This window comes from Triturus cristatus, chromosome 3_2 (assembly GCF_964204655.1).
Source record: "Triturus cristatus chromosome 3_2, aTriCri1.1, whole genome shotgun sequence".
NCBI classification, from domain to species: Eukaryota; Metazoa; Chordata; class Amphibia; order Caudata; family Salamandridae; genus Triturus; species Triturus cristatus.
Genome location: NC_140584.1, coordinates 291,840,216 through 291,984,394, shown reverse-complemented (window position 1 = coordinate 291,984,394; position 144,179 = coordinate 291,840,216).

Below are 144,179 nucleotides of genomic sequence, written 5' to 3'. Positions count from 1 at the left end.
TATTTATACGCATTTGTGCCATTGAAGTGGTGAGAAGCTTCTAGAGGCATGCCTTTAAAGCACAGGGATGCCCTGCCTTCCTGGCCTTGGCTCCAAACTAACTACAGGGGTATAGAGACATTTGTGTGGAGACATGACACAGCCTATTTAATTGTAAGGGGGCCGGGTCCAGCTCCTCCCACCATTCCTGACAGTGATGTCCCCTCCAGTCACACCTAAATTCCCCATTGTGTGTAGATATGAAGAATGCACAAAGCCCAACTGCCAACTACAACCAGTCATGTGACCCAGAGACAGGCTGCAGGCTTCAATGGTAGGACTGGGACATGTTTAAAGCGCTACTTAGGTGGATGGCACAATCAGTGCTCCATGCAAACTAGTAGCATTTAATTTACAAGGCCTGGGTGTATGGTATTCCACTATGCAAGGGACTTATAAGTAAATTTAAAATGCCAATCCATGTTTTAAGGAGAGGTCACAAGCACTTTAGCACTCGTTAGCAGTGATAAAGTCCACATTGTCCTAAGGACAATCAAAACAAATTCAGCAGAAAGTGGAGAGGAAAAAGGCAAAAAGTTCAGGGATTACCCTTCAGAGAGGACCAAGTCCAACATGCATCAGATTGTATAAAGGATTGTAGGAATACAGGTCTTGTGTTTAGACCAGGCTCACATTGACCCTTCACCCCAGAGGTCTCTGTTTTCTATTCTTATTCTCACATTCGAAACATCATACACTGCAATTCAATGTTCACTTTATCGCATGTAAACAGACAGCAGGGAATGTTCTCTTTATACATTTAAATGCAGTCTCTTTGGGTTGGTGTCAGCGCCCCAGCACAAGCAGCCTCGGGGGATATGTGATCAGTTCACAGTGCGTTTTTCCCACGAGGTCAGTGTGGGTTGAGGTCACAGTATGTAGCTCTCGGTTTTCTGAGATCTCTTATATCTATGATGTAGCTGCTGCCCATTACCCCCTTTTTCTTTTCTATTGAGAATAATTCAGATTTTGGGGCATATTATCAAGGACGATGTTAAAAATTATTGCCGGTTTAGCGGCAGAAAACTGCCGCTAAAGCGGCGATGATGGGCTTGATAAATAATATGCCCTGGAGAATTCCAATAGAAGCCCATGTTCACTCCAGTTTTCTGCCGCTAAACCGGCGATAATTTTTAACGCCGTCCTTGATAATATGCGCCTTTGACTGTTTCACCCCTCTCAGTCCCACTCATAGAAATCTGTATCAAAAGCACAACATGGGAAACTTCCGGTCCCCTCTAGGCTATCTTTCAATAGTCAACACGGAGACAGAAAGCTAACTCCAATAACATAGCAGCACTGCAGCCTTTACTAAACAGTGTATCCAGTTCATTCCAATATTGGAAGACCATCATTAACTTTTTTGCGGGTGGTCGGAATGTATTTTTATATTGAGAATTCCATTGCATCTTATCTAGTTAGAGGTCAGCTGTATTGCGCAAAGGGGTGAGCATCAACTGTACACTCCTTAGGGTCCTGTCAAAATGAAAATGAGGTACCAAATAATATAACCTTTTAAAAGCAATGTGGGCGAATGTAATTCTACTTTGCAGCATTTAAAAAGATACCCTGATGAGTCCTTCTCTTCTCCATCACATTCCCCCTGCCTCCTGACCTATCTGAAATGGTAAAAATGCTCTTCAAACATTCTACTGCTGTACAAAGATAAAAAGATTTAGAGGGGCCATTGTCTGCAACTAATTGCAGACACACAGAGACAACAAATAACATTCACAGTAACTCTCCAGTGGGATGAGATAAACCTCACTGCTCTACCGGACATGTGGAACTGCACACTTCATGTCAAACAAAAAATGAAAAAACAAGTTGGGACTAACATTAAACAATGGTCCAAAACTCTCAGGTCTTGAGTCCTCCTCGAAAAAGATGCCCCATAACCACAGGTCGCCACATTTAAATTGATTCCATGCAAGTTTTATACATGAAGGACATTTAGGGCCATATATAGGAAGCCAAATACCGGTCGGTAACGGCCGATTTTCGGTAAATATCCCGTTACCGACCTGTATTTAGGCTTTTGCTATGTAGGGGGCATATTTCAGGATTCGGTAATTTACCAAATCGGTAAAATTACCGAATCGGTAATTTTACCGATTCGGTAAATACCGAATCCTGAAATGATATGTAGGTAGCACTCAAATGAGTGATGTCTAGGAAAAAGAATTCGGTATTTAGCACCAAATATAGGTTGGTGCTAAATACCGAATACATTGCAAAAAGCAATATTTTGCTGAAAGAAGAGTGCCATGTGGCAGACATACATGCCCTTAGGGCATGTATGTCCGCCACATGTGCACACATGCAGGAATCAGGGGTGCAATGTGACACCCTGCCACCCTTGAATGTGCTCCCCCCATTACCGAATCGGTATTTACCGATTCGGTAATGGTAACTGGCTTCCCATTGATTCCTATGGGCCTCCTGGCCCATATGAATCAATGGGAAGGCATGCATCATTACCGAATCAGTAAATACTGATTCTAAATTACCGACCCTTTCCGATTCGGTAAATTTTACCGATAAATTACCTACATCACATTTACCGATTCATGAATACCGAATCGGTAAAATTCGGTATTTATGAGTCGGTAAATGTGCAGCTACCTACATATGGCCCTTAGTGAGGGACACCAAGTCAGAGAATGGCCACATTCTGGAACCCTCAGAGGCAAGGAACATATACAGTCTGCTACGCCTGAGGCATGTCTGCTGGGGCTGTTCTCGGCTGAATACAAGACTACTACGAGGTTTATGGATCTTGCCCTTATATTAGGGAAGCAACAAATCACACTAAATTGGAAAAGTACCCGGGCCTACAAGTTTCCAAATAGAAGGCGGACATGTTGAGTTGGCGGACTATGACGGTGCAAATTTGTTCAGGGAAGCCAAAGGAGATAGTGTTTCTTGGCTGTGGCCCCGGCCTTTGCATATATACATTGATGAAAGAACTGCAGCATTGGTGGATGGGCTCAGTGGCTGCTTACCCCCAGCCTGTCCAGGAGAATAGCAGGGCCTAGTAGCTTCCCCCTGCCTCCCTCTTGTTTTTCTCAGTCGAACACAATGGTTCCTTGGGCAGAATGCCATTGCAGTTGCTGCCCACTGTGTGGATAGAGTGGATGCTTTCTTAATTCCAAGCTATGGGGTGGTTGTGTTGGTTGCGTTCTCCTGTCTCATGCTTGGTACATGCGCTGACTTAAGTGCTCCATTTTGTACTGTTATTGACTCCTCTCAGGGGATCGGAATGTTTTATCAGCATCTATATTGCTGTACTGTGAATATCAAGAATATTGCTGATTAAACATATATATTATTTTAAATCATGGAACCCTCGCCTACCTCTACAAAGGTTTTCACCGGCATTTCCAGTCATACACATTCAAGGCACAAACAACACACAAAATTGTGATTTTAACCATACATCACCTCAACTCAGGGAACTCCCATCGCCAAACTCAACAAAAATCCTATGATTACAGCAACACTCACACAACAATACCCCATGCTAGCTGCATCACACTTCTCAATTATCCAGGTAACATAGACACAGCAACATTCCAACACAATCTGCATGCATACACAAAATAAATGTTTAACTGTACCCTATCTCCATATGTATACAATTACACACATCTGTTTCTGTACGCAATCTCAATGCGTACAGAGCCCAAATCTGATCCTGCACGCAATCTTCATGCATACACTATATGTGAGACGAAGTGTATGCAATCTCATAACATGTAAACCAGTCATATTCAATTTCTATACGTGTACCACATCATAAATCTTAATTTGCGTACAATGTTCATGCTTACATATAAAATAATGACACCAACTCCATACATCAACACAACATATATGGAATTCAACAACAGTGAGGTGTGGTTCCATAACCATGCTTATTTTTTTAGAATTGTCGCAAAAGTGTCACACAGCACCTAAAGCCACTTTGCTAAAAAGAAACTTCATGAATTATGCCCAAACATTACCCATGAGAACACACACTGAATCACCATAAATACTCTGCAATTTATACAAAGTAATCCTGCATTGCACATTAAATTTATGCAAAATCTAATGCCTGAACTCCCATATGCATTACAACACATGTAAATTACAAATTGCAAAACTCAGAATGCCCTAAAACATCATGCCAGCTGCTAAACAAACATTATTTTATAACAATAAAATATGTATTCCAGAGGAGAAACCTGTATACATATGTATTATCTGTTAAAGTCCTGAATTAACCAAAAGTTGCTAATTCGTATAATTCTTGCACGTTCCCCAATGCACCAGGACAATCTATTCAGTGTGCAACATAAGCAGTGGCGGCTCGCCGAGGGAGTGCTGCAGGGTGGTGTGTGGGGGGTAGTGGAGTCTGACATAAGACAGACAGGAGTAAGGTAAGTAATTAAATAAATAATACAATTTACCTTGCGCGTGCTGCATCGCCGAGTTGGTGCTTTGGTGGGCTCCCCTGCTTGCTTGGGCAGGCTCTGACTCTCCTGCACTTGGTGAGTCCTTTGGACCTTGCTCATCCCAACGATTGCATCTTTTTGCCTTCAACAAAAGTTGCAGTTACCAAGACTTGTTGGTGCTCCTGCCAGACACCGACTACCTAGACACCGACATCTAGCATTGGACAGCTCATGCACAGCTCCTGGTCTTTCATAGCATCGCCTGGTCCCCACAGCTGCAGCGACAAGGTCCTCATCAATTCTTCCAAGTTCCCTGCCATGTGTGGGCATTGTGCTTCCCTACCTCCAGGTCACCCCAGTGTGGCACAGACTCTGACCCCTCTGCTTGCAGGCCCTCCTTTTCAAGTATCTACCCTTGGGTTCCACCAGACACATTCACAAACTTCTCCAGAGGTACTTCTTCCTGACTCATCCATTGTCTTCTACAAGAGCTTCTAATGTCACGTCACCCCTATGCACACAGCATCCCTGGTGCAGGTAACCTGGTTTCCGGGGCATCCACTAGTGGGGTGGCTCTCCAACCTTCCATCCTCCAAATGGTTCTTTCGGCGTCCTCTGGGAAGGGTCCTTTTTCTTTAAAACTGCAACCACGACTTCTCCATTAACTTCCATTAAACACATGTCTGTGTTTCCATTCTGCAAGCAGCCTCCTTGGGGTTCCTGGGTACTTACCTTGGGTGGTTCCTGGCTCTCCAAGCTCTTCTAAGCCCTTTGGTCTGAATCCAGTTCTCCTTTGCAGTTTGCATTCTACTTATTTAGTATATGGTTTGGTCTCCCTTTGGTGACCAGCATATATTTGTGCAACTTACCTGATTTCTTTGAAGTACTTTCATGTATATTGTTGCTATCCCAGGATAGGTTATATTCCAAGTGATAGTGATTCTGTTGTGTAATAAATAGACTTATTTTTTATAAACACTGTGGCTTACTTACAAGCCCATTGTGCCGCTGGTGCATCACTTTTATTGACGCACAGGCAGCACAATGGGCTTGCTTCAAGATAAGCTTGAAGTCTGTTTTCCACAGCTACCACTTTGAGCACTTTTCAAGGTTATCAAAGACCACTAAAATCACCATAAGGGTTGCCTGGATTAGTGCAAGGTGCATCACTCCTTTAAGTGTGCACCATATACTAAGCCAGCCTCCTAAAACCAGCCAGTCTCTGCCCCTCACAGCCATCTCCATCATGCCTTCAGAATGCTCCTGCATCTTCATGCATGATTTTTCAAAATCTTGTCTCCAGTTTTCAAATTATTGAGGAAGCTCTTCAAAGATGAGTGAGGAACTAGTCATGCAGAGGAGTTTGCACGTTACACCCTTAGGTACTGCATCTGGTATATTTTTCTAGGAAAGGGTTCATTCTGCTACAAACTTCAACTATCTACTATCTTTCACTCCACACATGCACACACACACTCTTATTGCATTATCATTCATTCTGAGCATTCCAGACACCCGCTCACACAGGTAGGGAATGTGGATGCACACCAAGGGTGGAGTCTAACACAGCACCTGTCCCACTCTCCTATGACGTAGGCTCGCAACAAACTTACACAGGCACTGCCCCAGTGGTGATAGTGTCCACATTCCACGGCTCGCAGACATGTCGGCACTCTACCGACGCCACTTGCTTTAACATGTGGGTTTGTTCCACCATGCAGTCCTATTTGCAACCTAGAGCTGCAATTTTGGATGTACAGAATATGGGCCAAAACACGATTTGATTTAGCAGCTCCAAAAAACCTACACACATCATTGGGCTAACTGGGATTTCCAAGGGTCGCACATTCTAAGATGGCGCCCAGGGTTCCTAGACACCACTCAGAATCTTTACCTACACTTGAGCACTATCATGAATAGATATCACCAGATATAAGTGCTGACTTCCCCCTTTCCCTCCGTCCTGAGATGCTTGAGATAGGGTAGGTCGCCACTGGTATGTCAAATGGACTGCGTACATACTTTACTTCTGTTTGCAATTTGTTTTAGAGACCAAGCCAAACCCACCGGACCCCCGGCCCTTCTCATTGTTTAACTTATACCTTCACAGTATGCTAAAATATAGTGTTCTCTCTGCATTTTCCTGAGGAGGCGGATACACTACCCAAACTAGGTAAGCAACTCTTCCTCCATGTTTTACAATGTATGAAATCACCTTTATTTGTATATACCTGTCACTTGATTGTCACAAGTTATCCCCTTGGTTAATTTTCCACATTGTTGTGAGATAACCACGATTGTAAGCATGCCTATGCTGCATGCCACAACACATATATAAGATGTATTCTTTGATTGTATTGCTCAACTTGTGATCTCTCCATCTCTATCAGGTCAACCTATCTGTCATTACCAAGGTATACCATTTAGGATACCATTTTGTTTGGATTCCATGCACTTCACTAGTGGTTCCAAACATTGTGTAGATTAGATTTAGATTTGTATGGTCCTGAAGAATTGCCCAGATCATTATTTTACTTTAAGGCAGCAAGAAACATGTCAACATTTTACAAGTTATTTTAAAGCCACCAGTGATCATTGCCTCTACCGGTGGCATACACATTTTTGATTCAACAGGCATGCTCACTGATTAAAATTCTGTCTAGAGAATTACTTAGTATATTTTAGCTCACTACTTACCACACTTTGACACTCACCTTTTCCAATCTGCACCTGGGCCACTATACTTGCAGGTCACATATGGCTTTGGAAAAAGATCCCCCATAAACAGCCCCCTTGAGGGTGCACATCGGGCATTGCAGCGCCAGCCCAATGACGAGCCAACCCAATGATGAAGCATAACACCGGCAAGGGTGTGTGAGGACCCTAATTCCAAAATGGAACCACCTCTCAACTCTCGGTTCCAATATGCCTGATCTGATACAGTCTTAGGAACTGCATGCTTTCTATTGACAGATGCACAGATTGCTCCAGTAAGATATTGTTCTATCCTTTAGTGCATCTCCTGTCTGTAACCTGTTTCATATTATGAAATATTGATATGTGAGCATGCTAGCATTCGGTTGCATTCAAGAATTCTGGCTTTGACATTCTGCTAGTTGTCAGTTGATTGCTGGAGTCGAGGTGCTAATTACATTTTGGCGACGATCCAGAGAAGTAAGTGAAGCTGCTCATTCTTGGTCATAATAGACAGTTGGAGACACTGAAGGACATGGATGATGAGGTGTTTGCTGTATCGTAAAGATTTAAAGGTGCCACTGAATTTCTTCCTGTCATGACTGTGGAGAGAGCGGAGCCCGCCAAATCTTTTTTTGCTGTCATTGTGGATGGGATAGTGATTTTTGGGAGGAAGCCTACCCTGCGCATCATCCGTCAAGCGTGTCAGCCATCAGGCAAGCAGTGAGGGACGGAGCCTGTGCTGCACATCATGCTTCAAGCAACCAACATGTTACGTCAGGCTACAACGTCGAGAGTGGCTAAATGGTTGAGTGTGACCATGGTGGAGCGCACCGGTCTTCCTGTGACGTGCCACATCGCGTCAGATTATGTAACATGACAGCCATCTTACATGTAGTTCTGCGGTGTACTGTATGGTTGCAGGCAAGTGTTTTGGGGCATTTACAGTATGAAGATCATTTTTGAGACTGCGTTCTCATTTTGTGGGCGCGCCACAAGCCGTCTTGTATCATGTTCTCAGTAAGGATTGTGGCATTCTGATGAATTTACGTTTAGGGAAAATATTGAGCAAGTTGGTTCCAGTTTTTTTCCTTGCATAATATTTTGGGATTTGTTGATTTCTGCAGACTCTGCAGTCACGAGTATATTTCTCCGGGCACTGTATTTAAGTTTGTGGGTATCTCTCATCACAGAAGTTTTATAAAATAGCTAGTAGTGGTCATGTTCAACAACCTACAAATTTTCTAATGAATCCAGGGAAACCAGTATTAGAATGGAAGAGATGGTTTAAAACATTCAAAAGTTATTTGAGGGCCATTGTTACGTTTGCCACTTGTCCATCTAAGGATACCGTACCGCGCTCCCTACGTCACCAGCTGTCACCACTTGAATGTTGACAGTTGACAGCTGGTGGCCAGGTGAACGGTAGCATCTGTTGCGCTCCGAAGTTACGGAGCCTGTGTTGGTGCATGTAATAAAGAAGCTCGAAGAACCAACTACAGTGTGCGGAGTTGTCTTTACAAAGTATGGCGACGAGCACCAACACAAGGATCTACGCGTGTAACTGAGGAAAGTACTACATAAAGGAAAAAAAAAGGAAAGGAAGAAGAAAAGAATTTCAGAAGGTCAGTGAAGGAAAAAAAAACTGAAGAAGAAGAATTTGAAGTACATAGAATTAAACGAGAAGAGTTTTGAACATTAAAATACGCATTTAGTTTATTTGTGAAAGGAAAAAGTAAACGGCATCAGCGTATGAGGTGAAATGAAAAGCGCATTGAGAAGAATTTAAAAGGTGTGAAATTGTTGGGGCATGAGGAGATAATTGAATTAAACAGGAGTAAGTCAAGTTGAAGTGAAATACAAGAAAGCTTGAAGTAAATTTGGATTACCGTTAAAACAGTTAAACGGTCCTGCATGATTTTGCCAACAATCGAGTGTGACGAAAAGCGCGACGTGTGTGCCCAGCCTTGCAAGCTTGAATCAGCTGTGTACGCGGAACGTTGGTGTACGCACTGACGTTGACGTTATCAGCGGCCCTTTTTAATGGGAGTTAACGCAACGTTGCAGTCTTTATGCAGAGGATGACGAGTCTGCGCGACGTCACACGGAAGTGAAACAAAGAGCGTTGGGCGAATGTACAAGGAACTTAAAAAAAATATATATTTAAGTGCAAAAAAAAATAAAGAATAAATAAAATCATCTTCATGCTCTGGTTAACGAGAAAATAATACTTGGCACAAACGTACACAAATAAATTATCAGTAAAGAAAATAAAACCCTTACATTTTGAGTTGAGTTCGGAATAAAAGCATGGCTTCAGGTTACCTATGGAATCTAACACCTCCACAAGCTTTCCTTCCAGGTAAGGGTGAACCGGAAATAAAGTGGGAGGAATGGAGGGAGTACTTCATGAACTACATATCAAATTTTTACGATGACGATGACTTTAAGGCTGATAAAAAACTCAAAATCTTGCTACATAGTCTGGGAGCTGGCGGTATAAAGGTATACAATAGCATTAATAAGAAGACAAGAAGTGAAGGTGAGGGGCATGTGTTCGAAAATGCTATTGACGACCTAAACACCTATTACAAGCCCACTGTCTGCGTGGGAGAGGACAGATATAAATTCTTCCACAGAAAGCAGGGCAAGGAGGAATCGATCGATGACTATGTGTCAGCGTTAAAAAACTTAGCCCTTAACTGCCACTTCGGAGACTTACATGACGAGCTCATAAGGGACCAAATTGGATGCAAGGATCAAACAGCAACATACAAGACAATTTGTGGGCAAAGGGTGAGTACCCTTTGCAAAACATAATTGACATTGCAAAGAAAGCTGAACTAACTGGACGTTGCGCGAAAGCTGTCATTGCTGAGAACAAAGAAAAGAGTGAGGGAAGTACTGTTAACAAGATTTCAGACTCGAAAAAAATAAATAAAACAAACAGAAATTACAGGAACTACAAACCAGCACAAGAAAGAACATAGTTCAGCAGCAGACGGCGCTGTTATAGATGCGGAAGCACCAATCACTTGGCTGATGACAAAAAGTGTCCAGCACGGAGTGTAAAATGTACATGCTGTGGTGTAGTAGGACACTTTCAGAAGGTGTGTCACAGAAGGAATACGGGTTCAGTAAAGACAGTAGAAAATGAAGAAACATACAATCCGAACACATCTGAGTCTGAAGATGCAAATATGTTTGTGTTAAATGTTGATGACGAATGCATCTCTAGTGTCAACGTGAACAACAAGTCTCGGACAAGAAAACCGGTTTGTGAAATGACAATTGGTGGTATTGAAATGAATATTGTAGCGGACTCAGGTTCACCGTATACTATAGTGAACAATGAGGTATGGAAGGAGAAATTCGCACCTCATCTGGGGGAACAGCTAGATAAGGCTGACATCTCTATCAAAACATTCACTGGGGACCCAATAGAGGTATGTGGATTCAGAAAATTGAAATTTGCCTTCAAAGGAAGGGAGTCGGTCTGCAAACTCTATGTATCCGCAGTGGGACCCTCCGTGTTGGGATGGATGGACCAAGGGGATCTGGGAATTAAACTTGATCCCAGCAGGTCAAACCCAGTCCTAGTTGTGCATGACAGAGAGAACTACAGCAATACCTTGTTGGATAAATTTCCCAGTGTCTTCAACAGGGAAATTGGGGCACTCAAGGGGTATAAGCACAAGATACAAGTCAAGAAGGATGCCATCCCAACAGTGCATAAAGTTCGGAACTTGCCATTCTCAATAAAAGAAGAAGTAATGACACAACTTGACGAGCTTCTAGAGTATGGAATTATAGAACAAGTAGAAGCTTCTGAGTGGGTGGCACCATTGGTTGTGGCTAAACGGCCTAATGGCAGCCTTCGGCTGTGCATTGACTTGCGCGATCTCAATCAAAACATAGTGGTTGAGCAATACCCACTACCAAAGATCAACGAAATGCTGGCGAAAACAAAGGGTGTGAAGTGGTTTTCGACAATAGACTTGAAATCCGCGTATCACCAAGTCCCTTTACATCGTGAGAGCAAGAGACTTACCACGTTCATAACGCCTTTCGGATGTTACCAGTTTAATAGGGTGCCCTTTGGTTTGGCCTCTGCGGCAGCAATGTTTCAGAGGCTAATGCAAAATATCTTTGTGGACGTTCCTGATCTCTTGATGTTCCAGGACGACATCCTTGTCATGGGAAAGTCCAGGCAAGAGCATGACGATAAGGTCAATCAGTTTCTGGGCATACTTGCGGAAAAAGGTTTGACAGCAGAACACAAGAAGTGTAAGTTCGCTTGCCGCAAGGTTAATTATCTGGAACACGAAATAACAGGGAAGGAATCCGTCCAAAGAAAGAACTATTGGAAGCCATCAATGAAGCCCCTGTACCCAAGAATAAAGAGGAGTTACGATCCTTCTTGGGATTAGTAGAATTTTACGCAAAATTCATAAAGAATTTCTCTCACAAAACTTATCCCCTTAGACAATTGTTGAAATTGAAGAACACTTTCTTATGGGATGATGAGTGTCAAAATACTTTAAATTCCTTAAAGCAGGAAATGTGCTCAACGGTACCTTTACAAGGATTTGACCCCTCGCTTGACAACATCATTACGACTGACGCAAGATGTAGAGGACTAGGAGCAGTTCTAACTCAAAGGGACACCAGAGGCAATGAGTATACCATAGCCTTTGCCTCATGCTCCTTGACTCCCAGTGAAGAAAAGTTCTTAGTCATTGAGCGTGAGGCACTAGCTTGCGTTTGGGCCTTGAACATTTCAGGCAGTTTGTCTGGGGTGGCAAGGTTACTCTACACAGTAACCATAAGCCACTGACTAAAGTCTTTACCACTAAAGGTTTGTACGCAGTATCACCTAGGCTTGCACGGTTATCAAAGCGATTGTTTGATTACAATTACGTTGTAGAGTATGTCCCAGGGGTAAAGAATGTTGTTGCAGACTTTTTGAGCCGCATGCCCATATCTGAACGTGAGAAATATGAAGATAATGATGAACTTTGCATCGCTAGTGTGAAGGAGGAATTAGATGTAATATCACAAGAAGAATGGATCTCTGAGCAAAACAATGATAAGATTTTGTGTGAAGTAATTGAGAGGGTGGCAAAGGGTTGGGGTCCCAAGTCAACCTTGCCTGAAAGACTAAGACATTTCTAAGGGTGGGAGACAATTTCCGTTCCGCTCGCGGAAATTGCGAAATTTCGACATTTTCTCGTTCCGCGCGGAACGCGAAAATGTCGAAACTTCCGTGATCCGCGGAGGAACGGAAATATGCAGGGCAGGATTCATTCTGGCACGAAGCTCCTGTCACTAGACCTCAACAGGAAGCACTTACAGATATAAATAAAGCAGGTGCCCGAGTTGAAGCTCAAATTCTGGAATGCATTAATCTGCCAAAACATTTGTGAGCGTGGTGGTGGCTAAGCAGATGTCAGTTTTCCCCATTTCCACTCTAAAATGTTAGCTGTAATCCTTGCCGGTGGTCTTTGCATCCTTGATTATCTCGAGCGCAATCCTCGTGTACTTCCTGTGACAAGGCGGTTCCTTCTGCTTGTCTGCCTCAGAGACCCTGCTCTGATCCTTTATAAACAAGAGGCATGTGAACTGGCCTAGAAGCCCCGCCCGTTTGGCCCCACACACACTAGCAGTGTGCAACGTCTTCCCGCCCTTTCCCCACTATGATGGACAGCTCACTCAAGGGACCCCGGCGCCCACTGGCGCGGTGTCAAAGTTACAGGCACACATGATCATTGAAGACAACTCTTCTGGCCCTTTACGCAGCTGTAGTGTAGGAAACGGACTATGCATTTAACCAACGAGGTAGCACCTACTGATGATTAGCCAGTAGAAAGTACTCCAGTTGACTCGAGTAGAAGTATTGGACAAAACTGTGGCATCTTCTTGGATAAACATGCAGGGAGGGATTCATTCTGGCACGATGCTCCTGTCACAAAAATGAAACCTCAACAGGAAGCACTAATCAGCCCAAAATCTCCGTGAGCACGCGAAATTTCGCGTGTTCGCAGAGATTTTTTTGCCGTTTCGCGAAATTTTGCGAAAGGCAATTTCGCAAATTACGCCCACCCCTAGACATTTCTGGGAAGTGACACATGAACTATCCAAGGAAAATGATTTAGTGTTAAGGGGGGGAAAAGTTGTTCCACCGTACGCGTTAAGGAGGAAGATAACAGAGATCTGTCACGAGGGGCATCTAGGCATTGCTAAACCTAAGAATAGAGTGAAGAACAGTTACTGGTGGTCAGGAGTGAGTATAGCAGTTGAGAGAGCAGTCAGGGACTGTACCTTATGTCTTAATTCAGATAAGTCACAGGTGACTTTTAGACCCCCTTTACAGCCTATTCCCTGCCCGTCCATGCCATGGGAGAGGTTAGGAGTGGACATTACGGGACCTATAATGGAAAATGGTGAACAGGTATATGTAATTGTCCTTATTGACCATTTCTCAAAATGGCCCGAGGTTAAGTTCATTACCCAACCAGATTCTTTGAATGTGGTAAAATTTATGGATGAAGTCTTCACACGTGAGGGGCTACCCAAAACCATTATCAGTGATAATGGGCCCCAATTCACGTCTGACACTTTAAAAAACTACACCCAGAGGAATGTAATCTGTCACAAAACCACCTCTGTATATCACCCTGCCGGAAACAGGGCGGTAGAGAGGTTCAACAGAGTCATCAACGGCATTGTACAACTTGCTAACAGCAGTAGACGGGATTGGAAACAGGAAATACTTAAACCTTTCGAGCTGATGCGATGTAGAACCCCATTGTCCAAGGACAACGTAGGTTGGGCCAAAGCAGCCAAGAGGGTCAATTGGTCAACAGAATATGTTATGGGGAAAATGAAAGCAGCACAAGATATTTGCAAAGAAAGGTATGATTTGAAACATGGGTGCAAACCCATCAGGCTTGAAATTGGAGACACAGTTAATGTTAAAAGAAGCGGTCATGTTAGCAAAGGTAATAATAGATTCACACAGCCTCTCTCTGTACGCAAAGTGTACTGCAATTCAGCTTTGCTCAGTTATGGTAAAGTGTGGCATTTCTCTGCCCTTTCACGGTGCATGAACACCCCTGTTGAGCGTGACATCGATATTCAGACACACAACCACACCTACGGTAGCACGTTCACTGGTTCGTCAGATGAGGAAATGGACTGCGAACCTCAAACCCGCAACACGTCTGAGCATTCCGTTCCTGAACAGACCACTTCCCCTCCCATCCATAGTGGTCTGTGTCCCTTCAGTGCTGGTAGACCGAGTAGAGTGTTACCCCCATACCTACACGCGACACTGTCCCCACCCATGTCACCAGTAGGGTGGGAAGGAGGTTATTACCACCCATAAAATTGTCATATTATGTTTGTGAGTAACTTATTGTTATTCCTCAACAAGTTGGGCCCGATTCACAGAACAAACTTAAGACAAAATCCTAAACTTAGTACCATTTTGGTATTCACAGAATGCACTTACTACTTCTGGTATTCACAGAATGAACTTACTACTTTTGCGATTCACACAATAAACTTACTACTTTTGCTATTCACAGAATGGATTTACGACTACTAACTCTACGTCCGCACTCGGGCCGGAAATTCCGGCCCGGAGGCGGAGCTTCCGGCCCGGAGGCGGAGCTTCCGGCCTGGAGGCGGGGCTTCCGGGCCAGAGGCGGAGTTTCCGGCCCAGAGGTGGAGATTTTGGCCATGGCTAAATCTCCGCCACTGGCCAGAATCCCCACCTCCGGGCCGGAAGCTTCGCCTCCGGGCCGGAATTTCCGGCCCGAGTGCGGACGTAAAGTTAGTAGTCGTAAATCCATTCTGTGAATAGCAAAAGTAGTAAGTTTATTCTGTGAATCGCAAAAGTAGTAAGTTCATTTTGTGAATACCAGAAGTAGTAAGTGCATTCTGTGAATACCAAAATGGTACTAAGTTTAGGATTTTGTCTTAAGTTTGTTCTGTGAATTGGGCCCGTTGTACCTAGGTGACTAGTTATGCTTCACTGTTGCCCTCCTCCCCATTCTTCTTCTCTCTCCACCCTTGTTTTTTTCTCTCTCTTACTCCTCCTATCTCTCCTCATTCCCCTCTCCTTTACTCTAGTTCTCTTTCCTTTTTCCATAGGGGGGAAGATGTGTTAGGTTTGCCACATGTCCATCTAAGGACACCGTACCGCGCTCCCTACGTCACCAGCTATCACCACTGGAATGTTGACAGTTGACAGCTGGTGGCCAGGTGAACGGTAGCATCTGTTGCGCTCCGAAGTTACGGAGCCCGTGTTGGTGCATGTAATGAAGAAGCTCAAAGAACCAACTACAGTGTGCGGAGTTGTCTTTACAGCCATAAATGCAGGTGGTTATTCACCAGTGAGAAAGCTGGCCCTGTTGTTCAACTGTTTAGGGAAAGAAGGACAAATACATTTTGACCATCTGCCAGAGGTACAACCACCAGGTGAAGATGTATGTGATGTGGGGGATTGGAATGCATATGTTGAAATGGAAAATGAGACTATCACAACAGTTTTCAGAAGAACCCAGTATTGCCCTGGAGTGTTTCAATTTGTATTTGCACAAACAAGGCTATGTTCAGTCTTTAGACTAATATGCAGCTCCTTGAAGGATTTTGGACAGTACATGTTAATTTGGAAATGCTGTTGACCAATATATTATGGATCAAATTGTTCTTAATTGCCATATTATTACTGTGCTGTACTAATCCCGCTCTTGACCAAACGATAAAAATAGCAAAAGGAATAGAACTTTCAGTTAAATATGTTAAGATATTGGTAAATGCTGGTCAGTCTGAGAAAGCTGAAAATGTAAATGTAAGTTTGGTCTAAAATCAGAACGCTGGTAGGAACGGTAATGTTTTATTACGTGGAGCATGTTTTTGGTGTGGCTCACGTTAGCATTTAATTGTAAGTAAATTGTTAGGAATTGTAAATGTTAGCAATTGTAAGGTGTCTAGCCCAAGGCAAAAGGTGCAGCAAATGTAATAAAATTGGTCACTTTATTAAAGTGTATAACAATAGACATGGTGGTGTGAAGATAAGTTGCATTTCTGAGAGTGAGCAAGAAGAGAGCAGAATCAAGCAGCAGGAAATCCGTAATATTGCTACTACTACTATTTTGACAGGAGATGTGAAGCTGGATGCCGGTGAAATGGCTAGTAAGAATTAGGCATGGAGTTTGCGGAGTTTTTCCCACTCCGAGAGTTCTGAAAAACTCTGCTTTGCTTAGCAGAGATTTTCCTTGCTCGTGCCCGCCAAATTTAAGTTGGCGAGCACGAGCGAGGTTGAAGTTGAAGTTGAAAAGAATTTGTATAGCGCTCTACTACCAAGCGGTTTCTTGGCGCTGCAGAAGGAAGCTGAAACTGAGGAAGGAAGAGAAGAAGAAATTAAGACGAATAAGCAGAAGAAAAAAGATGAGTTTTCAGAGCTGCTCAAAAGTCCAAGTAGGAGGGGGTAGATCTAATTGTCAGGGGAAGGGAGTTCCAGAAAAGAGGGGCAAGTATCGAAAATCTGGAGCCACCCGATTTTTTCTTGCGAAATCGGGGGACAAAGAGAAGGAGATGAGTGGAAGAACGGAGGTTTCTGGCCGGAGCATATAACTTGATCTTAGATCTAATGAATGCAGGGGCAGTACCAACTAGAGACATGAAAATCAAACAGCCCATCTTGAAAAGCGAACGCTCCCTGATAGGGAGCCAATGAAGAGCCTTTAACAAGGGGGTGGTATGACTGGATTTGGGAAGTCTATAAATGAGGCGAGGCGCTTGATTTTGGATAAGCTGTGGCGACGGCTCTCGTAGGCAGGGATGCCCACATACAGGGCGTTGCCATAATCTAGGCAAGAAAGGATCATGGCCAAGATGATGAGTTTAAGTGCTTCGACCGTGAAAAAGCGCAAGACTTTCCGGATAGTTCTTAGAGCCAGAAAGCAGGAGGAGACTGTCGAGCTTATCTGGGGACGCAAAGAGAGGTCCTGGCTGACTTCGAAGCCCAGAGTTTTAACAGAGGTAGAAGGAGACGGGGGAGAACCAAAGATGGAAGGCCAGAAAGCAGGGGACCAGGGATTGGAGGGGCAACCAGTGAGAACCAGCTCCGTCTTATCGGGGTTCAATTTTAGTTGATTGAGGTTCATCCAGTTGTAGATAAAAGTGAGTGTGGAGTGATCCCTAGAAACTGAATCAGAAGAAGAGGAGAGATTGAAAATGAGCTGGAGGTCATCAGCGTAATTAAACGCTGTGACCTCAAAATCCTGAAGAGCAGCAATGAGGGGGTGTATATAGAGATTGAATAGGAGGGGAGAGAGAGAGGAGCCTTGGGGTATCCCGCAAGAAACAGGGCGGGAGGGTGCCAGAAAGCCTCCCAAATGAACCGCCTGAGTACGGCCTGCTAAAAAAGAAGTAAGCCAGGTCAAGGCCGACCCCCGTAGGCCAGCGCCCCTGACACAGTCGAGAAGGATGGAGTGGTCGACCGTGTCAAAGGCGGCGGAGAGATCGAGAAGAACTAAGGCCTGTTGGGGAGTTGGTGTCAGCACTGCGTCTGAGCTCATCAACCACTGAGAGGACAACGGATTCCGTGGAATGTGCAGGCCGAAAGCCGGCCTGGTAGTCCGCCAGGAGATGATGGGCCTCAATGTAGGTGGAGAGCGAGGAGGTGATATGGCTCTCCAGGATCTTACCCAGGAGTGGGAGAAGCGAAATAGGTCTGAAGTTGGAAGGGACCGTTGGATCAGCGCCGTTTTTTTTTATGATAGGAATTACCGCGGCTGCTTTAAAAACATCAGGTACAATTCCTGAAGTAATAGATGTGTTAAGCAGGGTAATAGGGGGGGCTGGGCAATGGGAGAAGATCTCCCTTAAGATATGTGCCGGGCAAACATCAGCAGGGGAGCCAGTTATGACTTTTCCCAGGAGAGTACAGAAGGCCTCTTCTGAAATCAAGAGAAATTGGTCAAGAAAGGAGGGGGGTGAGGGTAGGGAAGGGCAAGAGAACAGGGGAGGTGCCCTGGGAATGTTCTGCTTGATGGTGGCAATCTTCTCGATAAAAAAGTCATTAAGGGGGCGTGGCTAGCTGCCGATCGTAATGGCCGCAGCCTGAAGGAGCTCCGGGGGTGAGGCCGTCTTCCCCGCCATCCGCTCACTGATCCGTGCCTTAGTCCGAGCCCAAAGTCCGCGCCTGTGACGCCGCGACGAAGCTGCGCCCAGCGGTACCGCTCTGGAGTCTCCCCATTGCCCATGAAGCGGCCGGCGCCGCGCTGATAGTTGCGGCCTATCTCCTCGGCGGAAGCCGGGACCTCGATTTGGGAAGCGTGACCCGGGTGCTGCCCACGAGACCCGGGATCGCAGTGAACCGGTCCCTTCAGCCTGGAGGCCACTCGGGCCGTACGGACGGCGGCCTAGGGGGTTGCCTGGAGCCTGACTGTCGCAGCGGACGCCCACTCCCCATTCGGACCCCCGGAGCATCGGGGGAGCCGCCGCATCGCCGGGGGGCTGGCGGCTACGCGGCACCTGTAAGAGTCACGACTGATGGCCTGGATGCCCGGGAACTGGTGAGAGAGCCTGAATAGTTATCAGCAGCGCCCGGACTGCACAGTGTGGAGTACGACTGCCACCTACAAGAGCCAGGTACAGAGGCGGTGATCGGTGGGACTGCGACCCACCACACGAGGGGAGCGGATGAGTGGGTCACGCGAGTGCACGCAGCTGTAGGAGCCCCGGAGTGCTGGTGGGTGTATAACTGGTGTACCACCCAGAGAGCGCCCTGCCCTCGCGCCTGAGGAGTGGCGACGCCGCCTTGGGCTCAGCGTGGAGTGAAAAGGCGACTGGCTCTGTTCCCTGTGCCGTGGCGCAGTCGGCCCTCGGTGCCTCCTGGTCCCCGGCTCCGTCATGAGTGGTAAGGGGAGTAGGGCGCAGCAGCAAGGGAAACTAGACAAATATGCGTACACCAAAGACTCTCCCCCGATGAAGGAGCACACTGCTTGGGCAGAGAAGACCCCTGACACAACCGGCCCGCCTAAAGTGACCCTAGAGGATATCATGGCCGCCCTGACTAAAGTGCAAACGACGGTGGGGTCTATTTCCACGGACGTGACGCTCCTCCGCGCTGACTTCCAGAAAATGACCGCCAGAGTCACGGAGGTTGAGCAGGTGACCACTGACCTGGCGAAAGACTCTAGCTTTCAGCTCCAAAAAGTGTCGCAATTAGAGGCCGAAAACAAACGAATGTTCGAGAGGCTTGAGGACCAGGAAGGACGCTCCCGCCGCAACAACGTACGCATCACGGGCATTCCGGAGAGCGAGGGGAGCCCAGCCATGGATCTCTACATGGAGCACCTCATAAAATCTGAACTGCAGCCCAGGGGCCTCTCTGCTTTCTTCTCGGTGGAGCGGGCACACAGGGTACCCGGGGGTAAGCCTAAGGTCGGAGCCCCCCCCGGCCGGTCCTAGCCCGCATTTTTAATTTTCGAGATCGTGATGTCATTCTCCAGACGGCCCATGTGGCTCCACCAGTGCGCATACAAAATTCACAAGTATCCTTTTTTCTGGACTATACGGCGGCTGTGTCGGCGCGCCGGAGGAGCTTCCTGGAAGTAAAAAAGAAACTGAGGGCCCGCGAACTTTCCTACTCCATGTTATTTCCGGCCAGACTGCGAGTGGTAGCGGATGGAAAAACATGGTTTTTCGAATCACCAGAGGACGGGCATGACTGGCTCGAGGGATGGCAGCAGGTGAAACGCTCAGGACGTCCAGACAGGCGACAGCAGCCACCTGGAGAAGTGGCGGACCCCACTGGCCGAGATGATGCTCTGGAAGCTGCGGCCCGGCTGCAACACGAGACTTAATCCAGGAACGATAAACTCTGACTCTTGCTTGACCGCTGCAGGGTAAGGGGGATAACTCCTGGATGGTGAGATGTCGGCGTAATCTTAATATGGCTCGGAACATTTGGACGTTCGAAATGGGGAAGCCTCAGGTCTTCCTCGGACCTTCCGCTCCTTGCACACAAGTTAGGTACTGGGGTATGGGTTCTGAGCACTCTGCTGAGTTGGGGAGGCGGGCAGTTTGGAGTCCGTATGGCAGGGAGGCAGGGAGGGGGTCGGGGGGTAGGGGGGTATTTTATTGGTTCTTTTCAGTATTTGCGGTTCAAATTGACAGTAATGTTAGCAATGCAGTACACACAGCCACTACAGCACACATGCTGAGAGTTGCTTTCCACGCGCTGTTAGTTATTCTGGCTCTCAAGCATTCTAATGTCGGTTGCTTGTGAGGAGGCGCCTGCGCCGAGTTCCTCCACTCCGATACTGCCGCTCTCCCTGCTCACGTGGAACGTGCGTGGATTGGGGGACAAGATTAAGCGTGGCCTAGTCTTGCATAGTATTAAGAGATGCGCACCAGCGATTGTCCTACTACAAGAAACCCATCTGACTAACATCACTAGTGGAGCAATGGACCGGTGGGGATATAGAATGGTGGCACATTCAGAATTTACTTCCGGGTCTAGGGGGGTGGGCATTATGGTGCGGAAGCAATACCCATTAATCATACACAAACAAAAAACGGACAGTTCAGGGAGGTTTGCGGCGATAGCCACCCAATGGGAGGGACGCCCCCTTAACATAGTCTCCGTTTATATCCCTCCCGCGATGCATGCTACTGCGCTGCCGGCGCTCAGTGAGTTTCTTCTTGACCTGCCAGAGGGGGAACTGCTTCTTGGTGGTGATTTTAACGCAGTTGTGCACGAAACACTTGATAGACACCCTCAGCGAGCGGGTGGGGCGGGAGTGTCCCGTTTCGGAGGCTTTATTGACGCCCTGGGGCTGTCGGACTTATGGCGGCTGCATCACCCCACAACTAAGCAATACACGTATCACTCAGGGGTGCACAACAGTCTCACTAGGATTGACTATTTCCTGGGCTCCACTAATTGTCTTCGCAATATAGACAGTGTTGAAATCAGACCCCGGGGTATCTCCGACCACTCCCCACTGCTTCTGAAGTATGAATGTTACCACCTCGCACGGTGCCGTATCCCCTCAATTCGTCCCGGTTATCTACAGGTCCCCGCGATCCATAAGGCACTTTCGAAGGCAACAGACCTCTACTTTGCGGAAAATGCCCCTTCTGTTGTGTCGCCGACGATCTTGTGGGAGGCATATAAAACGGTCCTCCGGGATCAAGCGCTCACAATCATAGCAGCGCATAAGCGAGGGAATCTGGCAGAGCTGCAGACGCTCGAGCTGGAGCTGCACTCGGCAAAGGTGGACCAGGCTCGAGACCCCTCCCCGGAGTCGGCCTCGGTCTTGAAAACCGCACAGACCAAATATAGGACGCACCTCATGGAGCACACGAAGCAACAGTTGGTAGCCACGCAGCACAAGAAATATGATCTGGGTGATAAGACTGGGAAGCTCCTGGCGTGGCTGGACAGGCGGGAGGGTGGAACCAGGTGGATAGCGCAACTCAGATCGGTGGACGGCCGGATGCTGACGGACCCTAACGCGATAGTGAGCGGCCTTGCGAGTCACTTCCAGCAGGTCTACTCCTCCACCTCTTCAATGACGGAAGAGGAAGCGGGGACGTATGTGCGAGATTTGGCGATGCCCCGGCTCTCCCCCGAGGCGGTGAAAGTCTTGGAGGCTGACATCACGGCAGAGGAGGTGCAAACGGCAATCGTTGCGCTGCAATCGGGTAAGGCGGTGTGACCGAATGGCATACCAGTCGAGCTCTATAAGCGAACAGCCGGGACGGTTGCCCCTCATTTGCTTAACATGTTTACAGATAGTCTCCGCGTGGGCGAACTCCCGCAGGACCAGCGAACAGCCACCATTGTGGCTATACTGAAACCCGGCAAACCTGCTTCGGAGTGTAACTCCTATCGTCCCATATCGCTGCTGAACGCGGAGGCGAAGGTCCTTGCGAAACTCCTAGCGTCCAGGCTAACACCGCATTTGCTGGACATATACACCCTGACCAATCTGGTTTTATGCTCGGTAGGAGCACGTCCCATAATTTGCGGTGCCTACACGGAGTGCTGGCCCGAGTGGAGTGATTGAGGGAACCAGCGGTGCTGCTCTCGTTGGATGCACGAATGGCATTTGACATGGTCGAGTGGCCATTCCTCTTTGCGGTTTTATCGCACTTGGGCTTTGGACCCAAATTTTGTGCTTGGGTCCGGCTTCTCTATACTAAACCCATGGCCCATGTGACCGCTAACGGGCACATGTCAGAGGATTTTCCCCTGACGCGTGGCACTCGCCAGGGATGCCCCTTGTCGCCCTTGCTCTTCGCCCTAGCGCTGGAGCCCTTGGCGGCGTGGATCCGCTGGGAACCATGCATACGGGGACTTAAGTGGGAAGTGGGAAGACCGCATCTCCCTCTACGCGGATGATGTACTGCTCTATCTGTCTTCCCCTAGGCGCTCAATCCTCGGACCTTCCGCTCCTTGCACACAAGTTAGGTACTGGGGTATGGGTTCTGAGCACTCTGCTGAGTTGGGGAGGCGGGCAGTTTGGAGTCCGTATGGCAGGGAGGCAGGGAGGGGGTCGGGGGGTAGGGGGGTATTTTATTGGTTCTTTTCAGTATTTGCGGTTCAAATTGACAGTAATGTTAGCAATGCAGTACACACAGCCACTACAGCACACATGCTGAGAGTTGCTTTCCACGCGCTGTTAGTTATTCTGGCTCTCAAGCATTCTAATGTCGGTTGCTTGTGAGGAGGCGCCTGCGCCGAGTTCCTCCACTCTGATACTGCCGCTCTCCCTGCTCACGTGGAACGTGCGTGGATTGGGGGACAAGATTAAGCGTGGCCTAGTCTTGCATAGTATTAAGAGATGCGCACCAGCGATTGTCCTACTACAAGAAACCCATCTGACTAACATCACTAGTGGAGCAATGGACCGGTGGGGATATAGAATGGTGGCACATTCAGAATTTACTTCCGGGTCTAGGGGGGTGGGCATTATGGTGCGGAAGCAATACCCATTAATCATACACAAACAAAAAACGGACAGTTCAGGGAGGTTTGCGGCGATAGCCACCCAATGGGAGGGACGCCCCCTTAACATAGTCTCCGTTTATATCCCTCCCGCGATGCATGCTACTGCGCTGCCGGCGCTCAGTGAGTTTCTTCTTGACCTGCCAGAGGGGGAACTGCTTCTTGGTGGTGATTTTAACGCAGTTGTGCACGAAACACTTGATAGACACCCTCAGCGAGCGGGTGGGGCGGGAGTGTCCCGTTTCGGAGGCTTTATTGACGCCCTGGGGCTGTCGGACTTATGGCGGCTGCATCACCCCACAACTAAGCAATACACGTATCACTCAGGGGTGCACAACAGTCTCACTAGGATTGACTATTTCCTGGGCTCCACTAATTGTCTTCGCAATATAGACAGTGTTGAAATCAGACCCCGGGGTATCTCCGACCACTCCCCACTGCTTCTGAAGTATGAATGTTACCACCTCGCACGGTGCCGTATCCCCTCAATTCGTCCCGGTTATCTACAGGTCCCCGCGATCCATAAGGCACTTTCGAAGGCAACAGACCTCTACTTTGCGGAAAATGCCCCTTCTGTTGTGTCGCCGACGATCTTGTGGGAGGCATATAAAACGGTCCTCCGGGATCAAGCGCTCACAATCATAGCAGCGCATAAGCGAGGGAATCTGGCAGAGCTGCAGACGCTCGAGCTGGAGCTGCACTCGGCAGAGGTGGACCAGGCTCGAGACCCCTCCCCGGAGTCGGCCTCGGTCTTGAAAACCGCACAGACCAAATATAGGACGCACCTCGCGGAGCACACGAAGCAACAGTTGGTAGCCACGCAGCACAAGAAATATGATCTGGGTGATAAGACTGGGAAGCTCCTGGCGTGGCTGGACAGGCGGGAGGGTGGAACCAGGTGGATAGCGCAACTCAGATCGGTGGACGGCCGGATGCTGACGGACCCTAACGCGATAGTGAGCGGCCTTGCGAGTCACTTCCAGCAGGTCTACTCCTCCACCTCTTCAATGACGGAAGAGGAAGCGGGGACGTATGTGCGAGATTTGGCGATGCCCCGGCTCTCCCCCGAGGCGGTGAAAGTCTTGGAGGCTGACATCACGGCAGAGGAGGTGCAAACGGCAATCGTTGCGCTGCAATCGGGTAAGGCGGTGGGACCGAATGGCATACCAGTCGAGCTCTATAAGCGAACAGCCGGGACGGTTGCCCCTCATTTGCTTAACATGTTTACAGATAGTCTCCGCGTGGGCGAACTCCCGCAGGACCAGCGAACAGCCACCATTGTGGCTATACTGAAACCCGGCAAACCTGCTTCGGAGTGTAACTCCTATCGTCCCATATCGCTGCTGAACGCGGAGGCGAAGGTCCTTGCGAAACTCCTAGCGTCCAGGCTAACACCGCATTTGCTGGACATATACACCCTGACCAATCTGGTTTTATGCTCGGTAGGAGCACGTCCCATAATTTGCGGTGCCTACACGAAGTGCTGGCCCGAGTGGAGTGATTGAGGGAACCAGCGGTGCTGCTCTCGTTGGATGCACGAATGGCATTTGACATGGTCGAGTGGCCATTCCTCTTTGCGGTTTTATCGCACTTGGGCTTTGGACCCAAATTTTGTGCTTGGGTCCGGCTTCTCTATACTAAACCCATGGCCCATGTGACCGCTAACGGGCACATGTCAGAGGATTTTCCCCTGACGCGTGGCACTCGCCAGGGATGCCCCTTGTCGCCCTTGCTCTTCGCCCTAGCGCTGGAGCCCTTGGCGGCGTGGATCCGCTGGGAACCATGCATACGGGGACTTAAGTGGGAAGTGGGAAGACCGCATCTCCCTCTATGCGGATGATGTACTGCTCTATCTGTCTTCCCCTAGGCGCTCAATCCTCACTATACTCAACATTTGCGGAATCTTCGGGAGAGCATCCGGCTATACTATCAACTGGTCAAAATCGGTGATGTATGTGCTGCGCGGCCCTTCTCCGCGGCTCCCCGTGGACTGTCCATTACAGACGGCGATGGGATCGTTCAAGTATCTGGGCATCCACGTCACTACTAACCCTGCGGACTTTCAAAAACTGAATCTGCAACCCCCACTGGACCGGCTCAGGTGCGATGCACGTCACTGGGGGACGCTGCCGCTTACGTTGGTGGGGAAAGCTGCCCTATTTAAAATGATGGCCCTGCCCCGATTCGTTTATATACTGGAAAGCACACTGTATTGCATACCACCGGAATACTTCCGCGCAATAGCGGCACAGGTGACTACCCTTATGTGGGGCTGCAGACGACCGCGTATAGCGCAGTCCAAATTAACTCGTGGCTGGTACGACGGAGGGATAGCGCTTCCAGATATTCAACTCTATTACTGGGCAGCGCAGCTAAAAGTGATCAATCAATGGCTCCATGCTCCGCGTACAGACCCAGCATTCAAAGCGGATAGAGACCTACTGGGAGAGCGAGGGGTGTTGACGCCCCTGTACGATGGTAAGCGGGCTCACGCGCTCATCGGCCCCCTTAGACAGACGGTTGCCGTTTGGCATGCGGCGCAGGCCAAGTTGGGGTGGCGCGGGGTCTTGACCAAACTCACACCTCTGTGGGACACAAAACAGCTTGGGAAGCTCCGAAACAGTAGGGGCTTTGATAACTGGGACAATATCGGGATCTCTACGATAGGCGACATGTGGCACAGGGGTGACATCAGTACATTTGAGCGTCTCCAGCAGCAATATGAGCTGGCGCCCTCCGAGTGGTTCCGATACACGCAAATCAAGCACGCCTTGCTGGCGAGATTATCGCCAGGTGAGACGGTACCGGAGACGTCGCCCTTGGAGGACCGGTTATTAACGGACTATAGGCCAAAAAGGGCCACATCGTTCACATATCGCAAGCTGGTCAATAACCTACCAGACCCAACGGGCCCTCTCCGTGTGAAATGGTCCCGTGATGTGGGGGAATTTGATGACCCGGAGTGGCGGGAGGCGTTGGCTTCGCCGCGAGAGGCGGGTATACCATCGAGGCTCCGGTTGATACAGCTCCGTATCTTGCACCGCTCCTACTACACCAGACATACTCTACACAGTATAGGTAGTGCGCCGCATCCATTCTGTTTGCGCGGCTGCGGGGAGGTGGGTAACTTCTTCCACACCATATGGGACTGCCCCGTACTCCAAGAATACTGGAAGCAGGTGATGCGCACGCTGTCACAGTCAGGGGGAGTCTCGCTGGTACAGAACCCAGACGCTGCCTGTTGAACATATGGGAACCTAACGACCTCTCGTGCCTGGCGCAGAGCTGGGCCACGCTAGGGATGATGATAGCCAAGCGCAACATAGCTCAAAAATGGGGGACGGGGGAATTGCCGAGGCTCACAGCATGGGGTGCGGACATGGATGAGGCCATGTTTGCTGAGCGATCAGCCTTTGTTAGACGGGGCTGCCCGCACAAATGGAGTAAAGTATGGGGGGCGTGGAATGCCTACAGAGGTGGCATCTGTGACCCACCCTCAGATTCAGAAGATGATGCCTCAGACTCAGACTGAAGCGGGAGGACCTAGAGGTATAGGTGCGAGGTGGTGGGTATTGAAGATGGGTATTGTGGTGAAACTGTTACCTGCAAATTTGTCTCTGTTGGTGGCTATTCTACTGCTCAGCCTTATGGACAACTGCCTGTTTGACTGCTGTGTTGTATTGCTGTTGCTTAATAAAAATAAAAACAACTTTAAAAAAAAGTCATTAAGGGAGTTACAGAGGGATTGGGAAGGAATGGGTCTAGATGCGACTCTGTCAGAGGCAGCAAGCTCACGAACGATCGTAAATATCTCCTTAGATTTGTTGGCTGCCTGATGAATTTTCCTGGAAGAGCGAGGATACTCTTACTCCAGACCACCTCCCGCTGAGATTTCTCAATGTGGGTGGTTGTGGATGGGCGCTTCTGCTTGTGTTGAGAAACCTTCCATTCACGTTGAGGGAGCTGCTGCTTAAGTGGAACAGCTACTCAAGTGCCAGAAAGAACCTGTACCCTCTTGTGCTGCTCATGATGCCGTTCGCACTGATTTTCCAGTTCAGGACAAACACCGGGAACTAAAATAAAAATCTGCATGAACAGTGCAAACAAACTCACTGCACGGCTTGCAGAACTCTATGTGTGAACTCCGCCCAGGCTTAATAAGAATGGACCACAATGTGATTTGTGAGAGTAGGAAGAGTTGAGATGAATATTAAGGTGGATTCTGGTTCATTTGTGACAATGTTATCTGAGGGAATGTTCAGAACTTTATCGACGGATTTTCAGCTCAAAGTAGCGGAAATCAGAACTGTGGCCTATGGAGACACAGGAGTTGAGACTTGGGCTTTTTTGAGGAAGAATTAAATTTTCATGACAGGATGATTGATATAAAAGTGTATGTGGCTGTGAAAGGCAAGGATATCTTGGGATAGACTGACCAAGGAAAATTGGGTATGGTATTAAGACCTGATACAAGTGTTGCCATTATGTTAGTGGACAGGGAGAATGATAATATCTGTGATGTGGAGAATATACTTAACAAATACCCACAGGTTTTTGAAAACTAAATAGTAGTTGTGAAGGGGTTCGAAAACAAGATTATTTTGAAAGAGTATGTGATAACTGTTACGCAAAGGTACAGGAAGTGCCTTTGTGTGTCAGGGATGAATTGAGAAAACACTTAAACCAATTCTTGATGGACAGAATTAATGAACCTGTGAATACTGCCTAATGGGTTAGTGCTGTGGTGATAGCGGGAAAAAAATGGCAGTATCTGTCTTTGTGCGGATTTACCTTAGTTAAATGAGAACAATGTAGTGGACTGCCATCCACTACCCAAAATTCATGATGTTTTGATGACCTTAGGGGGAGAGAAGTATTTCAGCAATATTGACATGAAGGCAGCGTATTGTCAGGTGCCTTTGAAAATAAATCTCTAGTTCTAACCAAATTTATTTTGAAAAAGAATCTCTAGTTCTAACCACATTTATTACTCTGTTTGCAGCATTTAAATACGTGTGCTTATTGTTCGGACTAGTGTCCTCTGCTAGTGTATTCAGAATCTGATGTACTGTTTGTTTAAGGGGGTTTCTGAAGTACTAGCCTTCCAGGATGATGTTTGGATTTTTTCTAAAACCATGGAACAACATAATTGTATTCTAAACACCGGTTTGTCTGTTCTTAGTGACCATGGGATGAATGTGATAAATGCAAATTGTTGACCAATTGTGTTGAACATTTGAGTCACTGCATAACGTTGGAAAACATGAAACCTAAATATGATTTGATCAAGGCTTTAAGAAATGTACTGTGCCCCCAAAGTGAGAATGAACTCAAGTCATTTATAGGGCTGAGCAATTATTATGCCAGGTTTGTGTGATCGGCTATGCAAATCTCATGGAGCCCTTAAAAAACATTGAGAAAGAAAGACTTTTTTTAGGGGGTGGGGGGAATTACCTGAAACTGGTCTTTGAGGAAATCAAAAGAATACTGGCCAAGGTGCCAGTATTAAAGAATTTTGTCAGTGGTTCTATGTGTATTATATTGACTTATGCTAGTGCCTTTGGTTTAGGTGCTGTTCTATGCCAAAGGGTGGGCACTGAGGAACATGCTATTGAGTTTGAGTCAAGAGAACTCTCGGAGGTGGAGAAAAGATACAGTACTATAGAGAGGGAAACATTAGAGTTTGTGTGTGCCATTGAGAAATAGTAAATGTATGTGTGGGGTACTAAGTTCATCCTGTGTACAGATCAATGTATACAGATGGTTGGTTGGTATACCTACTTGGTGAGAAGGGTTGGTCTGCTGCTTCATCTAGGCTGGTTCGTATTCTGTCAAAAATACAACATCAGTGCTGATTGTTTATCGAGATTGCCTCCAAAGGGATAAGTGAATGATTCTGGGAGTTTGGATTTTGAGTGTGCAGTAGCTTCTGTTGATGTCGCTAGGATATGTTAGGGGAGTGTCAGTGAAGAGAGTGGAACAAAGCATTTGTGGAAGATGTTAAATTGGTGATATGTTTGATTATGTCAGCAATGGATGGCCACCACATAAGCATTTACAAGGGGTGTTACATTGTTTTGGGAAAATGGCATACCAGCTCTCCATAGAATCAGGAGTTTTACTAAGGGCTGGTAAATTTATTGTCCGGATAATCTGAAGTCAAGGATCAATGAGTTAGCACATTCCGGTCACTCAGGCAATACATTCACTAAGAATATTTTAAGAAGTCATTTTAGGTGGCCCTATATGGACAAGCAGGTGAAGGATTTTGTGGATAAGTGTGAGGAATGCTTACTTTCCAACAAACAGTGGAAGACAAAAAGGTCTCCTATTGCACCTACTCCTTTTCCATATTGTCCATGGAATACATTGGCATTGGATTTTTCTTGGCCAATTTATCAGTCCTTAGATGGGTCTAAATATATAGTGGTTATGATTGATTATTTCAGCAAATGGGTTTGTTATGAATTTTTAGGTCAAATTAGCATTCAGGCAGCTGCTGAGATTTTAAGCAACATTGTTGCTTTGGTAGGCAATCCAACAGAGTTGGTTACAGATAATAGTGTTCAGTTGATGTCTGAAAAAATGTAGCCTTTTCTGAAAAACAAAGTGTTAAATATTATACTGTGGGGCTCTATAATCGCAGTGCCAATGGAGCTGTTGAGAGGGTGAACAGACTGCTCAAAGAGGGAATACAAACAGCCATTATAGGTGGGTTGGATGTAGAGGAGTTTTTAAAGAATAAGGTATGGACATACCATAACACACCTCATACTGTTACTGAAGTAACCCATTTTCTGTAACTGAGAAGTAGGAATCCCCGCAAGGAGTTGCTACCTGCTCGGTTGGATGGAAAGGTACCCTCGAAAAGTTTACAAGAGCAAGTAGATTATGATGAACTCAGGTCTAAAGTTGAAGGTGAACAGAAAAAATGAAACAGTACCATGACCAGACTCATTGTCTAAGTTACATTGAGAAGGATGTGGGTCGTTGGGATATGTTAAAAAATATGACGTCTAAAAAAACTAAAGTGTATTTCCATTTTAGTGATCCATTTAAAGTTGGTAAGGTTGCATGCACATCTATTTAGTCGGTGGCTCGGCATTTATGGTCTAAGAAAAATGTGGTTCCTCAAGTATATTATAATGAGGATACTCCAATTCCTATTGGAATACCGCAGGAAGGTGATGTTTCTGAACATGGTAATGCTGTGGGTTTTGCCCAACATAATGCATCAGATCCATCAACCGTTTTGCCTTATTCTGGATTGTGTACTAGTCCTCAGGATAATCAAGGGTTAGTACCTCCTGTGCACTGTTGCACTGAGAGGGGAGGCAACAATTGTAACAATGGAGTTGTTACTACCAGGAGTGGTAGAGTATCAAACAAACCTTCTTATTTACAAAAGTGTAAGGATAATTGTATATTTGTTTTAGGGAAAGGGAAGATGCATCTAGTTCTAATGCACCTCTTATTTTAATGTTTTACTGAATTATTAGGGTTGTTTTTGTGTCTTATATGCTGATGTTGTATGCATTTCTTTATTTTATAATGTTCATTTTTTAGGTAGGGAGATTTTGTATCCTTTAGTGTATCTCCTGTCTGTAACCTGTTTCTTATTATGGAATGTTGATATGTGTGCATGTTGATGGTTGGAGCCAGTCTACATTGATGGAAGCTAATGGGCGTGCTGCCTGTGCTTACATAGGGCCATATGTAGGTAAGTTAAATTTACCGATTCATAAATACCTAATTTTACCGAATCGGTATTTAGAAATCGGTATTTCGTATTTACCTAAATATTCGGTAAATATTACCGATTCGGTAAAATTCGGAAAATGGTTACCGATTCCACAATACCGACCGGTATTCCAGAATCGGTATTTACCGAATCGGTATTTACCGATTCGGAATTTACCGATTTGGAGTTTCAAAAACACATCAATTGAGGATTCAGCCAATCATGTGCAACCAACACCCCTCCCAACCAGGAAGTGGCCACACCCAGGCAGGTGCACACAATCAGAACCCTCTGAAGAGGCTGGGAGTGCTGAGAGTGCAACAGAGCCAGTGCCTGAACATTGTTAACTGATCCTGCACAATGGCCAGCCAGGACACAGATGGAGGTGAAAGGAAGAGGAAAATGAAATTTAGCCTGTAGGAACTGCAGGTACTTGTGGAGGAGGTGGTGAAGCAGCACAATAAGCTTTTTGGAAAGCAGTCTCTGCAAGTTGCTGATTATGAAAAAAGAAGGATCTGGCAAGGAATCCACTCGCAGGTAAATGCCATTGGAGTGACCCCCCGGGACATTGATGTGCTGAAGAAGCGGTGGTATGACATCCGGATCATCACCAAGAGGAAGATGGCTGATTTGAAAAAACAGGCCAGCCAGACAGGAGGAGGAAGGAACAGGGCACCTGCCCTGACAGAGCTTGAGCAGCTCGTGGAATCCACGATAGAGCCTGAAATGGTCGTTGGGATTGGTGATGCAGACAGCTCAGCCAGAGCTGCTACCAAAAAAGGTAAGAAGCATGCGCAGCATTGTGCCCCCCCCTTCCCCTATCCCAAATCCCCAATTGGGCAATGTGATTCCCACTCCAGTACAGGTTTTTGTGCAGACCAGCAATGCATTATGGGTGATGTACTCAGGGAAACCCCTATCATTACAGGAATCGCACCCAACAACAAGGCATGTGACACACATCTGCGATAATCAGGCACAGGACAATGAGATAGTGTTGCAGAAATGTATTATGACGTGAGCAATGCAGGGCTGCAGGTACACTGAGCTAATGTAAAGTTTCTGTCCACAGGCGACACATCGCGCAGAACTGCTCAGGAGAAGGGAGAGAGTGCACCCCGGAAGCACATCACTGAGAAGGCCACCACCAGTGCAGGGCACACAACACCACCAATGTCAGCCTCACCACCACAGCCAGCCTCACCACCACAGCCAGCCACGCCACCACAGCCAGCATCGCCACTACTGCTAGCCTCCCCAGCATCAACACCACCTACAGTGGTGAGACCTAGGAGGCGTGCTGTTGCCAGACTGCATGTTTCCAAGTCCTCCTCAGAAGACTCGAGGGGGGATGAATCAACCACTGTGCCACTGGATGATAGCAATGCTGGGGTGCTGTGCACCGTTGAGGGAGCACACACAGGTGCCAGACGCCGCCGCAGGGCTCGTGTGAGCAGTCCACCTCCACAGGATGAGAGCCATGGTGTCTTCGGAGGGCTGGAGGCAACCATGGTGAAGGTGTAGCGCCTACAAGGCAAGGCAATACAGTCGGTACAACGACAAATGAAGTGCCTCAATGATAAAATGAGCAACATTGACAGGGGCATTTCCTCAATGGCTGAGGGCATGAGGGAGAAGGCTGCGGGCATGCGGGACATGTCCCAGTCTGTGATGCTGCTGTGCAGTAAAATGGAGGAGGACAGAGCAACACGGCAAAGGGAGAGGCAGAAAATGGAGCACCATACGAGGGCAGTGAACCGACTAGCTACTGCCACTTCTCTGCTCTGCAGGCACTCCGTGGCCATGCAGGAGGGGCTTGCGCACTGCAGCACTGATGTTTCTAGGGGGCTGGTCAAGGTGACCACTGCTCTTGAGGTGCTGCTGATGAGCCAGTCTGCCAATACTGGTGCTGTGGATGTTGTGGACAGTGAGGACACGACTAGTCGGAGCAGCATTACCCCCCCGGTCACGGACACACGGAGGAGCAGCAGACGGCATGGGGCTGCCACTGGTCCCACAGCCAGTGAGGACAGTCAGTCACTGGCATCCCACACTGTAGTGCGTGGCCGCAGACGCTGATGCAGCCCACACTGCCAGGACAGAGTTGGGTGAAGTAACCCATGACTTCCTACAATGGATGTCACCAATTTGAAAGCCCAGTTTGGCCGTTTGTGTTGTGGCGTAGTGCCCACATATTAAAACTACGTCATTGCATCCAACAACTGGCTGTGTCTCCTTACTTACTTAGAAATAGTTGCATGTGATCTCTGCCCGTCTCTCTCTCCCATCTGTTGCTGCTGGCACTCCTGCTGCGTTGGGCTCTGGCTGTGCAAAATCATCATCATCATCCTCCTCAAAATCTGTTATTTCCACTTCTGTACCTTTCTTTGTGGCAAGGTTGTGCAGCATTGCACAAGTAGCAAGGATCTTGCAGCAGATGACGGGTGTGTACTGGCGTGCGCCTCCGCTCTTGTGGAGGCAGCGGAACCTGCTTTTCAATAGTCCAAACGTGCGCTCCACCACGTTGCGTGTTGATTTGTGTGCCACATTGTATCGTCTCTTACTCAGGGTTGATGGGTGTAGGTAGGGAGTGAGGATAAATGACCGCACGGCATATGCACTATCGCCTAGGTGAGAAAGAGGGTGCCATTAGTCACATACCCCAATGCACATTCATCTGCGGTAAGTATAAGGGACTGTCACAGTGATTTACCTAGCAGGTATAATTCTCCAAATTCTCCCGCAACCAGGCGTGTGTAGATCCCACTGTTCTGGAAGATGTAGGAGTCGTGGGTGCTCCCAGGAAATTTGGCTACGATGTCAGTAATTATGTTGGCAGCATCGCAGATTACCTGCACATTTATGGAGTGGGTGGACTTTCTGTTCCTGTAGATATACTCAGTGGCTGCTGGTGGGCAGATTGGAATGTGTGTGCCATCGATGCAGCCTATGGCATGCGGGAACTGTGCCATCTGGTAGAAGTCTGTCTTGGTTTTCAGCAGTTCAGCCTGGGTGTTTGGGAAGCTAATGTAGTGTTGCATTCTCTGCATCATGGCATCCAGGAACTTCCTGAAGAAACAGGACAGGCAACTCTGGGATACCCCGCCTACCGCAGCTATCACCCCCTGGTAACTGCCAGATGCCAGTAGATGGAGGCTACACAGCACCTGCACATGTGGTGGTATGGCGTGCGCCCTTGTTGTTGGATGGTCCAGGAGTGGGTGCAAGTCCCTTATCAGGTCCATGATGGTTTGGGGGTGTAGCCTGTACCTTTCATGTATCTCAGCCTCATTTTGTTGGAAGAGTGTGATGCGCTGTCTGTAAATGCGCTCCTCCTGTCTCCAAATCCTCATACCTGCTGCCTGTAGACGTAGGCGCCTTGCAATCACATAGAGAGCCGCCATGGTGATCACGCTGTTGCATTTTGGGATTGCTTATATGCACTGTAGCTGATTACCACCTGCTTTCACTCAGTGTTAAATAACGACTCTTAAATACCGAATTTCATGCAATTCGGTAATACCGAATTTACCTACATCTCTTTTCTCGTTTTACCATTTGCTATTTACCGATTCGGTAAATAAGAATTCGGTAATTCCGATTCGGTAATTTAGAATTCGGTAAAGATGAATCGGTATTTACCGATTCATAATTACCGAATCCTGCTTTTTGGCTTCCTACATCTCAATCGCCTAAATACCGGCCGGTAACGTGATATTTACCGAATTTCGGCCGTTACCGACTGGTATTTAGCTACCTACATATGGCCCTTAATGTCTAATAAATTATATTTCAACTTACCTGATATTTATGTGTGAGCTAATTACAGATATCCTGAACCTGTGAGACCTGTGTCGCCTGATGGATGGTTTCTAAGTATAAGACATTAGACTGTAAGATCTCTTCCCGTAACAGTAAGATTCCTGCCCGGAGCCTGAAATAGGAGATTGGCATGTAGGGTAGCTATGCTGTCAGCGGTCTGAACCTGCACACTCTATATATACACTGGGCAACGTTGGCTTTGGGGCCTGCGGTTATCACATTTCTGTAATGTCAGGGATTCCTTTGCTGTCCAAAGTCTGAGCATTTGAGACCTGTAGAACTTGATGCTCCTCTGCATGAAATGTTAGCTTATAAGTAGGGCTACTAGTTTTATAGAATTTATTTTTGTAACATTTCCGTCTGTATTTACCCATGTTCATTCTTTGGCAATAATATTCGGGTTCATCCATATTAATTTGAGTTTAAAAAATTGTATATTTCTACATTTATTTAACTGTTAAACATGCACTCATACTTTGCTACCTGTCACATTTTAAGAAAATTAAGCAGCCAAATAGAGTGGAACAATACACTCACAGGTAAATATCAGCATTATAATACACACATATATATCTTACCATATGCCAGTGCTTAACCTGTTTTTTAACATCCTGTGCGGTATATCTGCTCAGCTGTTGTTTTGGAAAGCATGAAAGACAGCATGGAGAGTCACCAACAATTTTCGGTATATTTCTACTTTCAAAAATAAATACAGACAGGAAACACATTGTTTTCTGACTGTATTTATCTGCAAAAATCAGTTAAAACTGAAAACTGGGAGACTTACTTATAAGATATGTATAGTATTGATGGAGCAAGGACTCGTAGAAAACAGACTTGCTCGGAAGCAAACCTCCCATTTAACTTCTAACCTTGTATTAACTATGTATTGTGTAACTTAATACGCACCACATTTGACATAAAAGACAGAGAAGCTTGCCTACGTGTCTTACTAAAAAGTAACTCGAGCGAAATTCTAAAATGGCCGCTAACGGGAAATCTTTATTGCGCATGCGCCAACTGCATCTCCGCAGTATGACGAGCTGTCGCTAGGAGGGAATTTCTTGAGCCTGGGCAGACGCTTTTAAAATGGCTGCTTTGGAACTTACATGCTTAGCATCTGCTTTGCTGAAACTAAACAAAGCTGTTTTCCCAATGCTAATGCGGGGAAAGCATTTATAAGTAAATGGGTAAGAGTAGTGATAGGTGGTATACAGTGAAACTATTTTATTTTGAAATTAATATTTGTCTTTTTGACTTTTCTATTAGTATGTATTTGGGCCTCTCATACAAATCCAGAGTCTATAACCCACCTGAACTCCGCACATGCGTGGTGTGATTGAGACGGAAGAAGTGATGCGACTCTTGAACACAGTCCAAGGACGGAAAAGATACATACTCTGGGAACCAGCACCGAAGTCCTCTGAAATGAATGGGAACACATGAAAATTATACTTTTGTGTCTAATAAGATGTGAATTCGGGGGTGGGAATAAACATTTATGAATAAAACATTAAGGGGTGGGATCTTTGAACAATGGACTGAAAGACTAAATTGAAAAATAAGCATGGTGTGATGATCATCCCCCTGGCCTGTTCAATCAGAGTTAGTATTTTTGCGATAATGAAACATTAATGGGTGGTACATGAATGTCGAAGAGTATAATTGAGGTAGTCTTGGTTAGTTAGTCAGATGCAGATGGAGATGGAGACAGAGATGGAGATTTGCTGACTGCGGTAGAGCTCGGGATGCAGTCGAGGTGATGAAGAATCGAATGCAGAACCATCTATCCTATAATTAATTTAGAATAAGATCACAGAAGAATCTCGAGGAGGAAGAGAGTGTCAGAGAGGGGTGCTACGCAAGCTTCAGTGTTAGAGAGGTCATCTATCCTGTCCTGAAGTCTTTGTCGCCTGATCTTTCCCCGGGGACCCTTCCCAGCTCCTTGGCCAGGGGGTTGGTTTTCACACCATCCTAGGTAAATGTATTTTCATGAATTTGCAGATGTGCTTTTTTCTCTATCCTCTCTCTTCTGAGCAAAATCATTGCAGAGTATGATATATTTGTTTGATTGATTGATAATTGAATCTTCCTTCCTATGAGTGACGGAGACTGTACGAAACAACACAAACTTTGACTCCAGCTGTTTTACTGGCCTGTGTGTGTATTTGTGTTTATGAGCCCAGGTGAGTATATGGTATTGGAGTATCTGTTGCTGGTTCACCGCTGGATCCGTTTTCTGGTAGCAGAGCTATGGTTAATATTGACTAGTTTGGTGATAAGTATTGATTATTGATTTATGACTAACAAAATGAGTTAGCCTCTTGTTTTATGTCATCTGGAAAATTCCTGGGAAATGAATAGCAGGTGGTGATAGAAGCCATATTGCAGTGAGGTTACTCGTTTGTTGGAATAGCACTGAGAAGCTACGCTGGGCTGGCAGTGTTAAATTGGGGACTATTTTGTATAAAAGTGAGTGTGAATTGTAGCAAAAAGGGTACCCTAGAGAAACTTTGGTTTTATATCACCTAGAAAGGGTAATACTAAAGGAGTAACAGGATCTCTTGAGCTTAAATGAAGGGTAAACGGAAGGTTTTACTCGCGGTGTATGAAGAGTAAGCGAAAAGTTTTACTCGCAGTGGAAAGAAATAATCTATCCTTTGGTTTTAGTGGAACAGGCAGATTAGCGAATGTTTTTATGTTGTTAATAATGAAAATGTAATGCAAAGCATTAAGAAAATAGGTTTTCGTATTACTTTGTGAAGGGAGGGTCAGTCGGCGGAGTTGTACTGACGACACAGAGAGCCGCGCTGGGATAAGTTGAAACAGCAGGCGAGTGACTGACGCGGATTTATAAAGGAGTGGTCAGTAGTAAGGAGCAGAACGGACGACATTGAGGAGGCTGCGCTGGTATTGGTCAGACCATGAGTGTGAGCCGCAATCGGATTGGGTGATTGGATGAAAGCTGTTTTTAGATTGGTTGGCAAAAACTATATGTTTGATTGTCATTTGCCTTTTGGTGCGAGTCGCCCTGACAGAAAAGCTTGAGGGTTTGCAGATTATTGTTTTATGTATTTCGGGTATACAATGTATGGTGAAAAGAGGAAAATGTCACTAATAAAGAGAATTAAGAATTCCTTTAAAAAAGATAAGCCAGTATTGACTAGGGGGGGAATTCCTATACCTCCGCCAAAAACGCCTGCTTCATTTATGATGATGGAGAGAGGATTTCATACATGTGTATGGATGGAGAATTGGTTAGAGTACACGAAAGGTGATTGTGTTTTGGCTTTTCCAGAACATGGTACGTTTAATGGGAGAATTCTTCAGAATTTGAGAATGTGAATTAATGATTTAGATCCGAGACCCAGGATAACACAGTATGAGGCATTAGAAGAATGGGAGACTGAATCTTATGAGCGAGAGAAGAATAGCAGTGGAGGATGCATGGGTCATTTCCCTAGGTATTTGCGTGAGTCACGTAAGGGTCAGATGAAGCAATGGAGAAAAGCAATGGCATCAGAAGGATTATATCCAGTATTGATGGCTGAAGAACAGTCAGGGGGCAAGTGTAAGGAAAAAACTAAACACATGAAAGTGACAGGTTATAGTGAATCAGATGATGCATTCATGGAGGACTTTTTAACTAAAAACCCTCCTCCGTATAAGGGAGGACCCAGTAGACTCACTCCGAGTGCACCAGTTCTGGGAACACCCTTGATTCCACAGATTTTACATGATCCATCAGTTAATAGAGTACTTCATGATAAAGAAAAGGAAGCATTGAATAAAAACAGAGATGAAATAATACAGAAAATAAACCAATTAAATTTGAACCCTGAAGCATTGACAATACCCGGAGCTATAGGTCCCGTTGTTCCATTATATGGAGACAAGGTAAATTATCCAAAACCACAAGCTGTAACAACTCCTTTGAATAATCCTAGAAAAGAAATTGTAATAACTGATGACCAAGCCAGTGAGTGCGATTCAGTAATTTCATTAATGGATCTGCTGATAAGGGAATCGGTAAATGAAACCCCAAAAAGAGTTACACCCAGTAGTTCAAAAGAAGGAAGGTCAGTGACATCCTCAGGAGTCAGAAGTGCAACAGCGGTAACTCCAGAAGATCTGGAGAGATGGGCACAGGGAATAAAAAAACAAAGCTCACCCCCAAGGATTTTAGATATTTACAAACTGAAAGTGGAATTGGAAGAGATGATAGCTGGAAATGTGGGAATAGATAGATTAAACACCTACAGTGAGGAAGAGTTGTTGTTGATATGTAGGAGTATAACTAGAAATGCAAGATTATTTCATGAGAAATTAAAAGAAATTGCCTCTGAAATGGGGATAGACATAGAGAGATCAAAACTGCTACAGAAACCATATAGAGTGGAGTTTACTGACAAAGATTTAGAAAATATGAATGTGTCTGAAAAGAAGTTAGAAGTAAAGGAGTTAATGAACATTTTGCAAAAATGGGGAGACATTGACAAGTAGAAAATAAGGTGGACAAAGAAAAAGGAGGAAGCACAGGCAAAATAAGCGTCTACTGCATATATGTTGAAACAGACAGGGAAAGTAGAGAGATTGTGTCCCATGAGAGAGGTACCTGGTAGTAGATATGTTCATGTTCCATGGAGTCGAAAAGATATTTTGTCATTTACAAACGATTTCCCTAAACTGAGAGAGAAACCAGTTGAATGGTACAAAAAGGTTGAAAGATTTGTGAAAGTTTCGAAGGTTTTGTTGAAAGATTTGGATGGTCTGTTTGACATAGTGGTACCTAGGGGTGGGCGGAATTTGCGGAATTAACCTTCGCAAATTATCGCGAGAATGTTTAAAATTATCGCAAACAAGCAGAAATATCGCGAAGATGCGGAAGTTTTTTTCCGGCATGTTCGCGAGATTTTCTGCATGGTTGCGGGTCGCCAACTTACCCATGTGGTTGCTTGCGGGCGCGGCCATCTTGTTTTGAGTTGTTCTCGCGGTGCATGATCGCGAGAAGAAAGACGTGATCGCGCGACGCATGACGTCACTGCGGGCGCGAACTGTCGCGAGACAGCGCAAATGGCTAAAAACAATACAACATCTCATGGAGAACGCGACCGGATCAAGAAAACTTGTCGGCGAACGCAGGGATTCAGGTAAGGCGATCGCGCGCGCGCGAGAATGTATCATTTTACAGCGCGAGCAAGAAACAAATTATCGCCAAGCTGCGGAAACCGGAATTTTTGACATTTTCGCGCTCTCCGCGGAACGCAAAAATGTCAAATTATCGCAATTTCCGCGAACGGAACGAAATTTTTGCCCAGGCCTAGTGGTACCTGCTGATTTATAGACAGAATGTAAGATCACAGTTGATTGGCCTAGAGACGAGTATCCAAGAGACTCGAAAACAGGAGCACCCTCAGATGATGTGATGAAGAAATATCACCAAGTAATTACTTTCTTGAAATGGAAAATTCCTCCTATAGAAACAGATTGGATAAAAATATATAAAACAAACCACGAGCCAAATTAATCTGTTCATGCGTATTATGAACGACTGTTGCAGGTGTTTAAACAGTATAGTGGCTTCGAGAACATTGGAGATAAGGATATGGGTCATTTTGTGTATCGGTTTATGTACGGTCTGAAACCAGAAATTAGTCAGATGATTCAACAGCATATGTTGTGTTGGCAGGGAAAGCCCATAGATGATATTATATAATACGCAAAGTATTGTGGGGATGATATTGAGCCAAGGCATAAAAAGTTAAAAGAGAAAATGATGTGGGCACAAGTGAAATTGGCAGAAAAACAGGAACATAAATTAAACAGTCAGACTGACGGTCAGATGAAAGAACAGGGTCAGAGTGATAATGTAGTGAGTGGTGGAAAATCAAGAGGACGAATTAATAGAGAGGATGCAAAGAAAAAGTTTCCTTGTCATGGGTTCGGAAAGCTTGGACATTGGAAAAACGAGTGTAAGAATATTCAGAATAATAATGGCCCAAACCAAAATTGAAATCCACAGACGCAGAATGAGGTGCTTATGAATCAACCGCAGCAGGTAGTTAATCAGCCATGTCAGGTGCCACCTGCCCCTATGCCAAACTTTGTGAACCATCCAAAGCACAGTACAGACGCCGGATTTCCAGGAGGAAGTTGTAAGAAAAATTCTGAGATTTCAAAATATCATTTGCAAAATAACAGTGACAGTGAGAATGAACAATGACGGTGCCTGAGGGGGGAGGAAGAGGAGTGCGTACTTGGTGCATCCTTGCCGGTAGATCAGTCAGGTCCATTTATTGATGGGAAGGTGGAAGGCAATGATATCACTTTTCTATTGGATACTGGTGCTATCCGGTCTACTGTGAGAACAACAGACATCCCATACCTACCCCTCTCGGGAGAAGCAATCTCAGTAGTCGGAGTCTCGAATCAGCGGATTAGAACCCCAATTCCAGAGCCTATGGAGGTGCACATCGGAAATTTTAAAGACATGCAGAGATTCTTGGGGTGCGACTCTAGTCCAGTGAATTTACTAGGAAGAGATTTGCTGTGCAAAATGAACTGCACAATGTATTGCACACCGGATGGTGTTGCTCTTCAAACCCCTGATGAGGATATTGTATACAACATAATGCTTGCAAATCAAGGCACAGAGATAGATGAAATGTATTCATTAATGTCAAAAGATGACTTACCAGAAGAGCTGAAAACAACTGTGAATCCAGAAGTATGGGATTTCACTGGAAAATAAATAGGGCTAATGGCAAATGTAGACCCAGTGAAAGTCACTGTGAAAGAAGGTGCAGTTTACCCCAACACCCGACAATATAAAATGAGTCCCACAGTCAAAGCAGGAGTAGCTTCTGAGATTGACCGAATGATTAAACAAGGCCTCTTAAAAGAAATAATGAGAAGTCCTTGTAGTTCAGCTATAATAGGACTTAAAAAGCCTAGTGGAAAGTACCGGATAAGAAAGATTAACAAAATTGTAGTGCCTTGTTGTCCTGTAGTGCCAAATCCAGCAGTGATTCTGTTTCAGATATCCTGGAATGCAGGATGGTTTACAGTAACTGATTAGTGTCAATCATTTTTCTCCATTCCTTTACATCCAGACAGCCAGTATCTTTTTTCTTTTAAATTTGAGGATCGTATTTTGGCATGGAACCGAGTTCCTCAAGGGTATACAGAAAGTCCTTCAATTTTCAATCAGATTTTGAAAAAGTGCCAAGGTAAGTTAATTATGCTCAGAAATTCAGTCTTAGCGCAGTATATCGATGACTTACTTGTGGCATCGAAATCCTGAGATGACTGTGTTACTGATTCAATAGCATTACTGAATCATTTGGCTGACGGAGGACACAAGGTGTCACCAGAAAAATTGCAATTTTGCCAAACAGGAGTTAAATACTTGGGTCAACAGATAGAAACGGGAGTGAGGAAAGTGACCCCTGAAAGAATTAAAATAATAAAGCAAATGCAGTTACCACATACACAAAGAGAGATCAGAATGTTTCTTGGAGTGGTGGGATACTGTAGACAGTGGATTGTTGTGTTTTCCTTACTAGCAAAACCATTGATTCAGATGATCCGGAAAAGAGTGAAAGTTCCAATAGTTTGGGATGATGACAGTGTGAAAGCACTTGTAAAGTTGCAAAATTGTTTATGTGAGGCCCCTCCTTTATGTATGCCTGATTATACAAAAGAATTTGCACTGTTCTGTTGTGATTGAGAATGTTGTGCGTTTTCAGTCTTAACCCAGAGACATGGATTAAGCCGACGTCCAGTAGCATATTTCGCTGCTACCTTGGATCCTGTGGCTTCAGCATTACCTGGCGGCTTAACAGCATTAGCTGCTACCTGTATGAGTCTGGAGCAAAGTGAGACAATTGTGATGGGACATCCAGTAATAGTCTGTTCCACATTCAGTTGAGATACTGCTAACAAGAACTCGAACGCAGCATCTTACCCCTAGTCGGATGACTAAGTACAAAAGAATAATTTTGGAAGCAGAGAATGTGACAGTGATTAGGTGCACAATGGTGAATCCTACTACTCTATTGCCAGATGCACGTTGTGAAGAAGTGAAAGATGAAGTAGATCATGATTGCTTGGATGTGACTGAAATGTGTACTAAGCCCCGCCCTGATATACAGGAAGAGCATCTGAAAGAGCCTGACCATGAACTATTTGTCGATGGCTCTTGTTTAAGGCTTGAGGAAGGAGGACTGAGTGCAGCTTATGCTGTTTGCAAAATATATGGGGTCATTGAAGCATCCTGTTTACTGGGAGTCAAGTCTGCACAAGTAGGCTAATTGATAGCTTTAATAAAAGCATGCAAAATTGGGAAACATTGAAAAGTGACCATATTTCCTGATAGCCAATATGGTTACAGGGTTGTGCATGACTTTGACCAGCTTTGGATGCAGAGGGGATTTCTGACTTCTTCAGGATCCACTATAAGAAATGGGAAATTTGTGAAAGAACTGTTGGAAGCAATACAATTAGCAAAGGAACTAGCAGCGGTCAAGTGTGCTGCTCACTTGTTAGGAAATGACTATGTAGTGGCTGGTAATCGATACCCTGACTAGATTGCTCAATACTGTGCAAGAAATAATATGGCACTAAACAAAAAGCTTGAAACATGTGGAATCAGCTGCCAACTTATGCTATTCTCATCTTTTGAAACATGGGATGAAGTGAGACAATTGCAGGATGAGGTGGAAGTGAGTGAAAAGGAGAACTGGATAAAATTGGGCTGTGAGACGAGGGCAGAAGATGATGTGTGGGTATATCCTGATGGCAGACCAGTCAGACAGCTTGCCCTCACAAATGGCAAGAATGTCCATGGAGACACTCATGTAGATAGGGACGCTATGATCAGACTATTTAGACAAGATTGGTATAATCCAAGGTTTAGGGTAGTCGCAGAAAGTCTTTGCCAGAGATGTTTAATTTGTCAACAAATAAATCCAGGCAGGAAGACAGTGGTCAGTTGGGGAAAAATCGGAAAGGCAGAAGGACCATTCATAAGATTACAACTTGACTTTATAGCGTTACCACCATGCAGGGGAATGAAGTACGTCCTTGTCATAGTGTGTTTGTTTTCATGATGGGTGGAGGCATACCCCACTAGGAGAAATGACAGTATAACAGTTGCCAAATTATTGTTGAGAGAGCTAATTCCACGCTTTGGTTTTCCAGTAACTTTGGGAATCAGATAGGGGACCTCATTTAAATAATGAAATAATTTGATTAATCTGTGAAGCATTTAAAATTGAACAGAAACTGCACTGTGCATACCACCCAGAGTCTTCTGGAGTGGTGGAACAATTGAATGGCACAATCAAGTCAAGACTGCCAAGGTGTGTGCATCCACATCACTGAGTTGGCAAGACGCATTGCCTCTTGTACTGATGGGACTCAGAAGTATTCCTGACAGAAACAAAGGACTGAGTCCCCATGAGATCCTCATGGGAAGAGCAATGAGACAAGCATTTATACCTGGACATAAATTGCTGAATACATCTGATGATCTGGTATTAGATTACTGCAAAGGATTGGCTGACCTAGTGTGTTCTGTCTCTCACCAGGTTGGAGAAGACGCAGTTGCCTGGCAGCCGGATCAAGCGCATGATTTGAATCCTGGAGACTGGGTGGTAGTGAAGAAGCACACCAGAGAGTCGTGCCTAGCACCCAGGTGGGATGATCCACGGCAGGTCATACTGGTCACTACTACAGCAGTGAAGTGTACAGGTTTGCCAAATTGTATTCATGCAAGCCACACAAAGAGGGTTCCAGCCTCTGATGAAGAGAGAGCGCAAGTGACCCAAACAGTTGAGGCTGCTGGAGGTTGTGCAGTCGAAGAATCTAGAGTAACAGAGGCTGACAAAGAACAACCGAGCACAAGTCAGAAGGACTGGATATCAGTGTTTGACACACTTGAGGTGATTATTCAAACAAGAAGCAGACCAGATTAGAAAGACAAGAAACTAGAGAGGACCAGCTAGGTGTAGAAGAACACGCTCAGGAAAAGGTGAATAAAGCTACTGGGGACCCTCACCAGGAACAGACAAGGGAAAAAAAGTACTCAGGCAAGCAAACCAACAAAAGGGCCTGAGCAGGGACAGACAGGTATAGAAGAACCCGTTCAGGCTGCAGAAGAACAAATTGTAGTAAGACCTGAACAGGACCAGTTAGGAGAAGAAGAACAAGTTCGGGTGGAAGAAGAACAAGTTGAAACAAGGCCCGAACAGGAACAGATAGAGGAAGAAGAACAAGTTCAGGCAGATGAAGCCACAATAAAAGACCTGAACAGGGACAGATAGAGAGTGACTGACTCTGAAGGAGAGGAAAATCACTTTGTGCCATAACATAACAAGAATATAAGAGCTCTTGAAAGAGACCAAGAAGGTGAAAGTGCAGTGCAAGCTAAAAGGGTCAGAAAAGGTGATAACTGGCCAGGTGGAGTCAAAAGGTTAAAATAGCATTTGAGGAAAACAGGTGAAAATCTTGAACAAGTAAATGAGGTTACTAGTCAGTCTGAGCAGTCGACTGTGAAAAACAGTCGAAGAAGCCAAAGACTGAGAATCCTGAACAATAAGTTCAAGGGTCCTGAATGGACTTACGTGATTCTTGAAGAATTCAAGAATCTAGATTTAAATGAAGAGACCGTTGAAGAAGTAAATGCAGAACAGATTGACGAAGGGGAAGTGAGGCCTCCTTGAAGTAACAAAGAAATAACATTCATAAAGTAAAGTAAAGAAAAGAAGAGGAATCTTCTTAGACTAAAATGGCTGAAGACAGGGTTGCTGAAAGACCAAAATGAAATTGTGCAAATAAATGCTGTAGGGCTATTTCTAACAATAGCAGTTCCTTATCTTATGAAAACAGACAAGAAGAATGACACAGACACTAGTGAAAATATAGATAACATGAAAGGAGATAGAGTAGAATTAGAAGTAGCAGATGAGACAGATTTACATCAAACAGTAACAGATAATGACACATCTTTAAACGTATTCACAAAGTTATTGCTTAAATATGTAGACGCTATGGAGATTAATGATTGTTACGTTTGTATGAAATTACCAGTTTCAGTCGCAGAAGGAGTCACATATCATCATTTACCATTAACATATTGTATTTCATGTAGCATACTAACAAGTCTATTCTATAGAACCGTAAAACTCTAATATTATTCTTCGAACTTAGATGTAGTATTTTCAGAAATTCCTATTCGAAAGAATATGAATGCAGTGCTTAGTAGTCCAAATGCACAGTTTATGGGTGAATTTTTCTTAACTATGAAGTCAATAGATGTAGCTAAGTCACACAAGAACAACCTAACATGCTCATTACATGAAGAAGAGAAAGTATTTTTGAATTTAGTTGAAGAAAGGAGACAGGATTTCCAAAGAAAGGCTACAACACAGAAAACCCATATACCACCTTCGGCTGAGAAAGAGGGAATTTATATAGCTGGCAAAGCTCATGCTGTGATGTCCCTAGACTTTGTAAAGACAAGGAAGACCTGCCTCCATAGATTAAAGACAGACTATAACAATGTATTTATTGTTCCAGTGAGTGTGAACATAACTTCCTAATTCTGGGAGGTTGGGGACTAAAAGGGGGAACAGATCCAGTATTTCCTGCTGTTTACTACCTGTGTGGGAATAATGCTTATTATAAGCTACCTGCACAGTGGTACGGGAGTTGCTACTTTGGAATAGCATTTCCGAAGATATATCATGTAAAAAGAATCACTGGAAGGAATGAAAACGCTAATGAACTAACTTGAAGAAAGAGAGCTAGTTTTTCAGAAATAATAGGTGACATATTTGGTGCATTGATACCTTCAGTGGGAGTCATTCTGAATTCGCATAGAATCTGTCAATTGTCAACAGTAGTTGATCGTCTATCGACTGATACTGCTGGAGGTTTCTTGATGATTAATACCGAAATGGTTGCAATTAGGTCTATGGCATGACAAAATCGACTTGCGCTTGATATATTATTAGCAAAAAAAGGCGGAGACTGTAAAATGTTGAGAGTGCAACATTGTTGCACTTGCATACCGGATAAAATCACAGAAATGAAAGGATATATTAAGAATATTACAAAAATTCAAGAAGAATTGAAACCACTGGAGGTTGACAGTGTATGGGAAAGACTAACAAAAGGTGTTTCTTCACTTAGGGACTTCGTTTATTAATCTTGGGAAAGGTATTATAGGTCAAATAGCATTTCCTTTAGTTGGTATAACAATAATAATCTTAACAATAATGATATGGTGCAAATGTTGCAAAAAGGAAATGAAATATGAAGTCAATGGAAAGGGAAAGAAAAGAAAATATGAAGAGATACAGCTAGAAGAGATGTAAGGAGAATTATATAAAAAGATGAAAGATTTGAAAATTAAAGAAGAGGACAAGAATGAAAAGGGAATTGAGATGTGCTAAAATTGGTATCCGGTTGGGGTGGGTGATTTTGTGATGGCTCAAAAGTGCCATCAGAGAGGGGATTGATGGAGCAAGGAAAGGTAGAAAAGAGACTTTCTTGGAAGCAAACCTCTTATTTAACTTCTAACCTTGTATTAGCTATGTATTGTGTAAATTAATACGCACCACATTTGACATGAAAAACAGAGAAGCTTGCCTATGTGTCTAACTAATAAGGGACGTGCCACACAGTCCTGTGACTCTTTATTTTCTAGTGAGCCTGCCGTGAGGGAAACGGCCAGCGTTTGGGGCATAAATCAACTTGCAGCTTGCCTATCTCCTATAGTGCCGCCGTGAAGGGAACGGCCAACGGGCAAAACCACAACTCCCAGCAGCCTCTGCCACAGGCGCCTGCCGCACAAGTCATCTGGCAGCGCCTGGGACGCATATAAGCGCCGCTACAGCCCCGCAGCGAGGGACGCGCCACACAGTCCTGTGACTCTTTATTTTCTAGTTAGCCTGCCGTGAGGGAAACGGACAGCGTTTGGGGCATAAATCAACTTGCAGCTTGCCTATCTCCTATAGCGCCGCCGTGAAGGGAACGGCCACCGGGCAAAACCACAACTCCCAGCAGCCTCTGCCACAGGCGCCTGCCGCAGAAGTCATCTGGCAGCGCCTGGGACGCATATAAGTGCCGCTACAGCCCCGCAGCGCGGGACGCGCCACACAGTCTTGTGACTCTTTATTTTCTAGTGAGCCAGCCGTGAGGGAAACGGCCAGCGTTTGGGGCATAAATCAACTTGCAGCTTGCCTATCTCCTATAGCGCCGCCGTGAAGGGAACGGCCACCGGGCAAAACCACAACTCCCAGCAGCCTCTGCCATAGGCGCCTGCCGCAGAAGTCATCTGGCAGCGCCTGGGACGCATATAAGCGCCGCTACAGCCCCGCAGCGTGGAACGCGCGCGGGACGCGCCCGGGCCAAGGGCAGGCCCGTCCTTGTCCGGCAAAGACCGAAGGAGACCGGACCGGGCCAACCCCCTGACATCCAGTGGGAACCGTGAGTACCATCTATAATTCATTCCTAATTCTAAACTTTGACTATTATGGTAGCCAGAAGGGGTATGAAACCGACACCAATAGGGCTTGTAGCTGGGACCCTAGATCAATTTATCACGAGAGCATCATCGGTATTGGAACGTGAAATTGTAATGACAGAACGCCGTCTATCCCAGGACCCGGTCTTCTTAAGGAGATCTTCCCTGGGCCCTGTCGCACAAGCATGCTCACCTGGTCCTCCCCAGCTAAATATAGCTATTGAAGAGATTCCTATTAACTTATACTCCACCGGAAACAATCTACCAGACCAGGCGGATGGGCTAACCCAACTACTATGTGGGCAGACCATAAACACAATACCTGCTCAAACGGAAGTGAGTATAAACACTCTGGATAAGATAAGATGCAAAGAGGGTGCTTTCCTGAAAAGGAAGAGGGCTGGTGCCTCACTTCGGGGTAGAAAACCTAAACAGTCTAAACACAACACCCAACCGGAACCCTTTATCGTAGATCAGTGGTTCCCAAACTGGGGTCCGGGGACCCCTGGGGGTCCCCGAAGCCTCCTCAGGGGGTCCGCGACTACTTTGTAAATCAAATAATATTAACAGATCAATAAAGTGTAGATATATAAAGAGGCTAAATGTACAATTGAACATTTTAAAACATACTGTAAATGTGAAGTAATTTGAAACTGTAGGCTAAAAATTAAATTAGTATCCTCAGATTGATTTGCAGGAGCAGTGCAAGTGCATCAAACTGAGTATAGTATAGTATTGATGATGAGCGGCCTCAATTGAATTTAGAAAAGCTCCAACCATTCTATTAAAATTACATTTTGATTTCTTCTTTATTTATGTTTTCTAATGAAATAAAATGTGTTATTCGTGTATTTGTTTGATGAATGCTTTTTTGTATTTTTGTGTATTGTTTTGTCGTTCAAATCATCAACATTGCTTAGGCCGGGGTCCCCAACTTCCAGTAATGACGTGTGGGGGAGTCCCTGGATTCGAATAATGTTTCAGTTGGGGACCCCGGCTTCCAGTAATGATTAAGTGGGGGTCCCCAGAAGTCAAAAGTTTGGGAACCACTGTCGTAGATCAACCTGAGTTTAGCGCTCCTGTGATTTCTATAGATAGCCCTGTTAGGAATGGCACCGACTCTATATCTACATGCTCCTAGGACTTAGATCTATTGGTGGGAAAACTAAGTATGGTTTTATCTTCTGTTATTCAGCCCGTGGAGCAAAGACTGAATTCTTTAGATGAAAGGCTGGGAAAAATGGAGGCACTGCTTGTGGAAAACATGGGTCTTCGAAATGATTTATCAGCTATCCAAGCCCAAGTCAAAGCTCTGGCCACTTCAGCGAATGTCCCGCAGACTCAACATAAGCCAACACCTATTACTCTAAATGATTGACCCATATCGACCATCATCCAGGGGTCAAACATGAGTTCCAGCATAACTGGCCTTAAAAATGGCCCCATAGCTTGAAAAAGGCACACCCCCTGCAACCGGTAAACCCTGTAAATATTGAAACCGCAGGAAAAGAGTCCTCAAACCAACCCTGGTGAAAAGACGTTCCTCCAGATCTACCATGCATCAACTTACCTCCGGATTGTGCTCCGTACGTGGTTGTCCTTACTGGGGTTCCAAAGTTGACGATTGCTAGACATAAATCGTATGAGGAACTTAAGAATAAGACGATGCATTAGTTAAACACCCATAGACTCTTGCCTAGATCCATCCAAAGTAAAATCTTGTTTGTTAGAAGGGTGGGGTGGGTGGGTTGTAATCCAAAAAATGTGGATGGGGACTGCGTAATTATTAATTTTGAGGATTATAGGGCAGTTGATTATGTATGTAGCAGGTACCAGACAAGCCCTGACGCAATTATTAAATCACTGAGGCTAGACCATTTTCATCAAACAGATTATGCTCATCATGCCACCAACTATAGGATTTACGACCTATGGCCCCAGCAAGATGACTCCTGGCACTACGTAGACAGAAGTAGGGGTGGTCAGGTTAGGGGTGAAGTGTTGGGCTTTCCAGTAAACAATAGATATAGTTTGCTGGATCAAGTGGATTGATTTCATATGCCCCCCAGCCCCCTATCGGTCATCGAATGGATGTTAATAAAAGGAGGAAGGTTTGAAGATTATCAGGAGGGATTATTTGGGGGTGGCGAACACTGTAATCAACCCTTTACCCTCTACTGAAGCAAGAATGATCCCCAAGGGAACATTTTATGTAACCTCAGGGGAGCTAGGGGAAGGTCCACCTCCGCCTGTGATTAATAACCTTATCCCTGTGCCGCAACATCAGATTGTCCGCACGCACTTGGATCAGCATTTAGTCGGTCCTGGGGTGCATGGTCTTGCCAGGCTTGGCCAAGAGGGAAGTCCTGGAAACAGGCAGGTATTGACAAAGGGGACCTTAAAAATTTTATCTTGGAATATAGCGGGCCTCGCATCAAACTTAGATATCCCGGATTGGTGTACATTCGTGGATTTACATGGGATCTGCTTATTCCAGGAAACGTGGGCGGTAGGTCCTACCCATAGAATGGGTTATGTAACCTTTGCGGAACCTGCAGTAAAAGGCCCAAGAGGCAGACCGTCAGGGGGGCTGTGTATATGGGTGGGTGTCCATCTTGGATTCACGTTGAAAAGGCTAGAAACAAATAGTCCCGATCTCACGTGTATCCTGATGTCTCACAAAGAAACACCAAAATTGGCACTCATTATTATATACTCACGGCCAGTGCGATCGGGGGGAACATCCAACACCTTAGATAAATTAACCACCCTATTGCATTTGCTTGGGGGTGACGTTGCCTTGTTGATCGGAGGAGACTTCAACTGTCACTTTGAACCATTACAAGGGGTCCCTCCGATCACAATGGAAGAAGACGAAATCTGGTCAGTTTCGCCCCCTAACACCTATCCTGTAAAAAATTGGACAGCTCTTGTCCTTCAGCTGACTTCCCTCACCTATACGTTTTCTATTAGAGCCTGTAACGGTCGATTCCAGAGTGACACTCCAGCTCAGAAAACTTACAGTGGCATGGGGCATGCATCTGTAATAGATTATTTTTTGGCCAGCTTGGCTTTGTGGCCTAAAATTATAGACCTAGTGTTCCCTTTCGCACTGAAAGTGAACATAATCCCCTGATAATTGAGATGGACTTTCAACTAACCAGGGAGGATAGTGTTATGATGATTACCCCAAGTAGTGACTTAAGAATAGTGCAAGGTGGGAGAAGAATCCGATGGGCAGCCGTGAAATTGTCCACTGAATCTATGGCAAAAATATATTGAGATGTAATCCCCCTGCTTGAAAGGGTAAACCCTACCCTTATCAATTCCTTGGATATTGATATGGGTGAACTTACGGGTATCCATAGGGAAATGGTCTCAATATTAAAGGACACCTTCTATAAGACAGGTCTTGCTAAGCCTAAACTTCGCAATGATGGGAACCCATGATTTATTAGGTGCTGTAGGGATGCGAAAGCGGCACTACTGTTGGCCCTAAGTCAAGGCAATAGACTTTGTGTTACAGAAGCCAGGCAGGCATACAAGAAAATGCTAAGTAACGCAAAATTAGAATGGGAGGCAGATCGTTGGTCTGCTATTACATCTGCACTTGTGACAAAGGACCCAAGGTCATTCTGGAATCTTGTCCATACTAGAAAATCAGAGGGCAGGACTACAATTGCTCCAAACATCCCTGAAGAAGCATGGTCCTCTTATTTTAAAGATCTTTATTCTCTCTCCTCTACACTTATAAGTGAGCCCCCACCGTGCCTATTGGCTCCGAACCCCATGTGGTCAATACAACCATTCACGTTGGTCGAAGTCCAGTCGGCCATTTTAAGCATCCAGCCGAACAAAGCACCGGGACTGGATAGGATCCCAGGTGATTTATATAGAGAAGAACCAACAGTTTGGGCCCCATATCTTCAAGTATTATTTAATGCGATATTGCAGGGGTTACCACTTCCAAGTACTTGGCTGGGGGCGGAGATAATTCCCATTCATAAGAAGGGTTCTCCGCTCCAAACCTCTAATTATAGGCCTATTAGCCTCATCGATGTGACCCAAAACATTTATGCCAGGCTCCTGTTACAACGTTTACAGGCTTGGTCTAACGATAACAACATCTTGACCCCGCTTCAGGCGGGATTTAGGGCTAAAACATCAACAACAGACCAATTATTCCGGTTGCAGGTCCTTCACTGGAAGCATGTGGTCTTGGAAGGGGGTAGTCTATATCTTACATTTGTGGACTTAAAGTCCGCATTTGACATGGTGGACCGGAACCAGTTATGGACCATTTTATTATCAATGGGGGTTCCGCCATATTTATGTCATCAGTTTAAGATCCTACATGAAGGCACTTTTGCCAGAGTTCGTTTTGGCAGGCAAGGTCAGATAACCGGACCATTTCCGATTGAGAAAGGCGTTAGAGAGGGCTGTGTGCTTGCCCCGTCCCTGTTTTCCCTCTTCCTCAACGGGCTTATTGAAGATCTCCTTGCCATAAACGACATTGACTCCCCCAAATTGGCCACCCAAAGATTTCCCGCATTAATGTTTGTGGATGACACGCTGCTGCTTTCTAAATCCCCAATGGGGATGCAGTGGGTGTTGGATCAGTTTGCCAAATTCTGTAATAAAAGGAACCTGGTGGTCAACATAAATAAGACCAAGTACATGGTTTTTAATGCTAGTACCGTTAACTGCCCCCATCCAATGATGGAAGGCAGACCCCTCGAAAGGGTTCCAACTTTTGATTACCTAGGTTTAACCTTGAACGACAAAATGGGATGGGGTCCTCAATTGGCCAAGGCCAATTTAAGATTAACCCAGGCAGCTGGGGGTATCCTAAAAGTGCAGAAGAATTGTACCCACAAAATAATAAGTGCCCCCCTTGAAATCTTTAGAGTTCAAGCAAGGGCATCATCCCTTTATGGGGCGGAACTCTGGGGACATATATCAGCAAGTGACCTATATATATAACAGAAAATAATTTTATAAGGCAACTACTGGATTTGCCAAAAAGGATTCCCTTGGGCCCGCTCAGATTGGACTTGAATATTTGCCCAATCGCAGACGCTATTGCTGCTCGGCCCCTACTTTATTGGAGGCGGCTGTGGAGCACCCCTGAGCTGGTGAATTACAAGGAGGAGCTCAAAGTAGTCATGGCTTCATTAGGATCTGGTAGGATCCCTTGGCTAACATTTGTAAGACAATCACTTACATTGACTGGGCTCGAGGATCTCTGGTTAAACCCCGAGGTCTCCTGCCCAGCCATTTCAAAGAAAACCATGACATGTGTTGTAAAAGACTTTAATCTAAGGAATCTCTTCCGCTCAGTAAAAACTTCAAGCCTAACCGACATCTTTTTGGATGTTAAGTCTTTTTATAGCTGTGAGCCGGAGATTGACGTAATACAACCCACTTTGGCGAAGAAGCTCTACTTGCAATTTAGATATGGCACCTTGCCTTTCTACTCTAACACTGATAGGTGGACAGGGGGTCCGGCACGCCCTTGCCCAGGTTGCCGAACTGAGGAAGAAACTACTGTACATGTTATCCTTTTCTGTCCAGCATATGTTAACATCAGGAGGAAATGGATAATTCAGTTGTGTAAAAATCTGGGTGTAAAGCAATATTTGTTTTTTTTTAGGATTCTAAAAACTGATACCAATGCAGTGATTGTGTCTGCAGTAGCCAAATATTTGCTTTCTACGTGGTCAATTCGAAGGAATTTGATAACTAACATTGCTACACATCTGCACTAATTTTATTGGATAATGAGAGAACAGATTATATTTTATTTAGCACAATAACCATTGTTTTAACAATTTTAGAGTCCTAGACATTATTTACATTTTTTTAAGTCTTAAAGGATATGTTTAATAACCTAGCTATACAACTGTGATTATATGCATGAATCGTATTGACTGATTAACTTACTGTATAGAATTGTTTTTATTCTTTTTATGTGCTTTTATGGTAAACCAAACCGCAATAAAGCTTGAATGATGATGATGATGAATAAGTAACTCGAGCAAAATTCTAAAATGGCCGCTAACGGGAAATCTTTATTGCGCATGCGTCAACTAAACTAAACAAAGCTGTTTTCCAATGCTAATGCGGGGAAAGCATTTGTAAGTAAATGGGGATAGAGTAGCAATAGGTGGTATACAGTGAAACCATTTTATTTTGAAATTAATATTTGTCTTTTTGACTATTCTATTAGTATGTATTTGGGCCTCTCATACGAATCCAGAGTCTATAACCCACCTGACCTCGGCACATGTGTGGTGTGATTGAGACGGAAGAAGTGATGTGACTCTTGAACACAGTCCAAGGACGCAAAAGATACATACCCTGGGAACCAGCACCGAAGTCCTCTGAAATGAATGGGAACACATGAAAATTATACTTTTGTATCTAATAAGATGTGAATACGGGGGTGGGAATAAACATTTATGAATAAAACATTAAGGGGTGGGATAATTAAACAATGGACTGAAAGACTAAATTGAAAAATAAGCATGGTGTGATGATCATCCCTCTGGCCTGTCCAATCAGAGTTAGTATTTTTGCAATAATGAAACATTAATGGGTGGTACATGAATGTCGAAGAGTATAATTGAGGTAGTCTTAGTTAGTTAGTCAGATGCAGATAGAGATGGAGACGGAGACGGAGATTTGCTGACTGCTGCAGAGCTCGGGATGCAGTCGAGGTGATGAAGAATCGAATGCAGAACCATATATCCTATAATTAATTTAGAATAAGATCGTGGAAGAATCTCGAGGAGGAAGAGAGTGTCAGAGAGGGGTGCTATGCAAGCTTCAGTGTTAGAGAGGTCCTCTATCCTGTCCTGAAGTCTTTGTCGCCTGATGTTTCCCCGGGGACCCTTCCCAGCACCTTGGCCAGGGGGACGGTTTTCACACCATCCTAGGTAAATGTATTTTCATGAATGTGAAGATGTGCTTTTCTCTCTATCCTCTCTCTTCTGAGCAAAATCATTGCAGAGTATGATATATTTGTTTGATTGATTCATATTTAAATCTTCCTTCCTATGAGTGACGGAGACTGTAGTGTACTCTGAAAGTGGTTCACATGAAATTAATTTAGATACAGCTTTCAAACATTTACTCGAGTCTGTGGTCATCTCGTTGCAAAGAAAAATAATTCATGTCATTTCACCATCAACTAGTTCAACTAATGGTCCATTAACCAGAGGAAAGAACTTTTTGATCAGTGAAAGATTAGTTAGGAATTATAGGTAACTAATCTTGAAGTAAGAAACAACACAAACTTTGACTACAGCTGTTTTACTGGCCTGTGTGTGTATTTGTGTTTATGGGCCCTGGTGAGTATATGGTATTGGAGTATCTGTTGCTGGTTCACCGCTGGATCCGTTTTCTGGTAGCAGAGCTGTGGTTATTATTGACTATGTTGGTGATAAGTATTGATTATTGATTTATGACTAACAAAATGAGTTAGCGTCTTGTTTTATGTCAACTGGAAAATTCCTGGGAAATGAATAGCGGTGGTGATAGAAGCCATACTGCAGTGAGGTTACTCGTTTGTTGGAATAGCACTGAGAAGCTACGCTGGGCTGGCTGTGTTAAATTGGGGACTATTTCGTATAAAAGTGAGTGTGAATGGTAGCAAAAAGGGTTCACTAGAGAAACTTTGGTTTTATATCACCTAGAAAGGGTAATACTAAAGGAGTAACAGGTTCTCTTGAGCTTAAATGAAGGGTAAACGGAAGGTTTTACTCGTGGTGTATGAAGAGTAAGCGGAAGGTTTTACTCGCAGTGGAAAGAAATAATCTATCCTTTGGTTTTAGTGGAACAGGCAGAGTAGCGAATGTTTTTATGTTGTTATTAATGAAAATGTAATGCAAAGCATTAAGAAAATACGTTTTTGTATTACCTTGTGAAGGGAGGGTTCGTCGGCGGAGTTCTACTGACGACACAGAGAGTCGCGCTGGGATAGGTTGAAACAGCGGGCGTGTGACTGACGCGGATTTGTAAAGGAGTGGTCATTAGTAAGGAGCAGAACTTACGACATTGAGGAGGCTGCCCTGGTATTGGTCAGACCATGAGTGTAAGCCGCAATCGGATTGGGTGATTGGATGAAAGCTGTTTTTAGATTGGTTGGCGAAAATTATATGTTTGATTGTCATTTGCCTTTTGGTGCGAGTCGCCCTGACAGAAAAGCTCGAGAGTTTGCAGATTATTGTTTTATGTATTTAGGGTATAGAATGTATGGTGAAAAGAGGAAAATGTCACTAATAAAGAGAATTAAAAATTTCTTTAAAAAAGATAAGCGAGTATTGACTAGGGAGGGAATTCCTATACCTCCGCCAAAAAAGTCTGCTTCATTTATGATGATGGCGAGAAGATTTCATACATGTGTATGGATGGAGAATTGGTTAGAGTACACGAAAGGTGATGGTGTTTTGGCTTTCCCAGAACATGGTGGGGCATATTTACAATAACTGGTGCATCCCTGCATATCAGCAGGGATGCGCCACTTATTGTGCGCCACAGTTCTGCCACCATGGATGCGCCGCATTTACAATGCGGCGCACCATTGGGCAAAACGGCACAGATGCGTGACGCATCTGTGCCGTAAAAGTGGCGCATTGCTGAAGTTGCGTCGCAAGCGTGACGCAGCTCCAGCAATGCTCTGGGGGGCCCTATCTTGCTAATGCTGCGTCAATCCCTACGCCTGCTTCACGCAGGCGCAGGGTTTTGACGCAGCATGGGTCTAAAAGTGACTGAGTGAAATCTTGTAGATTTCACTCAGCCACTTTTAGGAGGCGTTCCTGCACCGGAACACCCTCCCCTGCGCAGGAACGCCTATATGTGGCGCAGGGCTTTACAACGTGACGCATCTCCCAAATGCGTCACGTTGTAAGTACCCCGAACCATGGTGCAGGATTTGTGCCGCCGCTGCATCACAAAAGTGATGCAACGGCGGCGTAAATGAGCCCCAAGGGGCTTGTAAATCTGCCCCTGTACGTTTAATGGGAGAATTCTTCAGAATTTTAGAATGCGAATTCATGATTTAGTTCCGAGACCCAGGATAACACAGTATGAAGCATTAGAAGAATGGGAGGCTGAATCTTATGAGCGAGAGAAGAATAGCAGTGGAGGATACAGGGGTCATTTCCCTAGGTATTTGCGTGAGTCACGTAAGGGTCAGATGAAGCAATGGAGAAAAGCAATGGCATCAGAAGGATTATATCCAGTATTGATGGCTGAAGAACAGTCAGGGGGAAAGTGTAAGGAAAAAACTAAACACATGAAAGTGACAGTCTCCTAAGTGATGTCTCCTCTACCAAGGAAAGAATAGGTGGAGAGTTTTTTCTGGTCTGGGTGGGCGATTTTAATTGTAATATTTGTCAGGACGGACCGAAGGGCTTGTGCGGCCTCGGTAACCCTACTGACGAGAACCCGAGTCACTTTGTTCATTCTAAACAGGGTGATATCCTAAATCATTTTTTGTCCTATTTTAACCTCACATATATAAATGAGCTATGCTCGCCGCTCCAACAGTTCCAGCCAACCTTCCATGGTAAAGGGTGTAATTCTATCATTGATTTTACCCTCCTTTCTAGAACGTATGCCCACTTAATAACTTCATGGGAGACGTTAGATGTTATTCACGGAGACCACTATCCAATTTCTTTCTCCATAAAAAAGGCAGAACCAGAGCGGATTCAGAAGGAAATTAACCCCACTTACCAACTCTCAATCACCCTTGCGCGTAAAAACGGTTACACCCTCAAATGGGACAAGGTTGATCCCGTGGGCCTGTTAACTAAACTGTTATCGAAGACGAAGAAGGAAATATTCATCTGCTTCTCCCCCAGTGTCGACCCATTAATAATTTTGGATTCTTTTTCAAAAATCCAATTAGCCTTAAAACATTTATTGACCAGATATCATCGCCCGGAATCGAGCTGCCACTATGGCTGGTTCGATCATAAGTGTACCACTGTACTAAAAAATTTGAAGACGGTCCTCCACGCCACTCCTAGATCCCTTCCTGAGATTCGAGAAGCCAGACAACTTTATCGTCTGGCAATAAAAAACAGGGAGAAATCACTGAAAAAAGAAGCATGGCAGGCCTTAATTTCAGCCTCCAAAAATAGGGACTCTAGTGCATTCTGGAAAGTGGTCAACGCTCCTGTTTTTCGTGATAAAAACAATACCGTCGCGATAGATATCGCCATAAATGGTGAAGCCTGGGCTACTCACTTTGAACAGGTATACGATAACGAAACTCCTTCCCTATTAGTACCTCCCGCTCCTACCATTACTCTCGGAAATGTGGAAAGTCCTTGTATGGGTGCTTATCCTTTGGGAATTTCGTTTACCCATGCTGCGGTTAAAATGGCAATCAGCGAGTGCCCCTCAGGAAAGGCGCCCGGCCCAGATGGCATACCATCCGATGTTTTTAAACACGAAATCGACCTCTGGGCACCACTTTTAACCAATGTCATGAATAGCGCATGCCAAGTGGGGATATTACCAACATGGACTGAGGCCATAGTGGTTCCGATATTCAAGAAGGGAAATAGACAAGATCCAACTTGTTATCGGCCTATTTCCCTTCTTGACGCACTAATGAAGGTGGCCGGTTGCATTGTCTTAAAGAGAATCCAACTGTGGGCTGAGGAAGCTAACATCATATCCAGCCTCCAGTATGGTTTCCGCACCGGCATGGGAACGGTGGAGCAGAGCTTAAATCTGTATTTTTTAATTTCTAAGCACACCCAGGCCAGGAAGGGGAACCTTTTTATTACTTTCATTGATTTGAGCTCTGCGTTCGATTGCGTGGATCATAACCAACTTTGGTCCACGCTGTCGAACCTGGGCATCGACCAATCAATTTTAAATTTTATCAAGGACTTATACAGGGGCGCTGGGGCCAGGGTGCGCTTTGGCAAACAAGGTGAGTGCTCGTCCAAATTTTCCATCAAGAGGGGAGTAAGACAAGGGAATCCCTTGAGGTGTTCGCCAATAGAGTTTATGTATAGAGTAAATAACAGGGGTGCATTCTTGCACCCTGTTATTTACTCTATACATAAACTCTATTGGCGAACACCTCAAGGGATTCCCTTTCGATTTCCCTTCCTCCCAGGGTCACCCTGTCCCCATACTACTATATCCCGACGATGCGGCTATCATGTCGCAAACCAGGCTGGGACTTCAGCGAGCTGTTAAAAAATGTAATACCTACATGAATGATAAGGGGCTAAAAGTCAACACTTCTAAGATGTATGTCATGGCCTGTGGGCATGGTTCCAAGAAAGTACCCTGTTCTATATACCTTGAGGGTAAGAGGTTGGAGACCACCAATAAATTTCCCTACCTTGGAATAACCTTTCACAGGAAATGCACCTGGCACACAGCGGTAAAAGCGAGAAAATTAGCCTTCTCGAAAGCGGTCGGCGCACTGCACAATTTCGCGGCTAAACTTGGTGGCAGACCAGTCAAAGAACTAATTACACTATATCAGGCAAAGGGTACATCCACGGCCATCTATGGATCAGGTGTCTGGGGTATTGAAAATATAACACCCATTCAATTAATTGAAAATCAATACCTCAGATATCTGCTGGGAGCCCCAAAATCCTCAGCCACTTATCGTACCCACATTGAATTAGGTATCCCTTTTATTTCTGACACTATTAAAATTGCACCTATCCTTTTATGGCACAAGGTGTGGGTCACCCCGGAGACAGCCTTTAACCGCAACTTAATTATTGACTGTCTCACCTTGGATGGAGTCAGACATATTAAATGGTTGTCCCACATGCAAGATCTGTTGACTGAGTGTGGCCATCCCGAGTTCTTCTCTACCCCATCTACTATGGAATTGATTTCTAGAAAATCATTGAAACAACTGGCCATGAAACATCTAGCTAACAAAAGATGGTCTATAGAAAAACTAAAAAACACTGTGTTGACATACCAGGAAATTACCATCAAACCTGGGCCGCAAATGTACCTCGTTGGTGACCTAACCTGTTACTCAAGAATGTTGCTAACACGTTTTAGATTTGGTACTTTCTTCCGTATTGTTACTTTTCCAACTTGCAATAATTGGTCGAGGGACTTGCCCACTTGCCCCTGTGATGATTCATCGCCCCAATCTAATTTGCACTGTCTCTTATTTTGTAGATTTTATTCTGTTCCACGAAGGATTATTTTGAGACCAATCATTAAAGAGTGGGGCCTCCGCTCTTGTAGAGCTGCTTATGTGAGATTGCAACAGCTAGAGAACCACTCAGTGGCTCACGCTACATCCAGCTTTTTAAAACTCCTGATAAAATTTAGAAAGTCTATGTAATGCACTTTATTCATGTACACATCAGTTTTTATATGGTTTTTACTATATCTGTTTTTACTAAATACGATTTGCTCGATCTGTATCAACACTGTTTGTTTTTTAATCCTGTTTTTCACCTCAGTGATTTTTTGGTGTGTGTCTGTTTTTTAGCTTGTATGCTTTTATGAATTCAATACAGAATATCGAATAAAGCTTTGAAATTTGAAAAAATTTGACAGGTTATAGTGAATCAGATGATGCATTCATGGAGGACATTTTAACTAAAAACCCTCCTCCGTATCAGGAAGGACCCAGTAGACTCACTCCGAGTGCACCAGTTCTGGGAACACCCTTAATTCCACTGATTTTACATGATCCATCAGTTAATAGAGTACTTCATGATAAAGAAAAGGAAGCATTGAATAAAAACAGAGATGAAATAATACAGAAAATAAACCAATTAAATTTGAACCCTGAAGCGTTGACAATACCCGGAACTATAGGTCTCGTTGTTCCATTATATGGAGACAAGGTAAATTGTCAAAAACCACAAGCTGTAACAACTCCTTTGAATAATCCTAGAAAATAAATTGTAATAACTGATGACCAAGCCAGTGAGTGCGATTCAGTAATTTCATTAATGGATCTGCCGATAAGGGAATCGGTAAATCGAACCCCGAAAAGAGTTACACTCAGTAGTTCAAAAGAAGGAAGGTCAGTGACATCCTCAGGAGTCAGAAGTGCAACAGCGGTAACTCCAGAAGATCTGGCGAGATGGGCACAGGGAATAAAAAAGACAAAGCTCACCCCCAAGGATTTTAGATATTTACAAACTGAAAGTGGAATTGGAAGAGATGATAGGAAATGTGGGAATAGATAGATTAAACACCTACAGTGAGGAAGAGTTGTTGTTTATATGTAGGAGTATAACTAGAAATGCAAGATTATTTCATGAGAAATTAAAAGAAATTGTCTCTGAAATGGGGATAGACATAGGGAGATCAAAACCGCTACAGAAACCATATCGAGTGGAGTTTACTGACAAAGATTTAGAAAATATGAATGTGTCTGAAAAGAAGTTAGAAGTAAAGGAGTTAATGAATATTTTGCTAAAATGGGGAGACACTGAGAAGTGGAGAATAAGGTGGACAAAGAAAAAGGAGGAAGCACAGGCAAAATAAGTGTCTACTGCATATATGTTGAAAGAGACAGGGAAAGTAGAGAGATTGTGTCCCATGAGAGAGGTACCTGGTGGTAGATATGTTCATGTTCCATGGAGTCGAAAAGATATTTGGTCATTTACAAACGATTTCCCTAAACTGAGAGAGAAACCAGTTGAATGGTACAAACATGTTGAAAGATTTGTGAAAGTTTCAAAGGTTTTGTTGAAAGATTTGGATGGTCTGTTTGACATAGTAGTACCTGCTGATTTATAGACAGAATGTAAGATCACAGTTGATTGGCCTAGTGACGAGTATCCAAGAGACTCGAAAACAGGAGCACCCTCAGATGAAGTGATGAAGAAATATCACCAAGTAATTACTTACTTGAAATGAAAAATTCCTCCTAAAGAAACAGATTCGATAAAAATAGATAAAACAACCCAAGAGCCAAATTAATCTGTTCATGCGTATTATGAACAACTGTTGCAGGTGTTTAAACAGTATAGTGGCTTTGAGAACATTGGAGATAAGGATATGGGTTTGCACCAGCCTCAATTCGCCTTTTATTTATTTCCCCTCAGATTCCTTGTAGCCATTGTTATCCATGTGGCTGGGGCTTACCGCCCTACTTCTCCTCGCCGGGAGGCCGCGCCTTCCTTATCGCACCCTTTGCATTACGGTGCTTAGGAACCGACTCCATTTCACATACTTAGCTTTCAACACCAGGTATTTGATTACTCACCTGTATTCTTCCCCTCCCCCTCTTTTTTCATGACTCTGTCTTCTCTGCTGTTGTAACTGTGATCCTGTTTCGGTTCTCCATTCCGTGAATCTCAGTATCATTTGTACCATGTAATTAGCACACTTTCACCTACCTGTTCGGATATCTGAGGTGTTTCTATTTAGTTTTACTTGTGCTCATCGCTACTACACGACTGTCAATATATAATTTTGTTTTTCGTTTCGGGTGCCTTTAGACCCTTTCACCAACTACTTATGTGTTTTTACTATTGCTGGCTTTCGTGAATTTTGCTATGCAACGCTTTGTAGCAACCACCATGCTATCCATTAGATTATATACGTTGGGCTTTTTGTTCTTCTGATATGCGATGTTTTCTAGCATCTACCATGCTAACCATTAGATAACAATACGTTGAGCTTTCTGACAATGATGTTCTTATGCCCATTTCATTTCTGTGTACTCCCTTTACATCACCACCTCCTGCTTTGTCATTTCTCTTTACTTTGCGCATTACCTTTTTATACTGTACTTTTGTGACTTTCCTAACACACCGCCATGTGGTGGCCACGTTTTTCCCTTTTGGTTTGACTTTTACAATTTTGCAATGTTTCAGTACCATATCGATGCCATTTGATACACCTTTCTTTTATTTCCCTTAATACCTACTTGTGGCTTTTGTATAATTTTTCACTCACATTTATCTTGTTCTTTATTTTCCTTCTTGCACCGTACTCCTACATGCTTTGTGTTTCTTTCCTTCTTTTTGCATTTATAGCAGCTACTCTAGTTACATCAGGGTGATTTTCCTGTTCTCTTACTTTAGCTTCCATTTTCGTAATTGTTTTCACTTTTGCTTTACGTGCTATTTATTCTGTCTCACTGGGACCACATTCCAGCTCGTGTTCATGATTTTCGAACATTTTTGTCATTATTATCATTTATTCATATTTTGTTTTGTGTCCTTCTCAGCCCTGAAGAGTCATATCTTTTACACGGTGTGACGAAACACGTGTCGGCTTATTTGTTTTACATTGTGTATTGGTCGGTAATGACATACATAAAGAATACCTTGCTTTGATACTACTGATGTCGACCTTCATTATTTCAGAGTCTTACAGCAATTGAGCTTGATTCAATCTCCTATTAAGAATTATCGAGATCATTATCCTAAACGTGTGCACAGGACCTTAGTTACAGACATCCCAAACCTACCCCTCTCGGGAGAAGCAATCTAAGTAGTCGAAGTCTTGAATCAGCGGATTACAACCCCAATTACAGAGCCTATGGAGGTGCACATCGGAAATTTTAAAGACATGCAGATATTCTTGGTGTGCGACTCTAGTCCAGTGAATTTACTAGGAAGAGATTTGCTGTGCAAAATGAACTGCACAATGTATTGCACACCGGATGGTGTTGCTCTTCAAACCCCTGATGAGGATATTGTATACAACATAATGCTTGCAAATCAAGGCACAGAGATAGATGAAATGTATTCATTAATGTCAAAACATGACTTACCAGAAGAGCTGAAAACAACTGTGAATCCAGAAGTATGGGATTTCACTGGAAAAGAAATAGGGCTAATGGCAAATGTAGACCCAGTGAAAGTCACTGTGAAAGAAGGTGCAGTTTACCCCAACACCCGACAATATAAAATGAGTCCCACAGTCAAAGCAGGAGTAGCTTCTGAGATTGACCGAATGATTAAACAAGGCATCTTAAAAGAAATAATGAGAAGTCCTTGTAATTCAGCTATAATAGGACTTAAAAAGCCTAGTGGAAAGTACCGGATAAGAAAGATTAACAAAATTGTAGTGCCTTGTTGTCCTGTAGTGCCAAATCCAGCAGTGATTCTGTTTCAGATATCCTGGAATGCAGGATGGTTTACAGTAACTGATTAGTGTCAAACATTTTTTCCATTCCTTTACATCCAGACAGCCAGTATCTTTTTTCTTTTAAATTTGAGGATCGTATTTTGGCATGGAACAGAGTTCCTCAAGGGTATACAGAAAGTCCTTCAATTTTCAATCAGATTTTGAAAAAGTGCCAAGGTAAGTTAATTATGCTCAGAAATTCAGTCTTAGCGCAGTATATCGATGACTTACTTGTGGCAATGAAATCCTGAGATGACTGTGTTACTGATTCAATAGCATTACTGAATCATTTGGCTGACGGAGGACACAAGGTATCACCAGAAAAATTGCAATTTTGCCAAACAGGAGTTAAATACTTGGGTCAACAGATAGAAAGGGGAGTGAGGAAAGTGACCCCTGAAAGAATTAAAATAATAAAGCAAATGCAGTTACCACATACACAAAGAGAGATCAGAATGTTTCTTGGAGTGGTGGGATACTGTAGACAGTGGATTGTTGGATTTTCCTTACTAGCAAAACCATTGATTCAGATGATCCGGAAAAGAGTGAAAGTTCCAATAGTCTGGAATGATGACAGTGTGAAAGCATTTGTAAAGTTGCAAAAAAATTTATGTGAGGCCCCTCCTTTATGTATGCCTGATTATACGAAAGAATTTGCACTGTTCTGTTGTGATTGAGAATGTTGAGCGTTTTCAGTCTTAACCAAGAGACATGGATTAAGCCGACGTCCAGTAGCATATTTCGCTGCTACCTTGGATCCTGTGGCTTCAGCATTACCTGGCGGCTTAAAAGCATTAGCTGATGAGGATATTGTATACAAGATAATGCTTGCAAACCAAGGCACAGAGATTGATGAAATGTATTTATTAATGTCAAAAGATGACTTACCAGAAGAGCTGAAAACAGCTGTGAATCCAGAAGTATGGGATTTCACTGGAAAAGAAATAGGGCTAATGGCAAATGTAGACCCAGTGAAAGTCACTGTGAAAGAAGGTGCAGTTTACCGCAATACCCGACAATATAAAATGTGTCCCGCAGTCAAAGCAGGAGTAGCTTCTGAGATTGACCGAATACTTAAACAAGGCATCTTAAAAGAAATAATGAAAAGTCCTTGTAATTCAGCTATAATAGGTCTTAAAAAGCCTAGTGGAAAGTACCGGATAAGAAAGATTAACAAAATTGCAGTGCCTTGTTGTCCTGTAGTGCCAAATCTAGCAGTGATTCTGTTTCAGATACCCTAGAATGCAGGATGGTTTACAGTAACTGATTAGTGTCAAGCATTTTTCTCCATTCCTTTACATCCAGACAGCCAGTATCTTTTTTCTTTAAATTTGAGGATCATATTTTGGCATGGAACCGAGTTCCTCAAGGGTATACAATAAGTCCTTCAATTTTCAATCAGATTTTGAAAAAGTGCCAAGGTAAGTTAATTATGCCCAGAAATTCAGTCTTAGTGCAGTATATCGATGACTTACTTGTGGCATCGAAATCCTGAGATGACTGTGTTACTGATTCAATAGCATTACTGAATAATTTGGCTGACGGAGGACACAAGGTGTCACCATAAAAATTGCAATTTTGCCAAACAGGAGTTAAATACTTGGGTCACCAGATAGAAAGGGGAGTGAGGAAAGTCACCCCTGAAAGAATTAAAATAATAAAGCAAATGCAGTTACCACAGACACAAAGAGAGATCAGAATGTTTCTTGGAGTGGTGGGATACTGTAGACAGTGGATTGTTGGGTTTTCCTTACTAGCAAAACCATTGATTCAGATGATCCGGAAAAGAGTGAAAGTTCCAATAGTTTGGAATGATGACAGTGTGAAAGCATTTGTAAAGTTGCGAAATTGTTTATGTGAGGCCACTCCTTTATGTATGCCTAATTATACGAAAGAATATGCACTGTTCTGTTATGAGAGAGAATGTTGTGCGCTTTCAGTCTTAACCCAGAGACATGGATTAAGCCGATGTCCAGTAGCATATTTCTCTGCTACCTTGGATCCTGTGGCTTCAGCATTACCTGGCTGCTTAAAAGCAGTAGCTGCTACCTGTATGAGTCTGGAGCAAAGTGAGACAATTGTGATGGGACATCCAGTAAAAGTCTGTTCCACATTCAGTTGAGATACTGCTAACAAGAACTCGAACACAGAATCTTACCCCTAGTCGGATGACTAAGTACAAAAGAATAATTTTGGAAGCTGAGAATGTGACAGTGATTAGGTGCACAATGGTGAATCCTGCTACTCTATTGCCAGATGCACGTTGTGAAGAAGTGAAAGATGAAGTAGATCATGATTGCTTGGATGTGACAGAAATGTGTACTTAGCCCCGCCCTGATATACAGGAAGAGCCTTTGAAAGAGCCTGACCATGAACTATTTGTCGATGGCTCTTGTTTAAGGCTTGAGGAAGGAGGACTGAGTGCATCTTATGCTGTTTGCAAAATATATGGGGTCATTGAAGCATCCTGTTTACCAGGAGTCAAGTCTGCACATGTAGGCTAATTGATAGCTTTAATAAAAGCATGCAAAATTGGGAAAAATTGGAAAGTGACCATATTTACTGATAGCCAATATGGTTACAGGGTTGTGCATGACTTTGGCCGCAGAGGGGATTTCTGACTTCTTCAGGATCCACTATAAGAAATGGGAAATGTGTGAAAGAACTGTTGGAAGCAATACAATTAGCAAAGGAACTAGTAATGGTCAAGTGTGCGGCTCACCAGTCAGGAAATGACTATGTAGCGGCTGGTTATCGATATGCTGACCAGATTGCTCAGTACAAAGAAATAATATGGCACTAAACAAAAGGCTTGAAACATGTGGAATCAGCTGCCAACTTATGCTATTCTCAGCTTTTGAAACATGGGATGAAGTGAGACAATTGCATGATGAGGTGGAAGTGAGTGAAAAGGAGAACTGGATAAAATTGGGCTGTGAGGCGAGGGCAGAAGATGATGTGTGGGTATATCCTGATGGCAGACCAGTCATGCCAGACAGCTTGCCCTCACAAATGGCAAGAATGTACCATGGAGACACTCATGTAGACAGGGACGCTATGATCAGACTATTTAGACAAGATTGGTATAATCCAAGGTTTAGGGTAGTCGCAGAAAGTCTTTGCCAGAGATGTTTAATTTGTCAACAAATAAATCCAGGCAGGAAGACAGTGGTCAGTTGGGGAAGAATCGGAAAGGCAGAAGGACCATTCATAAGATTACAACTTGACTTTATAGCGTTACCACCATGCAGGGGAATGAAGTACGTCCTTGTCATAGTGTGTTTGTTTTCACGATGGGTGAAGGCATACCCCACTAGGAGAAATGACAGTATAACAGTTGCGAAATTATTGTTGAGAGAGCTAATTCCGCGCTTTGGTTTTCCAGTAACTTTGGGAATCCGATAGAGGACCTCATTTTAATAATGAAATAATTTGATTAATCTGTGAAGCATTTAAAATTTAACAGACACTGCACTGTGCATACCACCCAGAGGCTTCTGGAGTGGTGGATCAATTGAATGGCACAATCAAGACAAGACTGCCAAGGTATGTGCATCCACATCACTGAGTTGGCAAGACGCATTGCCTCTTGTACTGATGGGACTCAGAAGTATTCCTGACAGAAACACAGGACTGAGTCCCCATGAGATCCTCATGGGAAGAACAATGAGACAAGCATTTATACCAGGACATAAATTGCTGAATATATCTGATGATCTGGTATTAGATTACTGCAAAGGATTGGCTGACCTAGTGCGTTCTGTCTCTCACCAGGTTGGAGAAGACGCAGTTGCCTGGCAGCAGGATCTAGCGCATGATTTGAATATTGGAGACTGGGTGGTAGTGAAGAAGCACACCAGAGAGTCGTGCCTAGCACCCAGGTGGGATGATCCACGGCAGGTCATACTGGTCACTACTACAGCAGTGAAGTGTGCAGGTTTGCCAAATTGGATTCATGCAAGCCACACAAAGAGGGTCCCAGCTGTATTTCATGTAGCATACTAACACGTCTATTCTATAGAACCGGAAAACTCTAATATTATTATTCGAACTTAGATGTAGTATTTTCAGAAATTCCTATTCGAAAGAATATGAATGCAGTGCTTAGTAGTCAAGATGCATAGTTTATGGGTGAATTTTTCTTAACTATGAAGTCAATAGATGTAGCTAAGTCATGCAAGAATAACCTAACATGCTCATTACGTGAAGAAGAGAAAATATTTTTGAATTTAGTTGAAGAAGGGAGACAGGATTTCCAAAGAAAGGCTACAACACAGAAAACCCATATGCCACCTTCGGCTGAGAAAGAGGGAATTTATACAGCTGGCAAAGCTCATGCTGTGATGTCCCTAGAATTTGTAAAGACAGGGAATAACTGCCTCCATAGATTAAAGACAGACTATAACAATGTATTTATTGATCCAGTGAGTGTGAACATAACTTCCTAATTCTGAGAGGTTGGGGACTAAAAGGGGGAACAGATCCAGTATTTCCTGGTGTTTACTACATGTGTGGGAATAATGCTTATTATAAGCTACCTGTACGGTGGTACGGGAGTTGCTACTTTGGAATAGTATTTCCGAAGATATATCATGTAAAAAGAATCACTGGAAGCAATGAAAACGCTAATGAACTAACACGAAGAAAGAGAGCTAGTTTTTCAGAAATAATAGGTGACATATTTGGTGCATTGATACCTTCAGTGAGAGTCATTCTGAATTTGCATAGAATCTGTCAATTGTCAACAGTAGTTGATCGTCTTTCGACTGATACTGCTGGAGGTTTCTTGATGATTAATACAGAAATGGTTGCAATTAGGTCTATGGTATTACAAAATCGACTTGCGCTTGATATATTATTAGCAAAAAAAGGCGGAGAATGTAAAATGTTGAAAGTGCAACATTGTTGCACTTGCATACCGGATAAAAGCACAGAAATGAAAGGATATATTAAGAATATTACAATAATTCAAGAAGAATTGAAACCACTGGAGGTTGACAGTGTATTGGAAAGACTAACAAAAGGTGTTTCTTCACTTAGGGACTTCGTTTATTAATCTTGGGAAAGGTATTATAGGTCAAATAGTATTTTCTTTAGTTGGTATAACAATAATAATCTTAACAATAATGATATGGTGCAAATGTTGCAGGAAATGAAATATGAAGTTAATGGAAAGGGAAAGAAAAGAAAATATGAAGAGATACAGCTAGAAGAGATAAATTGAGAATTATATAAAAAGATGAAAGATTTGAAAATTAAAGACGAGGGCAAGAACGAAAAGAATGAAAAGGGAATTGAGATGTGCTAAAATTGGCATCCGGTTGGGGTGGGTGATTTTGTGATGGCTCAAAAATGCCATCAGAGAGGGGATTGATGGAGCAAGGACTCATAGAAAAGAGACTTGCTCGGAAGCAAACCTCTCATTTAACTTCTAACCTTGTATTAGCTATGTATTGTGTAAATTAATATGCACCACATTTGACATGAAAGACAGAGAAGCTTGCCTATGTGTCTTACTAATAAGTAACTCAAGCAAAATTCTAAAATGGCCGCTAATGGGAAATCTTTATTTTGCATGCGTCAACTAAACTAAACAAAGCTGTTTTCCCAATGCTAATGCAGGGAAAGCATTTATAAGTAAATGGGGTTAGAGTAGCAATAGGTGGTATACAGTGAAACCATTTTATTTTGAAATTAATATTTGTCTTTTTGACTTTTCTATTAGTATGTATTTGGGCCCCTCATGCAAATCCAGAGTCTATAACCCACCTGACCTCCGCACATGCGTGGTGTGATTGAGACGGAAGAAGTGATGTGGCTCTTGAACACAGTCCAAGGACGCAAAAGATACATACCCTGGGAACCAGCACCGAAGTCCTCTGAAATGAACGGGAACACATGAAAATTATACTTTTGTGTCTAATAGGATGTGAATACGGGTGGAAATAAAGATTTATGAATAAAAAATAAGGGGTGGGATCTTTGAACAATGGACTGAAAGACTAAACTGAAAAATAAGCATGGTGTGATGATCATCCCCCCTTGCATGTCCAATCAGAGTTAGTATTTTTGCGATAATGAAACATTAATGGGTGGTACATGAATGTCAAAGAGTATAATTGAGGTTGTCTTAGTTAGTTAGTCAGATGCAGATGGAGACGGAGATTTGCTGAATGCTGCAGAGCTCGGAATGCTGTCAGAGTGATGATGAATCAATGCAAAACCATCTATCCTATAATTTAGAAGAAGATCATGGAAGAATCTCGAGGGGGAAGAGTGTGTTAGAGAGGGGTGCTACGCAAGCGTCAGTGTTAGAGAGGTCATCTATCCTGTCCTGAAGTCTTTGTCGCCTGATCTTTCCAAGTGGACCCTTCCCAGCTACTTGGCCAGGGGGTTGGTTTTCACACCATCCTAGGTAAATATATTTTTATGAATGTGCAGATGTGCTTTTCTCTCTATCCTCTCCTTTCTGAGCAACATCATTGCAGAGTATGATATATTTGTTTGATTGATTGATAATTGAATCTTCCTTCCTATGAGGGACGGAGACTGTACAGTACTCTGAAAGTGGTTCACATGAAATTAATTTAGATAAAGCTTTTAAAAAATTTCCTGAGTCTGTGGTCATCTCATTGCAAAGAAAAATAATTCATGTCATTTCACCATCAACTAGTTCATCTAATGGTACATTGACCAGAGGAAAGAACTTTTTGATAAGTGAAAGATTAGTTAGGAATGATAGGTAACTAATCTTGAAGTAAGAAACAACACAAACTTTTACTCCAGCAGTTTTACTGGCCTGTGTGTGTGTATGTGTGTTTATGGGCCCACGTGAGTATATGGTATTGGAGTGTCTGTTGCTTGTTCACCGCTGGATCAGTATGAGACATTGTTCCTTAGGCCTCCAATATGTGTAGTATTAATGATCACAGATGTGCATTAAATTTGTGCCTATCGTAAGATAAGTATAAGTTGAAAAACTGCCCTTTAGTCTAAAGCTTAATTCTGTATTATTAGTCCACCTTGGGTCGTAATGCTGTTCTTTTAAGTCAAAGTCTATAATGCAGGGTGATGGCATTGAACACATGGTATTGCCTTTGACAGTAGTTACAATACTACATTAGGATCCTGTTTATAATGCTGAGAATGGCTGGACCAATGAGAATGTTTGGAATGCCGGCAATAGCTACTGCTCTTTGTCTGCCTCCGGAGTTTGGTGGCAGGTACGTGGAACACAGACAATTTGTATTGCTATTTGAATGTGTTGTGTGAGCGGGGCAATGGGTAATGACAGTTGTCAATTGTTCTTTGCATTATTGTTGGCTAATGAGTTCAGATCAGGCCAATCAAAGGGTCTCAGGAGGGTCATGATGAAGCAGGGTGCTCAGAATCAGTCTTTTATAGATTCATTGCATGAACATTTACCTCAAATGGATATTTCTATCTTCTCAAAGCTTCTGACACTGCCTTAGTGGTCAGGAGACCCTGCATGCCATATCAGAACGAGCTGAGGCAGGAGCATCTGCTACACCCCCTCCCAAGCTTGCCTTGTATTGGTCTGGGGTATTTTTCACATGTATTGATATACTCAGAAGTGCTTTGGGGCACATCTTTTCAGGGAGTTTCTATTTACAAATGAGGATTTGGTACTGTCAAATATACCCTAAAATTACTTTCTGGAAAGTGTTCCTAGACTTGGCCATGAAATTATTCATGTCAAATTGATTTGAAGCAGCGGAATCCTGCCTGGAGTCCATTCTCCAACAAACTCCTCCGATTTTACAGCAGACAAGTACTTACCCAAAAACCTTTCTTCCAGACAGGCTATGTAATTATTCAATCACTGTGATGGCCAAATTCTTCAGTGCATTGTTGAAGATGAAAATACATATATTTTAGCACCTCTCGGGTATGAAATAATAAAACAAATCATTTTTCAAGCACAACAATCCACCAGCATTCCACTGACAAACACCATCAATAATATCTGCCATCTCAAGTCGTTGCTTATTCAATCGTGGATGTGAATTACCCACATCAAATATTATCCAAATAAAGCCAAAATCATTCTTATCTTCAAAAGCACTAGACAAGTTCAATTCCAAAAATGGCTGGCTCTCCAACAGGATTGATTAATTCAGTCAGTTAGCCAATGACCCCAAATATATTTAGTTTATCATCAATAGAAATATCTCTTAAATGCACACAATAAAAATAAACAAAGGACTTCTGGTATCAGCCACTGTAAGACATTGTGGTATTGGTTGAGGGGATAGATACCCACCTCAGGTAATAATCCCAATCCTTGTCAGCCTGAACCATCCGTCACTAAATGAACCTTAGCTCAATCTTTTGTTAGCACTGGCACAGAGCAGATGGGCTTAACTTAGAGGCAATATGTAAAATATTTAGGAGTCCTAAAACAAAAAATGTAGTTGTGATGCAGAACAATACAAATCCAAAAATGAATGAGAATATAGGGTAACATTTAATAAACAAAATTACACCAAGGAAATGTGATTTTTAAAAGTTTTAATAAAAAAATAGCACCAAGAAGCACAATGTGCCAATGATAGTCAATGGTAGCAGTAGAACTAAACCTAGGCGCAATTTAACACTGGTCACGATGAAGTGCAGGCCGGACACACTAACCAGGTCTATTCTGGTCATAGAGTTTCTTCTGTCTTTAGTCCTTTAAGTCCCAATCCACCACAGGAGCAGACTCTTAAAGCCCCCAGTACCTCAATAGATGCACTAAGAGACTCACAGGGGCATAGGCAGAGGCAAAAAGAGGGGTCCAGTCCAGGTCCAGTTGCCACTGGTCAGCTGGATAGTTGCAGGAAGAGGCCTATTGTAGCTTGTTTTCTCCCACTAGCTTTAACAGCAGGTCACCCTTACAACCATAGGAGTCCACTATTTTGTCATGGGTACAAGAGGGAGAGCAGGTCCAATCTTCTAGGCTCTACGTAGGTCTCAGACAGCAGGTTCAGTCCTCTTCTGATCTTCCACAGGTCCAGGACTGTCCTGAATGGATGCCTGGAGATGCCACATTTATGCCTGCCACAAACTAGTGGGTGGGAATGACCTCTGGGGATGCCTTAACCATTGGGGTCCATTTTTATGGGCCAACGCTACACACTTTGGGCATTTTCATGATGGCCAAAGTCTTCAGCCATACTAAACTTCTGCTCCGAGAGCTGGGTGTTTGGGTGGGGAGACTACTTCTGTAATACTATTGTCCTGCAATATCTAACGCTAAAATCCAGTTTTAGGCAGTGTCTGTGCCCCCAAACAAATTCATAGACAGAGTCTGGTAGGACAAAAGCTGAGCTTTCAGCAACCATATAGACTCAAATTGTTTAGGTATTTTGTTTCATTCCTTTGAAGAGCACCCCAAATGTCATATGAAAAAACCCTAACGCACTTGTCAAGTAGTTCTTGACACTGCAGCAGGATCTGACAATGTGATGTCAACAACAGGCCCACTGTGATTTAAGCAGGTCTGGCTGGGGGTGCAACGGAAGGTTGCAGTCCACTGTGTGAGCTACATCTTCTTGTGACAGGATAGGTGTATTTAAAGTTAATCAAGTCATTTGGACAGCCTACTAGCTATCCTGTCAAGGGCAAAACACAACCTCCCAAAAACCAAGGCTTTTTGTCCCTGTCCTGGGAGCAATTTCAGAGCTCATTAAATGCCCATTGAAATTGACTGGCTGTGAGAGGGGAGGAAAAATACAGATTTAGCTTCCAGGGACTTCAGGTAGGACAGGGCAAGCTTTTTAAAAGTCATCTTTCCAAATTTTGTGTTACAAATCTGACTTCACCAGTAAATTGGGCTGGTAAAGTCAGAAAAAGTTCAAAAATGTCATTTGTAGCTGTCATAAGCAAAGATGGCATTTATTGAACTTAATATTGTATCTCAATATTGTCCTAACAGCTGACCCTGCTACATAGAAATGCCTTGATTAATTTTTCACTATTAAGACATGTTTAACACTCGAACTTTACATGTCCTACTTTTAAGTATAATGAATCAATTCTTAATGGGCAGCAAGGCCAACTTAAGTGTGTCTCATTAATATTTAAACGGAGGGTTTAGGCCTATCAAGAGTGATTAGGTTGGCAGGTCGAATTTGCAGCTTAAATTGAACATCCAGGCTATTGGTGGCAGGATTGCAATCATGTTCGCATTGTCACTGCAGTGGATGGCACAATGAGTGATGCAGGACACTGGTGCCCTGTGTGTACCATATACTAGAGGCTCATAGGTAAGTTAAATATTCCATTAGGAGTATTTCTATGTTATCATGTTAAAAGGAGAAGCACAAACACGTTACCATTGGTTAGCAGGGGTAAATCGCACAGAGTTCTGTAGCCAGCAAAAACAGGGTTCGGCAAAAATGCCATAAAATTCAGAGTGACCCTGCAGAAATGCCAAGTTTCTGAAAGCTGCTTTATCATGCAGAATACAACTATACATCTTCAAAAACAGATTACAGAACTATTGTCCAAACCTTTGTTTGCCCACCTGGGTGGAGCAACACCCTTCTGACAGATATCTGTACAAATTATCCCAAACGAAGGGCATTCTACATACTGTTCTGCGAGTCATTAATGAGCTGTTGAAATATGATCGCAATGCAGCCCTCATGACATGCTTGAATTGGTTGCTCCTCCATGTTTGTATTATTCACCTACTGCATTACCTATAAAACCTGCATCATTTTCAAGATCTTTGTTAGAACTGGAATCCATGGCGTGGTTTTTTCTAACTTTTTTCCTCCAGAAACACCTGTTTTCACTGGCTTCATTTTTGCTGGCGAGGGATTCTGCGCACTTAACCACTGCTAACCAGTGTTAGAGTGCTTGTGCTTTTTCACTAAACTGTGGTAACATTGTTTTATCCAAAACTGGCATATTGAATTTACTTATAAGTCCCTTGTAATGTGCACTACCTGTGCCCAGGGCCTGTAATTTAAATGCTACTAGTTGGCCTGCAGCACTGATTGTGCCACCCAATTAAAGGACACTTTAAACATGTCTCACACCTTCCATTGCAGAGCCTGTGTGTGCGAATTTATACTGCCATATTAACCTGGCAGGTTAAACCTTTTACCAGGGCCATTTCTTAATTTTTAATACATGTAAGGCCATCCCAGGGTAGTTCTTGAACAGCCCAGAGGGCAGGGTGCAATGTATTTAAAAAGTAGGACATGTACTTTTAGGTTTTCCTTGTCCTGGAAGTGAAAATTGTGTTTTTCACTACTGCAAGGCCTGTCTCTCCCACAGAATAACATTGGAGGTGCCTTCTTACATATTATATGAGTAATTTCCAAATGAGAAGAGATGGCCCCTTCATGTTTGGTGTCTCTAGAATTCTGAAAATTGCACTTTTAGAAACCTGGAATTTTCTTGGTTTAGCTATTTGGTGGCTGTTGACTGTCTCTGATCACATTTCTGGAGTGGGTGAAAGCTTGGCTTTGTGTATTCCCCCTAGACAGCCATAAGCAATGGGAGCTTAGGTGTGACTTGATGGGCCATCATAGCAGGATAGGAGGGAGGAGCTGTACCCAGCCTCACTCACACATGAATAGGCTGTGTCCTGTCCACATACAAGGGGCAAAGGTCTGCATTCCCTTCTGTAGTGAGTCTGGAGTCACATCAGGAAGGTCAGATCATCTGTCTACTTTAAAGGCTTGTCTTTTAAGTCACATCCACTTCGAAGCCATCACTGGTATAAGTACTGGACCTCAGACACCACCACTTCAGTACACTTCTAGACCTGTGGAGAAGGGACGGCTGCATTACTGAAATGACTGCCACTCTGCTGGACTGCTACTCTGCTGGACCTGTTGCCTGTTGCCCTCTAGCCTGGATAAGAAGGACTGGACCTGCATCACTTGAACCCAGAGTGACTCAAAAGGGCTAGTTAGCTGGCCTCCTGATCTGAAGCCTCAGGGACATAACAGACTTCCAACAATCTTGCATCTGCACCTGGAATGCCTCTGCCATCTGTGAGTCCACCCTGCCAAGTGGTGCCACCCCAGTCCTGGACCCTTGGAAATAGGCAAAGGTGCTTACCAACCGAACCGATGCATCTCCTCTGCTGAGTGGCGCTTCCTCCAGCGGCACCGTCATATTTTGTCCGCTGAACAGCATATCCTTGAGCAGAACGGATGCAACACTGCTGTTGCATGGATTGGGCCCGGCGCAAAAGGGTCACATTGCCCTTGCATCTTTCGAACAGATGCATAGAGATCAGCGAGGCACATCTCCGGCCCAGGTCCTCGCAGCCCTTATTGACGGCAGCTTGATGACGACGCCAGCCTCACAGGTCCTCGGAACCGACCCATTGAATGGGCTGCGCACAGCATTCCCTGATGCTTGCATTGCGCATTGCATAGCCCCATCGACAGGATCCTCGATGATGACGTGCAGGACCTCACACTGCGGTCTTGCAGCATCTCGGAACCAATGCTTCTCTTCGACTGCACAGTGCTTCTTGCCTTGGATTCGCACAATGCCCCGCAACCAAGATTTAAGGTACTTTGGCTCAGTGGACCTAACTGGGTCCTTTTAGCCAGCCATTGCATCTTGAACTTTTGACTTTGACTTTTTACGTTGTCTCGGTCCAGCGCGACCAGATATCACAACTAGCACTTTTGGCTTCTAGGCAATATTTTACCTTAAAAACTTTGAAGTTCAATACCTCAATTCTACTTATTGGATTTTTGGCTTGGTTTATTTCTTACACCTTTTTTCAAAATCAGGTCTGGAATCATTTTTACTGTGTTTTCACTTCTTCTATGTTTGAAGTATTGTACCAATACTTTACACAGTTAAGCCTGACCGCTCTGTGCCAAGCTAAAAGAGGGTGAGCACAGGTTAATTTGCGGGTTTGCTTGTGCCTTACCCTGACTGGGATTGGGGTTGCTGCTTGACTTGGGCTCACATCCCAGTCAACCAACAACCAGTTACTACCTTAGGAGGTCCTACCACCAATATGGACCATAACATTACCAAACTTAGCATCAATAAATGAGTAAGCATAGATTTCTGATACCGAAATCCAAATATATGTACCTTGACGAAATACATATTTGGAAGGTGTAAAGATGTGGGTTTAAGAACAGTAAATCTATACTTCCTCTATATGCACTTACCTTTCAATAGTTTGTCCCTTAATATTCTGTCCATGATATTATTGTATTACAATATTCCTATCCGCAATATTCCGTAGTACAATCACAAAAGAAAACCTTAATAGTCTATAAGTATCAATATTTGTATGTAATTCAATGGTTCTCTTCTAATGAATTTCTGAAGCATAAAAATGAAGGTGCCCCTGCTGAGGTTCAATTTCTTGACCTGCCTATTCCGCAAAGGTCATATCTGTGGATAGTGGCGGGCTGGGATGACTTGAGCTTTAGAAACACTGGCAGAACCCCATTCAGAGAGCTATTGGGCTAGCAGCGGTGACTGGACCCAAACGTGGAGGCTGAGGCCTTTTACTTCTGATGTCCTGGGGCCCAAACTACTATGGATCCTGAGCAACTGGGTCAAGTACCCCTTCAGCACTTGGCTCTCAGTTGTAGTGCAGATTGAGCAGTCCAAGGCTTCTCACTGAGGAGGTAGTCACAGGATGGTGAACACGGGCTCACAACTTAAAATACATTCAGCAGCAGCAATAAATGATAGTCCAGCCAAATACTTGCATTTATGACAAAAGGAGTATTTATATATGAAAACAAATAAAAATTCTCAAACAATACACTCAGTCCCTTGATTTCAGCGCTCTAGTGTTTTATAGGTGGGTCCCTCAGTCCTAATCCCATCTCACTAGCAGTAGTGGTTATTCCTCATTCACTTTAGTCGATATGCAGATTAAGTCCCACTAGTAGTCCAAGTATCAGGACACCCACTCTGACTCTTTATTAAAATCAAAAGTGTTCAAGCACCAAGGCTCTATATGGCCAGCAAGTTCCCCTGGAGCTGTCTAGTATGTAAATCCGTCTCACCTGCACCAGGAGGATCAGAGTGACCGGAGTCTCCGAGCGCCCCCTTTGCAGGCACTGAAGCTGCAGCGCCCGTCTCCAGTAAGTTCTTCACATTCAGCCCGGGAGGAGCAGCAGTCGAGTGTCCTCAAGTTCCTCACACGAGGTCCTGTAAGGGTAGCATCCGGGGGTCCTTTGTACTTCTCCAATACTTGGCAAGTCTTGTGTGATCCTCCCAACAGATGTGGCTGGGGTTTGCGAAACTCTGGATGCTGGTCCTCAGTCATGGTTTGGCCCTGCTCGGGTCAAAATGGCCACCTACCCTTTACGATTATACTCCTAACCAGCCCACGCTCCTTACCCTGTCTCGGTGGCCTCTCTATCATACAGGGTCACTGACTCCACTTTGTACATGGGTTATGGCCCGATAGGAACAGCAGCAATCTTCATGAGGCCCCAGCTGGCATACAAGGTCACTGATTTAGCTCCGTGCATGGGTTACACTCTGATCGGAATTGCAGCACTCTTCAGGGAGGCCCCAACTGGCACACGTGGTCGACAACTTACAACCCGCACAAGGGCGATGACCTGATCAACACAACAATGGCCACGGCCCACTTCACAGCTTAATTAAGAGTCTAAGTCTTTGAAGTTTATTTTGGAGTCTGCTTTCTTTTGAAGTGCCCTCCCTGCCTTTCCTCCATATAGCAGTCAGTCACAGCAGGAGTGACTCCAAATCACACAGGTCATGGGAGTGACAAGGGGCTCATACCTGGGTGTCAGCCACAGTGATCAAGAGGTTACCCCAGAGACTTGCCCTTCTCTTTATGAATCTCTTATCAGTCCCATCCCCTTCCTGAGATGTGCCCACACCCCTTCCTAGAGACCTTTGTCTGAGTCAACAGGCACCCTTTAAAGTGTACTAATGAGTCTGGCTCTCCACTCCTTCTGGGGGTCTCATCCAGCTCACAGAAATGCAGCAATCTACAGATCTGTCTGGGGTGATTTCTCTACCCCCTCATGTTTCTTCAGTTAGCCCCGGAACCCAGCATCTTCCATGTATTGTACCATTCACAGGCACACATACACCCAGCACATGCATATAATACCCATGCCCTGTACAGCACGGTGTCCTTCATGTATTGTGCCACTCCCAGGTACACATTCACCCACAACATGTATATAAGACACACACACTGCACAGTGCTGCATCATCTTTGTATTGTGCCGTTTACAGGCACACATACACCCAGCACATGAAAAGCACGCATGCACTATCCAGCACTTCACATCAATCCAATCTAGGCCAAGGGTGAGTAACATACACAGAAGAACAACTTCAAATGAGCGATCCTGTAAGCCTCACTCCAGTGACAGAAGTAAAAAGTATTGTTCATTCCCACTGATCACTACTCAGTATGCTGCCACCACCATGCTTGTGCTGCTTAACTCCTGGTAAAGGCTGTAGACCTTCACCACTATGAGGGTAGCACTTTAAGCACCCCTCCTTGTCCAAAAGACCTCAATCCATGAGGTAAGACTAAGTCATGGCACACACACATGATTCATACTTGCCCATGACAGTAAAAATCAGCATTAGGGAACCAAACATTATTACAGGTGGGGTACGCAAGGCAAGGGTGCACGTCCATCACCATGCAAGGTTTTTTTTTATTCCCAACCAACATTTTTACATTTAGAAATGTTAATGAGGAGTGAAGTGCACTTTTTCAGTAAAGTGGCTCTAAACTTGCAGAGAACCAGCCGGAAGCATTTTATTGGTATCCGTCAGCCTCAGATGAATTGCCGGTAATCTCCTGCATGGGGACACTGACCCCACCGAGCTTTCTTACTAGCTGGTAATTGTTCATTGAGGATGAAGTTTGGGAAGAGGATACTCAAGCAGAAAAAAGACTGCACCAGATCAGACAGAATGGATAAACTGAATTGACACGTATTTGTGACGCCAGGACCAGCATCTCAGTTAGAAGCCCACACAATCTCAGCAACCCATACTCTGTCCCAGCAATGGCGTAGCTGGGGGTGGGGGGTCCGCCTCGGGCAGCACATCTTTGGGGGTGGCAGCACTTCACATGAGGAGAGCAATTTCAAAGAGCGCACTGTAAGTGGTTTTCTCTTCTATTTTTTTATTTTCTTTCATCGTCGTCTGTCGGCTCAACCCCTGCTTTTACCTGCACCGGCCCTCACTGGGCGGCAAACTCAGGGATCGCCCCGGGCGCACTGCAGTCACGTCGCTGCACCATTTTATTTGCTATTTTATCCCTTTCTTTCCGCCATGTTGTACATCATCACTAAAAGGTACTTGCAAAGCCATTAAGTCTCAAAGGCGTGATATATTGGTTTTGCAAATGCTTGTTTCTTTTTGCCACAGTGCCACTCCAGACAGGGACCAGCTATGGGCATATCAGACTCCGTCCTGCCGAAGAAGGAATTGTCCAGTAGCAACTGTCTGGTCCTTTCTTGAAGAATAAAGGAAACTCGGACCGATATTTTCCAAAGTTTGCGAAAGTGCGAACTTGAAATGTGGCTCCTTTTAAGGACGGTGAATGAGGCAGCTCCCTACGCACTTACATCCGCCGCTTTGCTAAGGCCTCAGCCCACCCGGCAGACAGAAGGCGAGAAAGAGGAGGCAGCAGGCAGCAGCGGAGTCAGGGCTGCAATGGGGGCTCAATTATTCATGTGCAGCTGTGGACTCCTGGGGGGGCCGAGCCGTGACGGCAGGGGGGTGCGGCCCCGCCTGCACACCACTCCCACGGGGAGACATCCATAAATCAGTAGAAAAGAAGCAAATTCAGATCACGATAAATGATTCATCCAGGCCGGTTGTGAGCGGGGGGACGAAGAGGAAGAGCAGCGCGATTAAAGGAGGGGGAGGGGAGGGGGCAAGTGAAGGGCCAAGAGAAACAAAAGAGACAGATGGGTAGAAAACACAAAACATGCAAAAATAATAAAGGGCTGGCTGCAGACTGTAAAAAAAGTTTGAGAGGCATAAATGGAAAGAAAATGAGCATGTATGAAAATGAACTGTGGTTAACACATTGGAGTGATTTAGGAACGCAAGACAAAACACATTCTAACAACCAGTGAAGAAAACAGGCCTCCCTCTGGCTCGCTCCCTCTTGCCCTCCATACAGTCCTCCCTCCTGCAGCGGCGATGGTCCACAGCGGTACGTTGCTGCTGCATACGCTGGATTTTTGCCTTATTGTCTCTGGAAGTTCATCAGGGTTCCAGTTTCACCCTGGCTGTCTCGGACCGCAGAGACAAGCGGAAGGTAGTTTCTCCTTTCACTAACTAAGCCCTAGATTGTGGCTGGTAAAGATGCTGGAGGACTTTTTCCTTAAACCTAATTGTGTGGTAAGAATACGATAAAGAAATCCTAGAGGCAGGCAGTATGAAAATGTGATGCTCTTCTAGATACTCAGACTTATGGATCCACCTTCTCACCATGAGGCATCATTTTTTTTCCGTGGTGGGGGGTTATTAACCGTTTGATTAATTAAAATCATTACAGTAACACAGTGGTTCCCAAACTTTTTTGACCTGTGGCTCCCTGGACGTATTGGCCACTGCCCGTGGCTCCCCACTGTTACTTTGTTCGAGGGTGGGAGGGTGTAAGCCTGGCCTCAGGATTACTTGCATTATTATCCCTGAAAATAATTGGGATAAAGCTGAAGAAGGTATTATAATCATATATGCAGGGTGTTTCATATTGCTAAGGCGGCAACTCTATTAAAATATTCCTAGTTACACTTTTTTGCCAATGCCTTTTTGAAAGTACCCTCTCAAACATTTGTATCCCACTTACAATGCTAGTTACCACCCCTGTGCATGTAGGCCCCATTACCAAAGTGCTTCTGTGCTTGAAGAATATTTGCATGCACTTCCATTTCTACCCATGTCATACATGCCAACACACCTGTCTCAGCAGGGTGACTCATGATTTTTTAAACCACATAGAGCTTTATTTTTGCTGTCTCCTCCCTATAATTGCCTCCAAATCAATGCAAATAAAATACATTCCTCAGATTTATTTATTTATTTTTTAAACGTCCCTCTTTCTTGCCATTATGCCGTATATGGTGTTTTACTTCCCTGTGCTCAAGGAGAGAGCAGGCCTGTCTGGAAATGAGTGTGTACTGAAAGAAATGTGTACTGGAAGTACCTATGATTCAAGTACAAATGTCAATAGTTAATAATACTTAGTATGTTTAATAGACAGGACAACTTTCATTGGTGTAAAATGCATTTGGAACAAAACGAAACTATTAACGAGTCTAAGATACTAAATCAGACATTTTCTGCTTACTTTGGGAGTGTTGGAATGTGGGGATCCAGTGAAATATGGAGGTCATCTCCCTCGACATGCCAGCAATTGAGCACTACGTTTACAGCTTTAGGCATGTCACTTACAAATCATTGACATCATGCGTTTAAGTCTAATTAGTTTAACTGAAGCCAACCTGCCCTTCAACATTAAATGCATTAAAGTGCTTGGTGCGCGGCTCCCATGGCTAGGTTTGACGGCTCCCCAGGGAGCCACGGCGCACAGTTTAGGAACCACTGCAGTAACACAAGTAAAAAGAAGAGAGGGAAAAAAACTAAAAAGAAAGGACACATTTTTGTTCGTTTTTAAGATCCTACTTATTTTCCTTGCGGACAAAACCATCCTCAATTGATATTGTAATATTTTCCATACCAAAATTATCCCACGATAAAACTAGTATATAAAAACAATTCAGCCGTGACCAGGAGGGTAAATTAAGATGCTTCAAACAAGTGGGGACTTCTAAAAGAAAATACGGTTTACTCTGTCTTAATTTGTTAACGCATTCCACTAGGCCAAGTGGGTAATTAAAAGTTCTTCAAGCAGTTAGGAGGGTTAGTAAGTGCGATTGTCCCTATCTAAGTATGTTAAAAGCATTCATAGAATGTTATATAAATGCTATATGTTCGTCTTATCCATCAGCTTTTATTAATATGCGATGACTGGTGACCCCCGAACGAAGGTACTAATCCTTCTTGCAGTTTCTAAGTGCATTAATAGGGCTTATTCATGTGCTTTGTCATGCCTCTTGGTGTACGTGTGTAAATTAAAGTGCTTAGTGCATGCTGTGTCTAAGCCTGTCCCCAAATTTGCTAGGCCCGAGACTGCTCATCAAGTGCCAGCCTGATTGTGTGCGTGAACTTTGCCATTCTTGCTAAGTTGGTTGCATCAGTTTCAGTGAAACACAGATCCGAGGCCTCTATGCAAGTTCTCAATCCCTTGGCCTAGTGACACCATATAAGGAGTTGATTCAAGATATCCGCTTGGGGCTGAAATACACACACTGTCAAGTCATACTAGTTTACCAAGGAATGAAGCATGCCAAAATAATCCCTTCCCTGACCGGCTTCCTGCCAAATTTTGAAACACTCCCTACTGAATGGCAATTTGACATCGATCTAGCTCCTGAAGACCGGATTATTACTGGGCCTCCACAGCCACTACTATGAAGAGTGACATCTTGAGGAACATGTGTGGCCCTCATGAATCCCTCCTGGTTTGGGAGCTGCCTGCTTCTAGATCACTACACCTGAAACTAAACAACAAGTTAAAGTGCTGCCCTTAACTCTGGCAACTTTCTTGACTGCTACCTGGGTTTTTTCCTAAGGACAGCAATACTCCCCAGCATAGATTTATGTCAAAACGATTATGTCTCTAACAGCAATCTTAAATCCCCTTGGTTGAGTAGGGGATGCACAATCAAGGCAAGCAGAACGGCTTTCAGGATGTGTTGCTTAAGCATTCCTGAGATGAATGAAGGTCTTCTGCTCCAGTCTCTTTAGGGACATTGGTGTGATCATAATGGCTAAGATGACAAAAACCTTTTTAAAGGAGAAAGCAGGAAGCACTTACATTTTTCATGTTAGGTCTGTGGACATGCAGCAGTGCCAGCTGTATGAGTATCCAGCAGAGTGTGAAAAGCTGTAATAGAAATTGGCGAGTAAATGGCACAGAGGATAGTTCCTCAGTTGTTCTGAAGGTCATGCTTAGAAAGTAAGTCCCCTTCTGATAAGCAGGTCGTTTTGTTGGAATTTCTGGATCAGTGGGATGGAGTTCCAGAGAGCAGATCCCTGAATCTGTAATGACCCCCTCCAAATCTTTTATATCTGGCTTGAAATTTTGAGAGCCAGGGTATGACTGGGACAGAAAATAGGCCGGTTGCCAAAATAAACATGACCTCATTAGGGAATCATATAGCTAAAAAAGTTTCCCTCTTTTGAAAATTGGGCAATTTGAATGTGTATACGTGTTTTGGAAGGTATGGAAGACTGCATGCATGTGCTTGGTGCTGGCAACGTTTGTGGTAATATTTGGGAAATCAGCAGGAAGCACTGGCCCAACAGGCCCTCATACAGTCAAAAAGCCGGCAGCGTTGGCCGTGGGTATTTGAGCAAAACATTGTGCCCCGCTACTTACAGTTTTACAAATTAAGCACTGGTGCTGCCTCTCCAAGTTCCACTGGTCTGCACAGGCAGGATGATTTGGATGGTGTCATGGGTTTGGGCTGTGGAGAGGAAGAGTAAAAAGAGGGTATGGCATCACCCCACCTCTGAGGCCCCTCCTGGGCCAGACATTTTACTGAAAATCATTTAGAAGGCCACTGTTTTCAAGCTGTGCTAAGATTTTGATTGGATCTGCAACTGTCCAAGGTCTTTGTGTTTGTGTTCGGATGTTGTAGGTGGGTGCATGATACTGGCTTGCTTGAGTGACTGCAGGATGAATCCTCAAATTAAGTAATTAAGAGCCTCGTAATGAGTGTAGATTAGGCTAGCAGGTTGACTGAAATTATCTTGGTTGGTAGTACATATCCAAGTAGGCGAATAGCTTTTTTACTTTTTACTCCTGAAAGAAGTACAGTATTAGTAATGTGTTTGTGTAGTTTAATGCCCTTGCATACCTAATGAAGGTTGTGATAGGCCAGTAAATCCTTAGTATAGACAGCTGTCTTGTTTAATTCATCACAGTATCATATTGCGCTAAACTAGATGAGACACACTCAGTCTACATAAGCCCATTCATTGCCAATACCATACCTCTTTCATGGATGTGTCTTGGTTCAAACAATGTTACCCTATACATTAATAGGCTACTAGAGTCCCTAGTCGACTGTAACAGGGACCCTCCTAAGATAGCTGGTAGCCCAGTTGCATCTCTAATGTTTTCAGACGACACACTATTAGTTTCTAGGACACCCATTGGGCTACAAAACTTACTGAATAGGTTTTCAGCAGCATGTGATGATCTTGGTCTTGAAATCCAGGTCAACAAGACAAAATGTATGGCGTTTAACCCCCATTAAAATATTTTAAGGGAAAAGGGAAGCTGGGAAACTCTATGTTAGAACAAGTCTATTAATCTGTTTATTTAAGAGTCAGATTTACTTATATAATGGCATGGTCCTCACATATTTCCAATTCCCAGCTCACCCTTCAGATTATTAGCTCTGGCCAGTTTAAAAAGCTGAAAGCAAGTACATATAAGCCTGTTACCCCTGCTATTGATATCTATCGGGCAAAGGGGGTATCTACCGCTTTATGCGGTGCTGAGATCTGGGGTTACCAGAACGTAGGGCCCATAGAGAAAACAGAAAATATCTTTTTGAGATCAATACTGGGCTAACTACGTAGTGTGCCCTTAACCCCTACTCATCTGGATCTCGATCTCCGTAACATAGCACACGTGGCAGCATTCAGACCTCTACCCTACTGGACACCTGTCCGGCACAATAATACACCACTCTCCATGAGAGATTAATTTCTCGAATTACTAGCACTGGACTGTAAAGGGAGTATTCCCTGGTTAAAACACGTTAAAACTTGGCTATTTAATCATGGCATGAGTGAGCTGTGGACCAATCCCCACTGTATTAAGAAAAATACTTAATGTTTCTTAAGAAGAGATATTGGCACTATATCTTGCCCAATGGTTGAACTTTAACACCGTGGGGTATCTAACTGGGAGGTTTTTGGATTTTAAAGATAACCCACACTGTGAGGAGTTCCTGAACCAGATTGAACCCTCGCAAGCGAACAACATTTTGCCACTTAACGGATTTTGCTGCAGATGGAATGTCCAAAACAACACACCTCTATGTCCATTCTGCCCAGATAGCCCCGAAAAAGAGGATTATTTTCTATTCCTTTGTCCAAATTATGCGGCGGATAGGAGATCTTTGTTAGTTCCAATTTTCCTCATCCTGCCTGTAAGTCAAATGAAGCCCACCATTAGGATTTTCAGAAGTGACACAACTGCATGGCTGATTTTCTCTCTATCAAGATATTTGTCACATGCATGGCGTCTTAGATGCAAGAGCATGTCATGGTGCAATAATTAAAAATGTACCTTTCTGAATTGGTGTTTTACCCTGAAGGAGTGGCCTGGAACCTGATTTACTAGTCAAATGTTAAATTCCCTGGTAACTCCTAGATGGTTTGTGTATTGCCATACGCTGTGCTTGGTTTATTATGTACATAATGTGTATTAATTAATCTTGACCCATGCACGGATTGGTTTTATTATGGAAGATATTAATGTGAGCAGGATTCTCCATTTTTAAAATGTTATTGATTTTTATACTGTTAATACGGCAATATTACGAATGCTGCTAATATTAAATAGTTTTATTGTGAACCGAATAAAGATGATTACTACTACCTCTTTCACTTAAACTATATTTAATATAGGTGTTATGGACTCAAAAATGTCCTGCAGCCAAACATGGATGAATTCAATGTGCAAATTAAGAATGGCAATACTTTTTGGCTCAATTTGTGATTCTTTTTCCTGTGCGCTCTTAATACAGACTGATCCAAAGCCTGGACAGAATCCTGTGGGTGAAACACAAGTTGGCTTTTTCTTCTTCTCATGGCTGTTACCCTGTACTTGGAATGTTTAAATCAGAAGAAAACAAATACGGCCATAGACTTTACATCCACCTATCAATCTGCTTGTGTACTCTAATATCTTTTATATTCTTGTTTAATAGCGGAAACCCTTGCTAGACACTACAGTAACACCCGTTGGTAGCAAGCTATCAGACGTTGTTCGAGCACCAGATGTTGATATGCTCATGAATGCTACAAACTGGTTGTAGGAGGCTTGCTTAGTATATGGTGCACATTTATTTAAGTGATGCACCTTCCACTAATCAAGGCAACCCTTATGGTGATTTTAGTGATCTTTGATAATGATAGAAATCTCTCAAAGTGGTAGCTGCGGAGAGCAGCATTTAGGCTTATCTTGAAGGAAGTTAAGCAGCTTGTTTTACCAGTTTAATCAAGTTGTGTAGGTTAAACAAAAATGAACCACACATAGTTTATATAAAAATACTTCTATTTATTACACAGCACTCACTAACACATTGGTATATCTTCTACCCGTAGATTTGAACACAATACACAAAAATACTTCGAATCCAATAAGGTAAGTAAGTAGCACAAAATACAGTGGTCTACAGGGGGAGACCAAACCATATATTAGGAAAGTGGAATGCGAACTGCGAAGGAGAACGAGACTTGGATAAGAAGAGGAGCACAAGTAACCACTCAAGGTAAGTACCTAGGAACCCCACGGAGGCTGTGTGTAGTGATAGTCAATGGAGAAGTCGCAGTTGCAGTTTTGCAGTTTTGCAGAAGAAGGTTCCTTCCCAGAGGACCCCAAATAATTCCCTAGGAGGACAGAAGGTTGTAGAGCCACCCCACCCATGGATGCCCTGGGAACCAGGTTACCTACACCAGGGAAGCCAGGTACATAGGGGTGAAGAGACAGAAACCTCTGTATACGACAACATAAGAAATGGAGAAACGTGCCTCTGGAGAAGAAGGTGAAGAAGTCTGATGGAATCCAAGGGTGGATTCTGGAAGTGAAGAACCTGCAAGCAAAGGGGACAGAGTCTATGCCAGTCATGTGTGACCAGGAGGCACAGAAGAGCAATGCCCACCGATGTCAGAAGGTTCAGAAGAGTTGATAGTGACCTTGTCGCTGCAGCTGTGAGGACCAGGCGATACTGAGAAAGACCAGGAGCATTGCATGAGCTGTCCTACATCAGATGTCAGTGACTAGGTGGCCATTGTCCGGTGGGAGCACCAACAAGCCTTGGTAGCCACAACTGGTAAGAAGTAGCAACGTTGGGACCAGCAAGGTCCAAGGAACTCACCAACAGCAGGAGAGTGAGAGCAGGCCTGGAGCAAGCACAGGAGATCACTAAAGCATGCGAAGACCCTCAGGAGGACCCACAGGCCAGAGGCACAGGAGTCACTAGAGGACCTCGAGCAGCACACCAAGAAGGAAAGCCCACGGTGCAGAGGATGGGGTGAGGACACTGTACTTAGCAAGAAGAGATGCTGGAGCTTCTTGGAGCCTGAAGATCTCTGGAGTGCAAAGTCAACAAGCCTTGGCTACAGCAAGTTGACACGTGCACAGAGGTACGTTCCAAGTGGTTCCAATGAGGGATGCTGGCCTTAAAACTACAGAGAGGACAGGTCAGGCCTTAAGGGGATTGCAGAACCATCACTTGTGTTGCTGAGCCTCAGGAAGTCCATAGGACGACAGGAGCAGCAGACTGGTCAGCTTTGTTGTGGTACCTGCAGATGCAAGGGAGTGACTCATTATCTGCAAGGGAGATTACTTTGGGTGTCCTTGAAGCTCACAGGTCTGTTGAAGTTCCTGGAAAAAGCACAGACACAGGCAATAAAGAAGATTTGCAGAACAATGAAACCAAGAGCAACAGGAGTCTTCCTTTGCGCAGTCTCAATTCCAGGCAAATTCTAGCAAATCCCAAGTGTCCAGATGGTCGAAGAGTGAGGTGGCTTCAGGCTTGAATCTTGCCCAATGATGAATCTAAAGAACCACCCACAGGTAAGCCCTTAAGTACCCTAGGGATAGGGTTGTAACGACTCACTGAGGGGTCCATCACCGAGGAGGGGCTGGACAGTGGGGAGGATACTTCAATGTACTTTGCCTAGTTTACACCAGAGTACGAGCCAAGGGCTCCCTGAACTGCCTCAAACTGGAGTATTCAAGGAGGGCACCAAATGTGCCCTTCAAAGTAGTCTGGTGGTGCTGACAAGCGCCCCCACCCCAGCCCAATGCACTAAGTCCTGTCTGGGAGGTGGTTACACCTCCCTTTGACAGGAAACCTATTGTTCTACCTTCTCCTGCTCGAGCTTGCTCAGCAGCAGGAGGGCAGAATCGTGTCTGTGGCTGGCATCAGCACTAACTTGTTGTCAGACCCTGGAAGGCTGTTACCGGGAGTACAAGGGGGTACCTGAAGGGAGCTTCCCAGTACATGGGATCATACTTCCAACACTGGAATCGGTGTTAGGGTATGATTCCAACATGTTTGCTACCAAACATGACTGGTTTCGGTGAAGCCACTATATAGTTAGTCATCTCATAATGACTATTGTCTACTATAAGTATTGAAATGGCTGACAGCATGTACACAGCCTGGAGAATCGACTCAGGGTTTGTAGAGGTGTCCTGCTCATGCAGGGGCACCATCATACTTATAAAAAAGCTTCCTGTCCTCAGGATTGAAGAGCCTGCCATAGGGATGACGTATAGATTTTAAGTGCAGTGATCTCAGATATAAGGGCACATATATCTGTTGTCAGAGGTGGAAGCACCACCTCACACAGGCCTGTAGTCACAGTTTAAGTGGACTCCAAAGGGTAGCACAATACATGCTGCAGCCCATGGGAGACCTCTGGTGTACCTATGCTCTGGGTACCTTAGTACCCTATATTCGAGACTTACAAGGGTACACCAGTAGCCAATTGTGGATGTACAAAAGTACTTACCATGGTCAATTTACGGAGCAAGCACAGTAACTCAGGTCCTGATTAGCAGGATCCCGGTCAGACTAGGTCAAAAACATACTGACACCAAGCAAATCCTACTTTCCTACACTGATGAATTGAATATGCCTTGCCTACTATGATACTTTTGAATGTGCAACAATCCTATCCATTGCTACCACTGTCAAAGAGTCTGAAGGATACATAAAAGACAGCCGGATGGAAAAAGTAATTTCAGCAATAGGTGTAGCTTCGGTAATTGGTCCTGGGCTCGAATGTCACATAGCGAAACCTTCCAAACACAGATTCGGAAAACTAGATATCGAAGAAAGTGCGGGGTGATGTGCCTCGTGTGGATTCCATGATATATTTTCTTATCTAAAATGCCCCACAAACCTTGCCTTAAATCACATATTTTTCTTGAGTTTTTGTGACATAACCTTCAGGAATCCAAAGAGATTCACAAAATTCCTACCAGCTAGTGTTCCCCTACTTGTTCCAATAAAAATGAGACCCCCTACATGTGTAGCTGGGCCTAGTATTTGTGACAGGAATTGACCAAACCTGGAGCAATGGGAGTACATTTTGTAGATTTCTGCATATCCCTGAAGTTTATGTAACAGAAGTGCAAGGAAAATGCATGATGGTTGAAGTTATGCAAAGTTTAAGGAAATCATTGTGAGTCCATTCGAGGCAAACCACCCTAGACTCCCTTCGATGCCTACTTATCAGAAATGTTTCATTTTTGGTAGATTTTCCCAGGTAGGGACTGACCCAAGCCTGAAAATTGTAGACATTCAGCATGCTAAGAGGGCCGTTTTTGTGATTTATATGTTAGGATTTATCCCCACTGTGCTGGCCCATATGTAACAACAAGACCCCAAAGATGGACATATCCTCCCACTTTCCATTGGGATGGGGTTGCTTTAGTCCCTAGGGAGCAGAAAGACTGTTGAGGCTTAGGAGTGTGGGGGAAACCTCATAACAGGATGGGGCAGACATCATCATTTACTTTATAAATCATATTCCTGGCACCCAGTAGGCTTTCTGCCCCACACATGGTAAATTGGGACAAATACTCTTTCTGACCCCTAGGGGGGCAGAAAGCCGGTTTGTCCCCTTTGGTTAGTGGATATGGCCCAATGAAGGGTAGAACGCCCACATCCCTTTCTTTTAACCAAATGTAAAATTCCTGCTCACGTTGTTATAAAAGGTACAGTGTTTTTTATTGCGGTCTACCAAAAAATCAGACGAAATTCAGCTGACTCACAGCCTTGTAAGTAATGGTAAGTACCACAGTCCAGTCACAGCAACGAAGTCAGTGGTGAGCCTAGCGAGTACACCAGAAAGATGGGAGTGTAACATCAACCTTGATGTTACACTCCCGTCTTTGATACTTACCCTTCCTTACCCGTTGTCCCTCCTGGGACTCAATTTCCCTGTTTCAGCCGGGACGGAATTACAACTGGCGGAGTGACACACCATTCCTGCCCTCTTTTGCCCATTAGCCCTGAAGAAGTCGTAGGGTACACTCCCTGACGAAACACGTGTTGGCTGGGCATTTGGTCACCGAATAAATCTGCCAAGAAAGAAAATACACGTCAACGTATCACTGTTTTATTGATTGCTTGTTCGATTGATTTATTTGTCCATTTACTTACAGTATTTTATACTGCTGACACTTCATACATGTGCACAGATTTTCTGTTTTCCTGTATTAGACTTCGGTCTGCTTAGGGGGTTTAGGGTTATCCCCCCATCTGTAGCACCATACTTATTCTACCTGAAACTGACGTTCACACGCAGAGGCGCCATCACGCACCGCACAACTTGAAACCCCAAGCGAGATTCTGCATGTTGCCAATGATGTCGGGGGAACCCTATAATCTCTGTGGCTAACAAACATGGGTCTGATCTACAATTGATGAGCACTGTCCCTTATATGGATACTCCCCTTGTTAATCCTCCTATATTTTGTCGTAACCTAAATGAACCCCCTGTGTTGAATCCCACCCTTGAGCAGAGGAATAGTCAAGATATGCTCTGAGTGCATAATGTAAATAATCCAAATTTAGATCCAGGTAGTAGTTACTATAATCAGTCACAGCCCGGAACCACTGCGAATGACCCAAGCAGGGATACTACGGACTATTTTAAGGGTACACTTTTGAGCCCAAATACCGATATCCTGAGCATACCCCTGGCCTCAAGTTCCTATGTGTTAGTCCTTGCCGGCGTCCCCAATCTTGTTGGGGGCCAGAGGGAGTCCTGGACAGACCTCCGTAATAAATCTGTAGATTGGCTATGCAAACATAAAGGTTTTCACCCTTCTCATATGAATGAAATCCTTATGGCCAGAAGAGTAGGGTGGGTTGTCCATTTGGATAAGAACATAAACGGCAAATGTATTGTTCTTAATTTACGCAGGCCCCAAATGGTTCATCGTCTACTAAGTATTTGTGAGCAACTATTTACACAAAGCACTGGTATTTGTGCGCTCCCTTTAGGTTATTTTTATAAACCACCATTTATACAGATTAGGGATGCTCACGCTTCGCCTTTGGTAACCAATAGGTTTCATGCACTTTCCAGTTTATTTAGATGCCCAGGACTGACAACCACCATTGATGGCCAACTCACAGGTCCATGCGGAGGATCCCCCAGGTATTACACCTACATTTTATAATGACAAGCCAGTTTCAACTAGGGCCAATGTGGGAACCTACCTGAGTATTTTAAGTTGGAATGTAGCAGGGCTACAGTCTAGGCTTGGCAACCAGGACTGGCTGCGACTAAGAAAGGAACAAGACGTAGTCATGTTCCAGGAGATCTGGGCCACTCATGATCTATATATTGAAGGGTTCCATTGTTTTAGCGTAGCAGCCTCTAGCCCCAAATCGGGCCGACCATCGGGGGATCTATTCATTGGGATTAACGTTGCTGCCGGAGGGAGCTTTAAGGTTTTACTAACTAATAGTCACATTTATCAAGTTGTGTTTTACAAAAGGAGAGTCTCTTTCTATTTGGTACATTTTTATAATAATGATTTTCAGTCCGTTACTAATAGGAACTTTATCGAGCTCTTTGATTTTATTTCTAATTTAGGTTGCCAGCAAAGCTCGGATGGGTCTATTGGGATTCTCTTGGGTGGAGACTTTAATGCGAAACTCACTGATATAGAGCATGATGTGGGGACATGTAATTTAGGTCCCCCCTTCCGTAGGGGTGCAGAGCTGGCCGTGTTCTTGAGCTCATATAACCTCTCCAATGTTATGGATTTGGTGGGCTCTATAAATGCCACCAACCACCAACTACCAACATTTAGGGGAAGGGGTTGTTCTTCAACCATAGATTTTATTTTTATTTCCCCTTCTCTTGAGGATCAACTAATGGCCGCAGAGGTCATTGCTATGAATCATGGGGACCATAACCCTATTAAAATAGTATTGAGATTGGCACCCCGGCCCGTGTTTTCTTCTGAATGCGGGGCCAAAAACCTTATGCCTTCAACTGACAACCTAAGGCTAATATGGAGGGGTGCTGATAGTGGCGAACTGTACACTAGTGAAGGACAATTTGCATCTTATTAATTCTTGCCTGTCATTACAAACCGCACATACAGAGGTAGTTCATGATTTTTCCAAACTCTGTTTGGCCACTAACACCCTCCTGTCGAAACCTGTTCCCCTGGTAGAAAACAGCCCAAGATGGTTCGACCGTGAGTGTTCGGAGGCCAATAGGAACCTGCGCAGGGCATTGTCATCTAACCCAAGGTGCGCCTTAGACGTGCAACTGGCAAGGCAGAAGTATAATACAGCGATCTTTAATCGGAAAGGAGCCCTCTTAAATGAACGCTGTGAATCCTTAACACAGGCTGCCACTATTAAAAAGGGCAATATCTTTTGGTCTGCTGTAAGGGACCTTTGATCCATGGGTCAGCTACTAACCCCTATTAGCTATACTATTTCTGTTGAGTCTTGGGAAAACCACTTTTCAAAAATCTATGCCACCCCGTCACCAGAGATAGATCAGTATGAATTTGGTCCACTGACCAACATACAGATAACTAAATTCGAAGTAGAAGAGGCTATCCACCAGAGCATTGGGAATAAAGCTCCAGGCCCTTACGGGCTACCAATTGATTTAATAAAATGGAAACCAGACTTTTGGGCCCACTTCTTTTGAATGTTTTAAATAATTTAATCCACGCCTCGTTACCCAATACGTGGGCCAAGAGTATTATAGTCCCAATTTTTAAAAAGGGAGACTGGTCTCAGCCCAGTAATTATAGGCTGATTTCATTGATTGACAATACTTTAAAAATATTGGGAAGAGTTTTATACAATAAGATTTTAGGCTGGTCAGAGGAAAATGGTATTTTAGAGCCCTGCCAGCTAGGCTTCCGTACGAAGGTTGGCACAAATGAACAATGTTTAAATCTCAATTTGGTAATTGGGAAATATACAATTTTGCAGAAGTTCCCAGTCTATTTGGCCTTTATAGATTTGTTCACGGCATTTGACCTTGTCAATAGGCCAAGGCTCTGGACTATCCTTCTGGCCTATGGGCTGGACGAGCCTTTGGTACATTTTTTAGTGTACCTCCATAAAGATCTCCAGGCACAGGTGAGGATTGGTATGGGTGGAGAGGTTTCGGGAGCCATTAAGGTAGGAAGTGGGGTCAGACAGGGTTGTGTCTTGGCCCCCCTCCTTTTTATTATTTACATCAACGGGCTGAATAAATCGCTAAAAACCTCGACCCATGATGTCCCCACAATCAATGGGAAAACTCTTCCTGTGTTATTATATGCAGATTATGCAGTTCTCATAGGCCGCACCCCGAATTCTCTGCGCATTTTAGTACAGACTTTTGTCAAGCACATGGACAGTTTGGACCTATGTGTTAATTTAAAAAAATCTTTTTTAATGTCCTGTGGCCCTGGGAAACGTCAGCTAAGTTCTATTGTTGTGGGTAGCCAGAAATTGACAAGCACCCGCACATTTCCCCATCTTGGGTTGGTCTTTGCTGCGAACGGCTCCTGGACTAAGCATCTCGCTCACTCCAGGAGCAAGTTCTCAAAGGCCATTAACTCAATCCTTAGCCTTCCCCGTCCAAAGACCACTGGCGCCATTTTAGCTATTCAAATTTTTTTAAATTACAATGTGTCCCAGTAGCCACATACGGGGCGGAGATTTGGGGTATTGCGAACAGTTCCTGTATTCAGCAGGAAGAAAATAGGTTTTGCAGGAAACTGTTGGGCATCCCAATTTCCACCCCACAATACATCTGTCACAAAGAACTCAATTTCAATTATATATCAGATTTTATACGTGCTCGACCAGCTCTTTTTTGGTTATCAGTTTGGAAGAATCAGCCTGCCTCCCTAACTAGAGAGATAATTACTGACTGTGTTAAGTGTGAGAAAGGGATGGATATCCCTTGGTTGACTGGAGTGCGCCTAAGCCTGCGCAGTGTTAACAAAGAATGTATCTTTTTAAATCCCAGTATGGTCGAAACTGTGCACAAAAAAGAGCTTAGAGATGCCCTCTACTCACTATATAATACAGAAAGGATTGGCATGGAATCTAGGAAACCTTCTGTTCTTAGTTATATGTCTATAGAACACTATTACCATCCTCTACCCATATATCTCACCTTACCCATGAGTCATTGGGAAAGGAGCCTCTTATTCCTTTTAAGAGCAGGAACTGTCAAATTTGCACTGTGTTTCCCTCTTGGTTACCACCCCAATCTTGATTTTGCACCATGTCCATGTGACGGGGTGAGTGGCCAATCAACTTTTCATTTTCTATTCTTCTGCAAATATTACATGAAGTATATAAAGTGGCTTTTATATCCATTTTTTAAAAAGAAGAGGCCTATTAGTCTGGACACTGCCTATTCGTGTATACTAACTCTGGTTGATGAGGAGCTGGTTTTTCGCATAAGCACATTTCTGAATAACGCCACTCGAGCACGTAAGACCATATCCAATCCTTGAGTTTTAATTATGTCTGAACAACTTTGGACTATTGCTGAATGAATTGATATTTTATACAATAGTAATCTATTTATTACCAATGAATTTCTCTTTAATTCGTCATTTTATTTGTTATAATGTCATGCTTTAGATCATTGTAATTTACTTTTTACCATGTATTTTCTAACTCTCCGCCTGTTATTCAATTTGCTATGATGCTGTGCTTTTATGGGTACTAATCTATCCGAATAAAGTTTATGAACTGAACTGAACTGAATTAGAAGTGCATGGTAATAGGACCTATGACATTATTTAAAAGGTTGGCATCAGCCATTTGAGAATGGGAATTTTGATTGGCAAACATGCAAAAAATATCTGCATAGGTGAAAGCCACTGGTGGAAAATGGGAATTAACCCATTTTTATTTTAATCAATACCATGAATGTGCATTATTAAAAACGGAACATTAATTTACATACAATAATGTAACACATTCAAAATTGCCTTATATGATTTGTGAAACACTGAAATGAAGAGAAAGTGTTTTTCTATGTCTATGGTAATTATGTCACACTCCATATTTTTTATAAATATGTGGTTTTAAAGGTGCCTCACGATCAGTGAACAAGGCTGCGAGTCAGCTGAAACACCTCTGAATTTTTTGAAGCACCCAATAAACACACTGCAACTTTGATAACAGTGCATGACTGTTGATTCCTGGCACAAGCGTTGACTTCCTTTCTGGATTTGAGAAAGGTGTAGTGAAAGAAGGTTTGCGGAGTGTGCTGACTCCTCTATCAACCGACACACCCTTTGATCTGGTGCACAACAGAAGCCGGCAAGGTGGAGAGAAGATATATACAGATAGATAGATATATAGATAGATACTTAGATATATGTAGAGATATAAATCATGTGCAGATACACAGAATACATTATGCTGTTTATTAACATTGGGGAGGGTCCTCGACTCACAAGAGGCTACGCCCAGCTTTTTCCTCAACACTAGTAAAAGCAATTGTGTCGAAAAATGTAAAGGATGTGTAAATGATGTGGGCTCCCAGCTAAAATTATTTTTCCCTTTGATGCATCTGATCTAAATTAACATCACTCGCTGTCCTAAAACGTCTGGCATCCCTGAAACCAGAGTCTGCTGTGCTAGCTCGAGCTAATCTGGAGGATGCAGAGGCCAGAAAGGCTACATTGCCTACAATCACAGCATCCACGTCTAAAAAAAAGAAAAAAGCAAACCTGCAAGTAAGTGTCCAAGATGCCCTCCAAAAATAAACAGGTGAAAACGTTTCCCATTGTAGAAGTGAAGCACAGCTTCAGAAAGTGAACAGCTACTCTGTGGGGAGAGCTGTCAGACATGCTATCAGATCGCAATGTGCCATCATGTTTGAATGTGCCTAAATTACTTGTAGTCTCTGCTGAACGGGAGAGTGAGGAGGGAGAATTAGGGAACACTCTGGAGAACCACTGCAGGCAGTCCCCAAGTGCTGCTAAAATCAGAAGAATAACACAAATTGAACTGGAATTTCACACACGTGCACACTCTGATGCCTTTCACCCAAACAAAACTTAACAGTTCATAAAGCTGTGCATATCACTCTTTTTGCCATATTGCCAACACCACAAAAATATAACCCTTTAATTTAAAAAATACTCAATCTTTACTACATGCGCAAAACATTACACACAAAGGTGCCGATCACGATCCGGTAAAAAATTTCCCCGTGCGACTCGTATCCGGTCTTTTTACCGTACGAATCGTACAAGTGCCGTACGAACTGGCAATCACGATTCGCATGGTAAAAAGTCCATACAAACCGCATTGGGAATCATTCCCCACACGTCCTCGGGTCGGAAAATGTGTCCGACACGTCCTCGGACGATTTACCGTACAAACGTGAAAAGTCAAGTCCGACCGAGGAATCACGATCCATCCCGTGCGTCCGAGGGTACAACCGTATGGAAAAAACACCGTCCGCACCGAACTCCTATAGCAACCATGGAGACATGTGCCCGCATACGCGCCCAACACTCCCCCCAGCCCCCGTACGTCCGACACGTACCCCCCGTGTATGTACACCCCCACCCGTCTAGGTACACCCCAGTACATTCGAGTCGTACCCCCACCCCTGTACGAGCCGTACCACCGTCTATGTACACCCCAGTACGTTCGAGTCGTACCCCCACCCCTGTACGTGTCATACCCCCGTGTACCTACACCCCAGTACGTTCGAGTCGTACCCCCACCCCTGTACGAGCCGTACCACCGTCTGTGTACACCCCAGTACGTTCGAGTCGTACCCCCACCCCTGTACGTGTCATACCCCCGTGTACCTACACCCCAGTACGTTCGAGTCGTACCCCCACCCCTGTACGTGTCGTACCATCGTGTACCTACACCCCAGGACGTTCGAGTCCTACCCCCACCCCTGTACGTGTCGTACCATCGTGTACCCCCACCCCTGTACGTGTCGTACCACCGTGTACCCACACCCCAGTACGTTCGAGTCCTACCCCCACCCCTGTACGTGTCGTACCATCGTGTACCCACACCCCAGTACGTTCGAGTCCTACCCCCACCCCTGTACGTGTCATACCCCCGTTTAAGTACACCCCAGTATGTTCGAGTCCTACCCCCACCCCTGTACGTGTCGTACCACCGTCTATGTACACCCCAGTACGTTCGAGTCCTACCCCCACCCCTGTACGTGTCGTACCACCGTCTATGTACACCCCAGTACGTTCCGGTCCTACCCCCAACACAACCTCCTAAGTACGGAGCGCACCCCAGGCCCCAACATCACAACCGCATGTACGAGTCGTACCAACCCACACACAAGGACAGCACCGTACAACCAAATGGCCCATGTACACACCGTACACACGCTCAAAACGCACGTACGCAACCAGGCCAAAACTAAACAACACAAGAATACACCATACGAATGGCACAAAGCCACTAAACATGGCCAACAAACACTACAAAAACACCTTCACTGACCTGCAACTGCCAAAGACAAACAGAGGCCCAAAACACCACCACTACTTATAACACACCCACCCAAACTTCAAACACTGCCACACCCACCCATGGACCAATAAAAAGGGCCCACACACACAAACCATGAGCCTTTGCAACAGACTCACTGCTGCCAGACACCACAGAACCATATTACAAGCTACACCACACCTTACACTTGCACACCTTCACACAACCACCTTCACAAACACCCCCTCATCACATTCACACACACACACCCACAACCATCCACACACCCCCCCAACATCCACACACCCCCCCACCATCCCCACCCACACCCCTCACCATGACCACTACCAAGAATCCAAAGTTCAGTAACCGAGAGTTGGAGGTTCTTGTTGATCAAATCCTCAGAGTCGAGCCACAGATCTTTGGAACATTAGTCAGAAACACCAGCCTGGCAGCAAAAACAGCCATGTGGCAGACCATCGTCGATGCTGTGAATGCTGTTGCGGACACCAGAAGGACCAGGCAGGAATGCCAGAACAGGTGGTACGATCTGCGGAGGAGGGTCCAAGCCAAGAGGCAGGAGGAACACGACCAGGCCAACGCCACCGGAGGAGGGCCCTCCCGCAGACCCGTACACTACCATCCCTGGGAGGAGAGGGTGATGGCCATACTGCCGGTGGAGGCAGTCGAAGGATTAGAAGGACTCCGAGACCCGGGTGAGTACACAAACAACGCACCTCACATGGGGGGAACGGCATCCACAACCAAAATCACTAACAGGCACGCAACCACCACAAGCCATCGCATGACTCAACCACACTCCATGAGCACGCACATGCCACTGCTGCCACCATGCCCCATGCACCCAGCTGGACAATGTCAAGTCACAGGCCACAGAAGACAACAACACATGACACGGTAACCCGGATGGCGGGAGGCTGGGCACCAAAAATCACATAGTGCGACTCCGAAGCAGACAACAATGCACTCTGCCCATATGGCCTAGGTCACAGCCAGACAAACAGTGTGTCCCAACACAGGAATGACTTGCCAGCAAATGGCGGACGCCTTGCATCAACACATGGGGGTGAAGGCACTGTTTTGCACATGACAGCAGCTAATGAACAGCCAACATTGTGAAAGAGTGGCAGCACACACCACCACAGCAGCAGCGCACAGACACACATCACACCCAATGGGTGCCTGGAGATCAGAAACAAACTCACATCAACAAGCCAAGGGCCACTCAAAGATCTGCTAACAGTGTGTGCCCAGGAAGCTGGGTTGAGGTGACAGAGGGTGACACACAGAGGGAGGGAGAGGGGGACAGAGAGAGAGGGAGAGGGGGACAGAGAGGGAGGGAGACACAGGGAGACGGACAGAGGGAGGAGGCTGACACACAGAGGGAGGGAGAGGGGGACAGAGAGGGAGGAAGAGGGGGACAGATAGGGAGGGAGACACAGGGAGACGGACAGAGGGAGGAGGCTGACACACAGAGGGAGGGAGAGGGGGACAGAGAGGGAGGGAGAGGGGGACAGAGAGGGAGGGAGAGGGGGACAGAGAGGGAGGGAGACACAGGGAGACGGACAGAGGGAGGAGGCTGACACACGGAGGGAGGGAGAGGGGGACAGAGAGGGAGCGAGACACAGGGAGAGCAAATCAGCCGTGTGGCGTGTGCGAATGTCTGCTCGTCAGCAGGTAGACTGCGTGCATGTAGACAAGGGTGGCCAGTCCCAGAACCCCCCCTCTTCACCATGGCAAAACACAGGGCCATGTCACAACCTGTTCACGAGCACAACGACAGCTACCTGGATCATATAAGTGTGTGGATCCACTCCATGTGCACATGTACAGTGCTACACGGAAGGCGCCAATGCATGGCTCGCAACACCTGCCCACTCCACTGCTGACTGCAGTCACACTTGACGCAGCAAGTGAGACTGTGCCACACATAGTTAAAGGGGCCAAAGTGGTGCCCAAGGGACACACCCATGCACAAGTGCACTGTGAGTGGAATGCAAGACAGATCCTAATTCCAAGAGGAAATGTGCCAACTTTGAAACTGATGAAACATGGATGTTGCATGGACCAAAATTAACATTGTCTCTCTCACACACAGGTCAACGTCGTGGTGCACCCCCCAACACAGGGGGGGAAGACTCACAGGACCTGGATCTGCAGGAGCCCGATCCCACCGGCAGCGACCACTCTCACCACTCTGTGGACGACCCCGACCGACCTGGCCCCTCTGGTGTCCAACCACCTGCAGCACCTGCGTCAGGTACAACTGTGCCAACCACCACCCCCACTCCTGCCACATCCCAGGAGACACCCAGGATCCCTGCCCCAACACCACAATGCAGCCAGGCTGGCCAGGAGGGACACGGTGTCCCGGGCACCCAGGAGGAGGCAGGCGACAACGCCAATGCCACCCCTCAGGGGTCCCGGAGACCCGATGTGCCCACAAGGGCAGGCCAGGCGCAAGTGGGCAGGGGTGGTGGGAGTGGAGGACGGCGGAGGCGCGAGCCTGACCAGTTGGCTGGGGATCCGGTATTTTCCCATGTCCGTAACATCCTGGACTCATACCGGCAGGACACCACGGGCATGGCCAAGGTTGTGTCCACCCTCAATGAGATCAAGGGGAGCCTCGATGAGATAAAGACCCAGCAGGCCCAGCAACATGCGGAGCTACATGCCTGTCTACTGGTACACCAACGGAGGATGGAGGACAGACAGGCTGAGCAAGTGACGGCATTCCAGGGGATTCACGCTACACTCCGTCGGATGGCCGACAACATGGCCGACCCTCCCTGTGCCAGAAGGTGGAGAACATCACCACCCACAGGGAGGGATCAGGAGGAGGAGGAGGAAACATCCGACGGAGCATCCCAGATGTCGTCACGGCCTGCTGCTGAGGTTCCCCGCAGGAGGGCGGGTCGTCCACGGAAAGGACCGTGAGGGTCGGCGCTACATCACCATCTCCCAGGACACCTGGCCTGGCACCTGGCCCACTGGAGCAACAGCATCACAGCATCAAGAGACATTCTCTGCCACATGGCCCTGCTGGTCACTGGCTGACCAATGTTGACAAAGACTGTGGCATGGACTCTGAGGATTTCCAATGGCAAGGACACCAACTCCCCTACTGAACTTTGGATTCCAAAATCCCGGAAAGACCCTCACTTTGTCCCCCCCCCCCCCCCAATAATAAATCACACTACGAAGAGTAGATGCCTGCTGGTAGCATTATTACTTAACATGTGTCTTGTAAAGTCAAAACATGCCTGAGTCATCTTTTGTCTTCAACCACCCACACCCTGGGGCCTGAGTCTGGCACAGGACACATGGGTCACAGTGTATTAGGCAAGACAGACATGGAGCACCATACACACCCGTGATGGGCCCAACCAGCTGAGGGGGTTACCGAACAACCGTGCTGACACACACATTGAGTACAGCAACAGTCATGCGCAGAGGTCAGGGATCCAGTCCAGTGTCCTGGGGGGCACCCAGGTATGTGTAGACAGGTGGCAGAACCATGTCCTGCAAGCTTGAGTCCGGTGGATGCAGAGAATGGGGGCCTGGCCAACGTTGGATGCATGGGGATGGCACATGTCACAATACCCACACAGTCATGGACATCATGCCCAATACACAGTCTCAGCCCACACACACAGCTTGCATCTTGCCACTCGACACATTGACACATAGCCACAATCAGGGAATACCATGCCAGACAAGCAGGATGCACCGTGGCAACACACTAGCATTGACTGAGAAGAGGCACCTTGGAGGCATAGGGACACCTTTATTAGTCATGTATTCGGGATTGCAGAGGCAACTCGAAGTACACATGAACACATCATGTGGAGTAACATGTGGGTCCAACACTGGCACCCCCCTTCAGCAGCACACATGCGTGTTCGCCATGGAACTGGCACACAAGCGTCGGCTAACAGCTAAATACCCACAGCTGCACACGGAGAGCCTGCCATACACCATAGATCCGCTGATGTCGAAGTCCCACACCATGTCAAGCCAAAGCTAACCGTATGTGTTCGAGGGCAGTGTCACACACATTGACGCCATCATCACAATCCCCTATCTCATCACTGATGACTGTCAACCAGGCAGACCATCTATTCAGGTGTACACAGCTGCATGTCGTGTCCCATGGGGATGCGACATGGCTGCAGAGGAACCAAACATCGACAGGGGCAGTGTGCATACATCGTGAACAACTGCCACACCCAATACACCCCAGATGCATCCCTTACCCCATGGAGACCTCCAAACGTGTCCGTGCCTGTAACGCTGAGTCAGCCCACAATGTCATGTCCATGAGGAATAGCAGTGCCACAACAATGCAACCAGCAGACGTCATGCGCAGGTACCTGGGGATGAGAGACACACAAGAAGTCAGCCACAAAAAGCACAGCCACTTGCATGTGCATTTACTCGACACATGTATGGATGACAACATGCTAGGTCACAATTATGACTGGGGAAGTACAACCATCACTGGCACCATCACTCCAGTGACACACCCACACACACCTCTGACTCACGTGCCATACATGCAGGTGGAGACACACATCACAACGCATGCCACACGGGGGCAAATGCGTGCACACTCAGACACTGGTACTCACCACTAAGCAAAGAAGTTGCGTATGAGCCGAGTCCGGATGTCCTCTTGCGGCTCCACATCCTCCACATCACTAGCCCCATTGCCAAGCCCTTCGTCCTCCACGGGTGGATGGTCCTCGTCATGTTGATCCAGGATGAGTGGCACAGCTCTTTCAACTGCCATGTTGTGCAGCATGCAGCAGACCATGAAGATCTTGCAGACCTTCGCCTGGGCATATGGGAGTGCGCCGCCGGTCTTGTGGAGGCACCTGAATCGGCTCTTCAGCATGCCAAACGTCCTCTCTATCACTCGCCTTGTCCGGCCATGGGCGGTGTTGTAGCGGAGCTGGGCCGGCGTGATGGGGTTGCGGAGAGGTGTGAGCAGCCAAGGCATGTTGGGATAGCCAGCGTCCCCTACATGGGAAGCACATGGTCATCGTTAGAAGTGGTGAAGCGGTCGTGCTGGTAGGCTATACAGAATACAGGACAGACAGACTGTACCCACCAACAACACATGCCCGTTCGTTGCGCAGCTGCATCATCATATCAGGCATTCCGCTACGCCTCATGATGTAGGCATCGGGTGCTGATCCTGGAAAACGAGCACAGACATGTGAAATCACCATGTTGGACTGACACACCACAAGGGCATTGATGGAGTGGTAGTTCTTCCGATTGCGGTACGCCACCTCCCGTGCGTGTGGTGGTACCAAAGCTACATGTGTACCATCTATGGACCCAATGACATGGGGCATCCCTCCCAGGGCATAGAATCCACGCTTGACCTCAGTCATCTGTTCAGGGGTTGGGAACTTGATGAAGTCATCCAGGTGAATCAACATGGCCTCTAAGAAATCATGCAGCACACCGCTGAACGTGCTCTGGGACATGCCACCAACATGAGCTATGGTATTTTGAAAGGTACCCGTGGCAAGAAAATGTAGGGCAGCCATTACCTTCAGCTGGGGTGTCAGTGCCGTGGGATACCTGTGCTGCGGTTGCAGGTGTGGTGCCAGTCTCGCCGTCAACTCCAGAATCAACGGTTGGGTGAAGCGGTAGAGCCGGATGCTGTCACTCTCCTGCATGGCAGCCAAGTCTGGAATTCTTCGGGCAAGAGGCGGCGCTCTGCAGTAATTTGGAAGTGACAAGGAAGAGTGAGTGCACTACGACAACAACTCATGTGTACTGAGCACATGTTAATCTGTCAATACACACATGCTACATAGGGAGTCAGGTATGTGCTACATGGCCAGGACACGTATGGATGCAAGGTGACACTCCTTCCAAGACCCAGCTACACACGGAGATTGAGAACCTCCCCATGCCACGCCATGGGAATAGCTGTGTCCCAGTGCAAGTGAACAGCCAGACGCAACACAGGAGTGACATACGCCCACACATCAGCAGCAGTAGGATGCCGATTGCAGAGACTGGTAGCGGAACACTGGAGCCACAGGTCACATGACATTACACTATGACAGCCCACACACCTTGCCATGAAGGTGCACATGTCATGACTCACCACACATACCTTGTGAGGATGCTGACATGTCCTTGTCACGCTACTCCGTGTCCCATGCATACATGTGCACCTCACATCCGATACCACATGTGGCATGGTGTGCGGAACAGTGTGCAATGACAATCTACACACAGACACATGTTGGTTGCTGCAACGGCTGCAGCTTTTGAGGGTGCTCCAACATCAACCTGATGGGAAGCCCCCACACATACATGACATAGTCACATTGTGCACTGTGGGTAGTGACAAGTCAGGTGTCATAACCCCTGTACCGGGCATCAGGGGACACTTCCATGTGTTGGTGTCCGTGCCATGCCAGTGACGCTCACCCACAAGTGCGCAGTACGACATGCACACATGTCAAAGGAGTCAAGGGCATGCCTGGCACACATCGCACCATCACACAGTACATCTGTACACATCTCATCATACATCTGGTGCCTTCTCGACTCAGGAGTAATGTTCCACATCACAGGCCGTCATACCTGTGCCCCACACATGTAGTGATGCACAGACGATGCCTCTATGTCAATTAATGGACAAGTATGTCCATCCATGGACAAGTATGTCCGCCCTATCCCTACCTGTGTGCCGCCTGGCACCACTGTGATGTGTGAAAACCGCTGTACTGCTGCCAAGAGGGCCTGTGTACGTTCCCATATCACTATGGGAGTGCTGCCGTATGTGTACCCATCGTGATGGCGAGCGTACAGGCATGTGTATGGCCCGTACCACTACGAGTACGCATACGCGAGGCCACCCATAGTGGTACGGGCCGTACACACGCCTGTACGCTCCCTATCACTATGGGTGTCCTCACGTATGCGTACTCGTAGTGATAGGGAGCGTACAGGCGTGTGTATGGCCCGTACCACTATGGGTGGCCTCGCGTATGCGTACTCGTAGTGGTACGGGCCGTACACACGCCTGTACGCTCCCTATCAGTATGGGTGGCCTCGCGTATGCGTACTCGTAGTGGTACGGGCCGTACACACGCCTGTACGCTCCCTATCACTACAAGTACGCATACGTGAGGACACCCATAGTGATAGGGAGCGTACAGGCGTGTGTACGGCCCGTACCACTATGGGTGGCCTCGCGTATGCGTACTCGTAGTGGTACGGGCCGTACACACGCCTGTACGCTCCCTATCAGTATGGGTGGCCTCGCGTATGCATACTCGTAGTGGTACGGGCCGTACACACGCCTGTACGCTCCCTATCAGTATGGCTGGCCTCGCGTATGCGTACTCGTAGTGGTACGGGCCGTACACACGCCTGTACGCTCCCTATCACTACGAGTACGCATACGTGAGGACACCCATAGTGATAGGGAGCGTACAGGCGTGTGTACGGCCCGTACCACTATGGGTGTCCTCGCGTATGCGTACTCGTAGTGATAGGGAGCGTACAGGCGTGTGTACGGCCCGTACCACTACGAGTACGCATACGCGAGGCCACCCATAGTGATAGTGAACGTAGTCACGCGTGTACGGGCCGTTGCAATGCATTTGGGGTGCCCTAGGGCCCCGGAACGCACCGTACCTGTGTGTGAAGCTCCAAATTACATAGGGGACACATGAGGGACAAGTATTAAGGCCTACATGCATGCTGGTTGTCATGGAGACCAAGTTCAAAATTCGAATTTCTTCTGGAAGGTGAACAGCAGAAGTCAGTTGGAATTAAAATACTTTGTTGCAATGTGTTTGTGGAGCTGACATCATGCAGGAGAATGAAACCGATAGAGTACACACAGACTGCTAGGTTTGAAGGGATTGGTGGAAACATAGGATGCAAATGTGAGTGACCAATCACTCTGTACTCCTGTGCATGAGACAGGGCAGAAAGGCACATATAAGGCAGCCAGGTCCCATGAGGGAGTACTTGCCTGCACATCTTTGAATTCGTCGACCCAGCTGCTGCTACTGATTCCCTGGAACCATGTCAAGGGCTGTGGAGAGGTCACAGCCATTCACCCTGGAGGAGAACATGGCATTGCTGGATGTGATCCTCCCACAGTACCCCATGCTGTATGGGCGACCAGGGTATCAGGTGAGTGCATAGGCCACTGGCACAGACTGTCCCTATGTTGTGACTGTGACTTCTGGCATTGTGTCCTGGTGTGACACACATGCCATGTACTGTTGGGGGGGTCCCAGGGGGGGGGATGCCTGATGTCTCCCAGCAGTGCCCTGAGACAGGAGGGGTGTGTGCCTATCACTAACAGCAGTGCCCTGAGACAGGAGGGGTGGGTGTGGAGTCCTCACAGCAGTGCCCTGAGACAGGAGGGGTGTGTGCCTATCACTAACAGCAGTGCCCTGAGACAGGAGGGGTGGGTGTGGAGTCCTCACAGCAGTGCCCTGAGACAGGAGGGGTGTGTGCCTATCACTAACAGCAGTGCCCTGAGACAGGAGGGGTGGGTGTGATGCACAGTGTGAGCCTTGATCATTGATTGTGACATTGCCATCATTCCACCTGTGTACCCACTATGGCACGTACTGCTTTTTCCCTCACCAGAGGATCATGTCCCTATGACAAAGGTGCAATGCGTTGGCTGCATGACATGCCTTGTTGTTACCAGCAAATTTGTTCTCATATGTCTCTCTGTGACATGTGGCTGGTGTATTGATGTGGTGTCACTTGTTCTTCCTCACAGGTAGGCGCCACTGCCAAGGAGCAGATCTGGCTGACCGCCGTCAGTGCCGTGAGGGGTGTGGATGGTCGGAGGCGGAGCCTGTCCCAGGTGAGGAAACGCTGGCAGGATATCCGGTGCTGGACGCGGAGGATTGCACGGGTCCTGCTGGGGGACTCACCTGAGAGCCACAAGAACCGCGGCCGCTGCCATCTGAGCCACCTCCACAGGCGTGTGCTGCCGGTGGTCTTTCCAGACTTGGAGAGGCGCTTACAGGCGAAGCAGCAGCCGGAAGGGGGTAGGTACATGTGTGTTTGTTGTGTGTCACCGGCATTTGTAAGGGCACAGTAGCATGAATTCACTGCCAGGGTTTAAAGGTGCTGTGCAGATCCAGTTTGCCCCAGTATAGCGCTGCGCCCCTGCCACCCTTCCCCTCCTTGCAATGTGTTCCCTGGTCTGTGTGTAGTCACTCCTTCACAAGGTAATGTAGGCTGGCGCTTTGTCCACGAGAAATATGCCTGTAGCATCATGTGTGGGGGTGGTGTGTAACAGGTTTTGGGACCTTGGCTGTGCCCTGTCAAGTTCACTGCATGTGGGTTCCATGTCAGTTGGCACTGATGCTGACTCCAGACATGGGAGTTGGTCTCTCATGTGTCATGCCTTACAGCGCGCATGTCCTATGTAGTGGCCTGTGACATGATGTGCATGAGTGTGCGATACGCATAGTGCAGGGATGGTGGCGTGTGTTGCAGTCATTACCATTCAGGAGCATGGAGTTGCGTGGCCACTACTGTCCCCTGGGGCACCTTTTCATCAGTGTTGTATGTGTCATCATAAACGTGGACACTCTCAGGGCCCGATTCACAGAACAAACTTAAGACTAAATCCTAAACTTAGTACCATTCTGGTATTCACAGAATGCACTTAGTACTTCTGGTATTCACAGAATGAACTTACTACTTTTGCTATTCACAGAATGAACTTAGTACTTTTGCTATTCACAGAATGGATTTACGACTCCTAAACTTACGTCCGCACTCGGGCCGGAAATTCCGGCCCGGAGGCGGAGCTTCCGGCCCAGAGGCGGGGCTTCCGGGCCGGAGGCGGAGCTTCCGGCCCGGAGGTGGGGATTCCGGCTGATTTAGCTATGGCTGAAATCTCCACCTCCGGGCCGGAAGCTCCGCCTCCGGCCCGGATGCTCCGCCTCCGAGCCGGAATTTCCGGCCCGAGTGCGGACGTAAGTTTAGGAGTCGTAAATCCATTCTGTGAATAGCAAAAGTACTAAGTTCATTCTGTGAATAGCAAAAGTAGTAAGTTCATTCTGTGAATACCAGAAGTACTAGGTGCATTCTGTGAATACCAGAATGGTACTAAGTTTAGGATTTAGTCTTAAGTTTGTTCTGTGAATCGGGTCCTCAGTGTCTACAGCGTAGGTTGTGCTCTGTGCCATTGTCCCCTGGCACCATGTATATAGACGTGCTATTTTGTACAGGTGTCCACTGTGCAGCCTGACCTGAATGTCCTTCTTCATACTCACAGTTGCTAGTGCCTGTGTGTCTTGTTATACTCATCTGAGGATGGGCACTGGTACCTCATTATTTGTACAGGCGCACCTTGGCTGTTTGGCGTCCAATCTTGCATTTTGCCTGCCCCTGTGTTTATCACCCAGACTATGAGATGTTGGTGCCACCTGTGTCTCAGCTATTTGCCTCGTGTAGGGGGTGTTTGGGGCGGGCAAAGCCTATATGTCAAATCCAGATTTCTACTTGCTGGGTCTGGGCAGTGTGTGATGTTTGTCTGGACACACACGCAAGGTGCAGTGACCGAGTCATGTTGGGCATGTTTTCAGCATTACCTATGCAGCATGTGTCTCAAGTTCATGGATATGGTCCCTGGTCATCGGTATTTTCGCCAACGCTGTGTGGTGCAGATGCAGTGCTGGATTGTCCCCAGGGCCTGGGTGCTATGTCAGACTCCGTTTCCTGTCTTTAGCTATTGTCTCATGCTCTCCATGGTATTTCAGTGGCATGGTGGCTCAACCAACTGTGTGTTTCATGCCCTACATCGGTACCTTGTTTAGTAGATGTTAGGGTTCTTCCTTTTCAGGCTATGCAATGTTACCTATGTAGATTGGACTCATGTGACAGATGTGTACAGGTGTCTGATTAATTTCTGTCTCTCCACCCTGCCCACAGCATCGTCGGGGGACACAGAGGGAGACATGGACACAGACAAGGCGGAGGGACCGAGCACCAGTGCCAGCCGTGACATCGGGGCTGGCACATCGAGTGGGACAGAGGCGGAGGATAGTGCGGCCGAGGACCTGTCGACTGGCACGTCAGAATACGAAGCTGACAGGTCCGAGGACGATGTCTCCGAGTGGGCGGTGGCTGCACCAGCAGCTGACAGCGGAACAACACCTCGCACCGCCCCCTCAGTTCCCATCAGCCGCCTCCCACTTGCTCGTGTCCCTTCCCAGCGTGCCCGGTCACCGCATGTCTCCTTCATGCCAGGCACTGCACCCCCTGCCCCTGTCTCCACTGCTGCCGCCAATGCTGAGTCTGTGGACATCCAGCGGCAACTGCAGGTTGGTCAGGCTGCGATCCTTAATGTCCTCCATGCCCACGGCCAAACCCTCACCAACATCGAGGCATACTTGGAGGGCATTCATTCATCGCAGGCTGACCAACGCAACTTGCTGAGGTCCATAGACTCCACACTGACTGCAGCAGTGGGTCTCCTGCAGCGCGACCTCCCCCCACCTACCCCTGCCCCATCCACACTTCCCACTCCCATGCCTGTCCCACGTACACCCAGACGTCGGCATGCACCCACATCAACAGACACAGGCACCACACCAACAGGGAAGGTCCACCACACTCCTCCTGACACGCACACACAGGGTGAGGTAGGCACACCCACTGGGTCGGGGGGCAAACGTGTGACACGCAGCCATAGTGGGAGTCCGCATTCCACCCAGTCCACTCCCTCCAAATCCCCTCCCCTCAGCTCTCCTGGCCACATCTCCCCCAAGGACTCCTTCATGGCCGCTCTGTCCCTGAGCCCCACAGTGACACCACCACGCAAGCGGTCAAGGAAGTCCTCGGTCAGGGTGGTTGATTCTCCCCCCCTGTCTACACCCTCCCCCGGTGGCGCTGCAACCCATCCCTCTGACCCCCCCCCCCTCCTTGGGGCCTGTGGATCCTTCGGGTGCAGGGGAATCCCTGGAGGACTTTGCAAAGGTGTGTAGTGCCATCCTGGCCTCCGCCTTTGGCCCTGCCCCACCCCCTGTGGTGGAGTCCTCCATCCCTGCACCCACAACGCCTCCCCTTTGCCCTGATGTCCCTGCGGTGCCTGTTGCTTCCCCCCCCCCATGATGCCCTCACCCCTGTGGAAGACGATGGCATGTAACTGTGCAGGCAAGGTAGGGGACACGCATCCCACTGTGTCCCCCATCCAGCTGAGACTCATTGACTGCCCTATGGGCTTTGTGAATATTGAACTGCCTGCGATCCACGGACATTGTGCTCATGCTGAATAAAGCTTAATTTTTTTTTCATAATAACACTACTGCTATACTGGTATTGGTGTTGGTGGGGCTGCTACATGGTTTTGGGTGGTGATTATGTGTTGGGTGTGTGGGATATGTAGTAGTGTGCTGCTCATTGGGGGGACCCTGGGATCTGTGTGCCATCACAAGGTGTTAGCTAACTTTCTATGTTCATGTAAGCAGTTACTGCATGGTGCAATTGTCCCAGGGTGTATTCCTTCCTCTGTGTACCCTGATATCTTCCCTGCAGGGTGTTCCCAATGTTTAGCGCAGAGCTGTGTCTACATGAGCTGTGTGTGTGACGGAGCCCTTCTACTTTGGCCATGCATGCAGGGCCATGTCTCCACCTGCAACATTCGTGGCATCCTTGGTGATCACTGTACTTGTGTGTGGAGTCTGTTGACATGAGTTCATGGGGACATGTTCCCTTGTAGGCAGTATGCATGTGGGTACTTCCAGCCTCACACACATGTGTTACACCCCTCCTGTCTCAGGGCACTGCTGGGAGCACTCTGTACCCACCCCTCCTGTCTCAGGGCACTGCTGTGAGGACTCCACACCCACCCCTCCTGTCTCAGGGCACTGCTGGGAGTGATAGGCACACACCCCTTCTGTCTCAGGGCACTGCTGGTAGTGATAGGCACACACCCCTCCTGTCTCAGGGCACTGCTGGGAGGACTCCACACCCACCCCTCCTGTCTCAGGGCACTGCTGGGAGGACTCTGCACACACACCTCCTATTTCTGGATATGTACGCTTGGAACATACACGGTGGGGGTACACTCCATGCATTCGAGGTGAGGGTACGAGTCTACTTACACTGGTGTGGTGGGGGTACGGTCCGTACGTCCGCGGGTGAGGGTATGAGTCGTACTTACACTGGTGGGGTGGGGGTAGGCTCCATGCATACGGGGGTGGGGGTATGAGTCGTACTTACACTGGTGGGGGTGGGGGTACGGTCCGTACGTCCGCAGGTGCGGGTACAAGTCGTACTTACACTGGTGGGGTGGGGGTAGGCTTCATGCATACGCGGGTGAGGGTACGAGTCGTACTTACACTGGTGTGGTAGGGGTGCGGTCCGTACGTCCGCGGGTGAGGGTACGAGTCATACTTACACTGGTGTGGTGGGGGTACGGTCCGTACGTCCGCGGGTGAGGGTACGAGTCGTACTTACACTGTTGGGGTGGGGGTACGCTCCATGCATACGCGGGTGAGGGTACGAGTCGTACTTACACTGGCGTGGTGGGGGTGCGGTCCGTACGTCCACGGGTGAGGGTACGAGTCGTACTTACACTGGTGGGGGTGGGGGTACGGTCCGTATGTCCGCGGGTGAGGGTACGAGTCGTACTTACACTGGTGTGGTGGGGGTACGGTCCGTACGTCCGCGGGTGAGGGTACGAGTCGTACTTACACTGTTGGGGTGGGGGTACGCTCCATGCATACGCGGGTGAGGGTACGAGTCGTACTTACACTGGTGTGGTGGGGGTGCGGTCCGTACGTCCGCGGGTGAGGGTACGAGTCGTACTTACACTGGTGGGGTGGGTGTACGCTCCATACGTACGCGGGTGGGGGTAGGGTCCGTACATATCCGTCCCCACGCTATGTGATGCTTGTGCGGGCCGTACCCAGGCCTTTGCCACGTGGATACGATCCGTCCCGCCATTGTTGGGGTGACGTGGGTGTGGGTGTGGTACGTCTCGTACCCACGCTCTTCAGGCGTGGGTACGGGACGTACCGGTCTGGTTGTGTTGCCGGTTCGCGTGGTGACGGACTTCCGTTGTGGCGGTCGCTGGCTTAGCTGGACACGCCCCCACCCCCTCGTAGTGACCAGGGCATGGGTGTCAGGTATGTCCTGGGCATGTGTGGTGCGTGACTTTGGTGGGGGTTTTGTGGCCTGCCCTGGTCCTGCCACCCCCACCCCACCCCACTTTCCCCCCTCCCTTAGTTATTCTGACCTTCTGCGGCATCTGCGTCGTAACCTGTAGAGGAGGTGGACTGCTATGAGGGCCGGGATGACACGTAGGTTCGGGTCCATGTCTGTCCGTCGCGTACGGGTCCTCCTTGTTTGCGTCGTCCTGTGTGTCCGTCGCGTACTGGTCCTCCTTGATCGCGTCGTCCTGTGTGTCCGTCGCGTACTGGTACTCCTTGATCGCGTCGTCCTGTCGCGTACTGGTCCTCCTTGTTCGCGTCGTCCTGTCTGTCCGTCGCGTACTGGTGGTCCTTGTTCGCATCGTCCTGATTTCCCGGCAGTTTTTGGCAGCCGGAAAATATTCACCGTGCGGGATGACGTCGGTGCGAATCGTGATTCCTGGTTCGTGAATGGCAGGCTGCGAGCGTCCCGACGTCAGGTCGGCGCTTTCCCGGATCGCATTGGTAGGTTTATTTTGTTCGGTCGGGCTTTTTTACGAATCGTACGGAAATGGTGTTCCGTGCGAATCGTAATTCCTTGTTTGTAAATTTTGACGACCGGGTACGCGTCGGACGGAGAATATGCTCCGTCTGACGGTTCGTACCCGGTTTTTACCGGATCGTGATCGGCACCAAAGTCTGCTTATGACTTACAAAAAAAAAAAACACTTGGACATATTTACAAGCCCCATTCGCCAATGGAGCGTCTCTTTTTTTGACCCTCTGGTGGCGTAGTGCCATTTCCCATATTTACATGGTGGCACTAAGCCACTTAACGTGGCTTAAAGCCACCTTGTAAATATGCCCTTTTCTGCCTCAGTCCTTTGCGGCAAAGGGGCATGCACTCGGTGTTGCAGTGGATGTTCCATCGCAACACCCATTGCTTTTTGATGCTACCCCAGATTTACAAGGCTGAGGCACCACCAAAAACGAATGCCAGGGAATACCTGGTCTTATAATGGCAATACGGGGAAAAATAATTAATTGTTCCTAATTTTTTGCTCTTTCTATGTGTGCTGCATTTTGCAGTACACATAGAAAGAGCAAATCACCAATATTGATTGTTTATTTACTGGAAGGTGCCCCTTCCTGCAGATAAACAATCACCCCTGCAGCGCAGCACCTTGGCGACATGGTGGAAAGGTGCCTGTGCTGGTGCTAGGCATTTTTGTTTTGCAACAGCACTGTGGAAACAAGGGTGCACCGTATTCTTGTGAGTACAGCACATCCCTGCATTAAAAAAAATGTGGGAGCTTAGCTTAGCCAATTTGGCGCACATCAGAGCGCTCCGACAACTGTTTGTAAATATGCCCCATTGTTTCTTAGGAAACGCAAATCAGCACTGAACATAAATATATCAGCACAGCCTTTCTATTAACTGCTAAGACTGTTGTTGCCCCAGCCCCTCAGACATTCTTGAAATTATCCTCATTCATGTCCCCTCTTACCAGCCAAACTAATTTCAGTCAGGTGCTGAGGTGCATCCCAAACGTTTCTTACTTGCAGAGAATATACAAGGAATACACAGTTTAGCATTTTCAAGGATTATTGAACCAACGTGATTCTTGTATGAAATATATGTGCTGAGATATTCAATAGACAGAAGCATATGAAAGTGATTAAAAGTATAAGGACAGTGAACAGAATACAAATGTGCAACCATCTTTCTAAAACCATGTATATATGCAAGCATATAAAACAAAAATTAAAATCTGGTGTACTCCTACAAAGCAGTCCCTAACGTGTGTGTTCAGCCAAGATTCCCCTTACTGGATGATCCAACCTCTGCTATCTAAAGGGAAAGAATGCAAATTCCCATCGCGGTCTCGAGCTGGACACCCCTCGCAGAGATATCAGCAAGTTGCTGGACTGAAGCTTCAGCATGTAGAGACCTCTGAAATGAGAGCAAAGTACTCCTCTGCCAACACCTAGAAATTGATGTTTATTTATTACAAAAGGCATCCTTGCCTTGGGCCAAGATCATGATAAGACTGCCATCGTTTGTTTGTTGTAGATAGCTATGTAACCATATGTATGAAAACGAAAGGGCACATTTGCACAACGTATATATAGACCTTGTGCATAGTGTCAAGGTAGCATTATTGTGTTCTTGCAAAGTAGGTTCTGAGCCAAGTATAGTTTCAAAGACACTAAACCATATTGTCATGTTTGCAAAATATGTGGCAAAAGTCATTGTTTGAAAGTGAAGGCAACATTTGGAAGAAACCTGTGTACATGTAAAAATTGAAGTGTTTTCCTCCACTCCTAACAAGAACCACATGACACCCACTCCTAGGACTTGAGTTGACTACAAAAGCTATCTAGACTAGCGAATCCTATTGCTAAAAAATGCAGCAGCTTACACAAAAGGAAATTTGATAACAATATTCCATAAAATCAATCTAAAAACCAGTTTAAAAGGCAATCATGCAATTCAGAAGCACCAAGAAAGCCAATTAAAAAAACTATAAAAGCATAAAAAGGTTCATTTAAAAACCAATTTAGGATGTTAACAACAGGCCAAATAAAAGTTCCACCAAACTGAATAGCCGAATGTTCATTAGTTCTGAGTGGTAGACAAAACATTTCTGTTCCCAGCATTTGCGGACAATGATCCTAAAGGCCTACTTAAGAGGAAGTTTATGGAGCAAATATGTTTCTATTCAACCCCCAAAGCAGCCACTGCGGAAGCAAGAACAGTCAGTTGGTGTTCCACCAAACCAGAGCCAAGATCCAATCCATCCAGGGCAGAAGCATCTCAGGAGGGCTTGTAAAATGCAGCCAGGAGTAATGGAATACGCAGCGGACAACTATACATATGAACTTTTGGGGGTCCATCAGAACGCGTATGTCCGAGAGCCAATTGCGATCCCAGGCATAAATCCATGGCAACCTTGAAAGAACACAGCAGACAGTGGAACACAGGGTGCAGGCAGTGAAGCCACACAGGCCGAAATGATAAGAACCAATGCTCATTCAGTTCTCCAAGCAACGGAGCGCCAAAGCAATGCACCATGTGCTAACAACACATTAGCACATGAGGTAGTTCCAGCTCCATTTGATCTCGAAAACAGACAACCATTGCAGGGCGAAAATATTAAAATTACTGCACCGCAATCAGGAACAGCAGAAGACCTTCAAATTTGCTTACAAGGACAGAGTGAATAAAAGATGGAATGACTCCGAAAACTGTCTGGATGGTGCTAACCAACCCAGAGCCTATACTTTTGAAAAAATGCACTATTCACTTTGTACTAGACATGAAAGATATGATGTACCAGCTCTCCAAAATATCATGGGAAGTTAGTGCGAAGTAGTACCTGTATCTCTGAAGAGGACCTTGCCACATGAAGATCAAACTTCACCTTAGCAGAAGTGAAGGCCACATATTTATGAAACAGTAAGGATTTCAGTTTGATAAGGGCATCAAGATGCACAGTGGTAAGATTAATTGAAGGCCAAAGCGTCCCCTCCCTAACTGCAAGGACAGGTGGAAACAATACTTGTGATCACGGAAGAAACCGTTACCAGATAAGCAAACTCCTTTTTTCATATCGCAGCCGCCTTGACTGTTCAACATCAGGTAACTCCCATTAGAGAGTAATCTGAAAGTCGGACGTATTATGGCCGCCGGGGAACCTCTCAAGTAACATGATGAGTTCGCTACAAAAGCATTACAGGCCTCGTGCAATTAAATATCCTTGCACACTAAGAATCTGCTTAAAGTGTTCTTGCAGTCTGATCTTGAGTGTTCTTGCAGTCTGATCTTCTGAGAAATACTTCAGTGTCCTTATTCCGACATCTAAATAAAAAAGGAAGTTTCCAAGACTAGTGTACAAACCCTTTCCTGATGCTTCATATTTGCTCACTTGGTGATGTTGTAGACATAGAAAATGGAATGTCGAAATTGGTAATGTAATATACCTATAATATACCTATGGATTATCCAATCCGTGGATACAATTTCAATAACGGTGAAACTTAACTTCTCTGGCTTCTCTATGTGTGACATAGTGTATTCTGCATCCTTACATGCCATAAGCACCTGTTGTTCTGTCAATTGGTACGGAAATAACAGGATTGTGTTGTTGATGTGTCGCCATGACACGTGGCCAGAACGTAGTGTTTGTAACGTCCAGCTCAATAGCATAATAGACCTAAGCTGTGACTGCTCATGTTGCAATGCAGATATGTTTTGTTGAACAATGTCTATTGCTGACAATACTCTGTTTCCCAAAGAGAGTAATCCAGAGGATAAGGTGGTCATGCCATTGTCACCCACAGCAAGAGCTTGTTCTAAATTAGCTCTGTCAATTTCTCGCAATCTTTCTGCAGCATCCTGTTCAGAGACCTTCCATATTTCGTTGTATATGGCAGACAAGAAGCACTTTTGAAGTGATTTCCGGGGACCTAATAGAAAGTCCCTGAGATCCAGATCATCAGACAAAAGGGACAAGTGTTTTTTTTTCATTTGAGACCGTGTTGAGATTCTAAGCCAATCAAGTCGCAACTTCCATACACTATAAATTGTCACCACACCGAGAGTTCAGACTGCACATATCGTATATCAGGCTTAGTTGTTTTAAAAACCCTCAGCGTTGCAGAGGAAGCGTGCCTGACATCCGTTCGTGTCTAGTGGGCAAACTAACCATGCCTTCAAATTGGGGTCAGATGTGCCATTACGCAGCATGGTATCTAATGTACCCTCTCTGTAGAATGTGAACTGCTGCCAGCTTTCAAAACGTGCAAATGTGGGAATTTGTGTTGTGTTCAAATCTTATATCTTTGCAAGTCAAAGACATGTTGTCTGTCGCACGCTTTTGTTCAGAAAAATGATTTGTAGAAGCATGCTCTAAACAAAACCTAATTTCTCTGAACCTGTCAGTCTCTTATCCCCCAAATAGACTTTACAGCTATAGTATCTTTCCAAAAGTCAATACCTTGTACAGACAGCTGTGAAATAAAAGAAGCAAAATATATTAACTTGGTGTCAATTAGCATGTTTTACTTTGCAGGTGATAGAGCAAGCCTATAAAAATATGATGCTGGGTCTGATCTGTCAAAACTAGAAAAATAAGCAAACCTCTGCGCAAATGTTTTTGAGCTACCCAGTGGTGGTGTAAGGCAATGTTCCCATTGTGTGTAATTGAAAACAGCATGAGGAATACCAGCTTTATGCAGGAAATGATGACCGTAATGTTGGAAGCAAAACATTTCATCAAAGTTTGATGTTCTTTCATACAATTTATCAGAAGAAAACACAGTTGGATGTTCTAGATATTTTAGCATTTTATGCACTGTATTTAATGTCCCAATCGTCAGAAACAGTACTAGGGGTAGTAACATCATTTAAAGACATTTTTAACAAATATGGAATTTGTAAATGTTTAGTGGGGCATACACACCATATCATACCCTATCTTAAACAATTTCATTGGAAACTGGAACAGCTGTAATGATCACTAGGGAAAGTTCTCTTCATTCATGGTGGGATGACAAATGAGGTTTAAGAACCAAATTCACCAGTTATTGGAGGAAATGCCCATTCAGAAGCAGGAAAAAGACTGCCACAAAACCAGTCCAAAAGACCTGGAAACCTTACCCAATTGTTATCCAAAGATGTAACCACGGAAAAACAAAATATGTCCTTTTCAGCCAAAGATAGCGAACACACACTTTCAGATTGAAAGAAAGAGGCAGTGGTAGTGGTGGATCAGTTGAATCTGATGAGAAGTCATCAAAGTCGATGAAGTACCCAGAGGTCGTTCAATCTATTTTTGAAAGCTCAGCAGGTTCTGTAGAACTGGGAGATGACTTGATCGTAGTACATTGACATAGACTGTGTTCTTGTCAGGTTTCCTAATTGAGATCTGTGTTTCTGTACTAGTTGACTGTACAGTTACCGTAGTTGTAACAGGTAGAAGACAACTTTGTTGCTGTTGATTGTTGTCTCTCGTTGGAGAAGGAATGCTTTTTCAGTTATAAAAGCTTCCATCTGAACTGCCTGTACGGCAGCAAGAGGAGGGAGGTAGCTACATAGGAGATCACTTTGAGAATCGGCCTCATAGTATGGTTTGATCAGATCAATGGAGACAAATCTTTTTTCTTTTCAACCGGCAGGGGGCAGAAGAAGTATGGTTCTGGAACCTTCAACAGCCAGGACAAGTATAGCCGCTCTGTAGAATGGCCCAAAATCTTTCTTGTCCACAATTATTTCCGTGACCAGATCCCCAAGCTTTGGGATCCAGCCATGTCTCACCGAGCCTACCTTCACTTCTCCAGTGGTAGTGAGTTTTACTTAGATGTTGCTTTGTTCTTCCCGGAATTCATTCAATTTCTTTAAAACAGCCAAAGGTTTATTGATCTCAAATGGTGTTTCTGCCCCCACTGTGTTGTCATTGCTGAGGTCAGGGACCGACATATTTACCCCAAACAGCATTTCAGAGGGAGTCCGACCACCCAGGGATTTTCTCGGCATGTTATTGAGTGCCCTCTGGACACATTTGGTAATGGACCCAATTGCAACCTAAGTCTAGTACCCTAGTTGTTAAAGACTGTTTTAAGACACAGTTTTCCTCTTCACAACCGCATTTTCTCAGGATGGTATAGAGAAGAGAAATGAAGGGTCACATCCAATCTTTCCATGGCCTCTTTTTAAGCCCTAGAGCTAAACGTCAGACACTGGTCGGAACGTAATGTGCAAACTGCATATGCCCAGATAAAGACTTGAAGATCCTTTAAAACAGTTTGGGCATCAACTGACAGCTGTGGTCATACCCACAGGATTCAAGAGAGCAGGAATCCACTACTGCCAAGATGTACTTGTAAGCCCCATCAGATGACAGAGGGCCGCAATGGTCCAGATAAACACAAGCCAATGGCTTGTTGGAAATCAGTATTGGTGTGTGATGGACACACTACGGCGGAACCCTTCTTCCACTGGCAGATTCAACATTTAAGGACAAAGTCCTTGGTCTGTTTGTAAAAACCTGGTCACCAATAGCACTGCTGCAATAATGAAATTGTTGCAGCCACCCACTCATGTGCAGAGACCAGACCCTCGTGTGCAACTAGTACTAACCCCAGTTTGTGATCAGTGTTTGGTATTACTCTATCCCCCACTCCATGAATGTGAGCATGTGGTAGGTTTTGTGCATCTAACTTGTAGGAGTACTTAAGTAGACTGCCTTTCGGTAGGTGGGTGTAATTGCGTGCAGTGTTGACAGCCACCATGATGTCTCTGTCTATCCTCATGCTAGAACGAGTAAGTGCAGCAACTGCAGCCGTGCAAACTGTTGCTTTTGCCGCTTCATGAGCCATGGAATTCCCTGCAATGAGAACACCAACACATTGATGACTCAATGTGTGTTTCACATGAGCCTATGACAAGCAATCTTTCAACTTTGCCACCTTTTCCCAAAGCAACTAGTGATTTATTGTGCAACCCTTTGAATCTCTGAATCCATTCTGGCTCCAATAGTGTAGGTATTCATTATAGGACTGGACACAGTAGTATGAATCACACACTATAAGTGTGGGGAATCCATGATCTGTATTTTCTAGTGCCAGAATTAGAGCCTTTAGTTCTGACAGCTGAGCTGTGCAGTCACCAAGTGGGGAGACCACATTATTGCACATGCTGCTTGCGAGTTTCACTTGCTTGCCACCTGCCAGAGCCCTCAAGGAACGGGGAGAAAAACTGGACCACACTTCCCAGGTTCCCGTGCGGCACGCCGGCCGCCAACGGAGGTTACACGTGCCAGGAGGTGCTTAAGATCGGTACAGGTCTCCTGCGGCACGGGAGACCACATTAAAGCACTTGCTGCTAGTGAGTTTCGTGCCACTTGCTTGCCACCTGCCAGAGCCCACAAGGATCAGGGAGAAAAACGGGACCACACTTCCCAGGTTCCAGTGCGGTGCGCACGTTGCCAACAAAGGTTACACGCGCCAGGAGGCGCTTAAGATCGGGACAGGTATCCTGCGGCGCGAGACGCACACAGGCATGCCCAGGCCAAGGGTGGGCCCATCTGTGCCCATCCGCGGCAGGACGAGGCTGGGCTGGGCCATCCCCCTTGGTTCCATAACAGCTGCGGAATACAGATACCGGTAAGGAGACACAATACTTTGTTTTGCACCTACCACGGATTTTCACCTCTGTGGGAGTTTTGGCAAAAGAAAACTACCGCCCTCTGCAGGGAAGCCTCACACTAATAATGCACCTATTACTAAGTATTTGAAAACTGCAGTGGGGCTGCTTGACAGTGAGATTGTACACGTAGAGCAGCAACTTGCAGCTACCAAAATGGCACTAGATGCTGCATTGAAAGGATCTGTATTGGAGGGTGTGCGTGCTTCTACCATACTTGTGAGTAGCGGGAGAGATAAGGATTCAGAGGCAGAGTCATCTATTACCAATGTATCCAATAAGGTTATCGCTTCAAACTTGGCCAATCCCTGCATTTCAACAACTGCATTGGAGATCTCAGTATTGTCTGATAATACAGATTTGCTCTCCCCACCGGCTAAAAAATCGAAACAATTGCCTCAACAGAATAATGGCCTCAAGGAAAACCTGACAGTGAAGGCAAAACCAAAGCCAAAGGCAAAAAAAGGAGGAAAAAATGCTGGAGTGACAAAGGGGGATAGTAATTCAACAAATAATGCACAAAGTCCACAAAAACTTTTAAAACGTTATTTAAAAAGTTACATGGTAAATTGGATAGCATTGAGAAACGACGGATGTCAGAAATAAAGCTAGTCCAAAAGGATGTGACCTTTTTAACATACCTGGTTTCAGAAATATTTTCTCCCCAAAAATTGAATAAGACTATTACTACCAAAAACCCAGCAACAAGGCCAAAGGAAGACCTAGAAACCCCTACCCCCGCTGGCGAACTCAAGCAAAGAATTACTATTTTCGTACAACCTCCAAGGGATAGTCTAAATTTACGAACCTCCGAAGCACCAAGGCCAACTAAGGATGACAAAGTCCCTCCCTTAAGACCAGTAAAATCTAACTAGGCGGACACATTGAATAGGACCATGCATATTGGCAATAATATGGAAGAGCCATTACATCTTCCCCCCAGGCGACTCCATAATTTATTGTCCTAAAAAATGTTCCTAGATTAGCAGACAATAGTCATTGAATGAGCAAGCGGAACATTGGATCGCTGTAAAAACCAACTTTAGCATCAACTTGCTATAACAAAATATTATAATGTTAAGGAGAGTAAACTGGGTGGGAAGGTCTAGAAAAATATGTCAGGGAGACTGCTTTGTAATGAACTTTCGCAGCAGGGAGTTGGTAGGGAATTTGATGAAAGCATTTTCAAATAATACCACATTGATGAATTTTAACCAGAATGATCACATAACTGATGTCCCATTAGGATTTTTCTATAAGCCTAGTCCCAGTAAAGTAAATACATTTTATAGGTATAATCCAATCCCAATCGCTTCCACTCACTATATGTATGAACCACTGAGAAGATGTAGTGAGATTGATTGACAGAGGGAGGACGTGGGTGAATCATTAGATAGAAGCCTGGAGTGTATTTTAACTTGCAATAAGTCAGATGATGATCCCTGTGTAATAACCCCTAGGGAGGCCCTATGTGAATCAATGATTAACAATTTGGATAATATTTTTGCTTGTAAATCGACAGAAGTTGAAACATGTACACAAACCAAAGAATCTTTACATATCATGTTCTGGAACGAGGCAGGGATCAAAACTAAGATCAATAACGAAGTTTGGCTAAAAACGATTGAGGGGTGTGTATTAGTTCTGTTTCAGGAAACATGGTATATTGAGCCCTTTTTTTATTAATGGTTTTCAATCTATGTGTACTAATGTTAGCCCCTCCAGAATGGGGAGAGCAAAAGGAGGTTTAGCGGCTCTAATTGCCATAGCCTCACCTTTAATTTTAAGGAAAGACAATATTACGTCACAGTATTATCAGCTTCTGTATATTTATTCGTATGAGAAGCATACTATAGTCGCAATACATTTTTATAATAATATTTTTGGTGGCACAAGAACCAGGATTATTAAGTCATTAGAAGAAGATCTGGATCTTTATTTAAAGGCAGTGGGAGGGGAGTATATACTTATCTGGGCCGGTGATTTTAATTGTGATAAATGTGAAATTGTAGCTGGTGACATTATGATCGCTTTGGCGACTGAATCCCCCATTTTCCACATGACATTTCTGGGGAGGCAATTAACAGTACTATCCAGAAATATAATCTAGCAGTCATGGAACCAGAATAACTCCGATGGAGAGATTGCTATCCATGCATAGGTAGGGGCTAGGTCATCCTCAAATATTGATCATTTTATTGTGTCAACTAACTGCAAGGGTCTGGTGGAAAAACTCTTTATCTGTGCAAATCTGCTTAGCGACCACCATCCATTAATTATGTCCCTGATGCTTAGCCTAACTAGACAAGATAGGGGTAAGGCAGCAGATATAAATATAAAGATTCAGGGTAATAAAATGGTCAGGCATGAATCCAACAACCTTTACGGATAACCTTAAAGAGAAAAGACAAAATGTCATTAACATTTGCTTGGATAGTTCCTCTATAGACTCGGCAATTATAAGTGGTAACATCACGACCGAAATAGCAGGTGACCTAACATCTAAAAAATGTCTGTGACCATAATCCCAGATGGTTTAACCGGGACTGTTCAAGGCTAAACAGGGAATTAAAAACAGCCCGGAAACAAAATTAAGGGATAGTGCTAGAATTAGCTCCCTGAGGAAAGGTTATGAAAATATTCTGAATCAAAGGAAAATTGAAATCTGTGAAGAGGCCTGGGAAAGATTAGTTCAGGCTGCAGAGACACGAGATACAGCCCTGTTCTGGAAGACAATTGAACACCCATTTTTTAACGAGAACACTGCGGTGAAAACTGATATCGTTGTACCCCCAAAAGACTGGATAGCTCATTTTTAACGTATTTTTAATCCAAATGCTATTAAAGCCATCAAACGCAATAATGGTAAAATTATACTGGTAGAACCTGTAAATTCACCCCCAATAGGACCAGATGAAATTAAAACTACCCTACAAAAAAGTGCCAATGGGAAGGCATCTGGGCCGGATGGGGTACCCATTGGCCTTTTAAAACATAACATTGATTTTTGGACCCCCATCTTATTAAAGGCTTTTAATGCTACTTTAGGAGGGGTGCTGCCCGCATCCTGGGTAGAAAGCATTATTGTACCCATTTTTAAACAAGCATTGGCATAGCCAATAGGTTTCGCCTTTGGGACCTTTTAAGTGTTTAACCATGCAACAGTTGATGTTGTTGCACCAAGGAGATTGTGCTGCATAACTAAATACTTATAAGGTCCCAAAAGCGAGACCTATTGGCTATGCCAATGCTTGTTGAGGTGGGCATCTGAGTTCTGATTAACTGACAACTACTTCAGGAGGTGCAGTAAGAGATCCCCTGGCTGCTATCTGTTTCAGTGTACTCCCTTTAACCTCCTTAGACAAACTTCCAGCCCCCATTCCCACAAGACTGGCTGGCTCCTTCCAAATATATAAGCTCCTCCTACTACCTGCATTGAAGACCATGCACAGAGTTGGTCTAGTGTGTCTTACCACATACAAAAAAAGATGATGGGGGAATACTTGCAAATAGTCCAAACCACTGCAATCGCTCGAGGTAGCATTCCAACCAATTGCTTTTAACTCACTGTGCCACTCAAGACAGAGGCCCGCCTTATGCAAATCAGCATTCACCCCGCTCCTCATAGGAAAAGTCCATTCTGAACTGCCAGGTGAGGACTGCTCCAGAAGGGAACACAAGCAACCCCAGACCAGTTTGGGCCTTGTCAGTGAGATACAACTTGTATCCTCTGCACAGCGAGCAAGGGGACCACGTCTGGGCAGTCCCTTGGTCACTTAGGATGTGCTCATACGCTCTCTCGTGGCAGGGTACACTCAGTGAAGCATAGAAACAACTTATTGTGCTAAAGCCGTCATTGTGCCTTGTCGTCCAGATATCTAGTTTTCAGCATCCTAAACCCCCAGATTGGACAACCCCCAGATTGAATTTATCTCCAGAGTTTCTCCTTTTTTCTCCTTCAAGTTTCTATAAAACCACACATTCACGATGGCTGACAACCTCAGAACCCTTCTTTCGTAAAATGCACCAAACCGACTATTCCCTTTGTGTTATGTTCAAGCAAGCTTTGCACTGTGGGTGTGTTTTGATTTTACTGTGCACGTGCCCTTCACCATCACTTTTACTTGTATTCTCCTACACTGATACAGATTCCTTGTATTTTTAGTTACCCTTCACAGTACCTCTGATGACAGTGTTTTGGCTTGCCCTACCAATAAATAGCCTTACAAGTTGTCAATTCTAAAGGAAGAGATGCGATTTTGGTTTAGACCAATGAGGTAGGCAACAAGTTACTGTAGGCAGGTACCTTTGGGCACCACCACAAGAGGGCAGCAGATTACTACAAATGGCCATCTTCCTGTTCATAGTGGAGGAAGAGGAAGAACCCCCCAAATGACAAACTGCCATTTTGCATGAAGCACTGAAAGTACTGGCACAGGAGTTGAACCATTGTGTCCCAGGATGGCATTGCAGGGTGGGGTTAGTTATGATCAGAGCAGCTGGAATCATCCGATTTTGCAGCTGTGGTGTTTTATCTACAAATATTGATTTGCTGCATTTGCTATATAATCTTTCATCTGCATAATCTGCCGATTTCAATAAAAAAAACATTTGTTTCTAGCAAAAGTTACTAAAAATGCGGCATGTGTTGCCCTTTGCAAAGGACAACTGCTCACCTTTCTTTTACTTATTTCTGTATTTGTATTTCAAAGTGGTACTGATGGGGTGAAACCTTTACATGGATAGTGTAAACACATCTACCAATTCAAACATAATAAGGTAATCGACAAAATATGTCACGTAATGCCACACAATTTGCATTTTCACGCTGCATAATTTACCCAGCTGTTCCGCACAATTTAGTCCTCCCTGCCGCATAATTCCAGTGGCCCTGATTATGATTATTATTACACAAGCTGCTGCAGGCATGACTTCCCAGCAGAACATTCTAGCGCTTCAACATATATACACTCAAAGCACTATCGCCTGGTTCCATCCTCTCTGTTTGTTGCAGGTGTACTATTTCCGGGTGTCCATTTGCTGTTAATTCTGGTAAACTATTGATCGGAAGAGTCAAGGAGAGTTGCAGGGGTTGAGAGAGCTTTGCTTCCTACAACAACGAAAATAAGGGGCTTTCTTGTGTGCACAAAGATGAGATAAATTAAAGAATGACAAAAGTCACTTTAAAACGCCTGGGCGACACACTGCACTATCACTGGTCTAAAGGTCAAGTTGAAGCAGGCACCCACATACCTCTGCGGTGAGGGGGCACCTTCCCGGATGCTTGCCTGCCAGACCCTGTTGCCTAAGAGTCCATTGCAGATTACAATGATTCGGGGTTTTATCAGGGTGTCCAACCCTGGTCCAGCAGGGACCGATGTACAAAAGATTTCCGTGGTACAACAGACTATGCAAATAAATTCCAGTCATTGTATGTAATATTAGCATATGTGGATCGACTGAAATCTCGGCTTGGCCTTTCTTAACATATGTTGGACGCTCCTAAAACAAGACAGTGGCTGACATATGAAATGAGAAATGGCTCACGGAGAACATCAAAGCGGCCGTGAAAGGGAAAGTGATCGCGATCAAGCGCGGCGCGTGTCCGCGCACATGCACTCAAGCTCTAGGCCGGCCATGATAGCATTTTTTTAAGCCCTCACTAAAAGTCTCGCCAGACCAGCAATTGCGCTGGGTCAGACGAGACCTAAAACCGTTGTTTGCAATTCCTACCTCCCACGGCTTTCTTCTTGCAGACTCTCAGCCAGTTGTCTGGACTTTCAGTGCCTGCACAATTTCACTCCTGTGATTTACAGTGCAGGGTCTGATCGGACCCTGTCACTCACAGCGTGATACTGAGCTTGCTATGAGCCGCTGCTGCTCGGCACAGGGATATGGTGGCGCTTTGGCTGGGAGTAGTGTTCAGACAGCCTCATCCTCAGCAGCACAAGTACCACTGAGCCTACCAGTCATGAGTACCGGTAGGCTCCATGGCAATGAAAAATTGCCGGTACTCAGGAGGTTAAAAATATAAAGTGCCGGTACTCAGTACCAGTGAGTACTGGCCCATTTAGAGCACTGGTGTTCACCGTGTGGTATCAGCTCTTTTACACAAGGACGGTGTGATGAGAGCCGACATCGTCTGGCACACGTGGCAACGTGCAAGTTGTAAAGTCTGCTGTATAGATTGAAAAAACTGTTTTCAACATGCACTTGGAACTACGACACAACCTGCTTTAACCCACTGCACTAACTTACTGAAACACCACTGCGCGCGCTCTTCTTTCGACGCGTTTTTACTTCGAGTCTAATTCTGAAGTTGAGACGAGTGCATGAAATATCACAAAACAAAGCTTTCGTTTGCCTATTTTTAATAAATATGTATTGGCTTGGCGATTTATATTTAAACATAATCTACCCCCTTTCCTGCTCAGATAGGCAAGCAGAGAAACAAGCCACAGGGCCACCCCTATTTAGCCAATGCGCCAGTAGTTACTAGCCTTTAATTGACTGAAGTGAAGAGTACTCACCAGACCTGCGTCAGGCTCAGACTCGAAGAGCTTGAAATAAGCCACATCGGGCTCTCGGTTGTGGATTTTGAGAGCCTTGGCTACGATTAAAGCATCTCGGCTACTTGCAGGAATGTTCTGGAGGGATGCCGAGGTGGCTACCGAAGTCCCGCCAAGGACCAGTGTGAGTATGAGGCACAGCTCCATGCTGGTGACTGCAGCGAGATACGCAGCTGGACTGGATATGCTCCTCCGCTGTTCAGAGAGCTCCTTATATTGGCAGCTGTTTCAGCTCCCCTCGGAATGTCCCCTGGAGGCCTCACGTCAAAGACCACGTGCCGTACAGAAAACTGAGAGTTAATGTGTTTTAAATACTTCAAAATTAAGACACAGGCAGGAAAGAACAAGTCAAGCAAAGTGCCCTACGGGCAAAGCACAGGTTTCTTTTTTTTGTAATATAAAATCAGAAATTCCTTGCGAAGTAGGTTGGATGTTTTGGAAAAAAGCATTACGTAGTGTTGGCACAGTTTCACGCAGCATTCTGTTAGCCGCAGCTGTGTTTTGCGAGACCTACAGTCTATTTTCTGGTTTACCCGGGGTGAAGAAACAAATCTGTTGTGCAGAACACTTTCCTCCTCAGAGTGGACGATGATGCCTCTCGCATCTTTTCCTGCTGAGTGTAGCTATCTTTTAGGTTTGTTACAGTGGAACCCTCCATGTCATTATAATGTGTATTCACTGATTCATTTTTGCGTAGTTGCAGAAAGTGGTCACCGGCACTCATTTTTTGAGGATTGGGACTTATTTTCTATCTTCAAACTGTGACCTAGAGGAATAGAGAGAAAGGCAACAAGCATTGGCCACGCGTGCGAGAACAAGCATCGCGGCACCGGCGCATTACTTTGAACATTAAAAGTAAAGTGCGGGTGCCGCGATTGTAGCAAAAGTAAAGAAATAGATGAAAGTAAAAGTCATCACGGTTCTAATGACCCGTGAAAGACTGCTGGCGGCTGGCTGCGCGCGTGCTTGCTCGCGTGAACGCAAGCGCTAGGCCAGCCAGCAGCACTTTGAAAACTCATCTACAAAATGTCTCTCCGAGCAGCGCATGCGCGCTGACTCAGCGAGACCTAAAAAGGGGATAGAGGGAAGGCTAATTGCTACTGTCCCATATCCCTTCTTGACTCAACCTCCAAACTGATGGGAAGAATCATTCTGGGGAGGTTAGAAAAATGGGCCAATGAGAACAACATTCTAACAGAGGCCCAGTATGGCTTCAGAAGGGGTATTGGAATGGTGGAGCAATGTGTAAATTTGGAGTTATTGATAGGGAAATATACCCTAGCCGAGGAAGGGATTTTACATCTTTGCTTCGTAGCTCTCACCAGCGCATTCAATCTCGTTAATCATGCCAAATGATGGCAAACAATGAAGGAGTTAGGAGCCCGTTGATATTATAATATATATATCCCAGATTTACACTTGTTTAACCTCAAGAGTACGGTTTGGTGCAATGGGAGAATGTAGTCCGGATTTTAGGGTCCTGCGGAGAATTCGACAAGGATGTGTTTTAGCGCCCCTCCTTTCTTCTTTATATATAATTAACATGGATTCCTTTTTACAAAAACAAATGGTTGATGCCCCAAAAATTGGAGCACGTCCCGCCCCAGTACTCTTATATGTGGACGACGCTGTCCTGTTATCAAGGACAGCGAACGCACTACAATGCCTGATAGAAAGATTTGCACTGTATATGTCAGAAAAAGATCTTCAGCTAAACCATATTAAAACATTTGTTATGACATGCGGGAGCAATAGTTTAAAAATAGACAACATCATGTGGGAGGAGCCGTTATAAATAGAGTCTTAACCGTTTCATATTTGGGATTGCTTTTTAATAGAAGAGGTTCCTGGATAACACACATAGAAGCCTGTAACCTGACATTTTTAAGAATAATGGAGGGTATTTTTAGATTCTCTGCCAAAATAGGAAATAAACCTATAAGCGAAATTCTTTCCCTGTATAGGAGTAAGTGTGTTACAGGCGTCTGCTATAGGGCAAGCATATGGGGGAGAGCAAACATCGCCTCCCTGCAAATTCAAGAAAATACATTTTTAAAAAGAGTATTGGCGGTCCCAAGTTCCACTGATAATGATATAGTACATAAGGAACTGTCTGTACCATACTTAAGTGATTTTATTTATACATGGGGACTTCCTTTTTGGCGAGGGATTTGGGTGAAAGATGAAACCAAATTTACCAAGGATCTAATTATGGATTGCTTGGCCTTCGACCATAGTAGGAAAATTCCCTGGCTAGAGCGTATCCACACTCTTTTAACAAGCTGGAAGGTAGATTTTGACAGAAAGAACCCTGCGCTCATTCTGGATTATAGTAAAAGTGACCTAGAGCTTAGATACACTACTGCTAAGGAATGTGAAAGATTGGCTGATGTTAGATGCAAACAAAGTGTTATTACCTATTGTGAATGCCCTTTTGTGATGGGCACACAAACATATCTAACTCTGATAAGAAGCATTCAATATAGATTTTACCTAAAAAGACTTAGGTTTGGTACACTACACTATATAATAAGATTTCCCAGAATGGAAAAGTGGTCTCAAAATCTTTCTAACTGTCCGTGTGATGGAAAGTCCCCCCAGTCAACGCTGCATTTTATACTTTTTTGTAGTTTTTACCGGGATATCCGGAAATCAGTTTTGAAACCACTCTTTTTTATCAAATATGCTTTTGTATTATAAACATGCTTTTAACTTCATATGTAGTCTGGATAACGTAAAAACTATGCATTCTGTTATTTGTTTTATACAAAGGGCAATTAGAAGAAGAAGGAATTACTCACATCTGGATGCATTAATATACGAAAAATTTGATGACTGCACTTAGTCATGTTAATTATCCCTCATCCAGATATTAGCTAATACTTTGCACTTTATGTATCTTCACGATGTAGGCTATTGCATTTTATTTTCTATGTTAACATACTTTATGTGATGTTTACCCTCTATCCTGAAATATGCTAATACATTGTACTTTATGAATTTTTATGACGCAGGTCAATTTGCACCTAAAAGCTCCAAAAAAATGTATATTTTATTATGACTTATGGAGTGACCATGAAATTTTGGTGTTCTCTTTTCCCTTTTATTCTTTTCTTTTTATAATTTGTTTGGATTTAACAATGTTTTACTTGCATAATGTTATATTTTAAGAAGAACTGACAAATGTATTTCTTGATTAGTATGCTTTTATGGTTGTACATCCTGCATCGAATAAAGCTGTTTTGACTTGACTTGACTGCGTGTAGGTTTTATCAGAATCAGATTCTCCAAAGTGCATGCGCCCTTTCACAATTGCACCTGCCGCTGAGTATCGTTGCTTAGTCCATATGGCAGAATGGGCAGAACCAACAGTATATATGATGTAATCATAGTGATCTAGAAGCATTATTTCAATAGCCAGAGGATATTCTTGTTTGTACTGCAGAAAGGCTTGTGTTTGTAGTGTAGAAACAAATCTGTAGTCTACATCTGTTGTGGCGAGTGAGTTAGCCCATAGTATCCATCGTGGAAGTAATGCTTTAGCGTTTGGAACACTTGCTCTGGTTACCATCTCTAACGTTGTCATGACAATTATGCATTTACCATGAGCCAGGGCTCACTCTCTCACCACAACAGTCTGTCAGAATTTTTTCAGTAGGTGCAAAACGCATTTCAGCATTAGTGTATAAATGCAATTTATATGCAATTGGCACAATGTCACCTTCATTGAACGTTACGTTAGTGTATCCTGATGCCCCAGCAATGACATAGATCACCAGGTTTGTTGGGTTTACACGTGTGTGTAAGTGTTTGGAAGCTATTGTCATCACCCTGCTTCCCCCTGTCCCTGCACACTGTGAGCAATCACGCTTGTCTACTTAAGAGTAAACTCGACAAACAACCATGACCCTGCTTCCCACTTGTTCCTGCGCACTTGCACACTCATGCTTGATCCAGAGTAATAGTGCTGGCAACATACATTGTAAAATATCCCCCTGTGTATTTTAAATGTCTCACTATAATGTGTGCTGCTTCTCTGAACAAACCCTGGGGGCAGTGGTAGGAGCATATTATCCTGTACATCGATGTATGTTTTACTACAAAAAAAAAATGCCAAACAATAAGTAGGAACATAGAGTGTCATTTCTGTCACATTGGATTCACAAATTTGCATGAGTCCACACTACTGGAAACATGCACACATGGCCAAACTAAGTGCGACATATTGTCACCATACCTCCATGTGCAGTAGCTTGGGCGCCATGTTATAAAAAACACTTGAACCAGTCGCACACACTTGGGCTCGTCGACACATCCTTACCAGAGTGCCTCCTGATCCCAATAGTAATATCCTCAGCTGAGCATCCCTGTTTCCTCCTTGACTCCCACTGACCTTCAGCTTCCTGTTGCTAGTGTCCTGGTCTCCTTCGTCAGCACGTCCTGCACTGCTGCATCACGAACCTGGAAGACAAAAGAAAATCAGAAAAGGGTAATTTACCAGGTATTCTTGGCGCCTCATCTTGAGGTTGCCGCTTTTGAACCTCCTGACAGTATTGATGTAGTCTTAGAGTTTTATTTTTAATGCAGAATATTTTAACAATTCAAGTTTGTTTCATTTTGAACATTATTTGAGAACACTGCCATTAAATAGATACTTGCAGAGACTTTTGCAACAACATAAGGAGCGGATATTGAAAGCAAGAAAAAACTGAAAAGTGAAAGGAAATTTGCATGAAATTTTACAAGGACATAATTGCCTATGTATTCTTCATTTACTTTGCTATTGTGAATCTCCTGACACTCTCATCCTTGTGTAATTCAGTGGGAATAAGGTGGGTGTTGTTTCTGAAGGCACAGATTTCAGCATTTGCAGTGAGTGAAGAATCATAGTATTAATGTACATCTTTTTTTACAGCTATTATAACAATCATTTTGACTCTCCTAAACAAAGAGGTAATCACGGTTCATTACTAGTGTTACAAAGAACACTGCTTGATATGTGTGTCCCTTAAATGTATGTACATTACATGTCACCTCACTCCGACTTCCAGAGAGTGCTAATCATCTCCTATCTCTACTAGTTTTTAGATTCCACCGACATTAGAGGGCCAGTCAGAGGACCATCCAGACAAAACTAGTGTGTTCTTGATCGAATCCTTGTCTATACGCAGATCCAGAGACCTGGCTTATCTTTTTTTGTCTCTTTACCATTCCCCCTTCCCTTTAAGAGCTTCCGATGGTGCTGTGTTACAATAGTCACTGCTACTGTGGTTAGTACTTACAGCGGATCGGGTCCTATCTAAGGGTGGGCGTAGTTCGCGAAGTAGCACTTCGCGAAGCTACGCAAAGTGAAGTTCGCACTACGCGAGCTACGCGTAGCACTTCGCGAACTGCGAAGTAACATGTTCGCACTGTGCAAGATGTTGTTTTCAATGATTGCACAGTGCGGACAAGCAACCGGCACTGTGCAATCATTGAAAATGGCATCTTGCACAGTGCGAGCTGTAGTTTTCTGCTGCTCGAGTAGATTTTTCCTCGAGCTGCATCTTTCTCAACGCGAACTGGTAGTTTCTCATCGCGAGCGGTCGCGAGCATACGCGACCCCTCGCAATGAGAAACCTGACCTTCTCGCGTTGTGAATCTCGCCGGGAGGTTTATTTTCCATGCTCGCGATCGCGAACAAGGAAAAAGTCTCGCCAGGATGTCATTTTGCTTGCTCGCGGTCGCCAACTTGACGTTGAGGACCGCGAGCAAGCAAAAAATGACCGCAGCACTACGCAACACTACGCTACGCGTGTTCGCACTGTGCTACGTGCAGTTCGCGTAGTGCGAAGTAGCGCGAACTTCGCAAACTACGCGAGCGTAGCGTAGTGCTTCGCCCAGGCCTAGTCCTATCATCGCCCAAAGGGAACAGATCACGTGTTCAGGTGAGTGAAGCATGACAGCAATCATGTCAGGTTGTACGGAACATAAGATATTTGTGTGTTCCTGCTTCCAATGTGTGCTTGAAAAGTCTGGTCGAACCAAGTCGGAGAACAGTTTAACCCTTTCTGTGGATCTGGAATGCATGTTCTACCAAAATTTAGGAATCCCAATATGGATTGTGATCTTTTCAATGTTGTTGGAGGTTGAAGCAGCGCAAATTTCTCGAAGAAGTGTGTTGCAATGCTTTTGCCTTCACCTGACAGCTCATATCCCAGAAAAAGGACATTGAGGTGGGCAATTTTTGATTTTTTTTTATTGAATTTGTAGCCCATATGAGCAAATCCCAAAATTATGCAATCCACTCTTGTCAAGTGTTCCATGAGGTCATCATCTGTCAGATATATGTCATTGACAAAGGACAATGCCTGTTCATCAACATTTTCTAGTAAATCTGTTACTCTGGCCGAAAACAGCCCGGTACTAAGTATTTTTATACCCTTGTGGCAATCGGCAGAACTGCTTTATAGAACCTAGCACACTGATGCAGTCAAATATCTGCTTCCCAGCACTATATTTTGGCAGAAATATCCATTCAAGATATCAAGTGTTGTTTTGTATTTCTTCAGCTCGGTGTTATTCATTAGTGCAGCACTGTGTGCATTTTGTACTGCAAATATGTGAGTAGCTGTGTTTAAATGTCTGTAGTATAATACTAGACAATATGAAAGGTCTAGTTTCATTATGGGAAACAAAGGATTATTCATAGATGAGGTAGAACTTTCTATTACACCTTGATGTTCAAGATGTTCTAGAATTTCCCTCACTTGTTTTTTAGCTTTATGTTTAATTGGGCATTGTCTTTGATGTTGTGGGGTGTCCTCAATGGGATCTCATGATATGGGGAACCATCATCCCACCCCACATGGTTGCATTTTAATACAGGAGCTAGTACTAGCGCCCACTCCTTGGTGCATGAATGTTTAACTGATTCTGGAACAAGGTCGGAAAAAGCAGGTAAAATTACTGTTTACTTGTTTGGGCAATCCATTACAAAATCCGGTGGCCAATCCTTTTCAGCCAAGAGGATATCATATCTGTGAGTCAAGTCCTCCCAATAGAGAAGATTTATGAACCTTGGCACTTCCCCCTCCAATTTCAGTTTTTACCCTGGTATCAGGTGTTTCCACAGTGACATACTCATTCAGCACTACTCACACCACACAATCCCTCAGGTTCTGTCAAACTATTGTGATTTCTTCCACGCTGTCCAGTATCGTCACTGCCCATTACTTGCTCAGAAACAGAGTCCTCAATATCAGGGACATACCTGACCTTAAGTCCGTCTACCTTCTACTATGTAAATTGAGATTTTGAAGTTTTATGTTTGTTTTCCTGTTTAATGATGTAGTCAGATGAACATTGTCCTTCTTTGGTATCAAGTGCTTCTGATCTGTGCTCTGACCGCCCCCCTCTGATAAATTCTGAAAGGAATGAGAGGAACTGTATCAGTATCCTGATACCTGCCAGGGTATCTGATATTATCACTGTTTTGCAGACTATAACATTTGCAGTAGCTTCCTGTTGAGGAGACCCACCTGTGATTTAATTTTGACTTTATTTTTCTATTATCCCACTTCTTCTTTGTTGAAGAGTTGGGTGATTGCTTAGAGTTATCCTTCTCTGAATTACTTTAATTGTGGCTTACCAAGTCTGGCTCCCAAGTTATCTCCACCTAGCTTGGCATAGGTTTCTTTGATAAGTTTTGGTAATTCGCACTCCTGCTGTACAGGTGCCAAATCCTTTAGGCGTTGACGTATGGCCAACGATGCTGCTTTCCCCTTTATGTTACTCAACATAATGGTGGTGTCTGCGGCAAAATTGCCCATCAGGTTCTCCCCCAAGTCCAGGGCAGCACATCATGCAAAACAGCCAGTGAAGCAAGTGAAGGGGTACCATGCGTTCTGGTATATACTGCAGCAAAGACTGTACCCCAAGTTGTGCACTCTTCCACAGGGCTAGTTTTGTGACTTGTCTTGGTTACCATGCATCCTCCCCAGAGTTCCAAGTCCCTGCTGCTCAGCCATTGAGTGAGGTCATTGGATGGTTGGAACGTTAAGAGTGTTTGTGATTAGATGAGTGGACACTTGGATTGAGAAGGGCTGAGCAGCAGTATGCTTCTCCTGGTGGGGCACTACCTGATTTACCTGTAACCTAGTCTGTACCTAATAAACCTACATCTTTTATAACCTATAAGACTACATCTTTGATTGCAACACTGGTGAGGAGTGGAAAAGAAGCAATGCATGAGGAACAAGAAATTAAAGAAATTAAGAAGAAACTAGAGTATTACAAAGAAAAGGAGTTTAAAGCCTGTAAGGAAGAATTGAGCCTGGTAGCCCCACCAGTGTCTATGTACATCAGACAGCCTGCAGTCCAGGGCAATTGAGCAGGCCAGCGTACTATGGACAGCAGATCTAGAGGGTGGCTGCTGAGTTGAAAGGACCTTGTTATCAACAATATTGAAGTTAAAATGTTCAAGAAGAGTTTATGGTTTGGCTAGTCATGCTAGAGGGGAGTGAACAGGCAGCATTGCTGTACAAAGAATGCGGCAAGTTGTGATGTGAGCGAACTAACAGCATGAACCCTTTGTGGAGATCACTAAGGAAGGGTTTCCACTGCAGAAGGAGTATGGTGGATGTCAGCTATGTTGTAAAACTGGTGAATTTTACATATGTTCAGACGCTGGCTCAAGCTGTGAGTGAATATTGTTATCATTTAAAATTGCCGCTCAGCTTTATTGAAACCAGACAAGATTACAGTGGCTCCGTTATGGTGGTGAGACTGTTGAATTTTCTCTGGGATTTTGTCCAGTGGTGAGTGACGTTCACATTTTGAGGAAAAATGATTATCACACCACAACTACCTCAGTTTGCGGCAGTGGTGGCCCAAGCATTTGAAGCTGACGAGGGAGGTTACCACATGCGTGGGGAACATACCAGAGCTGTTTTGAAGGCACTGAACTGCAACTGCTGACTCTCTTGTGCTGACTGTCTTGTGGCAACTGGGGAGGAATTGAACTATTTCTGTTGCTCTTATTGTTAGTATTCAGGGTTGGATGTCGGGTGAGATGACGCTCATTGGAGTGGGGGTTCTTGACATGTTACCTCTGTATATGTTTTTAATGCCAGGCTTAATTCTCTTCCCAGTCATGTTGGGTATGCGGAAGAGGGAGTGTGTGTACGGTGACATGATGGTCCTAAAGTGTGACCATGTTGTGACGTGTTTGTCCTGGGTGTGACCGTTTTGGTTGAGTGAAATTGATGTGATCTGTGGTTCTTACCATCCTTCGTAAGGGGTTAAGGGTGTAGGGGAAGTGTTTAGCCCAAGGTTGCACCCTTCCTAAGAGGTTAAATTTGTAGGGGCTTGTGTTTAACACAAGGTTCCACCTCTCCTAAGGGGTTACGGGTGTAGGGGCATGTGTTTAGCCCGAGGTTGTACAAGTGTATGTTTTCTGTGCCCTGTTTACTACGCAGGAGGAGGAGAGTGTGTTGAGTTACCTTGTTGTGAAGTGTGAAAACCAGGAACTTTGACTGTGCTGGAATTTTTGTTGTATCATTATTAAGCATGCCAGTTTATTCCTTAGTAGTTCTCTTAATTTGCTGTTGTGTTCTGATGTTTGCCTAGCATAATTACCTGCTAAGAGTATTTTGTTTATGGAGATCTGGATGTAGTACACGAGTTTGTTTTTGCTTGTGTTTCATGGTGTGGGTGAAACTTTCAATCCTGTTTGGTGAATATGTCTTATACTGTATGAGGTGTACATATTGCATAAAGTATTACACAGTGAAGTTCCCTGTGCTCACGTGCAAGACATACAACGTAGGGGTTATTGGTGAAGAAGGACAGCGAGGAGGAGGCAGGAGAGCAGGAGAGCGGGCATGTCGAGGAAGAGGCAGCCACAGGCAGGTAAGTGCCTTTTAATTACTTTTAATTATTTTGGGAGAGTGGAGGGGCCGGCCAACTACGCTCGGCCAAGGAGTCGTAGTTTTGAAGGAACTCCCCATTCGCAACGGAACGCAGAGTAGGCAAAACTACGTAAACTCCGCGAGTGGAGTGTAGTTACCTGCCTGGGTTTAGAGGAAAGAAAATGCAGATTGCCCCCCATTTACCATGCTTAGTTATCCTTCCACTTTCTCACCTTGCAGCGACTCCTGGCTCCTGACAATTCTGAGCAGTCCTCTTCTCCTTTGTTCTTGTGACCCCCCCTCGGGTACTATCATTTTATGGACACTGTGATGGGGAGGAGAGCAATCTTCACAGTCAAAGCTAATTAGAGAAGACCTGTTCAAGTTTGTCACAATTTTTCTGTTTTCTATTTTTAAATACAAAGGAAAAATAGTTTTCTGTCTGTATCTATGTGTAAAAATCAGTTTAAACTGAAAACCGGGAGCCTTATTCATAAGTTCCTTTTTGTGGCTTCATGAGGCTTTAGTCTACGGTCACCTGCAGAAAAAAAGTCTCTAGAATCACCCCTCTCTTGTCTAGGCTTTAGTCGATAAGTTTCCTCATCAGCTACTGGTCGTTTCAATATAACCTTTGGGACCTCTGGGTAAGCTATAGTGAACGCTGGGGTAGCAGTCTGATTTGACACATGTATCTACCAAACTAACAGCACCACCAGATAGTGACTCAAATATTCGGGTGGCCAGTTACTAGCCTAGGTGGCCTTCTCTTCTCTTCTCTAAGTTTATAAAAAAGGTTTCAGGTTTCTTCCCCAAGCATGAAGTTTTCGATGGAAATGGTGGAGCCTAGGAGACCCTGTCCACAGTTTTGCAATAAAACTGTCATCAATTGAACTTGATTGTCTGATACTTGTTGTGCCTGATTCCTTTGGTTCATAATAATTTGCTGTCATTTGGAACACTCTTGGTCAGCACACCTTATATATCTTTCCAAGACCCGTTCTAGTTTTTGCTGCTCCTCCACTAGCTGGTGTACTGCAGTGTCTACCTTTCCAGTCATTTTTCTAGCCTTTAAGACTTCAGGACCCCACTTATGATATCAAATCTGTTTTGGGTTCTACTGAGCAAAACACACAACTGGGCATTAAGTGTTACTGACCTTGTGTTGTTATTACTTTATCAGCTTACTTCCACAGGATTTTAGGTTATATGAGTCCTGACAGGGATTTATTTATTGTTCCAGTCTATTGCACAGGTGGTTGTCTTATCATTAAGGTTCTTTTCTTTTCTGGCTTTTAGGGTCACTTTGCTGAACTGAACTTTCGCAGCTTCTCCCCCTTGGAGGGAAAAAGAACAAGCATTGAAATAGCCAATAGGTCTCGCTTTTGGGACCTTAGAAGTGTTTAGCCATGCAACACTTGATGTTGTTTAATCAAGGATATTGTGCTGGATAACTAAACACTTATAATGTCCTAAAGGCGAGACCTATCGGCTATGCATTGGGGGGCCATATAAGTGTTTAGGTAGAGCTATTGACTTTGCCAATGTTTCTAAGCTGTGCAGTAGAGAAGTGTGGCTGCTGTGCAGCATGCTGAGAAGTTGTAAATAAAAAGTGTAAGAAGCACCGAGTGATGCTGTGGTGTCGTTGAGTGATGCTGTGCTGGCCCTGAGTCATGCTGTGGTGGCGTTCGGTGATGCTGTGCTGGCCTTGAGTGATGCTGTGGTGGTCCTGTGTGATGCTGTGGTGATGCTGACTGATGCTGTGGTGATGCTGATTGATGCTGTGGCACTGCAGAGTAATGCTGTGGTAGCATGTAGTGATGCTGTGGTGGCATTGAGTGATGCTGTGCTGGCCCTGAGTGATGCTGTGGTGGTCCTGAGTGATGCTGTTGTGTTGCTGCCTGATGCTGTGGTGATGCTGATTGATGCTGTCGCACTGCAGAGTGATGCTGTGGTAGCATTTAGTGATGGTGTGGTGGTACTGAGTGATGCTGCGGTGTTGTTCTTGAGTGATACTGTGGTGGTGCTGAGTGATGCTGTGGTGGCCCTGAGTGATGCTGTGGTGGTGCTGTGCTGAATGAAGCTTTGGTGGTGCTGACTGACGCTGTGGTGGCGTTGAGTGATCCTGTGCTGGCCCTGAGTGATGCTTTGGTGGCCCTGAGTGATGCTGTGGTGGTGCTGACTGATGCTGTGTTAATGCTGATTGATGCTGTGGCGCTTTAGTTTGATGCTGTGGTGTTACTGAGTGATGCTGTGGTGTTCCTTCGTGATGCTGAGTGATGTTGTGGTGAAGGTGAGTGATGCTGTGGTGTCCCTGAGTGATGCTGTGGTGGTGCAGAGTAATGATGTGGTGGTGCTGACTGATGCTGTTGTGGTGCTGAGCGATGTTGTGCTGGCCCTGAGTGATGCTGTTGTGGTGCTGAGTGATGCTGTGGTGGTGCTGAATGATGCTATGGTGTCGCTGAGTGATATGGTTGGGTCCCTGGGTGATTCTGTGGTGTTTCTGAGTGATGCTGTGGTGGTGCTGAGTGATCCTGTGGTGTTGTTGAGTGATGCAGTGTTGGCCCTGAGTGATAATGTGGTGTCGCTGAGTGATGCTGTTGTGGTGCTGAGAGATGCTGTGGTCGTGCTGAGTGTTGCTGTGGTGGCGTAGAGCGATGCTGTGGTGGCGCTGACTGATGCTATTGTGGCCTAGAGCGATATTGTTGTGGGCTTGAGTGACGAGTGTTGCTGTAGTTGCGCTGATTGATGTTGTGTTACCCCTGAGTGATGCTGTGGTGGTGCTGAGTGATGCTGTTGTGGTGCTGAGTGATGCTGTTGTGGTGCTGAGTGATGCTGTGGTGGTGCTGAGTGATGCTGTGGTAGTGCATAGTGATGCTGTGGTGGTATTGAGTAATGCTGTGGTGTTCCTGAGTGATAATGTGGTGGTGCTGAGTGATGCTGTGGTTACGTTGAGTGATGCTGTGGTAGCGCATAGTGATGCTGTGGTGGTACTGAGTGATGCTGTGGTGGTGCTGATTGATTTTGTGGTGCCCCTGAGTGATACTTTGGTGGTGCTGAGTGATGCTGTGGTGGCGTTGAGTGATGCTGTGGTGGTCCTGAGTGATGCTGTGGCGGAGCTGAGTGAAGCTGTGGTGGTGCAGAGTAATGCTGTGGTAGCATTTAGTGATGCTGTTGTGGCCTTAAGGGATGCTGTGGTGGTGCAGAGTGATGATGTGGTGGTGCTGACTGATGCTGTAGTGGTGCTGAGTGATGCTGTGGTGATCCTGAGTGATGCTGTGGCGGAGCTGAGTGAAGCTTTGGTGGCGCTGACTGATGCTGTGGTGGCATTGAGTGTGATGCTGTGGTGGTACTGAGTAATGCTGTGGGGTTCCTGAGTGATACTGTGGTGGGGCTGAGTGATGTTGTGGTGAAGGTGAGTGATGCTGTGGTTTCCCTGAGTGATGCTGTGGTGGTGCAGAGTAATGATGTGGTGGTGCTGACTGATGCTGTGGTGGTGCTGAGTGATGCTGTACTGGACCTGTGTGATGTTGTGGTGGTGCTGACTGATGCTGTGGTACCGCTGAGTTATATGGTTGGGTCCCTGAGTGATGCTGTGGTTTTGTTGAGTGATGCTGTGGTGGTGCTGAGTGATCCTGTGGTGTTGTTTAGTGATGCAGTGTTGGCTCTGAGTGATAATGTGGTGTCGCTGAGCGATGCTGTGGTGGTGCTGAGTGATGCTGTGGTGATGCTGAGTGTTGCTGTGGAGGTGCAGAGGGATGCTGTGGTGGTGCTGACTGATGCTGTTGTGGCCTTGAGCGATATTGTTGTGGGCTTGAGTGACGCTGTGGTGGTGCTGAGTGTTGCTGTAGTTGTGCTGATTGATGTTGTGGTGGTGCTGATTGATGTTGTGGTGCCCCTGAGTGATGCTGTGGTGGTGCTGAGTGATGCTGTGGCGGTGCTGACTGATGCTGTGGTGATGTTGAGTGATGTTGTGGTGGTGATGAGTGATGCTGTTATGGCGCTGAGTGATGCTGTGGTAGCGCATAGTGATGCTGTGGCCGTGCTGAGTGATGCTGTTGTGGCGTTGAGTGATGCTGTATCAGCGCTTAGTGATGCTGTTGTGGTACTGAGTGATGCTGTGGTGTTCCTGAGTGATGTTGTGGTGGTGCTGAGTGATGCACTTGAGTGATGCTGTGGTGTTGTTGAGTGATGCTGTGGTGGTGCTCAGTGATGCTGTGGTAGTGCATAGTGATGCTATGGTGGTACTGAGTGATGCTGTGGTGTTCCTGAGTGATGTGTGGTGATGATGAGTGATGCTGTGGTGAAGGTGAGTGAAGCTGTGGTAGCCCTGAGTGATGATGTTGTGGTGCTGAGTGATGCTGTGGTGGACCTGAGTGATGCTGTGGTGGTGCCGTGGTGGTGGTGGTGTATATTAACCATAAGCCTTTTTGGGAAGCATTGAGGGGCTGGTGAGAAAGCAGGTCTGGCAGTAAAAGGGCTTTGTTACAGAGACCAGGCTGGCCAAGCTATGTAATTGAATCAATACACTGATGAGTTGATGAAACAAGGTTAGAAATACCCAACTGCCCCCTTCGTGGGAATAATAAAATCATTTTGTAAAACGCAGACCTGTGATGCTTTCAAATCAAATGTATGGTTAGACTGCTTATACTTGAACAACGTTCTTGGTTCTAAACAAAACGGACTATTCATGCACTGAGCCGCAGCAGTAATGAAACCAGCATCTAGAAATTTAAGACTAATTTTGATACAATAAAATGCTGCTACAATTGCAATAGCATCATGAGGTATAGCTTTTGGTCTGCACTGGTGGGCTCCAGAGGCGCTGTCTGATGCGACTTGTTTGCCTCCTTTTAAGAGAGCACTCTAGCAGGGCGAAAGGGAGACAGCAGTGGCCGCCGACGAAGACGAGTCCGGGAAGGTCACATTTATTTACTTGTTGGAGCACAGGAGACACGAGCATGTAACAATATGACACCCACAGTCATTTGTAACTTGTCACTTTATGGAGTGGGCAGCAGTGTTGGCAAGACTTGGCCCTTCCGGACAGCGGCTGGCTCTGCAGCACGGGGGCGAGTGGGTTTAAGTTTAGTGCACATGAGGGGGGTGGGAGATGCACAGAGAGGCAGAGCGAGGTGCGCGCGCTTGGGAGGGCGAGAGGAAAGCCAGATGGCGCCTCTGCTCATGCCTGTGTGTGTAACCGCACGCTCTATGCCATCCAAAAAGCTGTGGTCGGCTTTTGAAATCCCACTCCCTAAATGTCTCGCCAGAGCAGCGCATACGCTGGCTCAGGCGTGACCTAAAAATGGCAGGTAAGTTTGTGCCTTCTTCCTTTGCTTTCGCTGTCTCTTCTTTCTTTTTGCCCCTTCTGGTTCTGTTAAGCTCTGATCTCGTTGTAGCATTCCTCTTGCTCACAAGGTTATCCTCTCATTTCTCTTGAAGCTTATTCTTCACCCCGTCTCATTTCTAGTTTTCTTCAGGAAATTCAAGTGAACTTTCTCCTTTTCTCTGCCACTATTCGCCCCGGCCCTATTCTCTCTCTTTTAGCTTTCCCTTGCTTAGGGTATAACATTTTTTAATTACTCATGCTACCAAAAAATATTAAGGTGCCACCCTTTCTAAGGGCAAAACCGCTCTTGAGTTGCTTGTGTCTGGTTCTGGGAGTACCTGGCCTGGCAGTTTGGCTGGACTGTTCCTATTGGAGCAGAATCAAAACAGATTGCATTTGACTGGGTCCAAACTGAGGTGGCATAGTGTGTGAAATAAAAATGGACTGGAATGCCGCCTGAGTTATTATCAGTGGCTCAGAAATTTTCAAGCATTCTATCTATCACTTTTGTGTATACTTCACTGTAACACTCTTTCTACCAGCCCTCTTTATTGTGATCCATTAGCCATTTGGAATATTGAGAATATACCTAATCTAGGACTGGCTGAAGTTGTGAATAATGACATGAGGCATAACATGCCTCTGTTGTGTATCAGTATGTGCTACAATTGTACATCAGCCTGTGCGCCCTTAAAACTCAGCCAGCCCACACTGTGCAGAGCACTAGGCTGTCAGTTAAATATCATGCAGGGAGC